This window comes from Chamaea fasciata, unplaced genomic scaffold (assembly GCF_029207755.1).
Source record: "Chamaea fasciata isolate MVZ Bird 193981 ecotype frontalis unplaced genomic scaffold, bChaFas1.0.hap1 SCAF_5, whole genome shotgun sequence".
NCBI classification, from domain to species: domain Eukaryota; kingdom Metazoa; phylum Chordata; class Aves; order Passeriformes; family Sylviidae; genus Chamaea; species Chamaea fasciata.
Window position 1 is genome coordinate 45,501,580 of NW_027094090.1, and position 109,637 is coordinate 45,611,216.

At 35.5% G+C, this 109,637-nt stretch overlaps 1 protein-coding gene across 1 annotated transcript; it reads left to right on the top strand.

The window, feature by feature from the left end:
• Window positions 1-366: 366 nt before the first annotated feature.
• On the top strand, window positions 367-107,332 carry CFAP54 (cilia and flagella associated protein 54). The gene is made up of 69 exons (XM_066183417.1): window positions 367-542; window positions 5,788-5,893; window positions 9,398-9,541; window positions 11,577-11,748; window positions 13,866-13,924; window positions 15,256-15,399; window positions 15,816-15,929; window positions 16,027-16,125; window positions 16,661-16,859; window positions 17,936-18,010; window positions 18,914-19,026; window positions 19,141-19,309; window positions 19,946-20,031; window positions 21,924-22,058; window positions 23,083-23,219; window positions 24,986-25,034; window positions 25,876-26,004; window positions 27,256-27,403; window positions 28,214-28,291; window positions 28,375-28,496; window positions 31,797-31,970; window positions 34,214-34,306; window positions 36,636-36,821; window positions 37,818-37,960; window positions 39,971-40,118; window positions 41,088-41,243; window positions 42,902-43,024; window positions 45,047-45,187; window positions 46,292-46,388; window positions 49,777-49,866; window positions 50,507-50,633; window positions 51,407-51,500; window positions 52,442-52,581; window positions 54,187-54,405; window positions 54,805-54,941; window positions 56,705-56,853; window positions 57,504-57,731; window positions 57,936-58,159; window positions 58,271-58,406; window positions 59,966-60,080; window positions 60,635-60,787; window positions 61,295-61,492; window positions 62,372-62,459; window positions 62,897-63,103; window positions 64,664-64,730; window positions 66,405-66,587; window positions 69,043-69,129; window positions 70,125-70,247; window positions 71,140-71,193; window positions 72,519-72,732; window positions 73,097-73,191; window positions 74,719-74,888; window positions 80,013-80,115; window positions 81,543-81,681; window positions 82,600-82,757; window positions 82,948-83,133; window positions 84,344-84,470; window positions 84,772-84,924; window positions 85,977-86,085; window positions 89,669-89,772; window positions 90,524-90,600; window positions 91,109-91,250; window positions 93,409-93,593; window positions 94,771-94,995; window positions 98,470-98,655; window positions 99,876-99,982; window positions 100,786-100,972; window positions 102,333-102,410; window positions 104,998-107,332. Exons 1-69 carry the CDS (start codon window positions 367-369, stop codon window positions 105,115-105,117), a joined length of 9,399 nt encoding a protein of 3,132 aa, XP_066039514.1. The 3' UTR covers window positions 105,118-107,332.
• The last annotated feature ends 2,305 nt before the right edge of the window (window positions 107,333-109,637 follow it).

Consider the following 109,637-nt stretch of genomic DNA (forward strand, 5'->3'; position numbering starts at 1 on the left):
AACCTCTTTACCAGTGTCTGTAAAGAACTTCAAAACACAGGCTGCTATAGGTACCTCCTATAACATAAACACGGGCTGGTAGTTTCCTAGTTTGCCACATTGTTTTTTTTTGTTGTTGTTGCTGTTCTTTTTAGTAGACAAACATAACCATTTAGAGGATAAGCACACTATCCTCTTTCATGCGTAGCCGTGCGGTGGGCACAGCGGCACAATCGGTAAGCGCAAAGCGCCATCCCTGGTGAGCCAGGCGGTGGGAAAGCCGTCCCATGCGGTCCCTCCCGCCTTGTCCAGGGCGGCCTGGCGGGGCCGCTGCCCGCGGCCGTTGCCCGGAGACAGCGACGCGTCCGCGCCCGGGCCGGGCGGAGCATGGCGGAGCCCGCCGGGCCGCAGGCCCCGCACGCCGCTTTCTTCGGGCCCGTGGCGCGGGGTAACCCGGTGGTGGACAGCTTCGAGGCCGAGCTGCGGCGCGTCCTGAGCTCCCTGCGGCGGCTGCGAGGCGCGAGGGAGGCCAAGCCGCCGCAGCACGACCTGCACCGCCAAGGGTAGGGCTGCGCCGCCGCCGCTGATCCCCGCGTCGCCGCCCGCTCCGGGAGCCGCTCGCCGTTCCCTCTGCCGCTGCCTCAGCTCCCTTTCTCGGCCGCACCCCTCCTCCTCCGCTCTGTTCCTGCAGCAGCCCCGCGGGCTCTCCGCGCCGCCGCCCCTCCGCTCCCGGGCTGCGCTTCCCGGCCCGCGGGGCAGCGCCACGGCGCCCCGCCCGCCCCTGCTCGGCGCCCTCCTCACGCCGCGGCCACGGGCGGCTGTGAGTCCCGCCGGGCGCTGGGGATAGGCAGGAGTTTGCTCCCTAAACAAACTCCCCCAGCAGTGTGCCAAAGCACCGGCAGTCCGTTTCCTTTTAATTTTTTTTTTAAGTTTTTTTTTTCATTGTAACGAAAGCGCCTCAGAAATCTGAACACCGCTTTTTTTGTTTGTTTTGTTTTGTTTGTTTTTGTTTTCCCAGTACTTCCTACAAGTCAGTGTCTTAGGGAAAAAGCACGAGGGGCTGTGGAAGTTGGCAGAGCCCCGCTGTTGGTTCTGTCAGAGCTGCCTGAGCTTCCTGGTGGGAAAATCCCTTGACAGTGCTGCAGGGACTGGCAGCCCACCAGCGTGCGCGGCTGCGTGCGAGGGTGAACACTTGTGGGCACGTACGTGCCTTCAGAAGTGGGGCTACACGAGGATAACACCGCACAGCTCTTTTTGGGCATATGTCTCTGTCTATGTTGGTATATTTTTACACACATAGATGCAGGCAGAGCATATGGCAAGTATAATAGTGCATATTTGTTTGCTCGCATACATGCATATCTGTGGGTATTCGTAAGTTGAGATTTTGTAGGGCAGCTAAGATAGAGCAACTGGAATCGGTGTGTTCATAGTGCATGCATATGTCTTTTACAGACTGTGCATTTCTCCTGTAACTTTCCCTGATGCATTTAGGCACATTGTGATATAAGAGCTCAACTGCTTATTTTAAGGTTAATAGTTGATTTTCTGTTATTTTTATCTGAATAGCGGTGTGTTCTAAATTTGCAGGTCTTTAACATAAACTCCTCAAGTTTCCCAGGGTATCAAAAGTTCCTTCAAAAAAGCATAGGAGTTAGGTTACAGGGTGGTTACCTTATCACTTAGGTGCAGCTTCTACCTTGCATGTTTCTCAGAGGTTTCCTAGAAATAGTCCACAAATTACCCTACTCTGAAGTAGGTGTATACATTTTCAGAATGTACTCAGATTCTGCAGCCTGACCTTTGTCTGAACTGGAGATCTTTCCTTTTCTAAGCGATCTAGTTTCCTAATTTTTTTATGGGGCATGTTCATCATCAGGGCTAGGCCTAGATGTATCATGCAAGTATCAGTCTCCAGGTTTTTAACTCTAGTGTTTTGAATGCTGGCTTTTTATATTGTTTCAGCAGCTGGTTTTAGTGGTTTGCTATTTTGAAGCCTTTTTGTAGTTTCAGACCTTTTTTTTCAGCTTTAGCTGATAGGTATTTTTATATTGAAAGCCAATCTCTCCAGGCCCACTTAGAAGAAGTAACACTACTTGGCTGCTTCAGACACTACCAAAATTGCCAACAGTGATTCTTCTATGTGTTTTTTGTATTTTCTGGTTGTGAGGTGACCATGCTGGATTTAATCTGTTTGCGATATAGTGCTAAGTTACCAATTTTGTGAACAGTGTCTCCAAGCCTTTTTTTGCTTTACCTCTCAAACCTAAGTAAGTTCTGTATTACTCAAACTGGTATTTTGTGTATGTGACCCATGGCCATGCATACCTCGGTTGGCATGAGAGCATTTTCACATCTGAAGAAACCTGCAGTGTTCATCATGGAGATGAGAACTGACTCCATCAAGGCCTTGATCCCAGGAGTCTCTGGTGCTAATGATCCCTACCAAAATCCCAGGGCGTTAGGAGTATTGAGTAACATGAAGCTCCCAGTAGCTCTGCATCCTCAGGCATTCTTCATTTGTATAGTACAGAGGTAGAAGATTGAAATTCTGATTATTAGCATATGTTCAGGCAGTTAGCAAAGTCAAAACTATGTATTTGTGATTGCGAAATTTCAGGAGTTTTTCTCCCTACTACTTCATTGTTTGATAATTCAGAATTGGAGTATGTGCTGCTTGCAGAACCATCTGTAGTCTGGCTGGTCCTAAGAATTTCTGAAGGTAATGGCTATTATAGATGCTTTCCTAAATTCTCTAAAGTCTTCTTGCTATGTCATTTTTTAACTATCTTCTGTGGCATGGGTCGAGATCAAAGTGTTCTTGTTCTTCGAGCAGCAACAAAACCAGCTTCCACATGGCAAGTATGTTCAATTTAGGAAAATAAAATTATCAGCTTCATTCCTCCAACTCTTTCAACCTTTGGGGTTTACAGGTGAACAGAAAGGCCATAATTTAGGCACTTAAATGTTCTAATGTAGGAAACAAAAATTACTGAGGACTTGCCCTTGTATCACGAATGTTTTCAGCTGGAAATAGCAATCAAAAGTAATTTTTCCTCAACTAAACAAAAAGTCGTTTTGCCCCATTTCTCCTGGCAGCAGGGCCATCAAAGCTTTATCTTGAACTGTTGATTTTATCTCATGTTGTGCAGCTTAGCCACCCTTATTAAATAAGATGGCTTTTGATCAGTATCAGAGAATTCTTTGTACTTGTAGTAAAGATTTTAGCCACGTGGGCCTTATCTTGAGCACACTGTTGTGGGTTGACCTTAGGGATTTTTTTTCTGTTATGGATGGAAATAAAGGAATTTCACCTCTGAGCTCCAGCAATGCACTATTTTTTTTTAAGAATTCACTTGTTTAACTTGTTACTCTGGTGTCCTACAGGCTGTTTAAAGGAAAGGCTGAGGAGCTGTTTGGGAAGTGTCTCACTCTCCTCTTTTGTCTGTGTCAAATAAACATTCCTGTGTCATGAACTCACTTGGAGTTAGTCATGCCGTTGTAGCAGAATCAGTTTACCTTGATCTTCCCACTGAAGCTGAAAGTCTGGTCGGGTTTGTCAGTACTTTGCTAAACTAGTTTTTTACAGATTTGTTACTTGTTTATTATATCTGAGAATCTCATGTGATAGCATGAACATTCAAAACAAAAAATGAAGATGACTGTTGCTGGGGATTTTGAGCTGATCAGTCTTAAAGAAATGTACTAGTCTTACTATTCCAGAGCTTCATCCAGGGTCATTCTTGCTGTCTCTTTTCCCTCTTCTTCACCCCTTTCCCCCTTCTCCCTAATATCCATCAAATCTTTCCCCCTAATATCCATCAAATTTCTGAAAGTATTTTCCTGAATTCTTCCTTTAATAGTTCAAGGGAACTTTGCTTTGCTGCCTGACAGATTCCTTTGCTTTGGAGCCTCTTTGCGGATACTAACTGGTGTGGAATATTTTTCTCAGTATAAGAACTCAGTAGCCACCCAGGCTATTAATTGTTAAGGAGGGACCAGGAGGGACTCATTCCCATCCATTTGGAAAGTCTCCTTCATTTTACTGGGCTATGGTTTCCTTAAAAAATTTCTTCTTAAAAATGACTTAAAACATTTTATTCTGATTGTTGCTTTTGGCCTAGTTTGTGCTGTTACTGCATTTTTCCTTTAGGATACACCTCTAGGATGTCCTACTTATTTCCTTGCTGCTTGCTTTCAAGAACTGAGAATTGTGCTGAGATGATACTTTTAGGGAAAAAAAAAGAGTATGATTCTTGCATTTCTTTGTTGTAAAGATCATTTTGACAGATTTCTCAGAAAGCCATCTGTTTCACCTTGAAATGTGAAGGTGGCTCACAGCTTTCTGTGTGAAAAAAATGTTATTTATTGTGCTTTTTTTTTTTTAATTGAGAGTGTTCTTATAAGCTGAAATGAAGAGTTATATGAGAGACTGAGAATTCTTGAATGTCAGAGAACAGTTAAAGTGTCTTGTGTTCTAAACTACCATCGCAGCCTTAAGAGAAGTTGAAAAGTTCCAGCCACCTGACACCAGTAAGCATATGGTTAATGCATGACAATTCAGCTAGAAGGGTATTTTTCAGATATTAATCTCTTTAAGTGTTTATTTATATTTCTACAGTTGTTTTCTTTCCTCATAAATTGCTACCTATAAATAATTTGGCTGTAGCAGCATCACAAGGCACTCTGCTGACATTTCTGTACAAGTGATTTGTTAAGAGAATAAATGTAAGAGATGCTTGGCACTGTGAACACTGTCAATACTGGTAATGATTTGCTAACGGGATTCTTTTGTGAAGACATCCCAGTGCTTATTGGCAGTCTGTCTGATCAGTTGTTATTTTCCAGCTAGAATGTAGCTTTCTTAAAGAAGTGTATGTGACGAAGTTGTACACATGAGGGCATCAAACCATGGTTGGTAGGGACTGTAGTACTGGCACTATGTAGTCAGTGTCTCTGTAGCAGAGGGAAACTGCTCAGAATCAGTTACCATCTGTGGGAGGCTTTCTGGTTCAGCAAAATAGGCCATTTGTTGCACAAAGACATCCTTGAGGATAACTGTGGCTAGAATAATAGACAGAGGCAAAAGAAGAGCATCACAACTATTGCCATAAAATCCTCTCTGTTTTAGCAAGTATGTCATTTGGTTCTCTCTGAATCCTACCCCTTACAATTTAAAATTCCTGAACATTTCTTCTTTCATGACTCATGATGTAGCTTGGTATACCATGAGCTCTATATACCATAGCTCTATATACTCTGTACCTTTTTGGTTTATTCCATGGCTACGAGTTCGCAAGGTTGCAGCTACCTGAACATACATTGTTATTTTTGGATTTTTTTTCCTGCTCATAACATTTGTAGTTTCCAGTCCAATAATTGCTATGAACTGTAATTCATTGAGTCTAAGATATCAAATTGTTTCTTCAAACAGAACTTCTCAAATACTGGCTGAAATGTGGAATACATTTTCTGCTTGAGACTGTGTTTGAACAACACAAGGGGATTATTATTAGAACATTTTGATTATAATTTATATGGGAGAAAATTCATGCTATTTGAAATGTATGATAAAATGTATGATAAAAACTGACAGAAATGAAACCCAGAAATGTCCTTGTCTGGCTGTTAAATCTGGTTTTAATGATGACTTGATTTGAAATATGTAGAAGTTCAAATAGATTTGGAAGAAAGGAGTTTTCTTTCACAATTTGAAGTCTTCCTGATTTGTTTACTTGTTATGACAAGTCTACCGTGAGATATATATATATATTTTTTTTCCTTTTTTTTTTTTTTTTTTTCCCCCAGGGCAAATACTTTGTTTAACATTTGGATCAAATACAAGGCACGACTACCAGAGTGGTATTACAATGAAAGACTTGTGAAAGTTGGTGATACCCTTGCTCAAATCAAAGTAAGTAATTTGAAATTGGAAAAGGTTCAGTCATAGCCTTTGTTTCTTTATGTTTCTATGCTACTTTAATTTTTAATCATATTTTACTGAAAGCTATTTAAAAAGTAGCAAAAACTTTTACAAAATAATTCCAGTGAGCATTGGTTGTTTGTGTTTCTTGTTTTTTTTAATTGTAAATTTTCCGTGATTTTTTAAATATATTTTTATATCTGTATTTTCTATGCACCCATTGCCTTTTCAAACACCCCTAAATCTTTCTTTAATATTTGTTTGATGTTTCAGCATGGTAGAGTACAATATCTGACTGTGCGTTTAATGCTGTTAAAGTACAAATTGACAATGATAGAGCAGTTTCACTGACTTGACTCAGTGCTCAGTTAACCAAATGCAAACAAAAAGAATTGCCAGGAGAGGAACAGAGAACAAGAACCAGAGTACAATTACACATTGTACAGCTGTATGTATCAGTGATGCTTCTGCATCTTCAATTATGTGTGCATTTCTGGTCTCCTCAGAAAGGGTAGATCACAGCTAAAAGGGATTCAGAAGCTAGATTGTTGAAGACAGAGTATTTGAGGGATGTTTCACTGTATGATAACTCTATTTTTGTTTTTACTTAGCCATATGTTACTGACTACTGTTGAAGATGAGATGCCAGGCTGATAAATGTTGGTCTGACTCAATAAAGCAAATATATTTTTATATACTATTTGTCCTTTGTGTTTCCTATGAGAAAAATCCAAGGGTGAGCCATTTACAAGCTCAGTGATATTTGTGTCAGAAGATCATGTCATAAAATCTGGGACTTTTAAGCGTGGTTGCTAAACAACACTCAGAAGCAGCTCAGAGATGTATAGTGACAAAGCCAGTTCTGTAACTTCCACGTAATTTTTTAACATAATGGGAATAAAAGAAAATAAAGAGGACATAACTGTAAATGTATCAAGGTGGTTTGAGGGGGTGTCTTTTTGATACATGTATCCAGTGAAAGTGTTCTTTCACTCTTTTGTCCTTTGCTTATGGAATGCAGCAAGGAGAGATGCTCTTTGCATCATTTATGGAGAGTGTTTATATATGGCTGCCTGGTGAGCTTTTCCTCAGGCCACCGCAAAGGCAGGAGTATCATGCAGATGTTATGAAGTCTTCTGTATCCTTCTTTGCATGTGCTCTGAAGAATTCCACAGAAGCGGCCTGCGCCTGAATGAAGAACAGCCAGCTGAAGCTGAGTTTCAGCAGCGCTCAGCACTCACTGGGAGGCTGAAAAAGGTGTATAGAAGAGTCAGTAACTGTGGAGCCATTGCAGTTGGAAGTGCAGGGTCATAGTGTAGGTTTAGACATACAGAAATTCTTAAGGAAGCTTGAATAGCAGCAGTTGTTAATAGCATTGCACAGACAATTCTGTTCATGTTTTCTTCGCCTTTGTATATTCCTAAAGTTTTCATAGCTTCTGGGCCTTAGGAATTGCTTGAAACTTTGCATGAAACTTTCACTGCTTGGGAACTGCTGCTCTCACAGAGTACTCAGTGAGGTTATTTCAAAAGTATCAAATGCTATTCTTTGTACTCTGCGTTGATTTCCCAAAGCAGCACTCCAGTACAGTTTGGCCCTTATATTCAAGGTGCTTAATGACCTGACCCTAGGTTGCCTGAAAATAATTCATGTTTCCGCATAAAGCCTTCTGCTTGCAACTTTAATCTTCTAGCGTAATGTGTTTTTCTACAGTAAAGTTATTGGTGTTGTTGAAGAAGTTGTTTTGCTGGCCAGCCTAATACTTTCAACCTTTTTTTGGAACTCCCACTTTTAGATGCATTTCTTTAATTTAATTTTAGAATGAAAACCTAGTTTTCATTCTATTTTTCCCCTGAAAATAAATAAATAGAAACAACAGGGGATGGATGTTGCAAAATTCAAATGGATTACAGGAAGGATGAATGTGGTGTAAAGCCAAGGTCTGTGGTAGGTGGGGTAAAGCCTATTCTATAAGTACCCCTCTTGGCTCCTAGCTGAAAACTAGTGTTGAATATTTTTAATTTTAACCTGTACATTATATAATGCTTAATGACATGTAGTCTTTAAAAATAATTATTGCATATGAATAAGCAGTGGGTAGGCACCCTCTTAGCTTTCTGTCCTCTTGCTGTATTTTTTTAGTGCCTTTAGATTCCTTCCTATAATACATCTGCTATGTGTTTCTTGGGACACACCTAAATTCATTAAGTCATATATCTGGAAATTACTTAGTCCATTAGTCATCATATGATCAGCACTGAGTCGTTTTTTCCCTGCCTCCCACTCTGCCTGTATCTGCCTGGTATCTTTGGTCATACGCACATACTTTAAACTGTTTAGGAGATAATTTACCTTTTTGTTATATGTCAATAACTATCTTAATGGTATTCTGATCCATGGCTTTGGATTCTGAGTGTTATCACAGCCTGAATGTACATGTTAGATTGCACAAGTGACTGACTGCCCATAGCTGTCCATGGGAAGTCAAAGTTTCTACGTATGGCTGCTGCTTTCACACAGCAAATAGGACAGTAGGGCCATGTGAGTTAGACTCCTCAGATGATTAAAACTTAAGGTGTCACTGTGGTGGAAGGAATTTATATTGAAAAAAAGAAGGGAGTGCAAGGAAATAAAAATTTTGTGTGATTACGTATTAAAGGATCATTTTTACCAGCAGAAATTAGTTACCTTTTCCTCAAGAATTTGTTTAGTGTGCATGCTAGAATTAGTGAAATTGGTAGAGAAACCTAAATGTCATCCTTGCTGAAGGAAGTGGTGGTGATGATTCAGTAAATGTCACTTCCAGATCTGAGTCAGAGCTGAACCATAGAGTCAGCATGATTTTAGAGTGGTTCAACATGCTGCTGAGGAGCTCTATTTGCAATGAGACACAAAGCTCAACATCCTCTTTGCTAACCATTCTTAAAGACCCAGTGGCAATTTCTGGTCTATTAATGCTGATTTCTTGCCTATATGTAAATTGCAGTTTTCGCTTGTTTCGGTCTTTTTTAATGCATCTTGCTCTTTCTATCTGTTTTATAAAAAAAAAAAAAGAGGCGTTTGAAAACATGGAAACAAGGAAGAGAGAAGTGATTATATATTGCTTATAAAGTTCTACATTATGAAGTACTTTTTTCTGAAGTGTAGGATCGTTGTCATTACCATTGTAAAACTCCAGAGTATTCCAGTAACTCTTTAAGTTTATTACATTATCCCAGGACCCTGCTTTATAATTGTTCTCTGATATTGTATTTATGATTAGAGTAAACAAAACTCACTAAAACTTGCAAAGCAGAAGCCATTCTTTTAAGTATTTCAACCTTTCATATATTGAGTATTCACACTCTACTGGATATTTGTATGAAATTGTAGCACTTTACTTCCTGTTGTTCTTTCACGTTGATAATTTTTTCTTAAAGATTATAAAAAAACACATGTTTTAGAGAGATAGAAATGCAATATACAAACTATAAAAAGAACGTGGTTTTTTTTTAGGAATATAACTTGGCACTTCTACAGTGCTATGAAAGATACCTTCAGCAGTTCGTTTCTGTAAAACATGATGTCATGGATGATGTGCAACGCTTTAAATCCACCTTTTTTCCAAATGGGGTCAGAGACAAAAAGGCAGCGCTTACGGTAGGTTGTGGGTTTTTAAAATTTTCCTGGTAAAAGACATTCACAGATTCAAAGTAAGTAGCCCATTTTATTTTCCACAAATATAGTTCATATTAATTATATATTAACATTAACTAATATTTAATAGTTTGTTGATATAAATTGCATTGAGATTTGATGATCATCTGTGTGATATGAACATCTAGAGCTGGTGTATATTTTTAAGAGGATATAAGTGCCTAATGCTTTTATGGCAGAAGCCAACCACCATCAGCTTAGTGTTAAAAGAAGCAGTTTCCTTTGAATGTGGTGTTCTGTAACTGCTTGCAGCAGTTTTTGCTCTAAAGTAGTTGCTATTATCCACTGTCAGAATCAGGATGTGGGCGAAATTTGATAAATGTCCTGCAGTTTTGGAAATTTCTGTACTGTATGATCTAAGGACCAGGCAGAATGCAAAACAATTAAAACATTCTCCTGTATTTCAAACCGTAAGTGTGCAAAATACTACTTGTAATAAAAGGTCATGACAGTTAGAAAAGCAGTGTTATGTTTTTTATAGCTTATTTGCTCATTATGAACAAAAAGAGCAGAATGCGGAATAATTTCCTAAGTGCTTTAAGCTCTAGGGAGCTGAGTGACCTTAAGAATGTGTTGGAATCCTTTTGTGTTAATTGCTTATCAAGGTAGGGACTTGCAGTATACCTTTTTTATTTGTGGAAGAAAGTGTTTCAGTTGATCTAGGGGGAATGTTAAAAACATGTTCTATTTTACTTTAAGCAGTTATTTGCTGAGAAGCTCTACTTTTGTACACGGTGGGTATTTTGAATTAACTAATGCAAGTTGTTCTGTGATCAAGAACAATGAACAGAAATGGTAGGCAGCTCCTGTGTATTGAGCTAATCAAATTCATATCCTCGAGTCGGAGTTAGAGTGTAAATAGGTGTTGAGAGAAGAAAGCAGACAGTTTGTTTAAAAGCTAGAAGTAGATATCATGATAGAAGAGGTACTTGGTTTGTATTATTTTTTTGTTTTTAAAATGTGATTCAGCTTCCTAGAAAGAATATGATCAAAGACTGTGTTAATACATTTTTAAAATGTTCTGTAAATAGATTTGAAGTTCCAGAGATTCTCTCTCTCTGTTTTCTGTCTGCCTAGACCTTGAACCAATCCTACTGGCAAATGCTATTGTAAATCTGTACTAAAATGCCTGTTCTCTGACTTAGACTTTACAGACCAAGATATCCCTAATTTTCAGATATGGAATCTAGTTTGGCAGTGATCCCTACAATTAGAAATGGAAAATGATAATGTGTCAAATGATTAGGTCAAAGGGCTTTAGATGTAATTATTTTGCCATGTTCCCACAGTTTGCTTTTTTTTTAAAATGTAACACTAAGAAATAGCGTTTCAGGGCTAGAAACTTCCAGCTTCACTAAATTAACTGCAACAAAATAATATAATTTCAAATGTTTTCAGATTAGGAGGCTTTTGAGAGATTGATAGGTACTGACTGGTCATGTCCCACTTAGCCCATTTTTTCACATTGTTTTTTCAGCTCATGCTGTAGTCCAGGCATGACTGAGGTCACATTATGTTCGGTATTAGAAGGAAGAGAAGGAACAATCCATCTGTAGAAGAGAAAAGTTACAGATGAGAATGAGAAATAAGATATTGGTGATGTAGATGGAGAAGTGTAGAAAAGTTAAAACTTGCCTTAGTTTATAGAAGACATCTACAGAGAAGCCAAGTGTCAAAGCCAGATTCTTTGAATAGCAGTTTAATGCCTCATTCTCCCTACACCCCTTCCAGCACTCCTAGTGCACTAGGTGCATTTTCATCCTGTGACACAGTGGTAACTGACTCAGGTTAATGGTACAGCAACCCTGAAGCTTTAGCACTTTTATCCATATCCATTGCTCAATTCAATGTCATGCTGATTTTTTTTTTTGATGTTATGCCTAGTCTTTTCTTACTCACCGTTTTGTTGTATGTTGCTGATGTGCACTGACACATGCTTATATTTTAATTAACTTAAATATATTTCTATGTGTTTTAGTTCCATGCTTTGCAAGCGAGAAATGTGTGCGTTTATCAGATGGTTTGCAGTGGAGACAGAAATCTTCAGAATCCAGAGTCCCTGAAGACTTGTCTCAATGTCTTGACCTCATTACGACTCACTATGCAAGTGGCTCTACCTCAGGAGAATTTGTGTTGGCTTATCTACAATGGTACCTCAGGCTTTCCATTTACATTTCTTTGCTAAGCAAAGCTGTGAAGGAAACTTTTATACTCTTTATACTCTTTAAGGTCAACCTAAGGGTCATGAATAAATCTCTAGTGAAGCTTCAATCACAGTAGGGTTTTTTTTTTTTTGTAATTTTTTGTTTTTTCAATAGAAAGGATTTTAAAATTAATATTTCCCCAGTGTACATTTTCAGGTGGACTGCTGTGAAAGCATCAACTTTTTCATCATAGCTGTCCTTAAGAATACTGATTAAATCAAACATTAGGACATTTTTGGACTAAATCCTGATTAACAACAAGAAGAAAAAAATGCTCAAGATTTTTCTGTCAATAAAATGTTTTGATGAGTTCATTTCATCTTGGTTTTTTTGGTTGGTGCTTGGTTTATTTTGTTGTTTTTGGTTTTGGTTTGGAGGTTTTTCTGCTTGTTTGTTGTTGGGTTTTGGGGTTTTTTGAAAAGAGGATTGCAGATCTAAGAGCAGAAAATTATTGTCTCCCATTATATCTTTGTATTTTTGAAAATATTTTGAAGGGAAGAGTTGAAAATAAAACTATTCTAAAAATACCTTATGGCACTTAAGAATTTTGATCTATGTGTAAGATTTCAGGATACTGCTTGTAAATGCTTGTATTAGGGAAAAATTGAGAAAAGAATGGAACTTCTGCAAACTACATACACAGAAAATTATTTATCAAGATTTTAATTTCAGGTAAAACAACAACAGTATATTTTTGCTTTGAAAGGCAATGTTATTTAGTCAAACTAAACAGACTAGTATGAATTTCACAGAATCACAGAATATTCTGAACTGGGCTGCACAAGGATCATCATGTCCACCTCTTGAGTGAATGGCCTATACAGGGATTGAACCCACAGTCTTGGCATTGTTAGCACCATGCTCTGACCAACTGAGCTACTATGATCAATTGTTGCAATATAAATTGAGGAGATTATATATTCTTAATTTCATTTTGAAAAATGTACTTTCTCTGAGCTATGACTGGTCAAAATTCTTATCCTTTTGTTTTGCTGGGACTGCTGTTGCCCTCAGTCCCTACTTTTGAGGTGTGTTTTTTGATTGTATGTTTCTATGGGAGAAGAATTAAAATTAAAATATACCCACCTGCCATTCTTACATCCCACTGCCTGTGTGTGGGACAGGTCCCTGTACCAATCCAGCCAATAATCTACTCTAATTAGAAGGAGGCAGTAACTCAGATTATCCCGAGTTCCTGAGCTTTTTTCTGCAATTTCAGACAATAGATTTTTGTGCCTCATTACACATTTGACTGATAAGAAGAAATCTTCCTAATACCTGCTCCATTTGTAGGCTTATTGGGATAATAACACCCTTCTAGCTCTGACAGTTGACATTGTGATGCCTCCTGCTACAACAGGTGTCCCTTTCTGAACATTCATACAGACAAAAGAAAAGGCTTTTTTTTTTTTTTTTTTTTTTTTTTTTTTTTTTTTTTGTCTCCCAGAACTGCAGTGTCTTTTATACTTCTAAGACTGATTTTTGCAAATTTTATGACAGTGTTAAGTAAAATACATTTTTGACAGGTTTTTACTTCTAAGTCATTTTGATGTTCTTGGAAACTCTACTCATTTTCAATTTTCTTCATGTCACTTACCATACTTAATATGATGTAATAGTGGTGGTATCTGCCAGGACAGTGCTATGATGGACTAAAAGAGTCATGTAAGGTAAGATCTGTGAGTAGAGGCAGTATTTTGTTTTAAAGAGCCTGGCATTTGGGGATGAAAGTAAGATTTGCCTCCCTAGCAGTTACTGAGTAAAATTTGACTTGGTAAATTTTTAAGATTTCATTCTTATGAAGTCTCATGATTATACTGCTTCACTGTGTAGGTATTTTTGAAACTTAGATTGCAGAAGAATTTAATGGTTTCATCGTCTCTGATTAGAAGTTGTTACAGAAAAACCATTAGTTTTTCATTTGTTTAATGAAAAGTCATTAAATTGTTTTTCTGTGGAAGTAACAACTGAGATAATAAGAAAAAGATTGAGTTGCTTAGCATAACAAATTTCATGTAGGATTATAGAACTTGCCTTTTGTTTATTTGAATTTATTTTTGCAGGTACTATCCATATTTACACCATATGCAGACATTTGATGGTGATGGGTCAGTCTGCCAAGGTATGGCAAAATACAAAGAGTTGTAAAATTTGCAGAAGTTTAGAAAATGCACCTGTGTTTTGCATAACATCATGCCCTAACTTTTCAATTTCACTGGCATTGCCAATAGTAGGACTTTGATACAAGGAAAAAAAATGTCTGTATTTCAAAGTGGTTGTTTTCTAAGCCCTCATGCCTTCCCGAGTTTGCTCCTTCCTCAGTTGTGGAATGGAGCCCAGTGAAATGTCTTGCTGGATATTGAGATGCCATACATTGTGCTGTTTCAGAGGATTCCAGGTGCTTTGTTTTGGACATCTATATATGTTCAAGAATTGGTCTTTTGTTTCTTGAAATGTGGAAATGTGCTGACACCTGGTGGCTAGGGTTTTAGTTGTGAATATTTGGTAAAAATAACCTGGCCTTTCTCTGCCACCTTTTTTTTTTTTTTTCTGAATGTAGTTTTTGTTTGTCTTAGCTTTACTCTTTTCTCCTAAAACTTGAACAGAATTTGAATCAGCCTTAATACAATATATTTTCTTATGTGTTGTTTTATTAATCTTTCAATGAGCAGGAAAGATTTTTTATCTGTGAACATCTTCTATTAAAACTAGAAATGATTTAGCACCTCCTTTAGCATATCAGGTTTCCACTATACAGTAAATAGAGGAATTGATTGTGGGTATTTCCGATTCTTGAAATTCAGACTAAAAGAAAATTTGTATATTGGCTTAATTTAGGACAAAGGTTTTGCACATTTTATGTACCTCAGGGAACAGCTGACTCAAAGAAAATACTAAGAGGAATGTACAGATATTGTTCATTCAATTGAAAAGGAAAAATTATTAAAATTAGATTTCTGCATGGCTATGTTGCCCTGCAGGTTAGGAGGCAAGAGTTCCATGGTTATAACTTAATATAATTAAGGACAGGTTTTCACCGCAAAAGACAGACTCCATTGCATCCCAGATAAGCTTGCTGATCCTGTTGAAAACTGATCACTAGAGCTGCCAGAAAAAGGAGGGATAACTCTCAAGATAAGAGCAGATGAGAGAGAAGGGCAGGATCTTTGCCTGGTGGCAAGACTATAGTGAACTGGAGTGGTTAAGGTAGCTTGGAGGCTAAAATAGTGCTTGACCACAGTTTAAGATGGAAAAAACCCAATAATATGCAGGTGGAATGCTTTTTAGTCAATAAAACATGTTAAAAATTCATACAATTTCTGTGATTTTTTCCCCTGTTTCAGTTTGTCCTACCACAAGAGGATTAGTCTTTGTATCTGTCCTTTAGTAATAGGAAGCATATTTATGTAGGTTAAAATGCATTCATTGTGAAATTAGATTTCTTCAATACAGGTCCTGGAATACTTACTGTGGGCCAGTATATGTATGGAATCATCCATTCCACTCTTATCTGTGCATTATTTGACATGGAGAGCCACCCTATATACGGCAGTTTCTCAGTGTTATTTTGATTGTCAAGCCGGCATTCATGGAGAGGTATCCTGATTTACCTTATGTAGCATTTCAGATGCAATCAAATGGGAAATGTTTCATTAAATATTTCTACTTATTATCAGATCAAATGTATTTGGAGTTTTGTCCATATTCCAAAATTTTACTGCAAATTGGAGATGGGTTTCCACATGTAAATGCGTAATCAAGTCAAATGCAATGGCACTTTGTAATATATTCACAGTCACAGACTTCTAGCATTAAACAATGGCCAGGTCCCATGCATGTATACAAAAGGTATTTTGGAAAGGTTTTGTTTTCCTTTTCAGTTGCTCAGGACCTGACTTTCATTGCAGCTCTTTGCAGTTGTATAAATTAAGGAATGATATCTAAAATTAGATATCAGCATACTATGAGCACAGAGTATATATTTATATATATGTATTTAATTCTTTGGACAGATATTTGCTCGCCGTGGTTTAATTAAAATTGACGAACTGAAGCAATTAGAAGATATCAGTCCTTCTCTGGAACATACAGAGACAGAAAAGATTTTTAGAGAGGCCACTCTAAAGGTATCATCCTGCAAGTCATTATAAAAAGATAGTACTTATGATCTCTATGAGCAGAACACATAGCATAGATATTGACTTACTTTTTTCTTTGTGCCAGATGTCAGTAATGATTTTCAAGAGAGCAGTATATGAATCCAGAAGAAAGTCGTACGGCTTTCGACATGAGCCAAAAGTTAACCCAAGAAAAGCAGTAAATGTAAGTCTGACATTTCATATAATCTTTCTCGTCCTTTACTATTGTCATGTGATGAAACCGTGATATAATTCTTCTAAATACACATGGTGCTATACATATGCAGAAAGTTTTATATTTTTGATTTCATAATGAACAGAATTTATTAATAAAATGCAGGACAAGCTTGAAAGTAGGGAACATGTACTCATTATTACTTTTGAAAATTATCAGGAGAGATCTGCATGACTTTAAACTACATAGCCTTAACACTCTCCCTCATAGTTTCTATTGCGCTGTTTCTGAAGTAAAATAGCATGCAGCAGTGTGTCTGGTTGCTATGAAATGATTGGTCTTCCTAAGTACTGTACCTGCTTAGCATGAGGCTTTACTATGCCTTTGAAGCATGACATTAATAACAGCAATATATTTTACAGTATGTTATTTTCTGTTTTGAACATGTACTTACTTTCTGATGGAGAAATGTTTTGGAAAAAATCTTGCTTTATTGCAAGTCGGTTTAGATGTCACGAGGCTTAAATTGCCTTTTATTACTTAGCTGTCATGGCCTCGCACCACTACTGAGCGACTGCTGGTGGAAATGTTTGATGGTGCTGCAGCTCAGTTCCTTGCCATCCTGGAAGCACTGTCTGATAGTAGCAGGAATCTATTGCCCCCTCATCCTCCTGTTCCTGATGAGATTGAAATGCGTGATGTCACTTCTGAGCTTTTTTCTGCTGGCCTAGAAATCCTCTCAGGTAACAGCTTAAAGAAGCAAGAATCTCCATTTTATTTTGGGTTTTTTTCCATGAAAAAAAAAGAATGTGCTTGAAGGGCACATTAATTAAACAAATTATATTTAATTTATAAGAATAGCACCTGTAAAAGCAGGTAGTCTTTCTTATCTTCACATAATAGAAGATAAAAATCTGGGTTGCTCTCCATGGGCTATTATAATCAGTAAAAATCTGCAGCAGTTTAGGCATCTATTTTCTGAGTAAACTGGAGTTCATTTTCTTTGCAGCAGCTTTTGCAGTCTTTACTGTGCCATATATTTATGGCTAAAACAGTGTTGTTAACACACCAGTGTTTTCACTATTGCTTGCACAGCCTCAAGGCTGTCTCTCCAATCCTCCTCTTCCCAAAGGCCGCTAGGTTGGGGGTGGGCAGGAGGCGGGGAGAGGACACAGCTGGCACAGCTGACCTGAACTCACCAAACAGCTAATCCACACCAAAACCTATCCAGTTCAGCAGCAACACATGTGGCCAGGAGAGAGGATGGGGGGATTTCCCAAGTAACTGCTGCACATCCTGAAGCCTTGCTTACCAGAAGGTGACTGGGTGTCTGCCCATCTATGGGAAACAGTGAATGAATTCCCTTTTCTACTTTGTTTGCAGTCACAATTTTCTTATTTAGCTGGCATTATCCGAACCATGAGCTTTCCGTCATATTTTTTCTCCCTGTCCTGTTCTGAGGCATGAGCAAAAGAGCAGCTGGATGGGGATCGGGAAGCCAAGCAAGGTCAAAATACCATGGTGTTTGATGCATCCTATTTTTTAAAAAAATCCATTCAAAGTTAGATGTAAAAACTTGAGAAAAACATTGGACTTGAAGGTTCATTCCACACTTTTTTTTTTTTTGCTTGGCTCTGGGCTGAGTATAGTCATGGGTATAGAGGTATTTTGTCAGTGAAAGGATATGGAGAGACTAACTACACTTCAGAATGATATTTTTCTTGGTATGATTACTGGCTAATTAGAACATAAATTGATTAAATATAGATTGATTATATAATAGATTGTAAATTGATTTTATAAGTTGTCTATGTTGAAGGTGGAGAGAGCAATGGCACCTATCATTTTGGTATAATTAATCCCTCATCTACTCTTCTGCAGTTGATGCTAACAGGTAAGCTAGCTTTGAATTTCAAAGGATTTTTTTACCCAGCGATGTAAATGCTCAGTGGGCAGAATTAATTTTCACGTTAGTAACAGTTCTATACATAAAAGAGTGTGCAAAATAGTGTCCTCTTTGAGTGGTTCTGTGAAGAGCCAAGAGCTGGACTTTTGGTGATCAAGCTTGTGGGTCCCTTCCAACTCATGACAGTGACTGTGGCATGTTGTTAGGACTGCAGAATACTGCTGAAAACAGTTTTAGGTAAAACACTTGCTGAGAGTTCCAAGGACCAGAAAGTCTATTTTCTGCCTCACTGTGTCTGGATAAACTTGAAAAGTGAGAAAATTGGCTCCCTATGTGCATATGAGCATTTTCTGACACAGTAATGAGAAATGTTTACCTGTCTTGAAAGAAATTTTATGTGTTTCTATGCAATTTTTAAACCAAATTTTGGATAGCAAGGGTCTTTACAGGATGATAAGCTCTTCCTGCAACACTGCGGACTAGATCCTTGGTGATCTATACAGGTAAGTTAATATCAATAATTGTAGAGCCTCTTTTGAATGTAACAGGACACTGTGACATAGTTAAGTGGGCATGGCGGTATTTGTTTAAAGTTTGATTTTATGATTCTATGGTCTTGGAGGTCTTTTCAAACCTTTATGATTCTACAGTTGCACATCCATCATTAAGCCAGTCTGTGAGCACAGACATTACTGTGAAAAGATAAAGCTATTGTTTCTTGTAAAGTTATTAAAATATCCTTCAAGATTATGCTGACTGTTCAGAAACACATGGAGATTTATCTTTATATTTATCAATACCCAAATTATGAAAATAAATTAAATTAAACTTTCAGTAAATTTCTGAATACATATATATAAAACAAAGAAAATATTCTTTTCATCACTGCAGGAGGAAAAGGGGTGTCTGGAGATGCTGCTGTGAAATTTGTAAAATTAGCTTTCAGCTATGAAGAGTGGGACATATTTTATTCTGCTCTTGAATTTGTTGATAATTTTCTTCAGGTAAACTTGATGTGATTGAGATGTTCTTTATTTAGTCTTTTCCTATGAGGGTAAGGAGTATTCAAAAAACATGTTTTAAAGACCAATTTTTATGGTTTTTTTCCTCTCAATTAGACTCAAGATGACCCAACATGGAAGAAAGCTGAAATAGAGCTCAAACTTCTTACATTGATGCAACCTTTAGTATTCCCAGGAAAATTTGAACATAGTCTTTCTGTTAGTCATGGTAATAGCAAAGAAGCCAGAACACTTCAAGGTTCTAAGAAGATACAGATAGTTAGAAGTGAGTGTTGTTCAGTTATAGTTGTGTTTGAATTTCAAATACTTTTACAGCAAGAGGTTTTGTTGATTACTTAAAAACTATCTAATATAGTTCATGCAGTAGTCTATGACAAAAAGTAGTAATTGAGAAATTGCCACCTATTTTTCCAGTTTTCATTTGTCAAAATATGACTTCATATGATTTCCCTTAAGTGGGAAATGAATGATGTATGTTAAACGTGTCAGGTAAGCAAAGATGCAAAACGATTGAATGTTTTCAGACAAGTTTTCAGGGAAAAAGCGAAATAGATCTTTGAGGTTATTTTTTTGTCTGTTCTTGTACTTAATTTATGAAACATATCTTTACAAAGAAGCAAGAAAAACTTGTTAGACCAACTGTAGTTTAATTCTATGACAATCAAAAACCTGATTATATCTTGAAAACTTTCCTAAAAATAGAAATGCTCGCTTTTCATAGAAGTGCACAAACTTGGAATTATCTGTCCCCCTCTGAATATACTGTTTCTTAGACCATGTTATCTGCTGGCTTATATCTGTAATTCTGTTGAGTTAGAAATTTTCAAACTTAGGTTTTAAATTAGATATAACGTCTTGCCTTTCCTTTCCCCCCACCCTTTTTCATAAATGTTGAATGTAGAGGAATCGTTAAAGCCTGAAGATCCTTTTCATGATCTTATGATTTTGGCAACGACAGTGTTTTCCTGTGTCTCCTCATCTGAGCAGGTAATAACAGAATTTGAGACACTTCTTCTCAATTTATCTCTTAATCTGTGATGAAGGCATATAATTGAAGATCAAAGGAATCACTTGCATGACTACCAAACTGCAAGAATATAAAAAGTGAAAAAATGTATTTATGAATGTTATCAGTTTGTGATTTAAAAAATGGTTTAATTTTTTTAAAATGCTTTGTAATCAGTTGCTTTTAAAATGTTTACTAGATATTAAGTCTATCTGGAAGACCATAGGACTGATTGCATGTTTCAGCTAATCAATCAGAGATCAAATTTCTTTACATGTGTTAGATTTATGTGGGCAAATATACTCAGCTGTGGAAAACACTTCTGCAATATTTATAGAAATGGGGGCAGTTACGCTAAGGAGTGATAATGCCTTTTTAACAGCACTATATCTGTAATTTAAGGTAAATTCTCACTGCAAAAAACTGAAACAAGCAGCAGCAACAACAAAACCAATGAGAGTGAGACTCTGTGCTGAAGTCTCCACTGTGTATTTAATCCCATTATGTATCTGATGATTTATTCCCAGACTAACCACTTTTTCTTGCTAAACTGAGATTTCCCCTTAATGTGCTACTGAGAGGGGAAGATAATTTGTGATCCAAAAGATTAATGAAAAATTTTCCTTAGAAAAAACCTGTTCTGATAATATGGCATATATCTTAACTGCAAATTTTTTAAATATAATTTGAATATTGCCACAATTTGGATGTAACTGGAGCACACACATTTTTAGCTTTGGTGTAGTATATTTACCCAAAGTATCTTGCCTGGGAGGTATTCCACAGATATTTTTAGATAGCATGATTTGTCAGTTTTTAATGTGACCCCTGTATGGAGGCAGTTGCCTGGGTTTAAACTCTACTGGTTCTTCTACACTTTCCTGCAAATCTTCTTGATCTTCTATCCAGAGAAGAAAGACAAATTTGCCCCTGATTAACAGAGCATTCACTGATGGTGAATTTACATGATATATAGCTGAGGCAATGTGGCAGCTTGCTGCCACCACACCAGTAGCAAAAATAATTTTGATTTACGTTTTTCCCATTTTTTTCTCCCCCCAGTTTCATTATCAGTATCCCATAAATCTTATGCTCAAACATATATAAGAGTATAGATAGTGTGGATATATCAGGTTTCACTGCACCTGAGATACTAGTTCTACTAATTCTACTATAACTGGTGATAAAGATGAGTACTGATCCTTACTCACTGTTCAGAATGTGTTTAACACATAAATGGACTCTATTGCCTTTTCAAATGTGTTAATTAGGAGGTTAACTGACTAGAGTTTTGAGTTTGCTAATTATTCTCTTCGCAAGATGCAGATAGGGTTTAACATTTCTTCCACTTGTTAGATATTTCAGTCCCAATGTTTTTCTTCTGCTTCATTATCTCATCTCAGATGCACCAACAGCCCACGGTAGTACTCTGTCAAGCAAAATGAGACTATTAATTTAGATTTTCTTCTGCAAATATTTAAATACTTTAATAAAAATACAATTTCTCCAGCATCTATTGATTTCAGTGTTATAGTTAATTTGCTCTCTCATGTAATTTCCACCTCACTGATTTCCTTGTCTGTGTTACTTTTAAGAGCTTGTCAATTAAAACAAACAAACAAACAAAAAACCCGAAACCTCCCCAAACCTCTAAACCCATTTATATTGTTGAGAAAACAATATTGTTGGGTGGTCTACCAGAAATTATTTTTAAAAAGTATTTCTAAAGCTTTCAAAATGTTGTCATCCCTTATAAGAAACTAACATATTTTATTTACTTGTGTTGAAAAATGTTGAGACTGTTTATGTACTGGGTTATTTGTGTGTTTATATGCCTACCTATTTCCACAGTTATATTGTTTTTTCTTTCCAGAATGTCCATCCTGACAAAGAAATACTTTTTGATGTAGTAATGTGTTTGTGGCAGAAGTGTAAAACGGAGCTTCAGCAAATCCGAATGAGTGGAAGTGACTGCTTAGAATATATCCACAAACACCAAGCTTACCAAGTACTCCTTCAGTATAATGTATTTCTCTTAATGTGAACACAGTCTGTTAAAGGCAGTGAAATACTGGTATCCAGTCTAAGTACCTTTTCTTACGATAAAATGCAGATAAATCTTCTTCAAAAATATGAATTATATATACACTTTGAACACATTGTGGTCGCACATGCCAGTAGGAAAATATTCTCTTAGTCTTTTTGCAGTAAAGTGACCCACTGTGTGCCAGTGGGCCATGGTGGTAAGAAGCTAAATTAGTGAAAACATTTGGGCGGGATGTAAAAAGAAGGATTTGAGATGTTGTGGCAGAAAATATCAATCTATTTCAAGAAAGCTCTCTAGGTCAGTTGTACAAAGTGGTAAAAACCTTACAAGGGAGATGGGTGTCAATAGTAGAATAGTATTCAGCCCACTAGACAGACTCACAGCCTTACCTTGAATTTGTGCTGTGGCTGAGAGGTTCTTGGTGAAATGGGCTCTCTGGGCTGCCAGTTGGTGCTAACCAACCAGTTTCTGGAGGAGTTAATTTTGTGACCCTATATAGTAAAATTGTTCAGAGGTTCCCCAGAAGGTGGGGTACAGTTATTTTCCTCTATATGTACAACAGTAGCATTTGGGTCTCTTTTATTCTGAGTTTAGGTGGGAATATATGGAGATAAAGGAGAGGCATGTAATCAAATCTACTGGAAGGCTTACTGCCCTAGAGCAAGGAATAAAAGTTATGGCTGTAGAAAATTCATAAAACTTTCCAAAAGGAATGGCAGGAATAATAATGTCCTAAAATAAAAAAAAAAGTCTGCTATCTGAAGAAACAGGGGCTATGGAGCAGTGTAAATTCAGCATCTTAGTCTGGTGACATTTAAAAAAAGAAGAAGCCAGATCCAGGAAAGGAGTTGTGTGCATGCTTGTGAATATTTTTGAACAATTTTGGGTGCAAAACCCTGTCTACCTCTGTAATACATAAATGTCTTCCAAAAATTTAATTTGTCTCTGTCTTGATTCTTTTTCACACCTGTTCCCTCATTTTCAGTGGGTTCATATACTCTGGATAATGAATGAAATAATTGAGAAGAGCAACATAGCAGACACTAATGTATTGTTTGCAGAGATAACCTTATGTCTCGCTGCAATACTGGAAAATGTAGCTGGTTCTACAAGACAATCTAAGGAAAAAGAAGGTAAAGCTTTTAAGAAAAACTGAGTTTTCATTCAAGAATGACTTTTAAGATTGGAACTTTTCTGAGCTGAAAGCTAACATACATGTTCAAAAATGTTGTAAAGAGAGTGTTGAGAGTAGGACAGTGTGTTTCGCACAAAATTTCTCTCTTTATTGGAGCTGATGAAGCCTGTTTTTCCAAGGATTCTTGATTTCTTTCCTTGCATTTCCAGTTCAACTGAAGTAACCCTATTTTGAATTACATCTGTTATTACTGACTCTCCTCACAGGTCTTCTACACGTCTCCTAGCCCCTTCAAGAGTAGCCTCAGATCATTGCTATGTTCTCTGAATATGGGCTAGACAAAAGGCAGTACATGCTGTGGCTCATTTGGTGCCTTCAAGTGCTGGTTGATTAGTTGCAGGCCAAACAAAATGGGAAAATATTGAGGTCATAATGAAGCTTTTGCATTTATTGGGTCATCAGTTTGGTTTTCTCCTCTACATATTCTAGATTTTTGTATAGTAATTCAATTGTTCTTGAAGTTGGACTTGGCTGACATTATTGGGATATGCTATCACAATCACACTAAACAAATTTTCTTCCAAAACCTTATTAATGCTGTAAAATATGAATATTTGGACATACTTTACAAGCTCTCTGTTGTATATTTTGGAATATGAATCATAATTCTCATAAATATCTTACAGTAACTAGGCCATAAATGTTCAGGATCTTATTAGACCATATCTAGAAACAGAAAGAAAAGATAATAGTTTTGCACTTTTGGAAATAAAAAAATCTTGGGAAATTACTATTTGTTATTAAGGTATAGTAGGTATTGTTTTTGGTGGTGTTATGAAAATCATAATGTTTGTAGGGAGACTAAATGAGTCCTCATTGTGGCACCCCTTCTTTTTCATTCAGTTTAAATATGTCTTTTTGGAGGAAAAAAAGCTGAATTGGTAGGAGCCATCTGTCAAAACAGGTTCACAGTCAAACACATGCTGGTGCTGAGAAGAACCTATTTACTGAATGAATACTGAGTGAATACAAATTTTCTTATTTATGAGGAGGAGACAAACAAGAAAAAACAAGCATGCAAAAGTGGCACAAGGAGTGACTAAAAGGTTGTTCTTCTGAAAGGGCAAAAAAAAAAAATCAGCAAAGAAATAAAATTAGAGGGTTTAACCAAGAACTGAAAAATTGTTTTCTCTTGTTTCAAAGAGGGAAACATAAGTTTGGATGCATTCTTCATAAATGAAAGTAATTTAAACAATCAAAGCATACTTTTAAAGGGTGATAATACTGCTTCAAAAAATATTAAAATGAAAATGAAATAGTATCTATCATAGTAATATGACCTATTCTTAAAAATCTCCTGTAAGTGAAATTAACTGTGAATTAGATAATAATAGGTTTGAATTAATTTCAAAATGGAGAATTGATATGAGTGCTACAAAAATATGAGGAACTACAGAATGAGTCCTTCTTTCATTAGCTTGGAAATGACGTGGCTATGAAATATATGGTACCTTTAAAATACAACATTATTGGATAATAATATCCTGTATTAGTACAACAGTACATACATCACTGTGTGTCTAGGCCCTGGAAAGCTCTTCAAGAAACACTGTCATTACCTCTCATAGTCAAACGAAGAAGAGAATTATTGCCAGACTCCAAAATTAGTAGTAGAGTCGATCAAATGGTACTAAAATTTTCTGGATTTATTTGATTTTCACTTCTGCTTTTCTTCCTATAAAAAAGGAGGAAGTGCTTCTCTTTCACAAGATGAAACCTTTGATATGCCTGAAATACTGATGGTAACGTCCAATTTGTCTTCATTGATACATTGATTTTGAATAGAATAAGAATACTTCTGCTTGAAGCTTTTCATACAGTTTTGTATTTGTATTATACCAATTTGTAGTACCAGCCTTAAATGGTGTAAGGGCACATTTTATTAAATGGTAGAAATTTTAGTCCTTGCTTAATTTAGGAAAATATTTTGGGTTGCGTTTTTGCTTCCTTCTTTTTGTAAGGATCATGTGAAATAGATGAAACATCCTGAGCATCCTTGCTTTGTTCAGCACTTTGCACAATTGTGCAATCAAATGACTTACTAAAGCGTGTTAAGGATGAATGATATGCATTAGCTAGCCTGAGGATTCAGGAGTGTTGTCAGTCATATGTCTTATTGCTTATACATAGGGACAAGTTTTAATTCAGTGACAGTCTGCTTAAAGGTGGTGTTTCCTGAAAAAACTGTTTTCTTAGTAGTGTTGAATGGAATATTGAAAAACTGCAAATACTGTTTTCAATTTAAGTCTTTAAATTCAGTTTTATTCTGCTATACACTAACTGTAATTTTTTATTTTTGACCTGAAGGAAAATCAGTCCTACTTGAATTTTAAAACATTGATATTACATATATTAAATTCTTAGATCTACATTATATATTAGTGGATTATATATTAGGATATTAGGATATTAGGATATTAGTGTATTAGTATGGGGAGCAGTGCCTATGTAGAGATTATCTGACAGTTTTAAACTTCTACAGCTAAAAAGAAAAGCTCATTACTTTTGATAGTCTATTATCTATAAAAATTATAGTTTTTAATGTTATCTAAGGAAATGTGTTTACATGGGTTTTCATTTCAGAAAACACCTACAGAACAATTACAAATTGCTTATGAAATTCTTGAAAAAGCAATTAATGACATGAACACATCTCGATTAATGACCCTTTTACCAGATGGAAAGTCGATATTTGACAACTGCTGTACAAAGGTATAGTTTACAAAAAGCTACTCTGCAACAAAATCTATCAGTAATATATTGTATTTTGATGACACAAACGTCATATTTTCTTCATACTTAGAAATCTTAGCACTGTCAAATGTACCTCCTCTTCCTGGCCCATGTAAGATGAGAATAGAAAAAATATATCTCTATGTATTAGTGTTGTGGTTTAACCCCAGCTGGCCACTGAGCCCCATACAGCTGCTTACCTCACAGTGTCTGGGGGGAAAGGTAAAAGCCAGAAAACTCGTGGGTTGAGATAAGGACAGTTTAATGGGGAAAGCAACAGCTGTGCACACAGGCAAAGCAAAACAAAGAAGTAATTCACCACTTCCCACGGGCAGGCAGGTGTTCAGCCAGCTCCAGGAGTCCCCATCACATGTAGTATGGATGACTTGGGAAGACAAATGCTATTGCTCAAACATCCACCTCTTCCTCTTTCCCTGAGGTTTATGTATAGACTATGATGTGGTTTGGGCTGGAATATCCCTTTGGTCAGTGGGATCACCTGCCCTGGTTGGGCCTCCTCCCAACTTCTTGTGCCTCCTCCACCTCCTCTCTGGTGGGGCAAGAAGCAGTGGTTTCACAGCCTTGATGCTGTGTGAGCACTGGCTATCAGTAATGAAGACAATCCCTGACATTATCAACACTATTTCCAGCACAAATCCAAGCCACTGCTCCATACAAGCTACTATGAAGAAAACTAACTCTGCCTAAGCCAAAGCCAGCAGAAGTTGAAAGAGCGTTTTTCTCTTTCAATAATTAGCTATGAACCCCTCTAGACTTTCTTTAATATTTTCTTCTTAAATAATTATAACATATAGATTTCTTGTGTAAAATAAGAGCAGAAATCCTGTTCATATATATTGCTTGCAACTGTTAATTACTAAAATCAATTTTTGTTCTTGATGCAAGTTCAGATTTTCTAAATATTTTCATTCTATATCAATATGATATTTGTTTTGGATTGGTAACAGTAAAAGATAGTTTTTGCATTTTGTCTTTATTATTGATCCAGTTTTCTATTGATTCTCAGATTTTTGTCTAGTTCTCTTTGTTCATTATCCATGTCTGGTCACTCTCCTTCTTTCCATGCTTTCTTGATTGACTGCATATTACACAAATACGACAAATTTCAGTATTTGTCAGTTTACTGAATTAATACCAATAGCAAGAAAAATGCAGTAAGCTAAGTAGTGGAAGTTTGTATTTGCTTAATTGCCACTTTGTATTTATTAGGTGGACTCAAATGATCAGAATTTGAATTCTGTTTTGGGATGTGGTGATGATAAAACAGGAACAGATAATGGTTTTGTAACAGATTTACATTTGGAACTCATTCAGGCACAACATCGAGTAGCTGTGAAACTTCTTAAAATTACACAAGGTAGGTTTTAATAAAGTTAAATAATCTTCATAACTTGATTAGTGTCTTTTTGCTAATATATTCTGTACTACTAAGAGATAAAAGAGTGTCTGCTTTCTGGAGAGGAGCTTATGTTGGGCAGTTTGTATGCCTCATATAGACCAAAATAATGTACTGAATTTGCAGAATCTAGATTTACATGATACTAGTCTCCAACCTCTACTCCACCAATGGGAGTTAAACTTTGCTGCAACTAATGGGTTGCATTCCTAGACGGTTGTTGTATTTTAGTTATAACATTAACTTTTACAATGCCACTAAAGAAACATTGGGGATGTTCTGCAATTTTTTTTTTTTTCTGTAATGGTAATGTTCTCTCTGGAGAATGTCTTGAATATTATATTCAGTGCTGTTGGAAATTTGAACTTCTACTCCTGTGAAGTTGTCTCTATATCTTTCCAGTCAGCAGATACTCCACTCTTGCCAAATGGCTTCTGAAAAAAACTCAGCTTGTTCTCTCATTCGTAGTGTTGTTTTGGTCTTTTTAAATTAAAACCTAGTATTAATTTGACACTGCAGAGCTACACTGTGCCCTGCTCCCTATGATCAAATGCAACCTCTCTTTTTCTGTGGTGTTAATATAACTACTAAAGATGTTAGGCAGTAGGATGGAATTTTTTTAGTGGCGTGATCTGTACAAGGATTTCTACTTGAACCAAAGAAAAGAATGTGAGATGGACAGAGCTTTACTATAAAACTATGTATTAACCTCTCACTCAATTTTTTTGCAATAGCACTATCAAAATAACTCAGTATTACCTTCCCACACAGGTGCTCAAGTTGTTAACAGAAGTCTTAAGTCTAGTAAGTCTCATGAGAAAGGTACTGAAGATTTCCAATATTTATCAGGTAAGACTTATTAATTAAGGTTTTAGAAGTATAATAAATTATTGCCACTGTTTTATAAATGTCTTAAAATATCTATTTTATAGAGGAACTTATAATGAAAAAAATTAAAAGGAATAAGCTATCCAGAGCAATCTTTTTGATGCAAAAGGCTGCACAGAAGTTTCCTGAAGAGTTAACTACTACTTCCCAAAGGCAGCTACTAGAGGTAATAAGAAAAACCTTATGATAGGATTTCTTTACCATTAGCACAGATTTCCATGTTCTGTGTAATTAAGACATGTAATACTACTTCTTATAAAAACAAGGAAAATGGAAGGAACTTGAGGGTGGTGGTGTGTTTTTAACTTTGATTGTCAATTTTTTTTTCCTGAGAAGTTTGTTTCAAAGAATAAAGTGACCTTAAAAGAAGGAAGAGAACAACCCCAAATTTTGTGCATATATGCAAATTTCAGGAAACCCGAGAGAAGATAAGATCTTTCCTTCTGCACTTTATCTCCTGGACTTTGCAGTTAAAAACCTATACCTTGCCAAAATGTCCTTCAGGTTTCCTTACTGTAACCTTCAACATTGTTCTGTTCCCAAGATCTCCAAGTCTTCTTAGAATACTTTAGCTGGTGATGATGATATGGACTTTATTTCATTCTTTCTAAAAAAACAGTTCAGATATTGGGATTTTGGAATCTGTTGGAGCTAAAAGCAGTCTTCCTGGGCTCGTTTCAGTCTCTTGAAATCAATGAGAGTATTTCCATTGACCTTTGTGTCAGCATCTGTCCATGAAAATTGACTGCTCATCAACAGGGCTTGAAATTTCTTTACAGCCTGTACAACAGATAACAGAATCTGCAATTTTCACTATATAGTATATAAAAGGGTATTTTAAACAAGAAGTTACTAGAAATTGTTTTTCTTTTAAGTGCCATAAATTTGGAAGCATGATAAGTAATTCACATGTTTCTTACATCAGTAGAATGGAAAAACTGGATCAGAAAATGCATACATTAAAAATATCTCTCATATATTTGTAAAATATATGTTATTTATTAATATCATATCAGATGTTGTGATATGGTATGAAAGTTGTAACTGTAGTCACCAGTGAAGACTTAAAAGCAATTCCCAAGAAATACCTGGTTATCCCAAACAAACATTTACCAAGCTCTTACACTGACCTTCACTACATTTTGCTTCTGTGCACTTTTCACCAAGAAAGATGTGGATAAAAAAATATAATATTGGTAGTTGCCAGAATATATCCGAATTCATTTTGTCTGGACAAACCTAGCATGGTCTCTTTTAATATTTGTTTTATGGTGAAATATTTAATTATATGCTCAATTAATTTTCCTACTTGAGGTGGATGGTGCTCAATAAACAGCAAATCCATACTTTTATTTTCATGCTTTTGCTTTTTTTATGGTAGCGTTTTATATATAATTACCTGCATCTTCTGGTCTTTTCTCCTGTAATCAGCACAATATGCTACAAATTAGTTTTTATTATGTAGCAAAACAGGAAGCAATTTATTTTATTTTGAGAAGCATACAAACAACCATTTCTCATGCAGTAAACAACTGAGTAGATATGGAAGCTTCTGAGTCATATGTGTTTACTCAATTACATCAAACTGCTTAACGAGCTGCTGTGCATTTCTATTATTTCTTTCAGAGTTGTTTAATTCTTTCTTCCAGTCCTATATGTCTAGTTGGACATTCGAATTTTTACAGAATGGGATACACTGGTAGTCCTCATTGGCCAGCTGTAAAATTGAATTAATGTGATAAAGTTAATACCATGGTGCAAGTCTGTGAAAGAGGCAGGGATAAAATGTGTTTTATCACAGGTAAAGCATCTGGGGTTTTTTATGGCCACATTTGGCATCCTCAACTACAAGATTAGTCTTGCTCATCTTGCAACACTGCCACATTTATTGTTTTGCAAATTCTGCAATTACTGAAGTACAGGTCATGCATTCACACCACTCTCAGTCACAACGCCATCTTTATTCAACCTGGAAGCATTTCCACCCTTGCACTAATCAGAAATATGTCCTCAGACAAGAATGAGTCCATGATGCTTTTAATTTAAAGTAATTCTGAGCACTTTTTTAGTAATACTTTTAATAAAAATTGCATCATAGGACTGCATACCATGGAGAAGTACAGTTTTTAAGGAAGCAATGAAGCTTCAAACTACTGATTGCAAAAGTTGAATGGCTGAGTGATGGAAAAGAGCCACTGTATCTTGTTCTTTCCCTTATATCCTTCCTGTAATGTGTCCCGCTGGGTGGATGCAACCCTAATCTAAAGGGTCAGGGGATGGGGTGGAGTGGTAGGGCTGTGAAAATGATTAGCTTTGCAAAAGTCTCTATTAAATCTTAGCTCCCTGTTTCACTCATTTCACCATAAACCTGTAATCTTTTCATAGTTTTTGGACATGAGATTCCAGGCTTACTCAGTCTGTGATCTGACCCGCTATGGTGTAGTCTTCTAAACGTATGAGGGCCTAAACAAGGAGCTGTTAAGGTGCAAGATTATAGGATTGTCACTGAATTACCAATAACGTGGAAATTTTTTTCATTTTATCTTTCCGATTTAGCTCAGCCTAAATCCTTAGTCCAGCGTAGGGTACTGAAAGCCTTCAAATAGAATTTCTAGTTGTAGGAATATGTCATTTCTTGTTTCTACACAAAATGTAATCCTTGTTTATCTCTGTGAGTTGGCCTTTTTGGCTTTGATATGAATGAACAGCTGCCACAAGTAAAGATAGAGAAGTGCTAAGTTCTTAATATTAGATTTCCACATTATCTTGAACTGGTAGTGAAATCAAGGTGAAGAAACCTACCAATTTGCTATTCAGTCAAGTAAGAAAAAAGGGTAGCCTTGATCTCCAACCAAATGGCCACATAATCACTGTATGCAGGGTGTCCCCCCATCTTTGTCAGCTGACTGTCAGTCAGCTTTCAGCTATCTACAGATAACCAAGGGAAAAATGGCTTAGCCCTACTTTTTCTGGACCCAGATTCTGCTCCTTTTTCTTTATTTGTAGGCTTTATTTTTTCCCTCTGTTTCTGAAGTACAAAAAATTCAGTCTAACTGCTTCTACAGCTCCTCTAGAAATTCCACAGATTAGGTTTCCAGCTCTCTCCTAAATAGGAGTTGATATCCTTTTTGTTTCTTGTTGCAGTTAACTACTGGCTGGCACTAATTGCTTATCAATATTATATGTGAACACTCTCTTTTTTCCTATAGATTCTTCCAAAATTGGATATGCATCTTTTCATAGGTAACTCTGCATTCTCTGATTTTGAAATTAATCTGTGTATATAAGCTTACACAAAGTATCATTCATCCTCATTTAGGATGTAGGATAATATGAAAAGGCTGCTGAAAGTTTTCTACATAGCAGTGAATTTTTCTATGACAATTTGAAAATACTGTATAAAATTTAAATCTGTCTGATTGTTGTATTTTAATAGTTTTCTCTTTTGTTTTTATTTCAATCATAGGAAGCATTAACTTTAATTGAGCAAGTCGAAGCTGAACAAATTGCATTGTATCGCAGTCTCAAAGAAGCTATGAGCAGCAAGAAAAAAAGCAGGACGCCTCCTCCTCCTCTGTTACTTTCTAGATCACATTGCTCCATGACATTTAAACTAGCCCCATTTGTTTCAGATATTCAGGTAATGTATTTCATGATGACTGCATAAGAAACAACTAAACCATAAACAAGACAAAAAGTTGTTTCAGCAGTGCTACACCAAAACATTCTTCTTTGTTCCCGAGAGAATTGTATTATTCTGACTTAATTAAGTATCCTTTTTTTCTTCCTCTGTGAGTCAGTTTTCCTCTGTGACTCACTGTTTTGATCTTCACATTTGCATGAGACTTTCTTAATCTCATGTATCTTGTCCCTTGGTGCTTCTGTTGTCTAACACTCACTTACTAAAAGCTGATTTTCTTCCTTAGGCGTTGACATACTCCTAGTTACCCTCTGAAGAGAGGCAAGACTGTTGCATCATGATGCAAAAAGTACCACACCAAAGTCTCTGTTAATGAAGTGACATAGTTCATGTGGAAATAATCCACTTTCTGTTAAACATGTGAAGTCACAGGACTATGTGGATCATAGGGAGTATTAGGAGAGGTCTCTTGTCTAACCTTCTGCTCAAAGTAGGGTTGATTGTGAGACTAAACCAGTTTGCTCAGAGCTTTGTGCAGTCACTTCTGGAAACTTCCAGGAATGGAAAGAGCTTCTCTGGAAAGTGTGTTCCAACCGGGCAATGTGTTCATAGAAAACGTTTTTCCTCATGTACAGTTGGAGTCTCCCTTGCTTCAATTTATGTCTATTGTTTTTCCTTCTCCTACCATGCACTAGTGCAAAAAGTAAATGGCATCTACTCCTCTCCCTTCCTCTGCTAATCAAGTAATTTTATCACAGAGGCCAGTCATGGTGGTCAGCCCTGCTTTGCCCTTTGTAAATCCCTTCTGACTGTTCTAAATCACCTTATTCTTCTTTCCTCGTCCAGGAAGGATTCAAACAGGCTGAAACTGTCTGCAGTTTGCTTGAGAGAGAAATTTTCATAGTGATTTTGCAAACTTCTTCAAAATGATCATGTGTATACACCCAGTAGAAACTCAAATCTTATTAATAGTGGTAAAGAATGTTTCTATGAACAGTTGTTTCATAACCTGCAGTTCTATTGCACGTTTATTAGTAAATTTCAAATAGTTTAATTAAAGAAATATGTATCATTTTTATCCTTACTGAATCTAAAATAAAATTAAAAAAAAGGTAGTTCATTTGTTTTAGTGTATGTTCAAATTTCGTTTTGTTTGATATAGGAGAGTGAACGCAGCATCTTGTGCCACTAGATGGCGAAGTGTGATTATTGTTCTTATAGTTTGGGCTCAGATAGTCTAGAAGAATTTTTTTTCTGAAGTTAATGCATAGCTGTTGAATAGACAGAAAAAGTATTTTTTAAATGTAGAAGTTACTAACTGAATACTTAGGATTTAGTTAGTTTCTTAGGATAAATGTGTGCCTAGGATTAAATTAGACATATATAGTTCTTGTACTAGGAGTCAAAATACCTGTGAAATTTTCAGATCTTATGGCTCATTTACTGAAAATAATCACCTCAATTTAATGATACCTTGTGAAAAACAGTCAACAGGGAAACACCAACAAATATCATAATTTAGACTTCTCTAAAGCCTTTGATATGGTCCCACATGACACGCTGATCTCCAGATTGAAGAGACATGGATTTGATGGATAAATAGCCATTCAGTGGATAAGGAATTGGCTGGATGGACACAGCCAGAGAGTTGTGGTCCATGGCTCTATGTCCAGGTAGTGGATGGTGATGAGTGGAGTCCCTCAGAGCTCACTCTTGGGACTGAAGCTCTTCAGTACCTTCATCAATGACAGACAGTGAGACTGAGTGCAGCGTCAGCAGGTTTGGTGACAGGAAGCTGAGCTCTGCAGTTGACACAACAGAAGGAAGGGATGTCATACCTGCATTTCTTTCCCTGGTGTTAAGGATCTGTCCTCAAGTAGTTTGCTAAGTTGGAACCCAATGCCAACTTTAGAAGAATACCATTGCAGGGGTCAAATAATGGATCTAGGTGACTCTAATCTATGGCCTGTGGTGTTTGTGCTTTGGGAGAGTTTTGAGGAATAGGGTAACTCAGGGTGGGATTAGGATAATGGAGAATCATCTGTTTTTATTGCCACTAGTAGTTTATCTAGTTTTCCAGCTAAATAAATTAATTGGTTTTAGTGCAATTAGACAATACTTTTTTATAACTAGGCTGAGGTATTTTTCAGAGACTGTTTTCACAATATTTGTACATTCTACATTAGGCAAAAATTGGAAATAATACTGTGTAGCAACTAATTTTCTTCTCATTTTCTTCAAAGGTTTCATGGTACTGTATTTTGGGCTCTGTAGCAGGAGGAAGTACTACAAAAGTAAGGTTAAATAGCAATAAACTTCAAAATACAGGAGAACAGGTAAGACAGGTAAAACTTGTTTCGGTAATTATCTCTTCCTCAAAAAAACCCCAACTCTCTAAATCTTTTTATCTGACACGTTTTTTAAAATCATGTAATTGGCTAAGCCTTTGACAAACTCTTCTATCTTTACACCAGTATACTTCCAGGAATCTTTTTTGAATAAGAAATTAAATTACTAAAAAGTTCAAGTTAAACAAATCTGTACCTTGTTATAACTATGTTTTTTTGAGTGATATCTAAGAAATGCAAAAGTAAAAGAATGTATATGGAGTATTTCTGGAGTGTGTCCAGACACTACTTATTCCAGGAATTCAAAAAAGGAAATTATAAACAGAGAAAAATTTGTTATTCTTCTTAATTGTGTAACTTCTTTCATCTGTTTCTTCTAAACAAGACATTGCCTTGCTTAATTCTGGCAGCATTATAATATAACTTTTTCAATAACCTTCACATTCAGACACAGTATACTTAATGGTTCATGCTCTTTCCCTTTCATTCTGTGAACATGTGGTATGGTGAATCATCCAACACATCTTTAGTTACTTATGAGTGATCATGTTTACTGTGTTGGTACTCCTACGTTATTGGTTCATTACAATTTGACTTTTTTTAAATTATCCTTATTTGTTGATTTGGTTTTGCATTTTTAGGTAGATTTTTCCTTTGGACCACATTCTGGTGTTTCTGCACAGACTGAGAAAGTTCTGATTTTCATTCACTCATGCCTACTATTGCGTTGTCCTCTTGTATGACAACAATGAACCATCCAAATGTTCTGCATTTTGTGATTTGGGAAAGGAGCAAGAAAGCTTCAGCATGTCTTCTTCAGCAGATTTTCTGTAGTTTAACACCTCATTGATCACCTCAGTGATCATTTTTATATCTGGAATAATTGTGAAGACTTCTGTTCTTTGCAGGGCACGTCTCTTGTTCTTTGTGACAGAGGAATGATCTCAACTTATTTTGCCTGTTGTTTCAGGCTTTCCTGGCTTTGTAAGCAAGCTCTATACTAACACTGATAAACCTGTGTTTGGTGATAGAGAGGGAATCCTCCCCTTTGCACTTGTTCGCCTGGCTCCCCTCCTTAAAGGAAAGTGTATAAAAAGAGAAGATACGTGTAGGCAGTGGCAGTAGAGGCTTTGATGTTATTCCTGATACTCAGATCAAACCAAGCTTCCTGTGATGTTTAGCAAATTAGTTTCAATATTCCATCCTGTATCAGGTGAATTAAGTGTTTGACAGGTGACTTTCACCCCACTGTGAATTTGCTGCAGTCCATCCCACTGTGAATTTGCTGCAATCCATCCAAGCCACTGACCATCTGTGTGACTGGAAACGCACAGACCTGAGGTTAACCATATGCCTCTGCAATAGAACTTCTGTTTGCTTTAGGATATGCTTTTGCAAAATGCTGATCTGCAGACAAAGTCTCTACCTGCTGACTCCAAGAAAAAGTTTAGAATTCCTGGGGATCGAATGATCTATCGACTGATCATAAAGGGATGTTACAGACTGCTGTACACATATTTCTGGTCTGCTGGTTCAGGATTCAGGCCCAGCATCTGAAGGGATTTCACTTGTCCAGAAATCTCCCTATGAAGGACAGACTGTTTGAATAAGAGCACTGTGTTGATGCTGCATTATGATGATCTCGATTCTCATGCTACTTTTCCATCACTTGCACTCGTTTCTTGTTTCAAGACCCTTGAAGTCCTCAAATCTTCCATGTGTAAGTCATCTTGGTCACAGAGAGGACGGTGAATAATCTTCTCAGGGGTGAGCCATGATGTTAAAGGGCAGGTATACAATTACTTGAAGGAAAAATGAAGATCTTGAAAGTATGTTGTTTGTTTCACAGACTCCAAAGTGCTGTTAATGGTGCTGGGAGGTCCAGGGATATCTCTGCCTATATCTGATACAAGAAGGTGGCATGTATAAAGGAGAACTGTATGGTCATTGTCTGGAAGCACAGCTGAGGGACAGAATGTTTCAGCTCAGTGACTGCAAGCATGGACAGTCACTGTGTGAATGTTCAAATGGACACAAGTATCTTAGAAAAACATCAGGTCCTGATACTTAACTGTTCTCTTAGGTTATGAGCTCTGTGTACGATGCATCAGCTTTTTTCATTTATCATTTCCTTGTTTTCTCATCGTTTTCAAGAGTTTAATACAAGAATCCAGTACATGACATGCTGTTAATCTGGATTGTACTTTTATTGCATCCAAGACCATTAAATAGTTTGTTTAATAATAAAAGTTTAGAATTTGAGATTTTTTTTTGGTATGTGCAGTGAGTGTAACTAGAAAAATATTTTTATTGGTAGATGCCGGCGGATGAGAAAATTCTCCTAGAAGTACAAGGGTTAGATGCCAATGAGAAATATGTATTTGCTCTCGCAGCATATTCTTCAGATGGAAAACTTATTGGGGATGCTGTTGGGCAAATGACTAAGCCAATCCTTGCATATCCACCCCTTTCTGCTACTACTGTTCGAGCATATCTAACTCAGGTAGGGTTAGAATATGGTAATGGACACCTACTTTCATTTGGTTGTAATTACTTGTTTTCAGTGGTTGTTATAAAACTGCATCTGGTAACAGCTTGAGACCGTCTTGCTGAAAGCTTGATAAGCACAAATCACAATTTTAATATAAAAATAGTATATCTAAGCAAGTTGATTCTTAATTCAAAATTATAAGAAATGTCAGGTTAAGTGGAAAGGACTCAGATAGTTTTCTTATCCATGTCTGTTTTACAGAGATTTAACTCAATATTTTTTTTTTTAATTTTTTTTTTAAAGTAATCTGTGCTTTTCATTCTTGTGGTGAGACTAAGTACTAGAAATCATCTTGTTACTCATTATGGAATAAAAAATGTTCTAGAACTTAGCAGGTATCAAAATGAACCATTTTCATATTGAAATTTGTTTTGTAGTACCTTGTGAAAGCCCACAATTGTTGTCAGATCATTATAATCTTCTGTGTTCTTACTAAAGGATATTTAAAACAGATTGTGGCACAGAGAAAGTGAAATTGTCTAGCCCTATAGATAGATCATGGGGAACAGTTAGAAGCTTTCCTAAAATATTCCAGTGTAAGATGTATCCACATGAATTTATGCCTACTTATTTGGCTTGGTTTACATCCCATTATTCAGAGTAGGAGGGCATGCTGCAGAATTAGCAAAAGAAAGATGAACCTAGATGAATTTATATGCCTTCAAAAACTGTATTGCAATGCCTGTAAAGTTTTCCATGCAGGGCTGTTAGAGCATTGGTCAGCAATCAAGGAACTCCTTTGCTTTCTCTGATGCTAAATCTGAACCACACTAATATTAATAGAATCTGATTGTTGCTACATGTATTTTATTCAACTATGCCAGAATATTCTTAGAGAAATTGTAAATTTACATGTTGTGGGGAGTTTTGAAACTATATTTTTCCTCTAATTTTATCTGGCTTGCTTATTTCATGAATTTGTCAACTCACTGTTTGTTTGTTTTGTAGGTAGCCTATCAGACGGGCAACTTTAGATTAGCCAGAGCAGCATTTTCACCAATGTGGGACTACTTTGTTTCAGATTCTTCTCCACTTCCTCCCAATGCAGCTGTTATTTCTGCAAGTAATAATTTGACTATATTTGAAAAAAGGTAATTGGTGAAACAAAATTAAAATAATAGTTAATTAACTATCTATAATTATTTTCTTATTATAAATGTGCACATTTTATTTAGAAAAGCTCCAAGTTGTGGAATTTTGTTCAGGCCTGTGATATGAAAAATGTTCTGAAAAAATGGTTTATAATTATCTGAAGATTTTTGTTATTTATGGAACTGCTAACATTTGCAAACGTAATTCTTTATAATGGCTGTTTTCTTAAGATAATTGTGGAACATTTCTAAAGTGGGTAATAGTTTTGTGTGATGCGTTTTCATATACAAAATGTATCATATGCATTGGATTTTTGACTTTCCAATTAAGGGACCAATAGATCTCAGAAACTGTGAGCATTTTCTGAAGAACACCAACCAAAATAGGTACATGCTTGCTAATTTTTCGGGTGGCTATATAATGTGCCAATAATCTTTGCATATACTAAAGGGCTTTAGAGATATGTAAGATTAATTCTTTCATGAAAAGAATTCAAATGTTTAACCATAATTATAAGTTTTTCAGTGCCCAGCTAGAAATTTTGTGGTTAGGATTACTGAAATTCAATAGATCCAGGTGTGGAAATACATCAAAATTGAATTTATTCCCAGATAAAAGATTTTTTAATGAAACAATAGACATTAAATATTATAAGAAAAATAGTTTTATGTGTAAATCAGCTGTTTATGCTTTGATAATGAATTAGCATCCAGTATAACTGAATACAAATAATCAACTTTACTGTCTGCCCTTCAAGTGCCACCATATGTCTGATACCAGGCATATAAATGCACCAAGGATTTTGATGTTAAATGCCATAGCCATAGCAGCACTTGGGATTTACACACAGCCTGTGGACTGCAGTGATGCTGGCAGATAATTGCTATACATCCTATATCATGACTATGTGGGGTTTTTTTAATCTATCCCTGGCCTTGGCAACAAGGCAGGAATAGTCATTGTGCTTTTTTCTGCATTTGTTTTGTCATTACTATTTTTTTCAATAAGCAATTTTTTTAACACATCCAGCCCTAGAGATAACATTGTAATGAGTCTATTTTCAGATAAATCAAATGAAGACAGAAAATTTTAAGCAGCTGTGCAAAGCAGTTTCAGGGTTTTTGCTTTTCTCATGGTTAAGGCCAAGCTTTCTTTTTTTCTTTCAATTAACATGGAAGATTCTCACAGCTGCGGTATCAGGCAGTTTCAGTTTTACTGAGCAGTAAGTAAGAAATTGGACTCGCTAAAGGGACAGCAGAGGGAGCCTGAAGGAAAGGAAACCTGTGTTTCCAGCCAGAAGCCCTGGTCGTGGTATCTTGGTAAAGTCAAGTGTGTGAATGTGTCTATTTGATCTTCCTTCTCGAGTTTCAGTCTCTTTCAGGAAATACAATCGACGAGAAGAAGAAATTTATTTCTTGTATTTCAAAACCATAGGATTTTTCCTGTAACAAAAATATTTTAAAAAATGGCCAGTACTAATGCCCCTCTGTCCCCAGGGAAGGAAAAAAACAACCAAAAATATCTTGACAGAAAAGCAGGCAAAAGAAAAGAGATTCTTTTGAAACTTGTAATACAAGACAGAAGTGTTGAAAAGGAGTCTTTTAGTAATACTTAGTAATGGACTTCACAACTGTGCATATCAGAATACAGAAGAACAATGTATAAAAGGAGACAGTGAAAATAAACAAGCTGTAGCACCTGAAGTTTTCAAAGACAGTTCAAAATTAGTTTAATTAGATGATGAAAATAAGGAAAAGTTGTCTTAGAATGAGTGGATAGCAATTTCAAAAGAAGTAGCATTTTTATTTATTTGGTTTTAAATTTAGAATTTTTTAGCCTTTTTTTCAGTTTTATATGTAACTCTTATTTCCTAGAAGAAGTTATAGTATCCTTTTTGTCCATAATTTTAAAACTAAAGAGTTCATTTTATTATAATGCAGTGTCCGGCATGCAAGATCTGAATCACAATTAACATGCTTTTACCATTCTTTTGCTTTTGTATTTTGTAGGTTACGTTTTGAAGCTGTATCTCAGATTTCTCCTATTACCTTGCACCTCTTTTTGAGGAATATATTTGCTGTTTCTGACATTAATGTCGTGGAAGGAGCGCTCTTCTGTGATTCCACCTGTTCCAATGAGAGATTTTATAAGGACCAAGTATGTGCAGTTTAAAATAATATACTGGACTTGATTTTACTTTTTCATCAGCTTTATTTCATCATTGCAAGATAGATGTGGCAATCAACTAATCCTATTTCCAGGATACTCCATTTTCTGTGGGTTACATGGCTTTTCTTTCTGAAGTATTTCAGAAGCTGTTTGTTATTTATGTCCTGCTGGAATGATGGTTTCTGAATCTGTTATTGCCTAACCCAAAGCCCACTGATTCCTGCTGAGGAAGGATTTTTGAGTTCAGTGGTGGTAGACTATAATATAAGAAAAGTATAATAATTGTTATTTTTGTCCTATTAGGATCTACCTTGAATTTTTAATTTTAAACATTTATGCTATCTAATACACATATTTTAATTAAGATGAGACTTCTAACAGGGTTTAATGATTTTAATATACTAATATTTTATTTCAGAGTTTTTTATAGTATAATGGAATGTTAATGACACAAAACACTCTTTATTATTTGGATTGTCAAAGTTTGCCTCCTGTTTTATTGAATTCCTATTCTATTCCTTTCTTTGCTGAAGTACTTGTGAAAAATGTGAGCAGTTGATAACTCGGTAACTTTACAAGATCAACTCTCACTTTCAGGGACTGCAACAGAACTTGAAGGGAAAGGAAGGAATTATCTTTCCCTTACATACTCTGAGAGGCTAGCATGTGAAATTTCTACTCCACAAGTTTGAGGTTATTAGTTAACCTTAATTTGTAAACTATATGGACAAACAGAGGGCACAATTAGATCAAGAGCAATTGTTTCCTTTAGTATCAGGAATAATGAGTTTTTAAATATACTTCTAACAGATGTCAATGTAAATTCATTTTTAAACTTTAATCTTACTTGCTGCTTATCCTGCTTTTTAAACTGCAATAATATCTGTCTTCTTCCACTTTAAAATTATTTAAACAACAGAATACAAATTTAAATCAAAACATGTTTTTCTTTTACAGGTTGCTAGATTAGCAGAATGTGAAAGAATGGCTGTGGCAATTGAACTTAGCAACTGGTTGGATGATGCAAGTTACACCCTGCAGGCTGTTGTACAATGTTATGGCCTCCTTGCCCCCCTTATTTATCACAAGATTTTTTTAGTGCCAGTAATTCAGGTGAGAACATTTTAAGACTAAGCAGCTGTCAGATCCTGCAGTTATAGTGATTCAAATAAAACTTGTAATAGGCAGTACAGTTGGAGAGCTAAATATCTGGGCTTTGCCTTCTTAGTAGCTGATGAAAGAAGAGCCTTTTAGAGTTTTATATATTCCCAATGCATATAAATTCTGTGTGAGCTGCACACATTCTGCTCTCAGATATGGTGAAGTAACTGCATAATATTGATTGTTTCTTCAGGCTGATTTTTGGTGTTTAAACTGTAGCAGAATCTACAATGTAATTTCTACTTGAATGTTATTTGCAGATGGGAATTTTGAGAAATGAAAAGCAGCATTTGCCTGTGTTTGTGTGTTTGTGGGTTTTTTGTTTGTTTGTTTGTTTTTTTTGATTCGTAATGTTTTCTTTGTATACAGTTTTGATTTCTTCTTAAAGAAAAGAAAGCTATTCAGTGTTTTGATAATGCAGTCTTTAGTTTTTGGGCATGTGCTCCTTTCCAGAAGCCAGCACCTTCTCTTCAAAAACTGAGTACCTGAATCCTCTCCTGCCATTTATGAAGCAGCAGAAATGGTTTTTAGATTCAGCAAGCATACAGTAGAAACATGCAAACCTTTTTCCTGTAATTAGGTAGCCTTTTTAGGTAGCAGCAATGAGAGTATATCCTGTCTGTGAGAAGGGATGAGGCACAGACCAGCAGCCTCTGAATATGGCAGACAGAGCAGGGTGCTGGTAAGAGGATCCACTGACAGTCCAGAGAATGTGAGGTTATTGGGCTGGCCTGGGGTCCATCCAGGAGAAAAAGTCAGGAGGTGCAGGAATTGAAGCCAGAGGCTGGAGACAAGGCTACAATACAGGTCCAAGGTCCGTCCAGGAGAAAGAACTGAAGACCAGCACAGCAGTACCACAGCTCAAGCGGGGACTTGAAGGCTCGTGCCTGAGCTTGATTGGCATGCTTGGGCTCCTGGGCAGAGGGTGTGAGGGGAGGTCTCAAGTGAGGATGCTCAGGGAAGGACTACTGGGGTACTTAGGGCCCTGAGAATTTTTCAGGAGCGCTTAGGAAAAAAAAAAAATCATCTCTTTGAATACAGGGATAGCTTCTTGCTTTAGATGTTGTTGGCTGTGGTGACCTGCTAAAGGTACAGCTAGCCAATGGAAATGGCTCCTGTTTCAGATTTCTTAATTAAAGTGAAAAATAACTTAGCCACATGTTCTTTTCATTTCTGATGGACAAAATTGGGGAAAGAAGTATTTTATTTCTACAGCATGCTGGAAATATTTTTTTTTCATTTGAAATTCTTGCCATCTCAATATATTTTTAAACAGTCCTCCAGTAGAATTATGTAATCTCACTGAATTAAACATTCTTGGATTCCATGTTAGTTACATCAGCAAAAACATCCATCATGTATCTATGTATTAATATCTGGGATTTTATGTGAACATGTCATGTATTCCAAAGGACTGTGGTTGAAATCTTGACACTGTTCAATTAAATGAGAATTTTATTATTGGCATTTGTACAGCTGATGTTATATCCTATTCATTAGATTTCCAAGTATTTTCAAAGTTCACCGTGAAATACAATGGGCTGTACAGAGGTAAAAGCTTGTAAGTATGCTCAAAACTCCAAACTTTGTTTTAACCCTTGTATTTACAGATCCTCATTAAATGCTTGGCTGTTCTCCAAGAAATTCCAAGTGGTACTTTACAAAGGAGACAGGAGGGATGTTATGAGAGTATTCAGCATATGATAGCTTGTACTTCATATCATGTAGCAAAGGTATGGTGTGTATTTTTGTGCTTACAGCATAATTTGAGATATAGCTCTTGTCATTTGAGAAAAAAAAAAAGATTGAGTAAGCTGGCCTTCAGAATAATAGAGAATCAGCAATCTTAAATAGTAAAGGCATACAAATAGTTACTAGTATCTTTGAATCAGTGCATTTTTATAACAATGACATTTTGACTTTTACTATTTATTCAGAAAATAGTCTGTAATTATTAGTCTGTGTCATCATCTACATTTTATATCATTGTGTGTATTTTTACATTTAAGGTAGTAGTATTTTCAATAAGACGCACATGTAATATATAAGTTTAAAAGTTTATTCATTGTAAATAAGCCATGTATGTAGTTTTAATCAGATTAACGTATCTGTGTTAGGTGCTAATTAGATACAAGAGACTTTATACTGTTTATTCTTGCATGTTGGCAGAAATAAAAACACCATGACTTTCAACCATAATATGTATCTGTAGATGACATTTATGATTCAGATACTCAATCTATTTCATGAGATAAGGAGAAACATGGTACTGGATTTTTTCCCTCATGTATAGAGAGATATGCTACAGTTAATTACTTGCTATCATAAATGTGTGATACTGAAAAAGTCAGCTTTCCTCCAGCTTTGGGTACACCTCAACTAAGAGCTCATACTGAAGCTGAGCTGTGGCTAATGATTTGAGGGATTTCCCTGTGCTGGTGAATCCTCAGCTTGGTCTTTATAGGAGCTGAATCTCCATGCTCAGCTCGCAACACCAGATGAGCATCAAATAAGCCTAAAAAAAGCTCTGCAAGGCCTGCATGGCTTGTGAGGCCAGGAACCAAGGGCAATGCCATGGCTGGCAGAGCAGCACCTGGAATTGAGGTACAGCCAGGCATCCAGATTATCAGGTAAATTTGTGGTGATGAGGCAGGCCAGATTTGAAGCTGGGAAGACAGTCCACAGGTCAGAATAAAGCCTGCTGAGGTGGCTAGGGTCAGACAGAGCCCAGCAGGCTGGTCTATCATGATGGGAACAGTCTGAGGTCAAGCTCAAAATTTGTCTGTGGGCCAGGTGCCCAGTCTAGTTAATCCATTGCCACACCCCAGCATGACTTGGACCAAGCTGGAGATCAACATTCCTGCCGTATAGGAGCCAGCAGGGACTGTAGGCTGAGACTTGAGCTGAGAGGGCGCTCCTGGCCCCATGGCTGTAGGCCCCAAGTGAATGCTCTCAGGGCCAACAACGCCTATTATGAGCCTTGAAACCTTGATTCAGTGTTTGTTTGTTGTTGGATTCCTCAGCTAAATAACTACCATTTATATTGCTGATTTTTTTTCCTTAGAGATATCATTTCAACAGGATAGCATACAGAATAGCAAAGAGAATGAGTGAATTGCAAATGCTTCTCATTAAAGCAGGGTATATGTTTTTCTTTTTCCTTACAGTCAGGTCATGTACTGTGTTTATCCTAAGGTAATCTATACACTTAGGATCACAGAGGCAAAGATCCTAATGTGAAGTTTGCTTGCACATAGGAGAAGCACTTGGGCATTTAGAGTTCTTTCCAAAGAAGATAAAGCCATCTAAAAACATTCGCTACACTGTTAATTTATAAATTTTGTAATTTAAAAATAAATTTCAACAGTCCTTTCACTAATACCATTGGGATTTTAAAGTGTGCACTTAATACCAGAGAGGTAAATGAGGATCATTTAGTTACCCTTTATGTTCTTTGATAGCAGTACTGCCTGAGAACATGGAGAGTGTCAATCACAGCAATAGATACTTCAGGGTAAATCTTTCTATTCTCTGAGGGATAGGCTAAGCAGAAGTAGAACGCATAGATAACATATCTGCAATTCCAATTATTTTACATGTCTACAGTCCTGGGTTTTTTATTGAAAGAAACTTGCATATTGAGTAATTGATTTCTACTTATAAAATTCATGCATTTTGACAATTAAAAGTAGACAGTAATGAAATATTACATATTATATAAACCAAAAAATGTATAACAGATGATTCTTTTATAGGTACTACATTCATGGAAAGAGTATGAACTTGCAGTAGTTATCATTAACTATGGGAAAAATTTGCTGATTTCACCAGCAGTTTCACCCGGCCTGTCAGGTGATATGAAAACTGAAGAAACACACACTGGCAGACCGGTAAAAGTAGTTTCTCTGGTTTTTACTTTTTCTTTTCTCTAAATTCTGTATTCTATTAATTTGAAGACTAGATTTATTTTTTTTTTTTTGTTCTATAATCGTAGAATAGTTTGCGTTGGAAGGGACCTTAAAGATTATCTAGCTCCACCCCCCAGCCTTGGGCAGGGACGTTGTTTTGGTTTAGGGCAAACTTGGGAGGAAACCTCCGAATGGGGTTCATCTGGAGAGTAAACTCAAATGGTCCCTCCCTCCAGCCAGTCTGGGAAAAGAACTTCTTCGGAGAAAAGTGAAAAAAACTATTTATTTACAAACAAAATGCCCACAAGCATAAAGAATGAACAATATGAAACAACAAAACCTCTCATTGCTCTGAAGAGAGATGACAAAACTGAGGAAGTCTTTGCCGTGAATGTAGCTCGGCTCACTCAGTCTTTCACTAGTTCCAGTTCTTTCAGAGATTCAGGCCTCGGTGGGCCACAGGTGCGAGCTCTTGGTTCTCTTCTGGGTTTTTCAGTCCAGAGCAGATTTCAACAGTCTCAAGAAACAGGAAAAAAAAAAACTGTCTAGGAAGTTTTTTGCCTCAGCTAGCTAAACTAACTAAAAGCAAAAAAAAACCCATCTCTGTCTGGCCACTGTCTGTGCATCTGACAAACAGATAGAGTCTGGAGAAAAAAAAAATGTGTAGGAGTGAAGGCTGTTTTCTCAAAACAAACTGTGCGTTGCTTCTTTCCCTGCTTTGCTCTCAGAACCAGTCTTAAAGCTGCAGAAGACAACATACAGCACACACAGAACAGACAACTGGGGATACAAGCACCATAAGGTCACTCTAGGGCAGACACCTTCCACTAGACTGGTTTTCTCAGTGCCCCATCCAGCCTGGCCTTGAACACCTCCAGAGTTGGGGAGTCACCATGCTTGACAAAATATGCTATGCTAAAAAAAATCATGAACGTAATTTTTATTACATGAGAAAATAAAAAAATACAATATTGATGAAATTATAAGATATAGATTTAGAAGACTTGGGATCTAAGCTAAATTCCATTATTGACAAGCTAGTTTTAATTAAGTTAAAGCTAAGCTTTCATAACAAAGTATTCAATATTTCAGACGCATTCTTCAGAGGCATGCCATTTAGCTTCAATGGCAAAAGCAGCAGAAAATCTGAGTACTCTTGAATCAAGTCTCCTCAAACTGACAGAACCAGGTGGGTGTACTGTGGAAACACTTCTTACCTTTGTCTATAGAGTTTGCTATGGTTTGTTTGTAAAAAAAAATTACTGAAGAAGTACTTCTTTTTTCTTATATCTTCTATGATGAATCCACCAAAGCAATAATGATCTTGGTAATAATCACCTTGTTATTTCCACTGGAACACTTTTTTCTTCTTTCAAAGGAATATTCATTTGTGAACAAATCTGCAAATATTTATGTTCTCTCAATCTGTTTAAACCGGATTCCATGTTATTTAGGCTTGCTCTATCTTCCTAAATCAGAAAATGCAGTGGCAAAGGCCACTGTCCATTTATAGGTTGTCTCAATACCCTGCCAATGCTAGTAGTAATGACCATTGCAGGAAATTTTAGTGGAGAAAACTCTCCCTGAAGTTAACAGAAATTGTCCATTTTGTGAGGTAATTGCATGCATACTAGTATTTAACTACCCTTTAACTCAGGAATGAATATACTAATTTTAAAATATCTTAGAATCTGAATCAAGCACAAAAATTTTCTGTCTAATAATCCTGCCAAAGTTAGATGAATTACGTAAGAATTACAAAGAAAATTTGGTTAAAACTTAAACTCAGAGACACTACTGATTTTTTCCCATTATATTTACATGGCATCTTGTACTCCTTGAAGCCTGGATGGAATTGTAGAATAATATAGGTTGGAAGGCATTTCTGGAAGATATTTATTCTAAGCCCTTCTCAAAATAGGTACAATTAGATCAGGTTGCTTTGAGGCTTGTCCAGTCAAGTTTTAAATCTTTCTGAAGAAAGAGATTTCGCAACCTTTATGGGCAACCCGTTCCAATAGTTAACCACTCTTACTAAGGCTAGAGAGGTTTTTTATATATGTGTTCGGAATTTTCTGATTTCCGGCTTGTTTCAATTGCCTGTTGTGCTATCAGTGAGGACAGTCTGTCTCCACATTCTGTACTCCTCCTATTAGGTAGGTGTAGATTCCTCTTAGCCTTTCCTTCCTAAAACGGAATAAACCCAATTCCCTCAGCCTCTTGCTTTGTCATGCACTCTAGCTCCCTATCATCTTGGCTGTCCTTCACTTGACTTCCCTATGTCAGTGTCTTGTGCTACAGTGCCCAAACCCAGGCACAGTAACCTAGATGTGGTCTCACAAGTGCTGAATAGAGGGAATAGTCATGTCCCCTGACCTGCTGGCCAGGCTGTTTGTAGTATAGCCCAGTATGCAACTGGCCTTTGCTACAAGACCACATACCTCATGTTCCAGTTATCATCCATCATCTCTGTATATGCATTTGTTCAGAAGAGAAAGCATTCTCGTGAAAAATAGGATAAGGGGGGATGCAAAAATCTCATTAATCTGTGCAATAATCTGTGGTGGTGTGTTATTTACGAGTGGAGCTGGAGCCTAGATCCCAAAAAGCCTCTCCGGTGGAAAGGCCTCTTGGGGAAGCTCAGGCGAAGCAGTCAAGCTCACACATCCACACACACCACGTGGCTAGCACAGCTAGGAGAGGCAGAAGGCCTTGACACCTGATCAATTCCAGCAGGTTTATTTCCAGAAGCCAAAAGGAGACCCAGAGCCAAGAGCCCGGGTCATCTGCTCTTCCCTGCTTAAGTATGGGGTTCAGCAGCCAGTGACCTTGAGGTGTGGGGTGGAGCAAAGGGCAGAGAAGGTCAGTGTCCCATAGGGAGACAGGGCTGGTCACCGGGTCCCACAGCCAATGGAGGCACACCGAGGAGAGGAGAAGCCAAGGGCCAGGGGCATTAGCGGAGGAGGAACCGGGGCAAACCATATATACAGAGCACCATTTGCAAGTCCCTTCTGTCAGGCTGGGCAGGTGACTGTGGTCTGTCTTGCCAAGGCCAGACCCTGGGTAGTATCTTGGGGAGCTGCAGGGATTCCACAATAATCCTTCATTTTTGCTCACACTGATGCTTACATTCCTGGAGAACAAGTCACATAAGGAAAGAATTCTGTAAGTTAATTGAAAATCATGTTGATTACTTAATAGACAGTTAAATTAATGGATTGATTAGTTAGAAAAAACCCCACATTTTCAGTAGCTGGCAAGTAATTTATCTCTAAAGTCTGTTCTTTTGTTGAAATAGCCTATTTGTCAATAGTTTCAGGATACAAATTGAGAAGAAGCCTTTTGGTGTGGCCATGAAAAGCTTACAGCTGTCCTTACACATATGTATGAATGGTTTAGGGCAATGTGCATACCTATAGGCATGCTATTAAAAATGTTTTGGAAAAAGCTGTGGCAAAGGAAATCATTATAACTGGATCAACACAGCATTCCATTGATGATAGTCTGCAAGAAAAATGGAAAAGAGCTGAATCTGCTTCTTTCAAAAGAAGCAAACCCCAAAATGTTTCACACAGAGTACAATTTAAATTCTGAAATTTCAAATCTTTCCCTATTAAAAATTTTTGGGGACATATTTTTCTTTGTGAAAATGCTTATTTGGAGCAACATATTTTTGAACTTGTCTTTTGAGAGAGACTACTAAGAAAGGGTGTCCTAAAGCATTTTTAAAAAGTCTGCTTTTCCTGCTGGCTGTCCCACTTAACTGGACATCATTTACATTCAACAGACCTAAACTGACTGCTCTCACTGGAGTTTCTAACTATTGATACACAATAATAACTGGTTCCAGAGTACATTTTTAATCTTGCATTTTTCAGGGATTGATGTTTTCAACCACAGGACTTGTCTAAGTACCAAAATTGTAGCTCGTGTTTCTTTATTAAAGAAAAATAACAAGCAGTACATGCAACATTGTTTTGGTGCTCATCAGCTGGTAATGCAGTTTTGTTTAACTGCCAGATGCTTGAATCCAAGTCATTGTCATATATATTCTGTATACAATTAATATCTGTGTATTCTATATAAAATATATTATTTATAGAATTTAAATTAATTTCTATACATATATTTATGTAAATATTTAGCTTAAGGAAAAAGAATCCACTACCTACTTACATTATCCATATGCAGAGGATGAATTAGTCAATAGCAGTATTAGTCAAAAGCAGATCAGTTCTTGCTGTATAGCCTTAAATACATTTTTTGACATATCTTTTCTGCACATTCTTCTCCACATATGATTTTCATGGCTCTTTGTTAGACCTTTGATGAGCTTTTCCATATTAGTCTAGTAGCTGTAAGTTCATCAGTCACATCTGTAAACTCTTTAAGTTGTACAGCTACTTACACTAGAAGAAAAGAACAAGCATTTGAATTTCTCTCTGGATGACAGTGAGAGATTTTAAAGCAAACTCTGCGCTAGAGATGGATTTTTTTTAATTGTCAGTTATAGGTGGAGTTTGTATTGCATATTGTCACTGCTTTTCATAATGGTTTTCATTTGGTTGTTGATGCAGGTCCTGGAACACAGCTTACAGGAAAGGAATGTCCTTTGTTCCTCTACCCTGTAATTTCATGTTGGACATCAGAGCGTGCTTATCGAGAAGGTAGGGATAGTTGGTGCTTATATTAATTGTAAAGGCTCCTTTACTTCAGAAAGTTGCCAGTAAAGCAATCTCATTCTTCCTTGGAATAAGTTCTTGAGAATGTTATCTTCATTTGATTCTCAAATATATAAGATCAAGTGAAACATAGCTTATAAAAAGTTCTCAATATAAACACGAGAATGTTTATAAAATGAAAAGCGAATGCAACCAATTATTTGGGGTGTTGATGCTGAGTGTATAAAATATTAATATTTTAAATTGAATAATTGTTTTCTAATAACCTTAGAAACAAGTAAATTTAAAAAAAATTGTGCCAAGTTTTCAAAGATTCTCTTTGTACGAAATGTTCTTTTAAAGTTGAGGTACCCCATTTCCATTATTTTACTGGAAGAGGAATTCACAGAAATCCTTATCTCTATAATGTTCGTAATTCCAGGAGTGTATTAAATAGAGTGAGGTTGTGATTCTGGATGCCCAGTCACAAGAAGCATTTAGCAGCTGCCATTGTGTATCCCTGATTTTTGTGTCACTATGAGTATACAACATGACATAAATGCTTTGAGACATAGGCTGTAATTCTAGGTGAATTCAGAATCCTGTTTGAGCATAAACACCTGTGTTATTTGTTACTTTATTGCAGTGCTTAAATTCAGAGGGCAAACACGTTTCCTTGAATTCTTTGTTCAACTTTTGCACAAAGTCCTGAATGAAGAGAAGTTTCAATGTGTTCTGGAGTGGGCAGACAGTGTGGAAGTTCACTTGAACAGGTAACAGTAGTAGTGAAAAACCACTGCTTAGGGTCATGAGAGTCACACTTACAAAAGAAATAGTAAGTTTTACATCTCAGAAGATCCACCCGTAGTAATTTCCATGACTTCTAGAACTTCCATGAACACAGAGGATTACACAGCTACAGTAAATACTGTATCGTGACCTGACTATACATGGAGATGTAATACTGTAAGGATTTCCCATATTATTATGGGGTGGTGGCATAGCTTGGGAAGGTATGATGGGTTAAAGCAAAAGCAAACTGATCAGGGCCTACTATAGCATCAGAAAAAATTCTGTGGGGAAGAGAAAAATGGAGCCGATTTCAAATTACCTGAAAAGATCCTTTTTTTAAAAACCCACATCATTATTTCTAAAATATGAAAGGAAAATAATCAGTGAAAATGAGATACATATTTTAGGGAACAAGAATTGTGGTTGCAAGAGACCAAAACAATCGGATGTGAAGAAATTATTTTCATAATTCTGTAGTATAATTTGGGTAATGAAGAAAACTTTTGTTTTACTAGGCTTTAGGAAGGTGATATAGTTGTTACTCACAAATTCAGATTTCTATAATAAACCTTGAAAATTAACACTTCCTATTTTCAGAAGAGGATGAAGAAAAGAAAATCTTTTGAATTTAAACCTGCAAATGAAATAGGAACTGCATCACGTGCTCTATATCTTCCCAAAGATAACCTTTTACTATAAAAGCAGTTTATCATGATGATTATAATGATGATGATTTAAAAAATATTTTTATCAGGCGGAATGAGAACTTCCTCGGTACTGATGGAATTTTAAAACAAGCAAGTTCTCTCGCTCTGGGTGAAAGCACAAGTGCTGCAGGAGTTCAAAAAGTGAGTTTTATTTTTAAGGAGTTGTGCGTTTTTACTGGGTGGCAATACCATAGGAACAAAATAAATTTAAAAAACATTGTTTAATAAAAACCTCATCCACAGTTGCTAAAATGTGGGATACAAACTCTAGTCCTGAGCTGATCTCTGCACTCCTAAAATCAGGAAGAAAATCTGGCATGGATTCATCTGAAAGACCAACAATTGTGAGAATATGAGATGAGTCAGAATAAGGGATCCCAAAATCAAAAGAAACTTCCCTTTCCTTACTGCCTTTAAAATAACATGGTGGTAACAGGAAATGTCTTGGGTACCATCACATTCAGAAAAGGAGATCAGCTCAGGCCTTGTTTTACAATATGTACTTACACTTTTTTGTGAGTAAATGCTCATGGTTAACACCTTGTGCAGATATTCTAATTGCACAATGAAGGCTTTTTTGTTTAGAATGAATTTAAAATAAATTTTAAATTTTACTGGAAGATACAAATAATCTTAATGGATTTGTATTGTTTTGGAGGAAGAGTTTTCTCTCTCATAATCCTCTAGTAATTAGTAATACTGCTAGCATCTGAGATAGATTAGAAAAAGGGTTTCTCTGTCTTGGTTTTTGCATAGCAAGTTTTACTGTTTATAATACTAGGAAAAGAGCTATCATTATTTCTGTGATGAAAACACTGGAATATGAAAGAAAACGTTCAGGGACCTGGCTGGTTTCTTTTTGTCAGGCATTTGACATGTGCTTTCCAGAAAAAATTATGTTGTTTTCTGGAATTTTTAAGTATTTCTTTTGCAGCCTTATTTTGACAATGATTTCCAGGATTTTTTTAAAATGTTCTGTTCCTACATAAGTCAAACTGCTCTATACCTCAAGTAATTGATAATGTAGGTATAAATAATTATTTGAAGTATATTTAAGATTTTGATGCAATTTTTTTTTAAAGGGAAAGGATACCTCACCTTCAAGAAAACCAAAGGCATCACCTTCGAAGAAACCAACAAAAAAAGCCATGCCTAAGAAAGGACCTCTTAGAGAGTATTTATTGAAAAATCCAGATGCAATGAATTCTCCAGAAACACAAAAGTAAATGAACATAGTTGTCAGGCTTATATAGAAAAAAAAAATACTTTGACTGAAATTTAGTTTACAATTAAGTGTGTATTTTAATTTTTGTTATATATCAAAGAGACTAATTTCTGCACAGTCTTCCCATTTTTTCTGATTTAGTTTGGTATACAATTGGTTTCCACTCAAGGAAAAAAAATCTGTTGCTATTCTGTTTAAGAAAATAGCTGTTAAAGATTTCAAGTCTTTGTATTAATAATCAAAGATTGTGTTTCAGTTGTGTTAGCTTGAGCATGTTGATTCATAAAGGTGGAAAAAGCTCTGTTTATCTGTGTATTATAATGCCTTTCAGACTGTGTTGGGGAGTTTACCTGCTACAAAGCTAATAAAAAAATATTTATTATTTCCTGTTCTTCAGGTAGTTTCAGAATGATTTTTGTGTCCTTGTGCTAATCTTTTTGGACTATATGTTCTGTAGCTTCCAGAAAACTGTTTTTGATTTTTTAAAAAATATTCATTCACCTCTTCTTTTGGCAGATATTTGTTTATAGTTGGTTAACTTGTCAATAACATTACCTTCTGACCTAAAAGAATGTGTAGTATTCATAACTTGGTCCTTTATTCACTTATGCTTTCAGCAATTAGCAAATAAGAAACTATAAATATTTGCATATAAGCAATCATGTAACTGATTCTGGAAGTGTTTTAAATAACCTAAAAATGTTTCCATATAATCTTCTAAATGTTCACCTAAACCATCCAAAAATGTTATTCCTCCTTGACAGAGGAAACCCCACCTTACTTAAAATGATTATTTCTTTCAGCAGAAGAGGGGATGTTAAATCTTGGGGTTTTATCAGCTACTATTTTGTGCCTTACATAATAGCAATGCTGTATAATATAATCAAAATTATATTTTTATGGTATGTGGTATACTACTGTATATGTGGTATACTCTTCTGCCCACATTTTGAAGGTGGAAAACAGGCAGAAAAATAATTTGGATTAATAAAGGGATCAGTTTCCAGTTAAAAAAAAAAAGAAAAAACGAGATTTGGTTTGAATACAGCACTGTATGTTTGTGAAGTAATACAGAATTTTTTCACCTGTCAGGGAAACTTTAAAAAGCTTTGGCTGGAAATTAAGGCAGGCATCCAGATTTGAAATATTATGTTCTCTTCATATTGGAGGCACTTAACTACCAAAGCAAAGCAATTAAGAAAAACCAAACCAACCCATATTTATAGCATAATAGAAGACTCTCCTGAACTGACTTTGAAGCACATTGCATTTGCTATAATAATCTGTACAATTCAGGTACAAATAACTCCAAGCTGAGCTAAACTTTTTAAAGTACTAAGACAAATATCTTATAGAAGTTGGCAAAATATAAAACAGGGTTTATTGTGTGTTAAGTGCACTTAAAAAGAGAAAGCACAGTTACTTTTCTTGACTAAAGCAAAAGTCTTTTCGTTAGAAATATGTCATATGCTTATGTGCTTATGCATATAAATCTGGGGGTATGCAATGGGATACTTCTGTGTATCTTTACCAGGGTTTTCTTTTCTAGAACTTCAAGAAAACAGATTTTAATTTTTTGCTACTTCATATGTTTTGGTTTAGGAAAGGCAAGGATAAGTTGAAGAAATTAGCTCATCAAACCTTAGTGATGCTGCTGAGTAAATATGTAACCCGAAGTAAGTTTTGTCAAATGTGTCTTGAAGAGATGCCCTGGAAGTCTCAGATGAATATCTATCTGGCAGTTGCACACTACCACTTATTTAAAAAGAACCTGGAAGAGCAATATAATATTGGAATTAGTGGTTCACAACATCTGGACAGGTACATCTTACTGCACTATCAGTGATTGCTATTGATATAGATTACTGTGTTATTGCTCTTAATGCAGACAGATCTGAATTACAATATATTCATATGAACAGTTTAGCTTTCAAATACAAATTACTTGTTACTATGTGAAAAGTTTTGCTTTCCATTCTGTGGACATCAGGCATAATTTTGGTTGCTAATTTTATTGATGAGATGAACGCTTTGAAATATACTATACTATTTTTTGGTTCCTTATAACATTTGGCAGTCATTCATTATTTCTTACTCCTAAAGCTGCTGGAAAGTAATCACTTCTGAGAAACTGAATTTTGTTTATGTATATCAAAATTCTTTCCGGTATTGTATGTGGGGTTTTTTTTACTGTTTTCTTCTCTTTCTCCCATTCTGCAGTTACAATATTTTGGATCCTGAGATATTCTCATTAAACAATTCTGGCACTGTACTGGCAAGAGGATCTGTAAAGGATAACATAGGAAAACCAACTCCTCTTCTCCTTGAAAAGTCAGAAGTGGCTGAAACCCAAACCCGTAAGAATTTTTATTGGTACACAACTGAAAATCATCTTCAGCTTAACTTTTTGTTTCTCTTGATTTCTGTCTGTCTTGACCTCCCTCATTAGTTGTCCACATCACCTCTGGAAAAACAGTCAGTCATGCCAAGTTAATAGAAGACATTTGTAGGTTTCAATTGTCTTCTATATTTTTTTGGCATACTTAGTATAACAGAAGTCATAGTAAGTGATGTGCCATATCTAATAATTCTGGGCATTGCTTAATCTATTAATAAATATGTAACATTTTATCAATTAGTTATTCTTTATCCTGTACTTTATTAACAAGCTCGTAATTTTTAGAAAAATTAATGATACTAGCTTTAGGTTTGCAGATACTACACTACCTACCCATAATAAATTGATAATATGCCGAATTATTCTGAATGCATTGATAATTTCTTTCAGTTTCTGAGGTTTGTAATTGGTTGGCAGTTTCCTTTACATTTCCTAGCAAGTCAAAATTTCCCTGGGTCATTCTGTAAGTAGTTTTTAAAGTTATACACTGAAGTTTGTAATTATTTTTCAAATTTTAAGTAGAATTTAATTTTCCTTAAAATTAAAGGAAATTAATTTCTTTAATTAATTAACTTTCTCACCAGTGTTTCCCTGTGTCAGAAGCTACCTCAGCACCTATTTATTTTCTACCATTTTTATTTAATTTCTCTGTCTTTCACATCTGGCATTCATTATTCTAGCTATTTTTAGTCCTTTATGAGGTTTCAACAGGAGCCAAAAGGCTCCTGTCTGTGGGTAATTGTGAAATGCAGGACTTTGTTTTCCTCAGATATTAGGGGTAGTGTACAAGTAAACACAAAGTCTGCATAGGCACCAGAAGTTCAACTAGTAACCACAGGCCTGGTCTTTTCAATGGCTCTTCAGGGACACATTCTTGCCACAGCAGTGAAGATCAAAATTCTTTTGTCTTTCCATGTAGGACTTCCTTAGTTAAAATCAACTGTCCTCTCTGCCTTCTCCAAGGAGGTGTGACAAAAACTAGCTCTTGAATTCACTGCTTCTTTTTGCAGCAGCCTACTTTTACATAAACACCTTTACGTTGATGCTTACTAATTACTGAGAAACACTGAAATTGGCTGAAACCTGGTAAAAGCCCTGCTTACTATCTCTTAGCCTTTGCAGCAGTTCTGATTAAAAGAATTACATAAAATGTGTAGTTTCCCATAGAATTCAAATACTATATAGCTTGGATTTAGCTTCTGCCTGAAACCTATAGTTCAGATATTACCACATCCCACTACATGAACCTTTGCCTTTCTCCTTGGGGGATATTTGATAGTGAATAAAATAATGAAGGAATTCTACCCATACCACAGAATTTGTCAGAAATCCTCCTTTCTTCCTAACATCTCCTTAAGATGTTAAGAGGTTTCTGTTTAAGAAAGATTCTTGCAAGCTTGCAAAGAGATTTCTTGCCATAGTGATTTCTTCCTGGAACCAAACTTAGGACTGTGTTTTGTCTTTGAGGCTGATAACTATTTGGTACCCATTACTATTTTGCTCAAACTTGTTTTCATCCCTGTTTCTCCCAATTCCTAAGTAAAAGCATCTTATATTTTAAATATCATAACCTTACAAACATGATAACCTTAACATTGGCCTTAACCTTAACATTTCCTAACATTTAAGTATTTAGCTGCCACAGAAAAATCCTAGCTGATTTTTTTCTTTTTTTTTTTTAGAAATTCAACTCAATTTTAATGAGTGAACTTTTCTTTTCAGTTACAAAATCTCCTAAGAACAGAAATAAACAGAGTCGAACTCCTCAAAGTCGAATAACAAAGACCCAAGAAGAACAGGTGCAGTTTCCATCGAATACCCTTTTACTGAAGCATTTTACAAGCATCTTCTTGCATTTGAAAAGAGCAGTGGTAAGATGTGGTTGTTTTCTAATTAAACTATATATTACTAAGCATTGTGTTACAGTGCTGACTACTTTCTTCGTGAAAAGACCTCACACTTCAGAAAACTCAAACAAAATTCACTGGTTTAAAGTAATGTTTTCTTATCTTCTGAAAAATATCCGAGTACAACGTATGAAATGTCAGACAACACCTATCATAACATTTATTTCTATCAAACATACAATAATTTATGTAATTGATCTATTTTTCATTTCACCTTTGTAACTTTCCTTCTCCTCTTTGTTAAATTTTTCTCAAAATGCTTGCAGACTTACCTTTCTCTTTAAAGGTCTTAGTGAATGTCACACTAGAAACAGGAGAACCAGTGATTGAAGGGAAATGCAGACTAACTACTCTTCCCATAAAACTTTCTAAACTCAAGTAAAAACACACATATAGGGGGTGTGAATTAATTTTTACTTCTTATTCTCACACCAAAACCTACAATTAAATTCAATTATAAACTAGTGCTTCTATGAAAAGGTAACAATTAAGGTTCTATAATGCCTAGACTGTAATTCTGAAAGATTACTTATGCCTAAGTTTTAGAATAAAAGAATGAAACTTTTAATTTCTGCATTTTGAAGGTATAATTATATTTTCAATGGTATGCACAGGTTCTTGCTCACCGTGGTGGCCACTGGACATTGCTTCAAAATGCTTGTCGAGAACTTTGGAACTATACTCAAGAATTTCAATTGATTGCTAACCAGTCGCATTCCCATATGGATGCATTTCCCATCACCTGGGATTTTCTTTGGAATACCATCTGGTTGCCATTTTATTTTGCATCAGACATGATAATTGATATGATAATTGACCTACAAGCAAGCAGTTCTCTTAAGGTAAAATTTATTTTTATTAAGACAACTATTTATCAGCACATTTTCACTAGACAGGGAGATTTTCATGCACTATATTCTGGTATCTCCAAGTTATTCTCTGTAGTAAGTTTTTTAGATGATTACAGTACTTTCTAATCTCTGTAACTGATTTGTCCTAAAAACACATTTGAAAATAAGAGGTATAATAATGTTTCTTCACTATAGATTGTGGATCCTGAAGGAGAATTTTGCATTCCCAGTTGTTTAGGAGGTATTGTGGATGAGAATGGTGGTTCTAATCTTCATCCCCAGTCTCCCCTGGATGATGTGAATGTGGTTGACCTGAGATGGATATGTAATCTGATTCTTAAAACAATAGAATTGTTATATCAAATGAAGAAGTGGGAAGCACTGGTACACATAGCTGTACAATTTAACGTATTTACACAGTAAGTTATACCAACTCTAATAAAAACTAAAAAATTAACATTATATAGTTTAATATACCATTTTATTGCTTAATTACTACACTTTTGTTTGTTTTTTTTTTTTTTTTCCAGTGAGAGGTTCACAGAACAAGTGAGTCCGCTGCTGGTATACGCTCAGAGGCAGCTGCTGGAAAGGATACAGCAGTTCAGTGAGCCAGACAGCCATGAATCTCATTTCACAAAATACCTGTCTGATGATGTGCAGAAGGTGAAACAGATTTCTTTTTGGGGCACTGACTCTAAATGTGAATTAAATGTGGAGAAGCACTTTCACTGATTAGATTAATATTCTATCACATAGTGTTCCCAAATAGTAAATGATAGCAACTTAATGAACATAATTGATTGAAGCTCGTATGATATGATTCCAAGAGCAGCAGGTGACCCAGAGGACATTACTTCCATGCACAACATACCCATTCCATATTGCAAGCCTAAATCTAATTTCATGTTATTTCTTGATGCCACTCTTTAACCTTAAAACATTTATTTGGATATTGCTTTGTTTCTGCATCAGAAACTTCTCCAAAAGTTAATAAAATTGAATTAAACCAAACACTAACAATTCCGATAAAAAACTTTAAAAACTTGATCACTACCAAAAAAAACCCCTAAGCAGCTCAGCAAGTTCCTCTCATTAAAAGCATGGCTTTATATATTTACTTAAGAGTGTACATAATTGGAAACTTTTCATTGAATTAGCTATTAGAAATTAGAATTTTCCAATTTTTTTAAAATGTAAGATTATTTCTGAGAAGTTTTGCTGAAGTCAGTCTCTCTGTGGATATTTTTATGATGTTTCTATTACTAATGTAAAGAGAACTTGAAGGAGAGGAGGGGGAAGTGGGATTTGGAGTACCAAACAGGTTTGTTCTGAACATGAACATGAACATGGGGTTCAGGAGACACTGCCTTGCCTAGAGGCAGCACACCAGTGCTTAGGGCTTGCAGGCACTCTGAAGGCACTTGTGGCTCGCAAGGGCAGCTGAGGTGCTCTGTATTCTCTGATCCCTGCTGACTCTCTCTGGCTCAGCCTTTCAGAACATGCTCCTTTGTCTATAAAAGGGCACCATAAAAAACCTCCTCATAATGCTGATAATTGAGCTGTGGGAAAGTAATTGTAGTTTTGAAAGACAGTTTACAGATTAAAAACTAGTGTTGGGTAAAAGTAATAAGGATTTCAGGTAAGAAATTTGGAGTTTATGGCTACATTTCATAAATCAGTGGCATTCAGAGAGTCTAGAACTAGTTTCTGTTGGTACTTCTGCTTCTGAAGTGGTGTAACTACATTAGCAAAATAGACAGTCTGTTGTGGATTAATCTGGAAGTTTGCTTCTCTGCCAGAGTTAGGCTGCTGTTGTTACTTGCTTTGAGCTATTTTGTATCTCCCTATGCAGCATTCCATTGTGTTTCCAAGGCAACATGTCCTTTAGGCATGCTTGCAGTGACAGGTTCTGTGCAAGCATGCATTCTTATGGAGAAAAAAAGATGGACTATTTGCAGAATATCAAGGAGTTGCTAATGATTGTGGCAAATACCAAATAAGAGGCAAGTTTAGTGCAGTAACTTCGAAACACTTATATCCAATATTTAGGTGTGACTGTTTCACCTCTCACTGACAAGACTACTAGTAATGGGCCGTTGGTGTCTCTTAATCCTCTTTTTATTTTGTCATATGACTGAGTATATAGATATCTAGCTGTAAGAACCAAACATTGATGTTTCTTAATATTAATCAGTTATCATGAAACAAATCCTTATTTTTAGATGAGTTGCAGAAACTACATAGGATGCAAATTACAGCTGCCCGTTGCTCGTTCTGCTAGTGAAGAGGTTTTTCCTGGATGTTTTTCCAATCCTGAGACAAATAATGATTCTACAGGTCAGAGCACAATTCAGTATTGTGTGTTCTCTTTTCTCCCAAAGTCTTTTCTTTGTTTCATACTGGATTTTTTTTTTTAAATCCTGTTTCCCCTCCTTATCATAGTTCTTCCACTTCTGCAATATGTCTTTTATTATTAACTGATCTTTGTCTACAAATTATTGTTCACGATAATTTGGATGGATTGTAATGTTGTCAAGGTCTTTCAAAATATATTCAGACTATGTCTGAAAACAGAGAAAAGCATGTGCCAGATGACCTACAGCCTGTGAGGCAGGGTGGTGGTCTTGGTCCAGTTTTCTGTTGTTATTTTTGGATATTCAGCAATATATCCAGAAGTTAGTGTGAATCAGCACTGTTACGACAGAATTAATATTCCTGGTGGTTAATAATTTGCTTTAATTCATAAAGCAACAGGAAAAAAAGGGGATAGTTTTAATATGCTTTAGTTTTGAAGTTGTGAAAATGTTCAAATATGTTTTACAGGGTGATTTACTAAAACTGTTTATTTATATATTACAAAATTTTTCACCATAATTATTAATTCCTTTTAGATCACAATCAAGCAAAAGCCCTAGTTTGTGTGCCTCTTGATGTGAATGATACACTGAAATGTTTCAGAGAAACTCTAGAAAAATCTAAATATCAAAGCAGAGCACTGAGACACAGCAGAAAACTGCTTTCGTTATTTCTTGCACACACACAAGGTGAGTGATTCATCGAAATATTTCTCCCTTAATAAAGTGTATATGCAGTCAGAATAGCAGAGTGAAAGGAAAAGATTTTTCTAAATTCAAGTTTTAGTTACTGACAACTAGAAAAAATATAGAATATGAAGTTTAATTTGAAGTTCAGTAACTAGAAGCTCTAAGGCTTAATTCAAATGATTTGTCTAATAGTTGGATGATATTTTTTTTTCATGCAGCTGTGTCACCTGTCTCTCTGCAGCTGTTCCTCTGTCAGAGGACTGACTGGCAGATCTTCCCAAGTTTATTTTCGCTAACAGCATATATCCTTTGGTTACACTGACCAATGAATTATATCCCATGAGTTTAATTTGGAGACACACAAAATTATAGCATAGGAAACCACATGGATATAGGGTACACAGGAATTGTATATTTGTTTGACTAACATGGTGTGGAAATATCTGGGGTGCTAGAAATAGTATAATACTTCTTCAAACCGATCATATAATCATTTTTCCAATCTAGAAAATCCTGAAAGAGCAATCAGCGGTCATATCTCTTCAAGCAGAAAGCTGAAATTTAATGTGGCAGATGAAATGATATTTCTACCAACACCGTGTGACCTTTCTCAAGAAGAATATAATTTCTCCAGTATGGTTGAGAGTAGACCAATACCAAAGTCACAGCTTTCAGTAATAATCTCTTCCTATGAACAAACAATAGGTATTTTTTTTCATAAATTTCTGCTTACAGCTAAGAAGTAACAACATTCTGCCTGTGTTTATATATGTTTATTCCTTGTTATTTTCCTCTGGCAGACAGCTGTATCTGTCTGAAGGCTGGTTTCCAGGAATATACAACCTTCCTTCTCTAGATTGAGGAAAAATCTGCATTAGATCCTAAACAAGCCACTAGCTGGTTCATAATTTCTACAGTTATCTCATTTTATGAAAAAGCATTACTTCAGTGGTGTTATGCTGATTATTCCCCAATTCAGAATTTGATGTAATGTTTAGCTGTTTCATTTTAATTCCATGACAGTTTTTTCCTAGCAAACAGACTTTTCAGATTCTGTTCATTTGAATATGTGACCTAGTTACTTGGCTTCCATCTGACATTCTGGTATGGCTTTACTCAGACAGTCACAGCTCCTCACTACTACCTGTTTTTGCTGTATGGCTAAACAGTTCAAGTGTAGTAGGTCAACATATGCTCTAAGTGGTTTTATTTGAAGCATGGGTTCCAAAATTGAGTTTGTGAGAGTGCTACTGTGCTGTATGTGGGCAGGGTTGTTTAGCAGGGCCAATGACCTGCTTTCCAGTTTGTCTTGTAAACAGGAAGAAATTTGAGAGGTCTGAAAAAACAAAAATACAAAAGATTAGGGAGACAGGTCCATATATTTTATTTTTGCTTTCAAAGTTAGTTGAAATAAGAAATGGTACCTTTGAATGTAAAATATACAAGACCAATAAATTTTAAAAAATATTCATGCATTGAATTGCATATGAATTCATTTCTACTCATGCCAAATTTGTTCAAGGTTCAGTAACTGGTTTAATGATATGAAAAAATATTTCTTAATTGAATAAAAATAAATTACAGGAATCCTTGAAATGAATAACCAGAGAGACCTCAAGGTACAGGCACTACATGAACTTGGAAATCTTCACTTTTATGCTGGAAATAAGAGGTACATAGTTACTGGATTAAAAAAGAGCGCAGTTTCATTTTTTAATTGTCAGCCCTGTACCCCTCAACTGTCTTGTAAGTTCTTGTGTTGTCCACTAGTCCATATAAATTCTTTCATCTAACTTACTATTAGCTGTATTTTGAGAGGGCTTTTTTCTAGACATTGTTTATTTTTCTTAGCTACCTAATTGACATTAAGCAAATAATGGATTCATTTTTGTGTTTTTAAGAAGTAATGCCTATGGCTCGATGATTTGAGTCCCATTAAGTCTCTTGACTAGGAATAGTATCTCTTTTTTTTTGTGTTGTAAAAACTGTATTTCAGTTTTTGACCCAATTAGAATTAGTTAAATCTCAAGCGATAAAGGAAAAATGAAGCAGGTCTTATCTTTCACTTTGGAAAATGTCAGCAATATGATGGTATTTTTTATGTTACAGAGCTGCTTTTAAATCCTGGTGTCAAGCCCTTGATGAAACACTCAATATTGCTGATGCTCTTACCACCTGGCAAGAGTTAAGTTTTCCAAAAGATGTTAAAGACTGCTTTGCAGTTGGAAGATTAACTGATATGTGTCAGAAATTTCTTTCTCAGGCTGGAGCTTGGGGATGTTTACATGCAGCAGTCCTAGTGGCTAAGATAGCTCAGTAAGTATCTTACCCATATATGTATTTCTGTCATATTTTAAACAAATTGCTCACCCAAGATATGAGGCAACTTCAAATCAATTAAAAACCAATAATGAGTTGTTATAAAAAGAACTCACCAAAAGCAGAGGAATTTTTCCTTTCAGGGAGAAATTTGCTTCTTTGGAGAATATTGTTTTTTACCTTTTCTTGAGTGCTCATCTTTTATCATAAATGCAACTGTATGGTATATGGAGAGATCATTAAAAGGAAACAAAATGATAAAAAGTCATAAGTGCAAGGATTTTACAGTCATATTGATTTTCAATCAAAATATCACATTTCACAAGTTATTGCACATATTAAATATTAATGGATCTTGATGTCAGATTTACTGCCTAAAGTACTAGTTTTCTGGTGAATTAGAACTAAATGAAATTTGAATTACTGTATAAAAATCTGCCATCAATAAATATTTCTCTCCAGTACTTCTGGATGGAAACCCTGCAAATGTTATTCTGAGCTATTCCTCAATGTATTGTGCAAAATATAAGTATAGAAGTACTCAAGGCAGCATTAAATGACCTTTGAAACACTATAACCATGAAAGGGCAGAGCTTCATCCAAGTAAATTGCCTTACCTGTGAAGCAGGTCATATTAATAGCACTGTAAAATATCTCTAAGCCAAGGTAGCTTTGCAAGTGCTACCATGGGTATTTCAGGATGAAGGGGCATTGACACACTTAGAATTAGCACCCAAAAGGAAAAGGAGTGAGTTTCACTTGATTATAAATGACAGCTTTTCTCATTCTGAGCTGTGGTTCAGTCTCGGTTCCAACTGGGTGAGACTAAACCCATAGTTGCTTTTACAGGTGTTTGTGGCACCTATTTGCTGCACTGGGTACTATCCCTTTGCTGCTAATATGTCCATTCCAAATCCTGGCAGGATTTGGAGGGAGCTGTCCTCCTGGCTTCTCCCTCAGGTGATCCTTTTGTGTTTAGACCTGACTTGGACTGTTAAACATCTTTCTCTTGAGTTGCTCTTTCTACGGCAACTTAGTCACAGGCTGTAAAATGCAGATTAAAGGATTCTAATATTGAAGTAAAGATTTCTAGGATTGTTGCTCATAGGACTACCCTGCTGCCAGGATGGTTTAAGGCTTTGATGAGGTACTGTGTGGGAATCATTAAATTTAGCTAGACACCTGCGGTGTCAAAGTCCATGTGCTAGTTATCTTAGGCTTCCTTTTTGGAAAGAAATACACTTAAAGTGTGAGTTGCTTAATCTGCTTTATTTTTTTTAGTTTTGTATGAGATTGAATTTGCATTTTGGTTGTCTGTGTCTCTACATTTGAAGATAATCTAGACAACTCCCTTTGTCTAGGTATGTCTTTGGTCAGTCAAATGCTTCTTTGCATGGTGTGGCTGAGCACCTATTTAAAAACAGGTAGTTTTTTTTCCAGTAGGAAAAACATCTAGATTTTGTTAGTATTATTATCACATTAGATTAAAAAAACAGGGATTTCAATAATTTATTTTGATGGGTTCATTCATATTTCTTATTATTTGTTGTCCTTTAGGTATATAACAACATCACAGATGAAATTAAGAACAAAATACTGCTATTTTTCTGCGATACTTTTTAAGGTAAGAATGCAACTTCAGTTCAAATTCATGAAGTTGACAAATTGCTTCTAAAATGACCCTCAGTTAAAATAATTCTCTTTTTGTTTTGATTATAAAGGAAAAATGGAGATCAGAGGTAGTTGACAATTTATGCATATTAGAGACATTGTTTTTATTCTTTGTTTTTTAACATTATTTCTGTATTATAGCCAAAAAATTATCACTTCAATAGGAGGCTAGAGTATCTCAGAGAAAAAATACTGAAAAGTGGAGATGGCATTTGATAGTCAAATATATTTTTCTTTTGAAGTGTTCTTCTCAGGAAGAGCTGAATGGCATCCACAACAGCTGAGTGCTCTCTTTTAGATCTGTAGAGTTTTCATCGGTTGCCTTCAACCAAGAGCACAGATCCTTTAGAAAAAAATAAATTTTTGAATCTTTTTTTAGCACTGAAAAATATTAGTTTGTAATACTAAAATCTCAGCTCTATAAGAAGTTTGCTCTAAAACCAGAGGATATTAAAAATGATCCAGTTTCACTCACAAAGAAAATAAGATCATTAAAATCAGGCTTGCAAACTTTCTGAAGAAAGACCTATAGAGAAAAACAAATCAGCTTACTTTTAAATGGAAGCTAAGATGCCAGTAGCAAAAGTAGTGCAGGGAAAAAAAAATGCAAGTATTCTGCCAGTTATACTCTACTGGGATCAATGATTAATCATCACAGTGCAGCTTCAGGAAGTTATCTGGCTTCTTCCAAAACCAAGCAATGACACTGTCTGATATCTTGTGTCATGATTTTGACTCTGAGACATGTCCTAGGCCACACTGGAAAACTTGTTAAGTTCACCAAAGGGACAGCAAGTTGAAGAAACAAAGGTAAAGGAGAATTTTGACTTGCTTCTAGCACTTTAATTGCTGAACAATTACAAAGCTGAACAATGTGATTCCTCCTTTCGACAGAAATAGTAGCAAGCATTTGTTCCAGTTGTGTAACAGTAGAAATAATTGTGACTTGACTGAAGTGGGTCTGATATTAATTGGGATAGAAGCAGCTTGCAGGGTGATTGTCTTGAAAAATATAATCAATTACTGTCACTGTACTGCAAGAAGCTCAAGCCATAATTTGTTCCTTGAATTGGAAAGCTTTTATAACCTTGTTTAAATTCGACCTCTGGTGTAGGCTTTAGGCTTGTTAATATCTCAGATCTGAGTGTAAATGCAAATTTCTCTAGCATATCATTGCTAATTACACCAAGATAAACACAATTGGGAAGGAATATCCAACATCAGATGCAATGTTAACATTCTTCCCTTTTTAAGAGAGAACATTTAAATTATTTCCATGAATTTCATATTAGTGTTTAGTTAAATGACTTAAGCTGTGCTAGCTGACCTTAGTTAAAGGTGGAACTAGAGTGAAACAAGCTTTTAACTGGCTTTAAAGTCAGCAACTCTCCCAGAAACAATGGGACATATACTGTCCTTAGACTATTTACCACTTTTTTATTTCTCCATCAACTTCACACATAAAACATTTTCTCTAAAAATATTTTTCAGTATTGTGTCTGGATACAGTGAATAATTAAGGCATTGATAGAGTTGTGTTTATGAAGTCATTTTTGAGTTGGAGTTTATAGTGTTTCACTAATACCTGTACACCTTCTCACAAGTAATTCATTGTTATTACTTTCAGACCCTGTTTAGAGCTTCTCTTCCACATCCAACATCTGACTATGACTTTGTACAATATGAAACCAATATTCTTATTCCTGGTATTGACCTGTTCTCTGATCGCTACAGAGCTGATATCTCTACTGTAGTTGCAAGTTTGAATTTCATTATGTTTGAACTACATTGTGCGAAACAAAATTTAATAGTAAGTATTATTTTTATGCTCTGGAAATGATTTTTAAGACACCTAATCTTACTTTTTTGTGTGCCTGTACCTATGAGATACTTCAGAACCTCTAGCAAAATACCTCTATGGCTAGGTTCTGTGGCACTTCAAACAAAGTATAGCTTGCTGCATAGAAAGTTTAGAAAACATAGGGAAATTTTTTATTCTGGAAGATGACAACACCTGGTAAATTTAGCTTAGGCATTTTAGAGGAAATTTTCTGTTATATAGTACTTAAAATACACTGTACAAAAAAAAATTTAAATGCAGTATGCCCAGAATGCTTTCAGTACTTTAACTTCCAGTAGATAAAAGTCCCTTCTGCCTTTCTCCTTTTCATTTCACTTATTCCTCTGTATGAAGTGTTTTTATAATTTCCCTCCTATGCTGGCTGTATTCCTATTTCCTCCATTTAATGTCTGACCATTTCCACTTTAATCCATTTTCCCTCAAAGATGCAGTGCTGTACATTAAATATATTGAATTGATTACTAGTACCAAAGAAGGTGCAATAGTCTCTTTTCTAGTTTGGTCCTGTATGCACTAACAGAACTTCCTGTCAGGTGATTATTTTATAGCTCTGTAAATCAAGCATGACAGAAAACTCTCCACCTGAAAAAACAGATAGATTTTTCCTGCTTTGATGAGTTGAATTCACCTATGGCAAGGTCCTGCAAGTGGCAGAGCTAGTGCCAGGGAGGGGAAAAATTCACAGGGCTGGCAACAGGGAGTAACAAAGGTTAGGAGGTAGAGCTGGAAGAGGAGTTAGACAGGAGGAGGCAGAATTATGTTACACCTTTTTTGTCAGCAAGCCATTTGTTGGATTGATTTCTTTTGGAATGTCAGGCTAACTCCCATTGTTCCTTCTTCCCATCCTGTGTTACTGGAGTTCACTTTGTTATTTAGCTTTGTGTAACTGTCCTTGCTATGGGAGATCCAGTAAAATCAAGGAACAGACAATTACCTGGAGGCAGAGGCACTTAATTTGACTGCTTGCTTCACATGGCCATGCACATTTTTGATTCTTTCTGCACTTTTGCCAGTGGAATATAGATCCAGGTCAAGGATCATGGTCAAAGCAATTGCAGTTTTAGCTGAATGAGAACTTCATTTCCCCTGAATGTTTATTGTGTGGGAATGTTTTGGATGGTGGGTGCTAAGTTGATCTGATACTTAAAGTACATCAAGATTCAAGTTTTATTAAAAATAAAACTTCAAAGACTAATTTTGTTGAACTACAAATATCAGTAGGAAACTATATGGATACAATTAAAACATTTGCCTCAAGCATTTGTAATCCAAATTCAGAAGTATTAAGCTACATTAGGAAAACTTAAAGTGAATTTGACAAAAATCTAACAATGCTGTTAGCATTTTCTAAGCTTGGGGACATTTTAAAGTGAAGAAAAATGTAAAAGCTGATCAGTAATTAAATTTTGGAAGTTCTTTCATTTTCAATAAACACATAAATCTGTTAGGAAAGAATCTGCTTTTTCTGAAATATTGTGTAATTTCAGATCATAGAATCATATAATGTTTAGTGTTGGAAGGGACATTTAAAGATCATGTAGTCCCAACCTCCCATGCCAAAGGCAGGGATGCCTCTCACTAGACCAGGTTGCTCAACACCCATCCAACCTGGCCTTGAACACTTGCATGGTTGGGGCATCCACAAGTTCACTGGGTAGCCTGCACCAGTGTCTCAAAGTAAAGAACTTCCTCCTAATATCTAACCTAAATTTTCCCTCTTTCACTTTTTACCCATTACTCCTTGTCCTATCACTAGAGTTCCTGATGCAAAGTCCCTCTCCAGCTTCACTGCAGGCCCCCTTCAGATACTGGAAGGATATACAGTGTCTCTATACTTCAATAAAACTCAGTTTTAATTTTTTTTTCCTGTTAGTTGTCCCTACCAAAAAGAAAATCAATTTAAAATTAACGTAAATAAATTTGTCAATAAGTCTCATCATTATCCACTTTATTTTACAACTGGGATCATTTCACTTAGACCATTGCAGGACTTCGTTGTGTTTATTTTAAAAAGCTTACAGAATTCTATTCTTCTGTTACTTATATTGAAAAAAATATGGCATCAAAATGCAGACAGTTTTACAAATCTCTTGTATCAACCTATTTCTGGTAGGTTTACTCAGTAATGATGTAGTAAAAGATCCCACTTTGAACGCAGAGAATAACTTGGACAAACTTCACTTCCTACGTTGTGAATCACATGTAGGTAGTATAGTGGTTAACTTTAGTGAGCTGAAGAATTTTGAACACATTAATCACTCAGAAAGTATAAGAGAAGTAGTGATGGTGTGTGATGGTCAAAGTCATATTCTTATATTATCTATATATATTGATATGTAATTGCAATGTGTATTTCCATAATCGTATGATGTTTATACCTGCATGACCTACTATTTCGCTACAGATTTTACCTCTGTTCACGTTATACCAATATATTGTATCTGAGATTTGTAAGGACCCGGCTAAATGTGTCGAAGGAAGAATTCTCAAGGTAATCAAATAAACTTTCTCTTTCTCAAAACCCATTGTACTTCAATTAACCTTTTCAATTTTTTGTTAAATGTAGTCAATTTAATACTCATATATTTCTATTATGAAAAGTAATGCTTTAAAGTTCAGCTGTTGCTACATGTTTCTTAGCACAGCAGATGGTGAGGGTACTTTCTAAATGCAATTTTTTATTTATATTCTCAATTTTAGTAGCATGCAGAGTTATTTACACAGTTTTACTGTTAATTTCCTTCATCAGCTGTTGAGTGCTTCCATAAATTCTTTCTATTCTCCATTTAATGAAGAGATTTTCCTTCTTTGGTCTAGATTTATCACTTGGTATTTTTTTATCTTGTTCCACTTTTCTTTTAAATGTTTTCTTAGGTGCAAAATTATGAATGACTATTTTTTCCCCCAAATGTTCACTCTGGATTTGTTCTTACTATCATGGTAGAACAAGGTTCCATGAAATCTAGGAACAGATTTTTGTCTTTTCATTAATGTTCACCTTTTGTTATTGTTTAAATAATTTGTGAGTTTTGGGTTTGTTTTTTTTTTTAAGGCATCTAACTATCAAGAGTTATTAAGAGTATTAAGAGTCAAAGTGATATTGGCTTTAGATATTTTCAGGAAATGTTGATATGGGTTAGGTAGGGTAGCTGAGTACTATGAGATTAAGGTGAATAAAGTCTATGAAACAGATTTTGATAAGGGGGTCATCTTGGACAGGCAGTCAAAACTCTCACCAGATGAAGCAAGGTCTTTCCCTTTGTCAGGAGCAAGTTTTTAAAGAATTTGTTTTCAAAAGACAAAGACTCATCTTTGAAATTATTCACTGTAATATGTAAAAGATTTCTTTCCATTGAAGATCATTCTCCATCAATGTACTATTCTGGTAGCCAAATCTATTTGAAAATTACCTTTAAATACATTTTGTTTTGAGCAGAAAGAATAATGAATAACATTCATGTCAAAGGCTTTGTTATTTTTTCATAGATTAAAGTACTTACAGATATAGGATTTTTTACGGAGGCCTTTAATGAACTGTCTTCGCTTATTTTGGGAGAGAGAATTCCATGGAAAATACCAGCAGGATACAGATATACTGAACAAATGCAGGTAAACACCAGAAAAGTATGACATCAAACTGAAACAATCCATTTTCTTCATGAAACTGCACATACTCCATATCTGCAAGTTGTTACACATTCCTAAGAAATTCCTAGATTTCTTTCAATAGATGAATCAAATAGAAGGCTTTGAATGACATTAAAATCTCTCACTAAACAGCAGGAACAGAAATCAATTTTGAAATGTGTGTTTTATACACTGAGTACTGCAGATAGTGCTGTAGAAAAAAGAATGTGTGATTTCATACGCAGGCATGAAAAGTAAGGATAAAGCTGACATGGGGTCTTGGACCCCGCGGAGGGTGGGGCAGCCTCAGGAGATGCTGGGCCATAAGAGCTATTGCTGCCCACAGAGTCTTGACGCTCACATTACCCCAGGTCAGTTTGATTTTCCCTCTATCTGGTCACTAATGTGCTGCAAGGGTTGGAAGCTGTTTACAATTGACCTGGACTTGTGTCTTACCTGTGAGCATACCTGTGCAGGCGGATCAGGTTATCAGGTAAGTCTCTCCCATAACCATCCTTTCCTTGTTTCCCAAGCACATACCAAAATAACCTAGTGATTTAATCTTGGATGAATGCAATCAAGGTCTCCCTTATGTGAGTGCTGTTGGGTAGGTGACTACCCAAAAAGACTTCTGGACAGAGCATCAGGTGCAATTCAGCATGAAGGAATAATTTTGTCACCAAAAGCATTGTCAAGCATTGGACAAATTTCATGTTTGCTTCCTTTACCCTGTGTTGCAGACAGTGAAGCAGAGCAAATTGAGTTTAATGAGCTGATTTGAAGAGAAATTTCCCCCCTCCCTCCTCTGTTAGCTCATTGGTTTTACACTTATTTTCTAATACATTACTTTCTTTTGGTTTTGTCCATTTTACAGGCCTTACAGAAATTTAATTCCTCAGAATCTCTCATGACTGCTACAAATTTGCAGGTAAAAAACCCTGAAAGAGGTAAATGTTTTATGCTATACATAAATATTTATTTCTGTGACTTAAAGTAGGAATTATCCAGTTCAGCAAAACTGTTGTTATTAAAAAAATACAGTTAAAAAAAAAAACCCAACATATTCTTCTCAATGGGTTACTATTTCCTAAATTTTAAATTTTATGGCTGACTTCTCAAGGGAAGGGCAACTACCATTTTCACCATTTTTCAGATGGGAGATCTAATTTGTACAAATCTCTGTGCAAAACACACTAATGAAATTATTCAGGCTTTGTTGTGACTTGGAAGGTCAGGAGTTTATTCTGCTAAAATATTGAGAGAAGCAGGCTTTTAATGTTATAATTTCTATCAATCAGAGTTATCTTCATAGATTTGTCCTAATTCAGATGGGGCTGAAGCCCATTTATGGGAGAAAAAAATGAAAATGGTGAATCTATAAACCGGTGTCTAAACAGTCATTTTCTCATTTTATTTAAAATCACCTATTCATCAATAGCTTCTTTTGTGGTTTTCAGTTTTAATAATTTCCTTTTATTAACCTTCTCACAGATCCGTTGAGCTGGTAGGGGTAAATGTTAGCAGAATGTGAAAAAGTTGTACCATTAAAACAAATTGGTAAATTAAAACCCCTAGCTTTTTTTCCCTCCACTTTTCTCTCTTGTTTACAAGTTTCTCCTGCAACAGTTGATATTACAGGATGGAAATGAGAAGTGTATTTTGACAACTTTTGATCTCACTAGTTTCTGATGTGTTTTGAAGTTGTGCATTGTCTTGAGCTTTTGATTTTAACACTTCACAGTGTATGTAGCGCTGTTACTGGTCTCATTATCTTGCAAATCTGTGTAGGATTTCAACTTCTGAATCTATTAATCTAAAGTAATACTATTAAACTAATGATAAAACAAGGATGCCATCATGAATAACAAAATGAGTCTATGACATAGGCTAGAAGGATGTCATAAAAGAATTTTTTCCCTTTCTTAACAACAGACTTTTCTCTGAGTTGAGGTTTTTGAACTACAGATTCACCTACAATGCAGAAAACTAGATCTTGCAGTGATAATAGCTATAACTTCACAGGTGCACCTTCTGCTGTAAAACCAATCTATTGAGTCTGTAGCAAGTGCTACTAAGGGGTGAAGTTTGGAAAAACAAAAAGAACAACTCATTCATAATAAATGAGAATATTGCTAATACTATTCACATTAATTGTTGATTTGTATAATTATTAATAGAAGCAGAATATGTCTTGCACAAGAAAAATGTAAAATGTGTCATTTCAAATAATCCCAATTGTTAACTTTCTCATAGGTACTGGAAGATACATTTAATTGGAGTCTGTCTTTAACAGTGGTGCCACTGTGCAACCAACAAATGATGAATAAATTAACCTTAGCCAAAATGCATCTCATCATTTGTCTTTCTGCCTCAATAAATAATATACCTGAAAAAGTTGAAAAAAATGTATATTCTGTTGACAACAGCTTGCCAGAGCCAAACAAAACTACAGCATCAAATGTAAAAGGTAATTATAAGGATGGTGGAAAAGTTTATTTATATTGTTTCAAGTGTGTTTTTTTCACTTTAAACTGCAAATGAATTATTATGTCATATTATGAACAATATTCATTTTAAATGTTGCTGAAAAAATCAGTCATTATTGAAATAAGCATTAAGATTTGTTAATGTTCTTTGATTATTACTCTATTATTCTTCTACTATTCTTCTACTACTATTACTATTATTGTTAATTTGTTCTATTATTACTTATTTGCATGTCAAAAATCGCAGTTGTAAGTAGAGAGAAAAGGGCCATGTTCTTCCAATTACTGAGAATGCTTTGGTTCTGCATCTGTTTTCTGAAATTTTATCCGCAATGTATTTGACAGTTGATGCTGATCAGAATTCAAGACAACAGGAACAAAGAGACAGAATGGTGCATCTTGTTGACTGTAAAGATGAATTAAATATGGCCATGCTGAAGGTAATTTTGATTTTTAGGAGAAAAGGATTAAAAAAAACCAGATTGATCCAAACATATTGCTAATGCCTCCAATATAACAGAAATTATGATGAGAAGATGGTATGAAAAAGGAGACTAAAAATTTCAGTTTCTAACTTGACTGTAGTCTTACTAGCTGTGCATGAAGTGTTGACTATTTGGTGCAATCATTTTTCATTTTGGTGCATCATTTTTCAAATGAGGGGAAATGTTTCCACAATCAGATCTCAGTAGGGCTATTTCAGCATAAAGGGGAAAGACTGAATATGATTTCAAGATAAAATCATCTCCTTTCAGAGGGTGCCATCCGCAGAACATATCAGAGACTCTTTGATGGGACAATATGCTATACAAATAAAAAACCATTCTCTACATTCTCACATGTAAAATATTTAAAATTTTTCATGTTGCCCTTTCTGGTACTTTATTTTGAAGAAAACATACCACAGCTTATTAGCTTCTTTGTTTGAAGGGGATTTTTGTATAGTTGGATTTTGTTTTGTTTAATTGTAAACGTGATGCATGACAGTTTCACGTCACAAAAAGACCAAAATTAAGGGCTGACACATTCTTCATTCAGAGGGGTCTTCTACTTTGAAAGTATCTTCTTTTGGCCATTTTTACAAATAAAGTAATGCAAAAAGTACATCTGGAGAAGGGAGGATGATTTTGTATAGAAATTGGTATAGGTCATACACTAGAAACTTGAAAGTTTTAGTATAACTTGAAAATAGAAACTTGTAAATAACTAAAATAGAAATGTTCATTTGAATCGAATAGGGCTCATTTAAGAGGAATAATTTATTTCTTACTCTTGATTTTTCTTTAACTATTCTATTCTTTTGGAGGGGTTTTTACAGTTTGGGTTTTTTTGTGATTTTTTTAAGTAGAGCTCTCAATTTTCATCAAAGTAATGTATTGGATGATACAAACCTTTAAATGAATTTTTAATTCTGCTGAAAGCTCCACAAGTGAAATGTAATTTAAAATTAACTTATTTTAGATGTGTTTTTCAGAGCTTCCTACAGATTTGTTGATCAGAAAGACTGTAAATTATAGCTGAACTTTCATGATACATACTGCACACAAGGATGTCAAAATAAGGAATGTAATACTTTTGACATATTTAATGTTGTTTTTAATACAGTGTTCATTAGTTAAAATTGCTAAGCATATTGAGAAGTATAGTATGAAATTATCAAGTATAGCTATTAAATAAAGAATGGGAAATTAGTGAGTAACATTGCTAAGCCTTAAAATATGTAGTTAAGCATACATGGCAATAGTACAGGCACAGTTAAGATGTTGCTGATTTGAACACAATGATTCTAAAAACATGAGAAAAGCAGAATTACCCACCCCACCCCCATTTATAGAAAAGGCATATTGCACTCTAAGTTGGTTTATATTAAGATGCAATTATAGCAGGCTATAAAGAGAAAAATATTTCTAAAGAAAATGTTTATTTCTTTACTTTTTGAAATCATACAACACTGTGTTCTTTTCTAGGGGATTTTACTGACAGAAGCTGAACAAAGTCTTAGCTATCTTGTACAGGACATACAGGAAAAATGTGATGGGGACATATCGTGGTATTCTGTGGAAGACTTAGAGGCTCTTATTGAGGCCAAACTTGAACTTGCTTCTATTTCTCAGCAAAGGCATCAAGGAGCTCTCAGGTAAGTAATACCTGTAGCAACATTATCTTGCACAGCCTTGACCACTAGTGATTAAACTAATAATTTCTTTATTACTACATCAGTATTGTAAATCTTCGTAGTTATCTGTAACAACTCTATTAGTATATTTAAAAATGTAAGATACAAGAGCATTTGGTTTTTTATTATTGCTTTATTTTGCTTCTTAAAAGATGATTAGTTATAGGGCCAGAGATTCAGTTGGCCCAGAGAATCAGTTACAATTTCTCCATGAGGTGTTTTTGTGATAAAGTGTTGTATAAAAACAAAGAGAAGTTGCAATCTTCATGGGTTTGGTTAAAGTCTGGGTATGTTAGATCATGTGTGTTCTTATAATTTTAAAGTGTACAACAGTGCTCTAATGTTATCTCTGAACTACTGAATTCTACTTTGTTCTAGAATGCCTCATGTTTCTGTCCTAAAGGAACATTTCTTCTTGATGTACTTATTGGTTTCAAATGAAATTGTCAAATTTTTTTTTTTAAATTATGGTGATTAAAAACCATTAAAGTAAACATTAACATATTAGAACAGATTTTAGCAGCATTAATTATATTGTTAGTGAGAGTGTCTAAAATACTGTTGTATTATCTCTATGGTTGGATGATCTCTATCTGCCTGATATTTTCTCCAAATTAACATTCCCAAATTCTGTGATTTCTTGTTTTTGCGATTCTGATTTCTTTTGGAGAATTTAATGAAGTTACAATTTTAATGTTCTTGGAATATACTGGACATACAGCAATATTTTAACCCTTTGTAGATGTTAAATTCCAAGCATTGTTTTGGTCTTTTACCTAGGAGGATTCATCTGTTTAGCATACCTGTAATTTTACATTATTTTGTGTTAGAATTTTGTTTAACAATGCATCATTTTTTTAGTGTGAAGCTCTTTTTATCTAACATTTTATTAGAGGGAAAAATATTTGAGCGTACAAATTGCTAACTACAGACGGCGCTTACTCAGGTGTAGCACCTGCCAGACTAGATTGAGTTTTGGTACAATGTAATCAGTATTTGTAATGTTTGCTAAGTCTAATCTAACCAAACACACCAGAATTGCTACAATAAATCTTATATCACAGTAAGCATAAAAAAAAAAAAGAAAAAAATTGACCCTTTCTTTATTGTTGAAATAGTGGTGAAGATTGCTGATGAAGTGGTAGGTGGCTCTTCAGGCCAATAGATAAATCAGTCTCGGTGGGATTTTTTACCCAGTTTAAAAAAATGGTTTATTTTATGACAAAACAAGCCACTTTCCTTCTCTCAGCTCTCTTAGCTGAATAAAAACTCTTCAAATCAATACCTCTTGAATAGCACAGTTTCTTTTGCATTGTTATGATACAGCAGTAAAGATAATTAACAAGAGCAGGAGCCCCACGGTGCTGTATAGACTACTGAACTGAAAACAGTAACAGCCTGCAGCGTGGTCTTTCCCCCAGGTTTATGTATGTTATTTTAGAAGAAAGCAGTTTCCCAAAAATTCAGATATTAGGACTGCAATCATTTAGCAATAATGTCATTCGTGAAGATGCAAAGTAAGAATTTGTAGGTTATTTGTAGATGTTTCTCATCATGAAATATAAATCTATTTCAGTGCCTTTTGAATTAGATTAATTTACTAGAACTAGTCAAGGAGAAATCCACCAGTCACTGACAGTGACCTCGTCATACTTTTAAGCGTCCTGAATTTTATAAAGTCACTATACTAGTAACCAAGGAGCAGTATGCACACCTATGAAATATTGTGTGTGTAATCTTAGCTTGATACTAGGGTTGATACTTGATACTAAAACCTGCATTAGTAGAGTCCTGTCTGAGACATTCTCACCCTGCTGAACTGGTTCCAGGATATGCAAGACATTTCAATGCAGGACCCTTCATTTTGCCATGCAGTTTATATCCTAGAGACTAGTTTCTCTGTTGGTTTATAACTTGTTTCAGACTGAAGAAACTTTTTTAGAATATTGAGGATTTCAATGGATATCAAGCATTTTATAGATCACTTCTTGTGACTCTCAGATTTTTGATGGGTGTTTGTTTAGTGGGTCATATATTGATAGTGGTCAGTAGCAGGGAAAAAAACCATCAAAACAAAGTAAGAGTTTGGGTTTTTTTAACCTATTTTGCAGTTTTATTGCACTGCCATGGAAACTGGCAATATGTCTGCCTCAGATACAAATGAAACATTTCTTCAGACAGCTGAATGTTTCCTGCCTGCCAGCCTAGAAATCAAACTTTGCATGATATTACAGAAATTCATCTTTTTTTTTTTTTTTTTTTTTTCTTTCGGCAAAATGACCTAGTGGTGAAATTGTTACAGTCAGCTGTACTTTCCTATTTTGATCATCTTGTCACTTTCTGATTCAGCTGATAAAAGGATGTGTATTTTGTCAAGGGAAAAAGATAGACGCATCACTCTTGTTGACAGCAGAAGAGGGTCACAAAAATTTCATCAAGGGAAGCTTCTGCATTATAAGCTGCTGTCTTCCAAAAAAATATATTCTTCAAAATAAGTTTATGCATAGGACTAATCCCATTGATCTCAAGGAGAGTACTTAAATGGTGTCTGTCCTATGAATGTGAGCTTTCTAATTACCTAAATGTGTGCTTTTCTGCTTATGTGAATAAATTGTTACTTAAAAGAAGGCATATATGAATCTTTGGGCTTGTTGTCTATATTTTACTTAAGAAATCTATGTGTAACCAAGTAGGTAAAAATACTCTCATTTTCAATATTGCTAAATGTTGACTAGAGCAGTTAACTTGAGGCAGTGATCCTGAGGAATTTAGGTTAATAATTGTTAATAGCCTGTATATACTCTTAGGTGCTGTACCTTCTCCAAGGTATTTGATGTAAACCATAGCATCTCAAGCAATGTTTTAAGAAAAGTCAGATTTTGCTGTAATTTTAACTTTGATGCCTCATTTCAGGGGAGAACTCTTAAAAAAAGAAAAGCAGTTGAGGTACATCATTGCATTATCCTTATTTTCTGTTTGCTTTTATAAGCAAATTCTGTTTCACCTTCTCTGTTGTTAGAGAGAAACTTATCATCAAATTCAACATTGATTTATACTGTTTTCATTTTGTTGAATAAAACTGAGGTAAAAGGGATGATGAAGGAGATTAATGAGGATTGAATTCTGAAAGGTAAAAGCCAAGATATTAATGGCTTTGGTCCTCATTGTTACTTTGGGGTCTGTGCTGAATTGGTGTAATCCATCCAGGTCTGCATCACAAAAACAGCAAGGAGAATAGAATCAGAAATGACAGGAAGACTTTAACTACTCTCTTATCTTAACAGGAGGTTATACACATGTTGACAGAATAATGTGGGTAATTTAGACGTAGTTCAGCTCTTCAGAATTCTTTGTGCAAGATCTTAGCCTTTGCAACCATTAGTCTAGAACATCTCAAAAGCAGTAAATTCACACAGACCCCGAATCTCTCTTGCATTAAAAGCTCTTTGCATTGTTCTGGCTGTGTAAAAGGACTTTCAGGAGTTAATAACTCTTTTCTATTTTTTTTTTTCATATGCTTCATAACAGCCAGTCTCTATGTAAAGGGAATCTATGTAAAAAAACCGCATAGATAAGAACTTTGGTTATACATTTTTAACAACTAACTTGCTGAAAAAATCTTCTAAGTGGTAAGCTAGGCATTCTCTATGGTAGCTTAGAATTATTAGAAAAATGTTTCTGTGGGCAGAGAACATGTAGAATTGTAAAAAAATCCCAAACAACCCCCATCACCAAACTCAAAAATGTTTTAGAGAAGATGTAGGAAAGTAAAGATTTACAGACATAGAGGAAAATATGCAATTGGGAGAAACCAATACAAAGAGACATTGATTTTTGTAGTTGTCAGAATATTTTGAGTAGTGTGTTCTCTGGACAACACTTCCTGTTATGAGAAACGTCTTCTGTCTATGATGGCTTTGCAAATGTCTTCATATCATGAAATAATTGTATTCACAGTCTGCTGCTGTAGATACACATTTTTGTACATGTAATGAAAATGGAACATTATTTGAGTGTATCTAAGTGCTTATGAAGACAGAAAGAAAAAACCCAGTAGTTCATATTTTAAGAAGCCTGACAATATTTTGAGATCTAAGCCCATCATTTTTGACACATAGGGTTGAATGTTGCATTGGTTCTAATGGTGTCTGTATCTTTCAAAGGTGCTGTTCAGAGGCAACTCCAGAAACGAATTTAGGATATGGGGTGGGGAGTATGGTAGATGTAATGTCATGTGATTTCCTACTGATGAGGTTTTGCCTCATCACCTTGATGGTGTTTACTAAGATCCTGTGAGTATTTGACCGTGTGGATTTAACAGAAAGATTAATACATAGCCCAGAAAAAATTTAAGGAGAAAGGTATTAACCTTAGTTGTGGATGATATAGAACTCTCTTAATAGATCTTGTAATTTCCAGTATTTTTACATCTTCTAATTTCTAAGAACTTATCCCTGAAGACAGAAATGCCATGGTTAGTCTTGATCTAGTGATTTGATTAGATCTAAAAGTTGAACTTGACAATCTTGGAGGTCTTTGCCAGTCAAAATGATTCTATGATTCTATGTGTAACTGGAAATTACAATGGAGTTCTGTTTTGATTGCTCCAATAGAATGTGATATATTCTAGCTTATATGCCATTGATAGAATAATTGAACATCAGGGATGGAAGAGATCTTGAGCTCATGAAGTCCAACCATCAAGCCAGCATCACCACCGTGACCCATAAACCACTAAATTGTATCACATGGATCCAGATGCCTCTTAAACTCCTCCAGTCATGGTGACCCCACCACCTCCCTGGGCAACCTAATCTAATGCCTGACCACCCTAACAATGAAATATTATCAGGTTACGTCTGTTATTGGCAAAACTTTTTCTCTTACTGCTGTTTTGTCACTTTCACAATGCAGTGCATACAAATTCAGAAAATAGTCTGAGTGCAACCTTGTTTTACTGAAGTAAAAATTGGTAACTGGTGATTTACATCTCTGACATAGTCAAAAATGAAGTATCTATTTTAATAAAATCATAAAGTGGCAAATATAATTAGTATTTTTAAATAATACTGCTCTATACCACAGTGTTGCTTTGGCTTTCTCTGCAATTCGACTTCTCCAAGATGCAAAAGTTTTTAGCACGGACGTGGGACATTTTCAGGAAGAAAAGGATGAAAGGGAGTGTTTGGTATGTGCGGATATTTGTTTTAAACTTACCCCTCTTGGGACACGAATCTTTCTTGTATTAAGTGTTGAGTGATTTTCATAATGTTAGAACATAGCAGTCATTTGTGTTATGTGGTTGCCATTAACCTGGGGAAAAAATGATCTTTGACGTTCTTCGGATACCTGCTTGCTTAAGGTGTGCTCAATTTGTCTGTAATCATCATTATAATTTGTATGAGGTTAGGAATTACAGTTTTTATTTCTATTACTCTCAAATGGCAGCACTGAAAATCTTCTTTTGTTTAAAACTCCCCAAACAAAAAGGAAGTGAAAAAAATAAGTGAAAAAGTTGAAAATCTTGTATTATTCAGTTAAGGTACTTTAGATTTTCTGATTGAAAACTGAATTTTCTTTCAAAGAGGCAGATAGATCATTTCACATCATTGCTGTGTTCCATATGGAGCAAGATTTCAGCTGACTTCTGTTATCCAACACATAGGGATTCTAAACTCTGCTTTGGAAAGTCTGTTGGTCACACACCACACAATCACTCTTGAGTGCACAGTGAGTCAAACTGACTCATATGGACAGAGCAAGTGAGCAGTGAGATTTTGTAATATCTATTGAGACTGGACTTGCATGCAATGTAATTATTTTCTGTCTGTGTTGCATATCAGGGGCTTCTGTCTCTCTGCACTTGCTCCTCTCTTTTCTTAGGATGGTCCAGTAGCCAGTAACTAGGCTATAGATATTTTTTCCTCATTTGCATCAATGCAAGTCAGTCATGATTATTTTTTGTATAAGTAAAATGCAGGTGGTGCATTGTCCAGTGTCTGCTTGCTGAAACAAATAGAACATGGACTGTAGAATTTTAGTAATAGGAAGACTTTTTAGAATATATGAAGATAGCACAAGGAGTTGAGCTGAGAATTCTCACAAACACTTGTAGTAATACATTACACTAATATTCGTTTCTAAATACCAGAAACACAAAAAACTAGAAATCAAAAACTAAAAATTTTTTTCTAGTCATTATTGAGGTACCAGAAATTGATACTGATCCTGCTCTACAATTAGACTTTTATGTGCCTTAGAATTTTGTGTAATGTTTCTGTCTGAGCGGAATAAAATCCAAACTCATAGAATTATTCTTCATAATCAATATGGTATATAGATAGATATATTTATGGAGTCTCACATAAAAAGTGGTTTAATATTCAATGCTTAAAATTATTTTAATATATGTTAAAATATAAATAATAAATGGCCTCCTGTTATTAAAAATATGTATCTACCCTTCAAATAAACTTCTGTTTAGAATGCATATATTATTTGTAATATATTTGTATTAATTTAATTTATTTTAGACTGATGCTGCCCTGCTGCCTTGTTTGTAGTAAAGTATGTTACCCAGAAAGTAACATTCCTCTTGCTTTTGGGACTTATTAGGACTCCACCACTGAAGGTGTTGAACTCCCTCCCCATGTAACAGCACAAGGGCACGTGAATGAACGTTTGTGGCTGAGGTGTCGAGCAACGTTAGTGACTGCACTCATGATACAGATACATGGTGTTGCTGATGTGAAAGGTACTGCACTTTCTTACTTTAGATTTTGGGAGTATATTGGGCAACTGCGCTTATATAGACACAATTCTTATTCATAGTTAAAAAATACTAACATTAATTCTGGGGCTATATTATCACTGAACAATTATTTGTACTAAATTCATCCAATCCAATAAGGAAAATATATTTGTGAGCACATTCTCTCCTAGAACATGAAAACAGAAAGTATTATATTACTTTTCATTTAATGCTCATTGTCTTTCAATAATTGTGTCTAAATTTTCAAATGTTCTAGTGTAATTAAGAAAGTATGGTTGCTTTAAAAAGCAACGTTGCTGAGTACTTCTGATTTTAAAAGTCTCAAAATTATTTTCACTTTCTGTATCTCCAATAAATGAAATATCCCTACATAGCTCCTAAAAAAGTTACAGGTTTGGTTTTTTTTTAAGATTCAAAAAAGATATTGCAAAATAAATTTTTTGTAGTTTGGTTATAAATAAAAATGTTTTTCATTCCTTGGTTCTATGAACAACTCTTATGCTCACTTAAATATCAAAATCAGTCTAAGTCTGTTGCTAACTCTTAATTAGTCAGTTCTGAATAATTTCTCTGAAGGCTGTTACAATTTTGCAATTTTAACTAAAATCAGATTTTTGAATAAGTAGAACAGATCTAAAATACCTTAATATTTATGTTGGTGGCATGCATAAAAATCATGCTTTTGGATGAACTTACGTCTAGTGCAGTCTAGAAACTAAGTGATTTTTCTTTCTTTTAAAAGTAAATTTGGCACGAAATTGATGAAATGGTACATGTGCAATGTGGAATTTATAATATATTTTCTGTAACTTTTTAGTGTAGAAATACTTAAGAATGGTAGAACACACAATAAAGTATTTTCTATTGTATTTTTACTATTCATATATTCTCTTCTTTTAGGAAATGATGTGGCTGAGCGCAGAAGTGTGATAAAAGAAGTAATACTGGAGGCAGAAGCCTTTGGTGATATTGATACTCAGGCTGAAATGATGATGCAAGCTGCTATTCTTGACTTGCAAGAAAAACGTCCTGTGGCAGACATTAAACTTCTTTTGCAGGTTTGAACACAAAGGAAATACTGTTTGCTTTTCTTTGATGCATTTTTTTTTGTGTAGTCAGAATAGCTGATGGCAGCATTAAATAAGCTTGAAATAGTGCCTCTAAAATAGATTTTTTTTTCACTTTGTGTGCTTTGTCCTCATAAATAGACAGTAACTACTCTAGTTTATGTTGTCTATGTCCAAACAGAATATCATCAGTTTACTCCAAGAGGATATATTTATTTCCCTGCCAGCTTCTTTGACTCTTGTGAAAAGTATGCTTCTGCTGGCAGACATACTGCCACTGCAAATAGTAGAGGATTCAGAACATCACTCTTCTGCAGTGGAACCATTAAACTTGCTTGTTTCGGCACATGAGCTTACCATTAAATCAGTGAGTACATGTCGGTGCATTTCCAAATTCTTCCAACAGCCTTAATTATTTATCCTGGAAGCTATTTAATCAGTTATTAAAGAGGGCTATTCCTAGTAACTGATCAGGTTTAACTACATTAGAATAGTTTAAAGAAGTAGTTAATCTTACCAAACTTTTTATCCATACTCATCATCATCCATGCATGCTCACATGTGTAGTCTTGTATTTTCACAGAATTTAAAAATATTGAATAGTTGCAAAATACACATCCAGATGTGAAAAAAGAAATTGGTAGTTCAGTTTTTAAAGAGATGCAGAATCCTCACTTTTCCCATTTCCAGTGAGGGATGTGTTCATACTCAACATCTCAGGGAGAACGTAGATCTCATTAGGTTCCTAACTCCCAAGCATCCAAGAGCTTAGCTTTTTGTCTTAGAATAATTTGAATCAGGAAAATCTATTTAAAGTAGCATGATATTTTAGGTTGATGAATTGTTACAATTGGTATGAAGAAATTATTTCCATGTAAACATTTAAATATGCAATTAAAAAAATAAATCTAAAGACATGAACTTTGTGAGAGTACTAAATCATTTACCTATTTGGGATCCAAAAATTAACATTTTTATCTGAATTTGGTATAGGTTATAGAAAAAGTTTTTAGATCAAACTCTTTCCTCATATTTTCTAAAACAAGTTTAATCCATTGAAATATTTATTTCCCTAAGTAATAAAGAATCATATGAATCACTTCAGACTCAAATTTCCAGCTGTGAGGCTTGCTAGCCTTCAAGTGACTTGACACTTTACAGTGTCTCCCCATTGTCTTATCTCCATGAATGAAAGGTTTGATGGCCCCTACATGCTAATTTCTTTTTCTTTTCTGGCCTTTGCTGGATGTCAGATTTCTTTGTAAAAATGACAGTTTCTTTCCAGAGATTTGGCTACTTGTGAGGCCTATTTCTTAAATACTGTTTTTAGGGGGTTTTCTTTTAAAAACCAAAGCCTAATGTTATTAAATTCAATCAAGAGTTCATTAAAATTGTTTGCATCACAAGAGTCTTCTGTAAAACAAGTACACACTAAAGTAAAGCAGTTCAGGAATATTGAATCCTTTTCTAGTGCTCTTTTCAAACACTTCAGTTTCGCAATACCTAACTTACTTTTTCAAACTGCTATTTAATTTGCTGTCTGCAACTTGATTTTACTGAGCATACTCTTTTCATAGATTTTTGATTGTGGTGAACCCATTGAATGGCAAATAGAAGACAGTACATTGACTTGCCTGGTCTTACCCACTAAGAATGTCTACCTGCCACATATTAACTTGCTAGCCCAAGTCAAAATGAAAATTGGTAAGAAAACCACAACTCATTATTATTTTTAAGTTTCAGTTAATTTTCATTCATATTTTATGAATGGGTTGATTGGTGTAGCTTGGGCTTCTTTTGAGTGGCCTAGGTAAACCTCAATGGCATCATACAATAGTGAAACAATATTACAGTTTCGTATTTATATCCATCAATCACTTGAATTTTTGGGAATTGGATTGTAACAGTAAATATGTAGCAGCATTTCTTCTGAGGAATTATCTTATTTTTGCATAAATTGGTTGTCTACGAAATAATTTGCCAAGAATTTTTTTTTTTTCTTTAGGACACATATTAGCTGAAAAAGTAGCTTCTACAGCTGCAGGAGATTATTTGCAATGGCTACGTGCTCTCAGGCATTTAGAATCAGCATTGAATCTTTGCAGAGCATCTGCAACAAAAAAATTAGATATGGAAGCTGAACTTCTTTTTCAGATAGGTAAATAAACCCCTTTTTGTTTGTGATAACTCATATCCTGAGTGCCATCCTCAGCAATGTTATGCATACTGTCTCTTAAAATGGAGATATTTTACTGTAAAACTAGACTAAGTTTGGACATTTCTCACTGTCTAGATGCAGATCTCTCTCCTGTGTTTAGTACCACACCACAGGAGTTCAGGATGCATTATTCTACAAATAATTTCAAAACTGAATTAGAACTACTTTCATCTGTATGTTATCAGGGATCCAATGGTGCGGCCAATAAGAATAAGAATGTTATGTTTTGCACCAGGAGGTGTTGGTTTGTGAGGACCCCAGCCAGAAAGATATTGAAGACTCTGTAATGATCCCTTAGGATGCCATTTTTTGGAGTTAACGCTATAAAAGAAAATTTTGATGGTGTAAATAATCTCCTATTACTGCAGAGGCTGAGAACCCTAAATTGTGCAGTATTGAACGTTCTTCCAATCGGAGTGTAGTGCAATATGCAAATCCTGTTTGTGAAAAGGTTGCCTCATTTTGGTCTTTTAGCTAAACTTGAGAGAAAACAATGCTATTCATCATTTCTACTGTCAAACAAAAAGCATGTTCACATAAGAGCCTCTTGCTTCACTTTTACAGAAAAGTGCTGAGAAGATGCTGCCAACAGGCTCTTCTGTTACAGCAAGCTGGCTGCATTTATCCTGTGGGATGTACCCAGCACAACACAGGCCTAAGGGCCACACTGTGTGTGCAGCACAGCACAGAACAGGCCTGTACCTACTCATTAACTCCTCATATACAATGTTCTGGAAGTTGGGATCAGGAAATGTTAGGGGTCGTTATGATTCCCAAGTTCAGTTATTTTAGCTACTCTATGAAGAGAGTTGTTATACAAGCATTGTGCATTACTTTTTAAACAAACTGGAAAAGATCTTGCTTATCAGGAGGAGAACAGATAATGTACTGTGTTGTTTAACTTTTCTGGAGGGAAAAAACAGATTGAGTGGGTCTTACAGAAGAAAAATTATTAACATCTTGAAAATCTACTTCCTGTATTTCTTTTGAAGGTCAGGTAGAACGCCAGATAACTGAAACAGACAATAACAACTCATCTCATGCTGTTGAAACCCTGTTGGAAGCTATTAAGCTCAGCCGGCAACATGATCAAAAATATGAGTAAGGATCTAGCTATATGACTTCGAAAAGAATTTAAATCATACATTAATATAATTTTTAAACAGTTTTTTTAGATTTGGTCTGGGACTTCTATTATGGAGTATCATTTATGTTTTAGAGAGTTTTATTTTAATAGAGAAGAGCTAGTGGATATTTATTTTCCTATTTAAAACAAATGATAAGAATATTTAAAAGCATTTTTAATGCTACACAAAAGTTACTGCTTTCTGTTCTATTTCCAAATTTGTACCCTGTCTGTCAAAACTGGGAACAGAGCTATCAATTAAACAGGAGGTTTATTCATATTTCAAAAGATGAGCTGTGGTCTGCCCCCTTCCAGATAACAGAAATCCAGCTTGAAAAGGTTACCAGCCAGAAATATTGAGAAGAGCAGAGGCAGAAGGCATGTAGGAAATGTGTTTGTAACAGATATCAGGACACTGACTTTGGCATTAGTTATCAGCCTAGAAGATGCCTGAAGAGCTGAGCCAAGACAGCCAATAAATTCTGTCAAGCAGCTCTGATACATTGGACTTTAGTTTTTTTGTTTCTTGACCAGTCTAAATGAATAATGTGCCATGTCTAGTTAGAGACAGTGTAAAGGCAGCAATTTACCTTGCTAGTTTGGGTATTCTGTTACTTAAGTTAATGAACCAGAACTCCGAATGTAGAGGTAGTAGCATAGTAATAAACCTCAACAAGCAGCCAGCATGATGGAAGATGGTGCAGAAAGGGACTGTGGTGAAGTTTTGCAAGTTTAATTTGCTACCCTCTTATTTAATTTGCTACCATCTTTCTAAAAGAATGTACAGCAACATCAGTGGACCATGGCTTTCTTGTTTTAAAGAACTTAACATCCTGCTCACATATATACAAGCCCTGTGATATCTGGGGGATTGTTTAATTAAAGCTGTTTCTTGATGTCTCACATCCTTTTTTATTAGCAAGACTAGAAATTTAACTAAATTGTTGCCAACCAAGTGTAGAATTTGCCGTCTTCTCAGTTAGTTTGCTCAGTCTTTAACTGTACAGTACTCTTTTGCATTTTGCTTTACACAAATTGTACTAAAGGTGGAATTTATTGTACTATATAAACAACCAACTCTGTGCAATATTAATCTGTACAGAATAGTAACTATGTGAGCAGGAGTTCATTGCTATGCTTGGGGAAGTTAATTCATAAAAGAGTTCTGAAGAAATCTGCAGAGTCAGGAGGAATCGGCATAAAAAGATTGTTATAAATCTATAGGGAATAGAAACGTTGGAGAAATTCTCCAGGTATAGTGATTTTCAGCAGGTTGAGGGGTGTAATTCTGTCCCGCTGCTCTGATATAGTGAAATTGCTCCTGGAGTACTGCACCTAGCTCTGGAGTTCTCATGACATGAACCTGTTGGAGTGGGTCCAGAGAAGTGCCACAAAAATTATGAGAGGCTGGAACACCTCTCTTGTCAGAAGAGGCTGAGAGAATTGGAATTTTCAGCCTGGAAAAGAGAAGGTTCCAGGGAGAAGTTTTGGCAGCCTTACAATACTTAAAGGGGGCTTTATAGGATGGAGTTTTTAATAGTGCTTGTAGGGATAGGACAATGGGTAATGGTTTTAAACCAAAAGAGGGTAGATTCGGACTAGATATAAGGAAGAATTTTTTTACAATGGTGATTCACAGGAATAGGTTGCCCAGAAAGGTGGTAAATACCCTCAAAACATTCAAGGTAAGGTTGAAGGGGGCTCTGAGCAACCTGATCTGGCTGAAGATGTCCCTGCTCCTTGCAGGGGAATGGGATTAGATGACCTTTAAAGGCCCCTTCCAACCCAAACCATTCTATGATTCTACGATTTTTGCTTCGTTTACAATACTACTGTAAAAATCACTGAAAGGAGAAGGAAACATAGGAGGAGAGTGGGAATACGTGAACATTGTCTGAAGATGCGAAATATTCTGGTACAGAACTGAAATCTAAGAAGGTTCCTTATCTGAGCACAATTAGGAAACAAAACACTGTCTCCCACAGCATACTTCTGGAAAAGCTGGCAGCCCTTGGCTTGGACAGGAGCACTGCTTGATGGGTAGAATTGGCTGGATGGCCGGGCCCAGAGAGTGGTGGTGAACGGTGCTGCATCCAGCTGGCAGCCAGGCACCAGTGGTGTCCCTCAGGGGTCTGTGCTGGGGCCAGTTCTGTTCAATGTTTTTATTGATGACATGGATGAGGGTATTGAGTCTTTCATTAGTAAATTTGCAGACGATGCTAAGCTGGGAACATGTGTTGATCTTTTGGAGGGTAGGAGGGCTCTGCAAAGAGACCTGGAACGGTTGGATGGATGGACAGAGTCCAATAAGATGAAGTTTAGTAAGTCCAAGTGCTGAGTCCTGCATTTTGGCCACAATAATCCCCTGTAACATTGTAGGCTGGGGATGGTGTGGCTGGACAGTGCTCAGGAGGAAAGGGACCTGGGGGTACTGGTGACAGCAGCAGAACATGAGCCAGCAGTGTGCCTGGGTGGCCAAGAAGGCCAAAGACATCCTGACCTGGATCAGGAATAGTGTGGCCAGCAGGAGCAGGGAGGTCATTCTTCCCCTGTATTTGGCACTAGTGAGGCCAAACCTCGAGTTCTGTGTCCAGTTCTGGGCCCCTCAGTTTAGGGAGGATGTTGAGATGCTTGAGCACATCCAGAAGAGGCAACGAGGCTGGTGAGGGGCTGGAACACAAACCCTGTGAGGAACAACTGAGGGAGCTGGGGTTGTTTAGCCTGCAGAAAAGGGGACTCAGGGGTGACCTTATCACTCTGTGTAACTCCCTGAAAGGTGGTTGTGGTCAGGTGGGGGTTGGTCTCTTTCTCCAGGCAGCATCTGACAGAATGAGAGGACACAGTCTCAAGCTGTACCAAGGGAAATATAGGTTAGATATTAGGAAAAAGTTCTTCATGGAAAGAATAATAAAGTACTGGAATGGTCTGCCTGGGTAGGTGGTGGAGTTACCATCCCTGGATGTGTTTAAAGAAAGACTGGATGTGGCACTCGGTGCCATGGTTTAGTTGAGGTATTAGGGCATGGGTTGGACTCGATGATCTTGGAGGCCTCTTCCAACCTAGTGATTCTGTGAAAAGTCTGGTTTGGTCACTGTGGATATTTTTGCTGATTCTTGGGAGAATTTGACTGAGGACCCAATTTGATTGATATCCAAATTCAGCTACCTGTGTTTCAGGGAAACAAGATAATGGATAAATGCCTTGAGCAAGGAAGACAAACAGTACAGAAAGATCACTTCTCTTGCAGAATTACGGTTTTCTTACTAAACATTTGCAATTTATTTATTGAATATTTGTTTCAAATAATGAAAATTATATTTGATGTTAAATCAAGGTGTTATTTGGTAAGCACACCATAGGGATGTTTTAGACTCACATGACTTTAAAACAGGATCCCATGGATTTCTGAAAGAAGTTACACTTAAAGTAGATGATGGGGGCTGGATGAATGATTTATTTAGTGAGGTACCTAGCTAGTCTTATGCAGGAATCAGATTTTATCACTGTAATGCTTACTTTGATAGTAAAGCTGATTATTCTGTGTGTTGTTTCTTACAGGTTAATAAGACAGTCATACCTTGAAATAGCGCTATCATATTTGTATTTTGCCAAATATAAAGAAGATGCATCAGAGACAGATGAATTGGTGCCTTCCAAATCAAGTGTATGTTTTCTATCCTTTGGGCAGTGGCCTCTTCAAAACAGGAAATATGTATTGTGCACCTTGCCATATTATTACTTGCAGTGACTTATACATAATACAGATACTGAAAGTCCTCCTAGAAAAATCACACAAAGAAATCATATAATAGAATTTGACCTTGTTTGATGTTATCTCTCATGTTTATTGTGTAGAATGATAACATTTAAAATATTTTTCTGTATAAAATAGGAAGACACCAACAGTGTTTGCATTTCTGATTATATACAATTAACTTGTACCTTGCAAAATATACATAACATTCAAACCTGTTTTTTTAATGCTAACTTTATCAGATTTCAATTTTTCTATACAAATATGAATGACAGCATGAAAAATATAAGTGTGTTTAATCATATTAGAGTTCCTACAAGTCATAATTGGAAAGCAAAATGTGTAACTAATTAGAGAAAAGAGATAATTAAGATTTAAAAAAATGGAATATGGTAGCAACACTGTATACAGTAGTGACCATAGTATAAGCTGCTCTGATGAAACTTTTTCTAGGAGCAGCCAATTCATATGCTCTGGAAATTTTTTCAGTTTTAGCTATTAATCCATGGATTTACAGTCAATGCCAATTTTTACGACTTACAAATAAAACAATTACTTTATAATTCAGAGGACTTTCTTCTATGTTTAGAATATATTTTACCATAATGTTTAGAATCCTGATTATGAACTGGTATATAATTTTTAGACCTCTTCTGGAGAACTGTCTTCTGTGGAGGCTATGAAATCAGAAGTCAACAAAGTACAAGCCTGGATTGCAATAAGAGCAGCTACACAGGTTGGTGCAATATTCTAAAGAGGTAATTTTATTTTTTTCTTACACTTCATCTTATTCTACTTACACAAGCAAATAAGGTGATGCAAACAAGAGTGTTAAGGTTTCCTGAAATTTCTGGCATGGGTCTTGTTTAATAAAATTAAAATGGACACTGAATAATGCATTTAATCTCTCTTGGACAGATCTGACTCTGTTTACCTTAACTTTGATTCAGTGCAAATAAAATGGCACATGACCTGATATGTGTGGACATGTATTTGACATGTGGGCAGACATCAGTGGCATCCAGATGAAGATATCTGGTTTGAAATCACTATGTAGTAATTAAGCTGTCAGCAGTAATGATTTATTTAGATATAATATGTACCTTATGTCAGAAAGAAATAGAATATTTTCCTTTTAAAAATATAGTGTGTTTAATATTTAATTTGAATCCTCATCTAAGATTTTAAAATTTATATAAATTCTGTAGTGAACAAGTCTTGAATAAAATAAATGTTATTTTTAGGTGAGCAAAGCTGTGCTTGCCTCTCAGCTGTTAATTGGAATGAAGAGTGTTAAAGAACAGAATATGAAGGATGAAGTGCAACAAAAAATCCCAGAATTTGCTTCTATGGATCTTTTTTCTTCGTACAGAGATTTCATATCTGGTATTCCTTTATACCTAGTAATATCAGAAAAATAAATAAATAATAAGCTATATATGCCATATAATCTAGTAATACATTTAATATGTAATTTTAATTTATGAAAAATTATATATCAGTTTTGGAAAGTAAAAGCAAAGGCCTCATCATGCATAGCAATACAAAATATTAGGTAGAGACCTCATGGGTCTTTAAATACCAGCCTGTGCATGTGTTCAATATGTTAAGAAAAATTCATTGTTTGCATACTGTGGCTCAGAAAGATAGAGTGCACATAGTGCCATAATTTTGGAAAAGCAGGTGGTCCTTTGTTTCAGGATGTCCCCAGACCTATAAAGCAGATATTGGCCTCCCTATCAGTCACCACTGCTTTTTTTCTTTTTTTCAAACATTGACTTATAACTGATTTTTTCCCCTAGGTATATTAGCTTTTCCTTGGAGACTTTCAGTTTTACTCTTGATTTTGCAAAGAGATGTTGGTGTTGAATAGCTTCTCTCCCTGCATCATCCCCCAAAAAACCCAACCCAACCAATGAAATAAAGACAAATCCACAAAAAACAAAACCCACCTAAACTAACAAGCCCAAACTCTTGCAATGTTTTCTGCCTGGGTACTGTATTCTAAAAGTCGAAGTCAGTATAAGAAAATTTTCAATGCCTTTCCAATCCAATGGATTATTATTTAGATATGCTTCCACTAGCTTGGTAGAACTTTGCCTGGTTTATTTCTAAATTCTGCATTTATTTTTTAGCTAAAGGAGTTGATGAAATGGAAGTTTTTGATCTTAAAAAAAATCCCCAACAATGAAAGTAGGAATTCTGAGATAATGACTGCTATATGTTATATAAACACTAAGGCAAAATATTCATGTTTATTTTTAAATTACGGACCATTATTTAGTGATAAAATTTTGGTTCAGTGACTTAATTCCAATTATCCCAAGACTGACAAAGACTGAATTGCTCTGCTTGATAGGTGCTGGCAAAGCTGAGCCATATCTGCAAACTGTACAGTGTTTAAACATATGTGTTTTGATTGGTTTATGAAAACAAATGTTGTATGCTAAGACTTTCCATCTGATTGTTTTGTACTAGCTCCATTTGCTTATAATTACAGATCATTTTTTTTGTTTAGCAAATGCAGCAGGTGTTTCTCCTGATAGTTTTGTTAGCCAATAGAAAGAAGAATAGAAAATGTAGAAAAGCAAGAGTAGGCCAAAATACAAAAATATAAATTGAAATGTAAATTCTCAGCATAGCGTGCTGAATATTTCCTGTAAAACTCTTAGTGAAACACATATATAAGTTTTCATCTGCAAGACAATATGGCCATTTAAACTTTTGGCATCAACAGTGAAATGTCAGGAATAACAGAGACATTCAGATTTTGTAGAAGCACTTACAATTATTTTCTGAAAGTTTACTGTTAGGAATCATTATAAAATAATATTTGTTTGATTTGGAATGAGAAACAGAGCTCAAGAATTGTGCTTTTGAAAGAGCCATGTACTATTACAGTAAAAATCAGTACTGAATATAAGCAGTGATGTAGTAGTGATATGATAAATGTACTGATAATTTTTTCCTCTTTCTGCTTAAGTACAACTTTTAGGCAGCACAAAAGAAAATATTATCTTTTGTTTTACTCCACAGTTAAGAGTATATTTAATTGAAAATGTGCTTAATATCGAAATGGGACAAAGGATTAAAACTAACAATGAATATTTCAGAGTATCTAACTCTTCTGACTTTGGGTCAACATAACTGGGAAGTTCAGCTGCCGCAGTTATGATTGACAATTCCTTGTGTTGTTTCCATTTAGTAAATATCTTCTATTGGAAAATGTGTAGAAATAATGGTTTTATATTCAAATTCAGAGAGAGAAAATGCACCTTACTCTCTACTCCTTTTAAATATCTTACAAGGATTAGTAAGATTCCTGCCCATGATCTGAGAAACAATTTTCAACTAATTTTAAGGCTATTTACTATTTCAACTCATATTAAAGCAGAATAGAAATAATTTTTCTTGTATGAAACATATAAGCAGTTTCACAAGTTATACTTCTAGTTACAGATTAGTCAATCCCAACACAAAGCAGAAATAGCTTTTGAATTCCAACCACTTCATGTATGTTCTTGAACTCTTATTGGAGTTGCAGATGGGTACAATATTGTCTCTGAAACTACCAAAGTATCTTCCACTGAAAACAAACAAATCACAGAAGACTCCCAGAGTGAAAGTGAAGGAACTGAAAGTCTTGTCACCAAGGCCAGCCATAAGAAAGATACAATAACATGGGTTCACGTGATTCGCTACCACAATCATTTAAAAAGAATTTATAACACAAACCTATCTGGTATGTTTTTTTATTTCCTTCTAGAAAACTGCTGTAGATGAGATACTGTTCTTGAGGGCCAACAGTGGATTTAAAGGCTATCAGCTGAAATAGCCTTATTTTGAATGCCTTTAAATTGCATAAATGCAAAAAAATCTTCCTGGAAATCCAGATTTATGTCACTTTACAAATGCTGCAAGTGAAGATATTACTACCTTTCTTCGTAGATATTCATAAGCCTCAACAATAGGAACGCCTCCCTCAAAACTTAACTGTTATTGCTACATCTGAAGTTCTACAAAAATCAAGCTTAAGTCACATCAGAAATAAATCTGTTCAGTTTGAGGTTGTTTTGGAGACCTGTGTGTAGGGTTAATGGGAAGGCTGAGCATAATTGAATGTATTATGTGATTTGCATGCTTGTGTTATTTCACTGTAAACAGAACATGGGAATAGATAGGACCTTTCAAACACAGTAAGAATCCATTAATTGCAAGGCCTTGCTACTGTGCACCTACATGAGATGGCCAGCTTTTGGATATTCAAGTAATGACCCAGTAGGTGATAACAAAACTACATTGTCATATAGGTGTTGTTTGGAAAGAAACCTAGCAACTCAGAAAATAACAATTCCAGAGAGGGCTGGGTTTTCTCCATGCAGGACCAAATGAAAGTATTCTGGCTCACCAGAGAACTGTAAGGAAAGGAAGGTATCTACAAAGGTGTCAAAACGTGCATGTAAATGTCAGCTGCAGTTACTTGTTGGGGAGCCTAGGGGGTAACTCAGATGATCAGCCCCTAGCTGTCTAAACTGTGGTCTTAAGAGCTCTTAAAGCTTATTTTGACCGTATTAAATAAATATGTGTTTATTCTAGTGGGTGCTTAGGCATCTAGTGAACATACTGGTGCTTACACTCTGAATTTAAGTACCTACACCTCAAAATTACACTTCCCATTTGATGCTACTTTATAATGTCTGGAGAGGGTGTGTTTCATTATCTGATCACTGGTGAAAAATTACAAAAAGCATAAGCTAGTAATATTTAAGGACAACCAGTATAACTGTTGGATATGCATTCATTTGATATTGAATCTATTTACATATATTATTGTTTTCAAATTTTATGAATATAGAGTAGCTGTAGGAACTTGACATTTTAATGGCAAATAATGATGTAATTTTAAAAATCTCTTTTAAAAACGACTCCTAACCCAGGACCTGGATCACTTTCTGCAAGAGGTGGACACCTTGGTTTGATTTCTGACACAGGAATTGTTCTGCGCATAGCAGAAATGCATTCCTTCCTTGAAAAAAATTTGTCTGAATATTCAAAGTGTTGTCTTGAGAATTTTCCAGAAGAACTACGTGATGTAGAAGTGCCACTCAGTAGTGCAACTGATTCTTCAGAGGTAATTACGTTCTTTCTAATGTTTCAAAAATATTATACTGGTACTTCGTTCAGATTCTTGGGAATTCCGATGGTGATATTTCTGGGAGCACTATCGAAGAACGAAATTTTTTATGCAGAGGATCAGTACAAAACCAAAATCAGGTGCAAACTTGATTATAATTTGCAAACAAATTATGTAGTTAACAAATGCAAATATCCTTCTGTTATTCGTTCCTGCAAAAATAATCTCCATCCCACAGCCAATGTATTTAGACCCTAGAAGATTAAGCAGAATGATATTTAAAAAGGTGTTTTTATTGGTTAATAAAGGTGGCTGTTACTCAGTAAGGGCTGAGGTTTTAAATCTTGTAAAACTTCATCTTTCATACCAAAACTGTCCTGATGTTGGTTTTTGTAATTTGTATGTACAAGTCACTATATTGTTAATTTAGTCTATAATAAAAACATGATTTTTAAAAAATATGTATGTTATATTTTCTCAAAAAATTTGTAAGGTCTTGAAGGCCAATTTTTTTTCACTAATTATCAGCTAGTTAGAAAAGAAACCTTTTTAGATCTGTGTCTTGTGAGCAGCCTATTTGAGCTTTGAAGTGTAGGCAGCTCAGAATACATTACTCAGATAAATTTTGAATTAGAATTCTGGACTCTACACTGACCTTGGCACCTGTTTTGAACATTGAATAAAATTTGTCTTTGAAGACCCACTGTAAAAATAATTGTCTTCAAAGTCTCTCAATCCCACTTCCCACATTAATAACTATCCCAACACTAAAAATCTAAATTACAGATTGTAGGAGAAGGGATTATAGGCAACCTCACTCCTGATGAGTCACAGCTGTGTTAATTATGGAAAAATAGCCTCTCCCCTGATGAGTCAAAGCTATACCCAACAAGGATAAGTGTGATAAAAGGGTGGGTTGGCTGGAGGACAGATCAAATGAGTTATGATTCAGTGGAAGGACTGGCAAAATGGGAGAGAGGGTTGCTGCTGTGAGGAGGTCTGCTGTGAGGTCAGTCTGAGTCTGAAGTTGGAATCTGCAGCCAGAGTCTGGCTAGGTGAAAGCATGCAGTCAGAGTCTGCAAGGGAAACCTACAGTGGGAGCTTGCTGTAGTCAGTCTGCTGGAGTTGGAGTAAGGATGGCTGAGTGGTGAGGAAGAATAAACCAGGACCTTTTCACGTTGCATGAACAGGAGTGTGCGTCTCATCTCATTTCTACCTCTAATGCAAGCTCTGCTGCAACAACAGATCACTCTCTGTGGCTTTTTTTTTTAGTTATTATATTCAGTATTAGAGACAGGGGAGCCTTGAGGAGGGGGAACTTGGTATATGTCATAAAAACGAGTAAAAATACTGCTGTGAAAGTAGCTTGTCTAGAATCGGTGAGCTTTCTGCAGTATTGGACAGCATATAATTACTCATTTCCCAACAAAGAGTTCACTGTGCCACTGAATAAATTATAAATATATGCTATGTGGCATTTATAACAGCCATCATATATCAAAAATTATTTTATTCTGTCTGCTTTTTTTGACATAATTAGTAGTACAGGATCCTAGAATAATAAGCTTCAGAGCTCACTGTCATGTTCATGATGGGTGCAAGCTGCATAATCGTGTGTTAACTTCACTGTTGTAGACAGCTAACAAGCATGAAGCTCTTACTTTTTTTAATTCTAAGATTCATTGATTTTTATCACATTTTTAGAAGCTTTAACTATCCAGAAGGTTATAGATGTTATTTTAAAAGTGTAACTGTAATTTATTACTGTGAGTTTTAACAGTACAAATAGACATGCTTTTTGAAAGAATGATTTTTACGTACAAAGTTGTTTCGCTTACATCTATCTCTGTATTCTATTTTTGACTCTTGAAGGTTTTCTCAGGTCTGCTGACCAAAGAATCCAAATTACATTAGGTCTATAATTAAAATTCTGGGACCTGTAAAGTTTTTCATGCTTGTTTTTTGTTCTGCTCCATGATAGTAAGTAGGACTGGAAATACTTAACTAAGTTTGTTTTCGGGCTTTTAAGAAAGTTGAATAGATAAATATATATGTATGTTATTCAGCAACCAACCAGTTTGACAAAAGCCGTTGTAATGTCTTTCGGTAAAAAGGTTCAATATGAATAGAAACCCAAAGGATGCAGTTCAGTGAAAAAAAAAAACAAACCATAAAATACATTTAAGAAAGAAATACATAGTATAAAATGGAATTTTAAGAGTTCTAGTTCAGGGGTACAGCAAAAATTAGGTTCTTCCCATGTCCATAAATGTTTTTTCCTAGTTTTTTTCACAGTCCATGCTAGCAGGATAGTGGGTGGTTCATTACTGAATCAGAAGAGGGCTGTAGTAGGTAGGTCCTCCATGCATACCCATGGCTTACCATGGGTTATGGCCACTGAGGGCACATCCATGTGCTCAAATTTGACTTCCACATGACTGGGTTCATGGTTACCTTCACTTCTACTAAAGTTTCATGAGGGATGGTAACTGGCTTAATGGCATAAGATTAGGTTATTGTGAAAAATCCATCTTCTGCGCACTTGGATTTACTGCCCTGGAGTTGTCATACGCTGAATTTTCTGTAGAGAAAGTAGGTAAAATTCTCCATGTTTTCAGAAATGAACATTCAAGACTTGAAGAGAACTAACTGCCCAGGGAGCTGTTTTCAGTGTCCACATTTTGGAATCAATGATGGAGACATTAGGACCTTTTCAAATAGCTTCCACATTTCCTGAAAATATCACTGTTTGGCCAGTGTTCTCTGCAGATCTGTGTAATACTTAAAAAAAATAGAGATGGTGTGTTACTGTTCAGCTTTTAAATAAAATATTTCACAATTTTAAGAAAAGGTTTTGTTCAAGAATGAATGTTGGCTGACAGGATTTCTGCATTAATTCCTTGGTGAATGACAGCCAACACTAGCTATTTGATGAATGCCCTGCTAATGTTCCATATGTATTTTATAAAAATACTACAAATCCTCACAAATTGATTGAATTTTCAGCAGGTGTCACCCTTTGTTAGGTGTACAGCTGAGAAAACAGATAGGTAAATATAAACAAAGCATTATTCTAACATTCAGAATCCTGTTTTAATTATCAATGTGTATACTTGAGAAATAACTTTTTTATCGCTAAGTTTTGTATCCTCAGTGTGCCAAATAAAAAATTGGAGCCAAACCCATAATGCCGTAATGATTTTAAGTCAAAGGCAACAATCATTGTGACTCTGGGTATCTCTAAGTCAGCCTACAGATCCTTTCTATTACCTTTTGAAATGTGTCATCACAAGAGCTTTGAAAAGTCTTAACTTGGTAAAAAGAACACTTTTAAAACTACCCATGTACCTGAATAAACATATATCTATGCTGGAATGAAAGTCATACCAATTCCAGTAGACACTAGATTAAAACAGATTTTTCCTGTTTCACTACAGAAAATGTAATTTAAACTTTTATTTCGTGTTTCAGGTGTCTCTTGATGCTAGTGAAATTACATCAGAAGTGTCACGTGTGAGAACTGATTCTCCAGTTTCTGTCATTGCAGAAGAAGATGAGAGGACAGAGAGTAAGGCAGCAAGTGCTTCGTATAAGGAAATTAACATTCAGTGGTATATTCCTTCTGTGGCAAAGCCATCAAACCATACAGAAACCAAGGTATATCCAGAGCAAAGCAGTTCCTTAGGTAGTGGAACAAATTAAGTCTCATTTCCAATGGATATTTGTGTTATGAGTTATCAGCTTTTTAATCAAATTTTGCTGATAGGAAGAATTTATTTACTCTGCTGCAAACCTGCTCTTTAGAAAAACAGAATGCCCTGACAGTTTTTTTGCTGGCAGGCCAAAAAAACCACCTTTTTTTTTGCCTGTATAGAGCTTTCAGGCTGTACTGTATTCATGCCTGTTGTAAATCCCTGATGTCTTAAAGACCTCCACTCTAAGTTTGTGTAGACCTGACTGATATATTCGAATAATAGTTTGGTGGGAGACTCTTGGAAAAGCAAGGATACACTTATACAGGAAAAATGGGATTTTGTGAGTCTCATTTTACTAAAATATCAGACTGAACATGAAAGATGAAAGAGATGGGAGGGTTGCAGTAATGTGAAAGACTATGACATGGAATTTGTTTTATCTTTACACAAGGGAACAATGTGTAGGTAAAATTTCTGCTACAGCAATAAAAATCCAAGATCTCAAACTTTTTGGCATGGCAGATCCATTTCTAAATTTCTATTAAACCCATTTATTTTTATTAGGAAACTGATAGAAGCCCTGTGAAGTTAATGTAAATAATGCACCTTTTAATATGGTTTTGCAGGTTACTTTAGCATGGTCATACAGATCAATATAGGACTAGGGACAACTCTTAAAACCAAATAATGCATGAATGCCTTATTCTTGACATTTTCCATATAGTCCAAATATTCAGCTACCATTAGGAAGCATGTTTTCAACTGCACTAGTAAATTCTTGCAGTGAAAGATGAGAACATTCTATTTAATTTTCTTACAATGATATGGCTTTATTAGATTAGTGAGTTGTGCACACTTTTTGGATTTAAACCTAGCATGATGCCAGCCATGCTGTCATTGACAGACATCAGGCCAACACTGGGATTTTCATAGTGGCACCAGGGGGTATACTTAATTTTCAAACCCATAGTAATTATATCCAATTAAATTGATTAAATTTATTTTAAAACTACAAAAACTGAGTGGAGTACAAATTCATTATGAAGTCACACTCCTCTCTTTTTTGAAGGTCAGTTATCTAAGGCTTCATCAGTACACTGTATTTGATATTTATTGTACTCTTATATCACTGAAATAGCTCAGGTCTACTGTATTAGTTCAGCCATTCTATCTCTTTTATAGGTTTTGTTGCTTTATGCTTATAATATAAACCCCATCAAGATGAGCGACATCACGGTTTTTAGTCCAACATCTGCATTTTCAGGCCACTTGTGGATTCCACTGGCTAGGTAAATAATCACTGACTCTGTCCTGTTATTTCATGCTGTATTAAAGATCAATCAGACATTTAGGACGAGAGAAAATAAAGTGCAAAATATCAAAGAGCTGTAAATCTTTAGAAGCATTCATTTTTGCTTTTCAAAGATTTTTGACTTTAAAAACTGTAAGATGTCGTACACAGTGTTAAACCCATCCAAACAGTTGCTTTTTCAATGCATTCATTAGCATTTTAGTTTGGATTCTTAAAGAACCAAATAACATATGCTAATTATATTACACCGGCATAGCAATGTAGCAGATCTGAGAAGCACTCCCAGCAGTTATTCCCATTCTCTCAGTGGATCATCTACTTTCTCCATCCCATATTACAACTCTGAGAATGCAAGAATTTTTCTCAGTTGTAGCACCAGACTCTGCCCTTAGTTTTACATCCTATGGCACTTTTCATTATTTCTTCCTTGTCATTCACCTGCACTTAAAATTCTTGGAAGTGCTTAATGGGTGGAAGGGAAGAAATAATGGGCAGCCTCTGCCACCCTTGTGCTGGTTGGAAGAAAAAGCCTTTTCTTAGAGAGGCATTCCTAAAATAATACTTCCCATTTTTAATGTAAAAAGCTAATGCATTCTATAGCTCCACTTTATTAAATGGAAGACTTATTTTTTGTAAAATTATGAGATCAGTCCTGAAATAAAAGAAAATGTAGAACCTAATCAATATGTAATAAAAGCTAGGTCAGCTTAATTATAACCTGGAAACAACAAATATTGTTGTTTTGTAACAGCAATAATGAAAAACTTTGTCTTCTTTTAGAATTATTTCTTTAAGGGAGAAATTGTCTGATCTGAAGGAGCAAGTTGAAATATTGATGCAAGGTTCTAAGAGCTTTTCAACTTCAGTACCTACAAGTTTTCTTGAGCAAAGTGAAACTTTGAAAATAAGTCCTTCAAATAAACCCAAAATCAGTGATGCGAAAGTGCATCTTGATGAAAAAACAGAAGTAAGTGAGAACAGTTTGGCTCTTATATATGTTTGACTTAAGATGTCTAGTTTGGGGAAATAAATGACAGGCAACTTGGAAGGCAGACATAAAGGCAGATGTTAAGCTTCCCTCACCTCTTTAAAGAAAAGTTGAAATACTTTCACTCTCTATTTAATATCTAACTTTTCCTTATATATTGCTTGTAACTTCAGAAAAAAATCTCAGGCATTTTCAACCTTCTACTTGGAAATAAAGGCTACCTCTTTAGTTACATAGGCTTGGAAGTTGATACCTGATTTATAGTAATCTACATCTGAAAATCCTTGGCAGTGTTAAATTAGCATGGCGATCAACCCAAAAGTGCTTTTTAAACATCAGTTACATATCTTCAATGTAAAATGGGCAGTGGTGGTTTCTGAAATAAGAGCCTTCTACTAATGCTATTGAGAGATGACTAAAATTGACCCTGAATTTAATTTCATTTTCTCTATGCCATCTTCCTCTTTTCTTTTTATTAGCAAGGCTGCATATGGTCCACAAGCATATAACTCTCCCCACACACACACACAAAAGGTAATTTCAGAATTTTCCATGTGCTCTATTTGAGATAATGTCATCAGAGCAGAATGTTGCCACAGCAGAAGTGCTGCTTGATAAATGCCAAGGCAAAATAGACGTTTATTTTCAAAGTGGGAGACATTTATCATGTGACAGGATTCTCTTTATATCTATTATGTGAAATGATTAATGATGTAGAGGCTGTCATTTTGTCTGATGGATGCTGTGAAACAGTGACAATTGTGCACCGTGCCATTATTATGAGGCTGTATTTTGACCAGCTTGGAGAACAAATGATATTTTGGCCAATCACTGTTTTCAGAAGGGTAGATAGAGTTGTCCTTTAGTGGGCATTTCTGATTACCTGAAGGTGTTTGCTCAAACTATCATTAATATATGTCAGTAATTGGTAAAACAATGTTCAGACTATTAGTAAGATTAACATGCCATGCATTATATATGTATAAATATCATCTTGTCAGGGTGTTTGTTTATCCTATCTTCAGTAAACACATAGCAAAAGTATGGTCAGTCACTGGATTTAAAACCTGAACAGGAGCAATTTTGCCTCAGTAGAAACTGCAAGATTTGGGCATTGTGTTTGTACAGGAAACACAACTATTTGTGTTGTAGAAAATTTATATTCATCAGCTAAGGTTTATTTTGCTGTGACTTCAATTAGAATAACCTAAAACTTGAATATTCTGAAAAATTTTGTAAGGCTAAGTCATCTGTTAGCTTATCAGAGGAGACTGATAGTACAGCATATGTTTGTACTACACAGATAATACAAGGTTTTTTTCTTGTTTTATACCATTAGGAAATTGCTAAAAGGTGTTTTTTTGAAGTCGAAGCACTGCTGTCTGTTGCTCCAGCCCCATCCTCTGAATTAACTGAGGTATGTTGTTCTCATTAAGAGTAAAAATCGGTTTTCTGAAATAAAACAATCGTTCAATGAAGCTGAAATGTGAATTATACCACTAAGCATAAGCATCTTCCCGTTTTCTTTTTTCCTCATTGTTGGACTCTGTTTTGGTTTTATTTTATCGTATTTACAAATAAAATACAAATGTGCATGATTGCAAACTGTGAATACCTTCACTGTTCATTAGAATCAACTTTTCATACATGCAAAAATGTATTAAAAGGGGATTTTTCCTCACAATGGTTGATAGTCTCATCCATCACTCTCTGGTCATTGTTTACACAGACTCCACTGAATTTCCATGATGCAATCACCAAATGTAATTTCTTTCCATTCTTGCATTTTTGCAGTTATTCAGGCTTGATTATTTAATTTTTTTTAGCTTTCTCTGCCTTGCCCATGACATGTTTTGAGAGATAGCATACCATTTTTTTGTCCATGCTGTTGGACAAAACATCTTATTCATCCTGTTAGTCAGTGCAGTCAGTATCCCAGAGGAGACTCTGGGTACTGGCCCATGGTGGGGAGCAGTGCTGTTCAGTGTTCTTAGCCACCTTGGGGACATCAGGTAAGGACCACAGCTGCCAGGGCTCAAGGAACTCCATGGAGGATTCTGGAATCCACTGTAACATATCATTCCCATAGCTAATCCTCAAATATCTTGCCAGTAATTGTTCACAATGGAATGATAATGGAAAAGGCTGTACTCTTCCAGTCAGAGAGCTCTTCCTACCAGAACAGAATCTGAGTTTTATCTGAAAACAGTTGGGCTAGTGCCTGTTACAGCTGAGAGAATCTGTCATGCTGTCCTGTGTGTCTGGCAGTCCAGTACCTGAGAGTACATGCTTCCCTTTGATACACATTGCACCATTCTTGCCATCCCTCGTTATCTATACTGAACATCTCTCTCAAATGACTTCCAGGCCTTCATATCACTCAATCTGGCTTTATCAGTGCATCAGAGTGTGCTCTCAGCCCTTCTGCAAAGCTGTACTTTTCAGAGTCCCACTTAAGTATCTTCTGTGGTAGCAAGATTTGATAGATTCCTAGGGAAAGGCATAGACAGACTTCCAAAGAATCATGGAAACTTTCTGGAACTGTTTAAATTCTTGTGAATTCCTTCCACTTTGCCTGCTTCTATTTGTGGATCTATGATGGAAGTGAGGGAGCAGATTTAGTGGTGTTCTTCTATTAAGAATATGATGTTTACTGCACTGTTTTATCCTCTCTAAATTCCACAACAAACTAAAATATTTCAACAGGTGGAACATCACAAAGCTTTTCATCATGAAGTTTCAAACACAAACTTCAAGCTAAGAAGCTTTGAGATATGGTAGTTTTGGTTGAGCAGCTGAAGCCTAATCCTTCAGGTGCTGGATACCTTCGCTCTTCTCTGAAGCTAACAGAACTTGTAGGGTGCTTAGCACCTCATTATGGATAGCATATTTCAAAGTAGCATTTCCAGGCTTTCATATAAGTTGTATGTGTGCATTGCCCCGTCTCAGCCAGAGACAGAAAGCTCAGGGAGGGACTATGTACACCACAGAATAGTACATTCCTTTGTTTTCAAGCATTCAGAAGAAGGCTACAGATACATTTCTTATATGTAGTTTTTCACCATTTCCCCCCACCAAACACTTTTCTCATCTTCTGGTGAATTAATTGGACAAAGTCAATTCTAATTTGTGGTTCTTGTTTTCTCATTGTCTGAGCTGTCACACGTCTATCGTGTTTCCACTTTCTCTTCTTTGATTCTGTTTTTTCTGTCTGTCTTACAGAGCTTTTGATTCAGCCCTGAATTATATTTATAAATGGAAAAAGTGCATTTTCATTGAATTATTCATTTAAAATTACTTGACTCTCCATGTTTTAAGAATAAAAAAGGATTAGCCTACTTGTTTTTAATGCTATTTAATGAATGGCTATATCCTTGAGGGAGATAAAGGGTAGTGTTTGGAAGATCCAATCTCAAATGTTAGAAGTAAATTTATAAATAAAATAATCACATTAAAAATTAACCTCCCTAGGTAGCTTGTTCCAGGCGTCTCTTCCTTCAATTGTTTTTGTTGGTACCTAAATCACTTAAATAGTTCTCCGTGTTTAATGGACACTGCCCTCTATTATCATTGCCCTCTATTTCACCTTTTACTGTCAGCTCAATTTCTTCAATTTCTTATCTTAGGAAAAGCCTTCCAAATTACTAACCATTCTTGCTGCTCTTCATTTCACCTGCAGATGAACATGATATGAAGAGATCATGATAAACTTTGTGAGCAAGACTGTTCAGAAAGGTTTCCTCCCTTGAATACTGTTTGACTAGTTTCCTGCTAGAGATGTCATTAACCACAAATTTATATCAAGGCAATAAATATTTCTAACTTACTCACTGGTTGTAGTTCAGAAATCTGGCTTTATATGGAAATATTGGTATATATGTGTATGTATATTGGTATATATGTGTATATATATATATCTGTATATTGGTATACATGTACTTTTTGGTACCTCTAAGCTTAATAAAGTTATTAATTTACTATTTTTTATTTTATTTTTTCCCTAGATCCCATTTGATGTTACTTTGCAATCAATAACAAATTTGGAAGATATGTTTGATCTTGCCAATGGATGTGTAATAACTGAAGGAAGTCTTTTCAATTGGATTGTTTCTCTGCTTCACTAAATGCTATTTTGCAATAGCTTAATCAGTTAGTAGCTGAATGTTACAGACTTAGACTTAAGTTCTAATGTTAATGTAACAACTTCATTAATCACACCAGGATTTGGCTCCTGTTATGTTTTATAATTTTCACTTTTAGCTTATTTCTAATTATTTAAGCATTAATAGTTTTAAAATTTAAAATATTTTTAAGGAATTTAGTATTTTATAGGTAGTTTCTTTCTAAGAGGATTTTCTAGCTTTTCAATAATTTCTTATTGTTTAGAAAAGCTGAATAGGTTTGTAGCCTTCTAGCTCCCGCTAATAGATATTCTTTTTTTCCCTGAAGTTGTATTCTCATCAGCAGTTTTTAAATTGCTTTTGCAGTTATCAAAAGTTGGTATTGTTTCTGAAGTTGAGAATTTTTGGGGCGGCTAAAATCATCACTGAGTTTGTTCTTTTATTCATCTGCTTGGAAATGAGCATTTCAGGCTGTTGAGGGTGCAAGTGATAATTCAGATGTCTTCATAATTTCAAAGCATTTTTTCAAAAAACAAACAAAACCCCCAGAACAAATGAACAACCGCCCCCCCAACAAGGCAGTACAAAGAATAAAATGGTCCAATACAGAATATTTTTATATCATTCTAAAAAGCTAAGGGAACCATTCTGAATGTTGCTTTAAATATTATTTTAAAGTGCTCAAGATACACAAATGAGTCCTAACAACAGCCGCCTGAGGCAATATGCTTGAGCATATTCTCTGTCTCAATAGGTGGAGCATCTCAAATGCTCCAGAGACTGAGACGGAGAATTTGACATGAACAAGTGAGTTAGCGGACCAGAGAGGGGCTATGGCTCTTTGGTTTTCCCACATCCCAGAGTCAGGCACTCCTTAGCTACTTACATTGATTTGTTTGCAAAAAATGGCAAAAAACCATAGGACGTTTTGGCAAGAATCCTGTGAGACTTGTCCTATAACTAGTTATAGTTTTGTATTTTCAGGAAAATTCAGCATTAATGGTTACCATTTCTGGGTTCATTTCCAGTTAAAAATGCCAGTCCCTTTCACTTCAGTCAGACAGTCCCTGTACTGTAGCCCAGTGATAAAACAATGAACTTTTGTGAATTATTTGGAAATTGCAGATTTACTTTGGCTTGTGCTTTTCAAAAAAATTTACCTGGCTGAATCTCTTTTAGGGAGAAAGAGGGAGAGAGAGGTAAGATTCTGAATAAGGAATATCTTAAATATGATCAGTACAGGAAGAAAGGGAATAGTTTTCTGCTATTTTTCTTCATTCCTATAAAAGAAAGAAGGCTGGATGTATTTGTCTTATGTGTAGCTGTTTAGAAGTTGTGCTGTTTTTATTTTGTGTACACTTTTCTGGAATGCTGTAGGTAGTAGGAAAATTAGATAATTTACAGGATAATGATACAATGATACAAAGAAAGGAAAAAAGCAAGTCATCGATAGGGCAGTTATTTTTTCAAGACAATTTTAAAACTGAGTTAGTATGATTATTTACTTTGACTGCCTAACAGCCAGTTTGGAGGAGACACTCCTTAGCATTATTCTTTCATTAAAAGAATTTATTGTTCTGCAGTTGTTCAAGAAGCAGGAAAAATAAGAATTGACATTACTCATTTTTCCTTTACAAGGAACAAGTAGGAAATTGCAGCTTTTTTAAAAAAAACAAAACCAAACCCAACAACAAAAAACCCCAACAACCAAACAAGGTGTTCTGTCTTTTGTTGTGCTTTGTAAAAACTAAAAACCTATCTTTTTCTGTTGGGGGTCACCTTGAGTATTATCACAAGCCTTTTATGCAGCTTAATTAATATTTGTAAAACATGGTAGAGCATGAGGTGAAAATGGAAGTGAAGTTCTGATACAGACAAGGTGTTTTTTCAGTCCTGTCTGGACCTTGTTATATTTCCTATACTTGAAAGAGAAATATTAAATAAAAGCCTTTACCTATTCATTTGAAATATATTCCTATACTTACTTTCCTATAATACATACTTTCTAAGATTTTTTTAAAATAAAAATATTATCCTTTAACACAGCACAGTGAAATAATAACAGTAAAACACTGACCTCACTGTATCCATAGCAGCAGATTGTATTCTCAAAAACACAGGATAAAGTATTCTATGCAGGTTTCAGAAGAAACATTAGGGAAAACATTTTTCTTTTAGCATATAATTAAACTCTTTAGTTAAAATCAGCTTGTATGGAGGGAAGCTCATATCTGAATGTCTCCAGTAATTGCACAGAAAAAAAAAGTATAAAAGTAATTGCAAAGTAAATTGTTTCTTGATTATTTATTGCAGTAGTTGGGTGGGTTTTTTCCTTACCATTAAATGGAGACTAAAGCCTTCAATAGGTGAAACCAGAATAGATTAGTGTCAGCACCATGCTGAATTAGATTTGCTTAGAATACTTGTCTGTGTCACTGTCTCCAAAATTAAAAAGGTAGAGGAGGAAGGAGGATTTCACTATGTAAGGGAAGACCTTCCTGGTACGGGAAGTTCTTCTTTATGATCTGCCCCATACAACAATGCCAAAGAGCTACTTACCATATTGACAGCTTTGAACCCTTTCATGTTTACCAATTCTTTTCAAATTTCAACTGAAATATTTCTCCATTCTACATCTGTGGAAGGAACGGATAGTGCTTCCCTATCTGATAAATCATGGGATAGGGCAAGGAGAGAGAGAGAAAGAGAGAGAGAGAGAGAGAGAGAGAGAGACAGACACAGAGAGAGACAGAGACAGAGAGGGAGGAAGAGTGCACTGTGGGGAGAAATGGAAAGATTCTGAAAAGAATGGCATTTAATCTTCAGCACATCATCTTGGGTGATGGACAAGAAAGACCTATGCAAAACTAAAGAACAGTAAAAAGAGGTGTTTGGGTTTTTAAAATTATTTTGGTATTTTCCGTTATGTGAACTGAATGAAGCAAAAATGCTGAGAACAAAACCAGCTTCTGGTCCTTTAACTAAAAATTGTATCATCAAGAACATGCTAGAGCTCAAATTGAATTTGAACAGGGAACTTAACAGTGAAAAGTCTGAATGGATTTTAAAATATTTCAGTTTTCAAATACTGTTTCAACATGGTTTTAAGCTATATTGGTGCCGTGAAAGATGTTCTATATTCAAGGCATTCACATGATTTTTCATGCCTACAAATGTTTAGTAACTTGAAATTATTTCTGGTTAAATTAATTTTATGATGTGGAAATCAGTAATTTCACACAGATTTATCCAATTGTATGTGACTGGTTTTTAAATTCCACTACAGTTACAATTCACAATAACTTTTTGTTGTCCAAAGCATATATCCATTTTCTGGATGACATCAATCTAACAAAATAATCCTAGTAATTACCCTCACTATGCCTCAGTTTTTTTATCTGAAGATAACAGTAATCCCTGCAACAGTGAGGGATTTTAAGTTTTCTGCATCAACATTTGGAAAATATTTTCAAATCCTTGAATGAAAGAGGAAGGCTATTTATGTTATTATTCAATTGAGACACACTGTAAAGGGAACAGTTATTTGTTTCCAGTCCATTTTCAGTGAAATCCAAGAAGGAAGATTCTGTAAAAGAATAATTACAGAGTTAGAATTAATTGTTGGCTAATATGCTGAACTAATTAAGCCAGCAGAGAGATCCATTTATGCTAGCCAAAGGTTTTCTTTGAGTTAAAGATACTGAGAACATCATTAAATGAGAGAAGTGATAATATGAAGCATAGGTTAATCTTTAAAACAGAGTGGGTGAAAGGGTCCAGAGGCAAGTGCTGAAGTCAAATATTTACCACTGCAATTTAATTTTCCACTTTGAAACCCCAGAGATAATTAGAATTATTCTCATTTGTCTACCATCTCAGCATGATTTAGGATTCTACTTAATGTCCAAAGAAAAAAAGAAAGACTGTGCTGAAGCAAACGGCACCAAAACTCTCAGTGTGGAAACAGAATACACTAGCTAAGGAATAATCACGAGCTGACTGAGCCAGCCCTATAGTCCTGTGTAGGGGTGAAGTCTGTGAAAACACAGAGCACCTACAGGGCTGGTTTAGCTCCTGGCCAGACATTCAGAGTTGAAAAGTACATTTCAGCAGCCACCAAAAAATTTGAATGCCCTAGGCAAAGCTCTTTCCTTCTTGGCAGTGACTCTTGCTTCATTCCAGTGAATTCTGGCATCATACAGGTAGTATGCTAGCAGAGCTAGCAGTGAAAGTCAAGAATCTATCTTATGAAATTACTGTTTATATTTTATTATCATAAAATGTGCAGTGTATTAATTAGCTCTGTTACATTCCTATGATTCCACTACCAAATGGGATAATACCAACTTTAAAGTGGTTTCCAAATAGCTCTAAAAAACAATTATGACCATAAAGAAATTCAGGCCTTTTTTTTCCTAGTGTCCTGACTGGTCTTACTCCCCTGGAACACTGTGGCTCATCCTTCAGAACCTAATGTCATTGCCTCTACAATGAAAACCTTGTCTATGGGCAAAGAGGACTAA

Excerpts from the sequence above, each read along its gene's own strand:
- CFAP54 (XM_066183417.1), top strand. The coding sequence starts at position 367 with ATGGCGGAGCCCGCCGGGCCGCAGGCCCCGCACGCCGCTTTCTTCGGG. Across the intron at positions 28,497-31,796 it reads CCCAAAGGCAGCTACTAGAG|GAAGCATTAACTTTAATTGA; the intron begins GTAATAAGAAAA and ends TTTCAATCATAG. Across the intron at positions 41,244-42,901 it reads TTTTAGTGCCAGTAATTCAG|ATCCTCATTAAATGCTTGGC; the intron begins GTGAGAACATTT and ends TTGTATTTACAG.